The sequence below is a fragment of the Staurois parvus genome, unplaced genomic scaffold, assembly GCF_062004578.1.
Source record: "Staurois parvus isolate SC_StPar_1 unplaced genomic scaffold, SC_StPar_1.0 ptg000552l, whole genome shotgun sequence".
NCBI classification, from domain to species: Eukaryota; Metazoa; Chordata; class Amphibia; order Anura; family Ranidae; genus Staurois; species Staurois parvus.
In genome coordinates, this window is record NW_028318348.1 from 566,551 (window position 1) to 710,729 (window position 144,179).

A 144,179-nucleotide genomic window follows, 5' to 3' on the forward strand; every position below is an offset into this window, starting at 1 on the left:
GCTGATTGCTATATATACATGGGGGGGGGGGGGAATTTACTAAAACCGGAGAGTGCAAAGTCAGGTGCAGCTCTGCATACAAACCAATCAGCTTCCAGGTTTTATTTTCAAAGCCTAACTGAACAAGCTGAAGTTAGAAGCTGATTGGCTCCCATGTTCAGCTGCACCAGATTTTGCACTCTCCAGTTTTAGTAAATGAACCCCTGTGTGGCCATTCACTTACAGGCATTTAAAGGCAGGGAAATGTAGAGGCAGCAAGTAAACATGGAAACAAAAAAATACTGCTAGAGCGTTCAGAAACAGCAGCGAAACCAGGAAAAAAATGTTTGATGAGCGCATATAAACGCACGTTAACTCTAGACACGTATAGTACTTGAGCGTAAATTCATTTCAACGGCCAGAAGAGATTATTATTCTGACCAATGAAATGAATGATTGCCTAAAGTACCAGTTTTTTTTTTGTCAAAGTTTAACTGAACAAGTTGAAGTTAGAAGCTGATTGGCCGCCATGTACAGCTGCACCAGATTTTGCGTTCTTTAGTAAATCCCCGCCCCCCATGTATATAAAACACTCAGCTGTTCTCAATGACAAGTTAAAGTGATACCAAAGGGTAAAAAATTTATTTTTAAAAAACATCAACTTACCTGCTCTGTGCAATGGTTTTGCACAGAGCAGCCCAGATCCTTCTCTTCCCCCGCTGGCACTCTGGGCTCCACCCTTCTGCCAAGTGCCCCCATAGCAAGCTGCTTGCTATGGGGTCACTGGTGTATGCTCACTCACCTTCGACTCCTTGCACTGTCCCTTGGTTCCACCCCCTACCCACCTTCCAGTACCACACCTTTTAGAGAATACAGAGCCAAGTATCATTTTGTGGTGCTAAGTCATTTGTATAGAATTTGTTCCTGGCAACAAGAAAGCAATAAAATAGATCCCCTGCAGCTAGAATCAATTAACCCCCCCAGCAACAATAGATTCCTCCAGCAACAATAGATCCCCTGCCAATAATGGACCCCTGCAACAAAATACAACCCAGCAACAATAGATTCCTCCATCAACAATAGATTCCTCCAGCAACAATAGACCCCCTGCCAATAATGGTCCCCCACAGCAAAATACAGCCCAGCAACAATAGATCCCCTGCCAATAATGGACCCCCGCAACAAAATACAACCCAGCAACAATAGACCCCCTGCCAATAATGGACCCCCCAACAAAATACAACTCATCAGCAATAGACCCCCTGCCAATAATGGACCCCCACAAAAAAATACAACCCAGAAACAATGGATCCCTGTAACAAAATACAACCCAACAACAATAGATCAACAAATTACAGCCCAGCAACAATAGATCCCCTGCCAATAATGGACCTCCGCAACAAATTACAGCCCAGCAACAATAGATCCCCTGCCAATAATGGACCCCCGCAACAAAATACAACCCAGCAACAATAGACCCCCTGCCAATAATGGACCCCCCAACAAAATACAACTCATCAGCAATAGACCCCCTGCCAATAATGGACCCCCGCAACAAAATACAACCCAGCAACAATAGACCCCCTGCCAATAATGGACCCCCACAAAAAAATACAACCCAGAAACAATGGATCCCTGTAACAAAATACAACCCAACAACAATAGATCCCCTGCCAATAATGGACCCCCACAACAAAATAGCACCCAGCAACAATAGATCCCATGCCAATAATGGACCCCCACAACGAAATAGAACCCAGCAACAATAGACCCCCTGCCAATAATGGACCACCACAACGAAATACAACCCAGCAACTATAGATCCCCTGACAATAATGGACCCCCACAACTAAATACAACTCAGCAACAATAGATCCCCTGCCAGTAATGGACCCCTAGAACGAAATAGAACCCAACAACAATAGATCCCATGCCAATAATGGACCCCCACAACGAAATATAACCCAGCAACAATAGACCCCCTGCCAATAATGGACCACCACAACGAAATACAACTCAGCAACTATAGATCCCCTGACAATAATGGACCCCCGCAACTAAATACAACCTAGCAACAATAGATCCCCTGCCAATAATGGACCCCCACAACTAAATACAACTCAGCAACAATAGATCCCCTGCCAATAATGGACCCCACAACGAAATACAACCCAGCAACAATAGATCCCCTGTCAATAATGGACCCCCGCAACGAAATACAACCCAGCAACAATAGATTTCCTGCCAATAATGGACCCCCGCAACAAAATACAGCCCAGCAACAATAGATCCCATGCCAATAATGGACCCCCACAACAAAATACAACTCAGCAACCATAGACCCCCTGCCAATAATGGACCCCCACAACGAAATACAACCCAGCAACAATAGACCCCCTGCCAATAATGGGCCCCCACAACGAAATACAACCCAGCAACAATAGGCCCCCTGCCAATAATGGGCCCCCACAACGAAATACAACCCAGCAACAATAGACCCCCTGCCAATAATGGGCCCGCAACAATATACAGCCCAGCAACAATAGATTCCCCCAGCAACAATAGACCCCCTGCCAATAATGGACCCCCGCAAAAAATACAACCCAGCAACAATAGACCCCCTGCCAATAATGGACCCCCGCAACAAAATACAGCCCAGCAACAATAGATCCCATGCCAATAATGGACCCCCACAACAAAATACAACTCAGCAACCATAGACCCCCTGCCAATAATGGACCCCCACAACGAAATACAACCCAGCAACAATAGACCCCCTGCCAATAATGGGCCCCCACAACGAAATACAACCCAGCAACAATAGGCCCCCTGCCAATAATGGGCCCCCACAACGAAATACAACCCAGCAACAATAGACCCCCTGCCAATAATGGGCCCGCAACAATATACAGCCCAGCAACAATAGATTCCCCCAGCAACAATAGACCCCCTGCCAATAATGGACCCCCGCAAAAAATACAACCCAGCAACAATAGACCCCCTGCCAATAATGGACCCCCGCAACAAAATACAGCCCAGCAACAATAGATCCCATGCCAATAATGGACCCCCACAACAAAATACAACCCAGCAACAATAGACCCCCTGCCAATAATGGACCCCCACAACTAAATACAAACCAGCAACAATAGAATTCCTGCCGATAATGGACCCCCAAAACTAAATACAACTCAGCAACAATAGATCCCCTTCCAATAATGGACCCCCGCAACAAAATACAACCCAGCAACAATAGACCCCCGCCAATAATGGACCCCCGCAACGTAATACAACTCAGCAACAATAGACCCCCTGTCAATAATGGACCTCCGCAACAAAATACAACCCAGCAACAATAGACCCCCTGCTAATAATGGACCCCCGCAACAAAATAAAACCCAGCAACAATAAAACCCAGCAGCAACAACAGATTTCCCAGCAGCCAGAATCAACAGACTCTCCAACAGCTGGAAACATTAAACCCCTCCATCAACAGTAGATCCCTTCCAGTAACAATTCACCATCCATGCAACAATAGATCCCCGAGCATCCAGAATTAATAGACCCCCAGCTCCCACATACATTCAGTGCTGGAGGTGCAGGAACTGCGTTCCGCCATGTTCCCGCTGAAAAAAAGCCCTGTGTATATATATAATTTTTTTTTTGCAATTGTGTATAGTGAGGGGGGAGGAGGCAAGAGAAGAGAACATTAAAAAAGAGTTACCCACCTCTGAGCACCGTCCCTCGGTTCCTCCCCCTACCCTCCTCTGAGCACCGTCCCTCGATTCCTCCCCCTACCCACCTCTGAGCGCCGTCCCTCGGTTCCTCCCCCTACCCACCTCTGAGCGCCGTCCCTTGGTTCCTCCCCCTACCCACCTCTGAGCACCGTCCCTCGGTTCCTCCCCCACCCACCTCTGAGCACCATCCCTAGGTTCCTCCCCCTACCCACCTCTGAGCACCGTCCCTAGGTTCCTCCCCCTACCCACCTCTGAGCACCGTCCCTTGGTTCCACCCCCTACCCACCTCTGAGCACCGTCCCTCGGTTCCTCCCCCACCCACCTCTGAGCGCCGTCCCTTGGTCCCACCCCCTACCCACCTCTGAGCACCGTCCCTCGGTTCCACCCCCTACCCACCTCCGAGCACTGTCCCTTGGTTCCACCCCCTACCCACCTCTGAGCACCGTCCCTCGGTTCCACCTCCTACCCACCTCTGAGCACCGTCCCTCGGTTCCACCCCCTACCCACCTCTGAGCACCGTCCCTTGGTTCCTCCCCCTACCCGCCTCTGAGCACCGTCCCTTGGTTCCTCCCCCTACCCACCACCCAGTACTGCCCATTTCAGAGAATACAGAAGCAAATATCATCTTTTTGGTGCTAGTAATTTGTATAGAATTTGTTAATGATAACAAAAAAAGCAGTAAAATAGATCCCCTGCAGCCACCCCCCAGCAACAATAGATCCCCACAACAATAGATCCACAGGAACAATATACCCCCCAGAACAATATACCCCCAGCTACAATGGATCTCCTCACAACAATAGACTCCAGCAAAAATAGATCCACAGGAACAATACACCCCCCAGAACAATATCAATGGATCTCCTCACATTAATATACTCCAGCAACAAAAGACCTCCCACAACAATAGATCCACAGGAACAATAGATCCCCCAGGAAAAATATACCCCCAGCTACAATGGATCTCCCACAACAATAGACTCCAGCAACAATAGACCTCCCAGAACAATAGATCCACAGTAACAATAGATCCCCCCAGGAACAATATACCCCCGCAACAAAGAATCTACTCACAACAATAGACTCCAGCAACAATAGATATCCTACCAAAATAGATCCACAGGAACAATAGATCCCTCCAGGAACAATAGACCCCCCCCGCTACAATGGATCTCCTCACAACAATAGACTCCAGCAACAATAGATTACCCACAACAATAAATCCCCCGAGGAACAATTACCCCCCGTCACAACTATAGACTCCAGCAAGAATAAATCTCCCACAACAATAGATCCACAGGAACAATAGATCCCTCAGGAACAATATACCCCTAGCTACAATGGATCTTCTTACAACAATAGCCTCTAGCAACAATAGATCTCCCACAACAATAGACCCACAGGAACAATAGATCCCCCAGGAACAATATACCCCCCTACAATGGATCTCCTCACAACAATAGATTACAGCAACAATAGATCTCCCACAACAATAGATCCAAAGGAACGATAGATCCCCAGGAACAATATACCCCCCGCTACAATGGATCTCCTCACAATAGACTCCAGCAACAATAGATCTCCTACAACAATAGATCCATAGAAACAATCGATCCCCCCAGGAACAATATACCCCAAGCTATATTGGATCTCCTCACAACAATAGACTCCAGCAACAATAGATCTCCCACAACAATAGATCCAAAGGAACAATAGCCCCCCCTCCCAGGAACAAAATACCCCGCGCTACAATAGATCTCCTCACAACAATAGACTCCAGCATCAATAGAGCTCCCATAACAATAGATCCACAGGAACAATAGTTCCCTCAGGAACGATATACCCCCGCTACAATGGATCTCCTCCTAACAATAGACTCCAGCAACAATAGATCTCCCAAAACAATAGATCCATAGGAACAATAGATCCCCTAGGAACAATATACCCCAAGCTTCATTGGATCTCCTCACAACATTAGACTCCAGCAACAATAGATCTCCCACAACAATAGATCCACAGGAACAATAGTCACCCCCAGGAACAATATACCCCCCGCTACAATGGATCTCCTCACAACAATAGACCCCCCAGCAAGAAATAGATCAATCCGGAACAATAGACCCCCCAGCAACAAATAGATCCCCCCACACCAATAGACCCTTGCAGCACCAGTGATACTCTTGCAACAAAATACCAGCTCAGTAACAATAGATCCACCCCAGAAATAAAAGACCCCAGCAGCAACAACAGACCTCCCAGCAGCCGGCATCAATAGACTTCTCCTTCAACACTGGATCTCTCCCAGCAACATAAGACCTTCCCAGCAACAATAGATTCACCACCAGAAACAAAGATCCCCCAGCAGCCAGCATCAATAGACCTCCCAGCACCCCCCAGGACTCCTTGCCATTACATACATTTAGTGCTGGTGGTGCCAAAACTCCTTTCCCCCACGTTTCTGCTGAAAACAATTCCTGTGCTCAACCATATTGGTGCTAAAAAGTTACAGGAGAAGCTGTGACCTCCCGATATTCACCCTCAGTCTCTTATTGTATTCCATGGAGTATGTTACAGTTGCAAGAAAAAGTATGTGAACCCCTTGGGATTACGTGTTTTGCATGAATTGGGCATAAGATGTGCTCTGAACGTCATCTAAGTCACAACAATAGAACACAGTCTGCTGAACATAATACTACACAAACATTAGATGTTGCCATGGTTTAATTGCACATAACATGTAAACATTCACAGTGCAGGGAGGAAAAAGTATGTGAGGCCCTAGCTTAACCACTTGCCTACCAGGCACTTATACCCCCTTATTTACCAGGCCAATTTTCAGCATTCAACGCTGCCGCACTTTGATTGACAATTGCGCGGTCATGCAACATTGTACCCATATGAAATTTTGATCATTTTATTCTGACAAATAGAGCTTTCTTTTGGTGGTATTTAATCGCCACTGGGCGCTTTACTTTTTGCGCTATAAATAAAAAAAGTGCAAAAAATTTGAAAAAAAAAGTTTCTTTGTTTCTATTATAAAATTTTTCAAACAGGTATTTTTTCTCCTTCACTGATGTACGTTGATGAGGCAGCACTGATGGGCACTGATAGGCGGCACTGATAGGCAGCACTAAAGGGCACTGATAGGCAGTACTAATGAGGTGGCATGGATAGGCAGCACTGATAGACAGCACTAATGAGGTGTCACGGATAGGCGGAACTAATATGCAGCACTGATAGGCGGCACTGATAGGTGACACTGTTGATGGGTACTGATAGACGGCACTGACTGGCATCACTGCTGGGCACTGACTGGCGGCACTGACTGGCACAACCCCTGGGCACTGACTGGTGGCCCTGATTGGCAGCACTGCTGGGCTGCACTGGTGGGTGGCACTGGTGGGCAGCACTGGTGGGTGGGCACAGGTGGGTGGCACTGGTGGGCACAGGTGGGTGGCACTTCTGGGCACAGGTGTGTGATCTGCTGGGCACAGGTGGGCAGAGCTAGTGGGCGCACTGCTGGGTGGAACTTGCGGGTGGCACTGCTGGGCACCGATCATCAGGGCACTGATCATCAGTGCCCTGATGATCGGTGCCGATCCCCGCTCTGACAACTGCCGGTTCTCGGCAGTACTTTCCTCACGATCTGACAGCGTGAGGAAAGTGCAGCCGAGAACCGGCACTTGCATTTCCCTGTGATCAGCGTGTCATTGGACACCGCTGATCACGTGGTAAAAGGCCGCTGTGATTGGCCTTTTACCACATCACTTGATCAGCTGTGTCCGTAGGACACAGCGATCACGGAGATCGCCGGGTGCGCGCCCCCTGGGGCGCGTAGGAGAGCGCGTTCTGGGTGGCCGTCATATGACGTCCACTCAGAACTGGCCGGCCGCAGTGCAGCCGTCATTCGGCTATCTGCGGTCGGCAACTAGTTAATGACTTCTCCCAGAGCTAATTGGAGCCAGGAGTGAGCCAACCTTGACTCCAATCAGTGTGATGATATTGGATGTGTTGCTGACAGCTGTCCTGCCCTTAAAAAGCACACACCTGTTTTGGGTTTACTGGTTTCAAGAAGCACTGTCTGATGTGAACCATGCCTCGCAGAAAAGAGCTCTCAGAAGACCTACAATCAAGAATTGTTGACTTGCATGAAGCTGGAAAGGGTTACAAAAGTATCTCCAGAAGACTGTGTTCTTCTATTGTTGTGACTTAGATGACGTTCAGAGCACATTTTATGCCCAATTCATGCAAAACTCCACGTAATCCCAAGGGGTTCACATACTTTTTCTTGCAACTGTATGCCAGATAATGCTGATTCTTCAGTTTAGGTATTAGGATTCTTCGGATAACTACGGCCAAAATAAAAAAAATGACATATACTGTATGAGACATTCTGTACACGATGGTCTTACTGTTACTGTAACATAGTTTCATTACCTGGTGATCCTGCCAGTAAGTCTGTTATTTTTCAACTTCCTTTAGTCACCAGTCAACAGCTCAAAGTACATAGTATATACTATAGTCAAAGTATATATAAGTATATACTGCGTACATGTACGTGACCGGCCTTCCCCCGGGTTTGGGGTGCGCATGTGCGTGCCCCCGGGTGACCCATGCTGACCCCGACTGACCCATTGGACACAGCTCAAGTTTGGCAGCAGATTTCAGCCAATGATTTCGGCTGAAACCTGCTGATCAGCTGTGTCCAATCACACACAGACTTCTGTGTTTACAAAAAGATAGAACTCTGTATACAGGGAACAACGATCTGGCTGTTTCTTCTCCCTGAAGAGCAGGAAGAAAAAACTGCCAGATCAGAAAGTAAAAGCAGAACATATCACACACATTACACTTGTTAGGCACACAGTTAACCCCTTGATTATTATTATTATACAGGATTTATATAGTGCCAACAGTTTGCTCAGCACTTTACAAAATGAAGGTAGACATTACAGTTACAATGCAAGAGGAAACAGAGGGCCCTACTCCTTAGAGCTTACAATCTAAGAGGATTGCCCCTAGATGTTAACCCCTTCCCAGCCAGTGACATTAGTACACTGTCAATGAATAGTATTATCACTGATGGCTGTATTAGTGTCACTAGCGACGTTAGTGACAGTTAGTGGTCCTCCCAGTCAGTGTCTGTTAGCACCAGATTGTCCACCGCCCTATCACAGTCCCACTATAAGTCGCTGATCACCCCCATTACCAATATAGTGTCATAGCTGCGTAAATTCCAGTATATATACCATTGTTTGTAGACATAGAAACATAGAAAAGTGATGACAGACAAAAAACAAGTGGTCCATTGAGTCTGCCCGTACAGGTGTACCTCGGTTTACAAATTAATGCGTTCTCTGGGATGTTTCAGTTTGTTTCTTAAGATAAAAGAAACAAAGTTTCCTTTTAGTTTATTTCCCCGAGTTAAAAGAAACAATGTTTCCTTTTAGTTTATTTCCCAGAGTTAAAAGAAACAATGTATCCTTTTAGTTTGTTTCTTGAGATAAAAGAAACAAAGTTTCCTTTTAGTTTATTTCCTGGAGGTAAAAGAAACAATGTTTCCTTTTAGATTGTTTCCCGAGATAAAAGAAAGTTTCCTTTTAGTTTATTTCCTGAGTTAAAAGAAACAATGTTTCCTTTTAGTTTGTTTGCCAAGATAAAAGAAGCAAAGTTTCCTTTTAGTTTATTTCCCAAGATAAAAGAAGCAAAGTTTCCTTTTAGTTTGTTTCCCCGAGTTAAAAGAAACAATGCTTCCTTTTAGTTTGTTTCCTGTGATAAAAGAAAAAAAGTTTCCTTTTAGTTTATTTCCCCGAGTTAAAAGAAACAATGTTTCCTTTTAGTTTGTATCTCAAGATAAAGGAAGCAATGTTTCCTTTTAGTTTGTTTCCCTGAGTTAAAAGAAACAATGCTTCCTTTTAGTTTGTTTCTTGAGATAAAAGAAACAAAGTTTCCTTTTAGTTTATTTCCCCGAGTTAAAAGAAACAATGTTTCCTTTTAGTTTATTTCCCAGAGTTAAAAGAAACAATGTTTCCTTTTAGTTTATTTCCCAAGACAAAAGAAGCAAAGTTTCCTTTTAGTTTGTTTCCCTGAGTTAAAAGAAACAATGTTTCCTTTTAGTTTGTTTCTTGAGATAAAAGAAACAAAGTTTCCTTTTAGTTTATTTCCCCGAGTTAAAAGAAACAATGTTTGCTTTTAGATTGTTTCCCGAGATAAAAGAAAGTTTCCTTTTAGTTTATTTCCTGAGTTAAAAGAAACAATGTTTCCTTTTAGTTTGTTTGCCAAGATAAAGGAAGCAAAGTTTCCTTTTAGTTTATTTCCCAAGATAAAAGAAGCAAAGTTTCCTTTTAGTTTGTTTCCCCGAGTTAAAAGAAACAATGCTTCCTTTTAGTTTGTTTCCTGAGATAAAAGAAAAAAGTTTCCTTTTAGTTTATTTCCCCAAGTTAAAAGAAACAATGCTTCCTTTTAGTTTGTTTCCTGAGATAAAAGAAAAAAATTTTCCTTTTAGTTTATTTCCCAAGATAAAGGAATGCAAAGACATGTAACAGAATACATTTTGGCCAAAATGTATTTACAGTACATCTGTCTCAATCAGGGGCGGACTGACCATTTGGAACCTCGGGCACTGCCCAAGGGCCCGGGGTCAGTAGGGGGCCCCATGAGATGCCCCTGGTACCTTTATCATAGGCTTTTTTGAGTTTGGGCAAGGACACAGGGGCCCCATGATCCCCTATTGCCCAGGGGCCCCATGAGTTGTCAGTCTGCCCCTGGTCTCAACTTCAATTGAGATAGGTAGCAGATTTCCTATTCTGTGAAACGCGTAGAGTATCATCCCCAGGGGCAGACTGACAACTCATGGGGCCCCCGGGCAATAGGGGATCATGGGGCCCCTGTGTCCTTGCCCACACTCAAACCACACCCAAAAAAGCCTATGAAAGGTACCAGGGGCATCGCATGGGGCCCCCTTCTGACCTTGGGCCCTCAGGCAGTGCCTGAGTTCCCAAATGGTCAGTCCGCCCCTGATCATCCCTATCCTATCCAATTTTCATCATTTTACATGACACAACCATGCAGTATATGATGCATATGTAAGTGTCAGGAATGGACTCGCCAATGGTGGCGGGACTCACCTGCCTTGTGGGCTGCAGTACCAGGGCTGGCCAGCGGGTGCTCTCAGCATCCAGAATCTCACTCCTGCAATCAGACCATCACCTGAGGCTGATTGCAGGAGGTGTATTTAAGCAGGACCAGGCCTGTGATCAGTGCCTTGGTGTATGTTTCCCATGAGCCCCTGTACCTGCATCCTGTCTGCTTCCTGCCTGATCCTGACTCTGAATGAACTCCACCTGTCCTGACCTCGGTTATTCCTGACCACTCTTCCGCTTGTTCCTGGTACCCTGTTTGCCCGTTTGCTACCGACCCGGCCTGTCTGACTACGTTTGATTTGTATATATGGTATCTGTTGGAGTTTGGGTTGTTTGCACTGTGTTATGTTTACCTTGCACTGCGTTTGTGTTGTTTAGTCTTAATAAATTGTCTTGTTTACTTTATACCTAAAGCCTGCGTTTCCCTGTGTCAGTCCACACACCTCTGGTCATACCCGGAGCCCTGACAGTAAGGGGGTGACTGTTGGGGTCCTGACACCAATAAGAATGAGCATTAATTGCATTTGAATTGTTTATGATTTTATAATATTGTGCAATAAAATAATATTTCAAATTTCAGGGTCTGTGACTCCTAAAGTAAGAAAAACAGAAACAACCAGACAATGTTCATTTTCACAAGGAGGTCATGATTGCCAGCCCTCGCCTCTCCCTTACATTAGATTTATTTTAGAAATGATAATGGTTTCAGATCATTTTTATTTTTAGTTGTTATTATTTGATTTTTAATCAAACATTAACCACTTCTGCTGTAGAACATTTTTTTCATTCTTTTGCACACATGTAAAAATCTGCATTTTTGTCCATAAACGTCCGTAAAACTCCCAGAGCATTATATAGATTTTTCTGATAGCAGAAGCTCCGCAAAAAGATGCCAGTTGCCACTTTTTATGCTGCATGATATCTGTGCACTTGATTAATAAATGCGTCTATTCAGAAAAAAAATATAATAGAATACATTTTAGTGCGCACAAAGACAATACAACACCCAAACTACATCACCGATCTGGTATCCAAATACCACCCAAAAACTTACTCTCCGCTCCTCACAAGACCTCCTACTCTCTAGTTCCCTGGTCTCCTCCTCCCATGCCCGTCTTCAGGACTTCTGCAGGGCTTCCCCCATCCTCTGGAACTCCCTACCCTAATCCATCAGACTATCACCTACTCTCCTCACCTTTAGGCGCACTCTGAAAACCTATCTCTTCAGGGAAGCCTACCCCGCCCTCAGCTAATTACTGATCTCTTCCACTCTTCCTACCACTCCACCCCCCACAGCTATTTCCTCCTGTACCACTCCCCCCCCCTCCTAGATTGTAAGCTCCAAGGAGCAGGACCCTCGAACCCCTTGTGTATTGAATCGTATTGTTACTGTACTGTCTCGTGTACTGTCTCCCATTATAATGTACAGCGCTCAGCAAACTGTTGGCGCTATATAAATCCTGTATAATAATACCCTTTTTTTGGTAAAACATAAAAGATGGGGTTGTGTCGAGTAATTAGATACCAAACATGTCAAGTCTTAAAATTGCATGTGCCCCCGAAAATTATGGGGTTGATTTACAAAGGCAAATAGACTGTTAACTTTGAAAAGTACATTTGAACCCTTCCAAGTGCAGTTGCTCCAGAGCTTAGTAAATGAGCAGAAGCTCTGTCGACTTCCATCATCCAATCATGGTCAAGCAAAAACACTGTCTTTTTTATTTTCCTTGCACATGATTGGATATTCTTTGCAAAGTGAATCTTTATCTCATTTACTAATTTCTGGAGCAACTGCTCTTGGAAGAGTGCAACTACACTTTGCAAAGTGCACAGCCTATTTGCCTTTAGTAAATCAACCCCTATGTACCCACAGATCCCCATAGGTGATGCTTTAAAAGCCTTTAGTACTCATCAGCAGGGGCGAACTGACCATTCGAGCACTCGGGCACTGCCTGTGGGCCCGGGGTCAGTAGGGGTCCCCATGAAATGCCCCTGGTACCTTTTATAGGCTTTTTTGTGTGTGCTTTGAGTGTGGGCAAGGACACAGGGACCCCATGATTCCCTATTGCCCGGGGGCACCATGAGTTGTCAGTCCGCCCCTGCTCATCAGTTTAGAGTTAAAGCGGAGTTCCACCCAAAAGGGGAAGTTCTGCTTTAAAGATTAGTCCCCCGCTCCCCATTAAGGATTGGCACCTTTGGGGAGCGGGGAGGAGGAACAGGTACCCAAATTTGACAGGTACCCGCTCCCACTTCCGCTGTGATCGCCTAGGCGATCGGAACCGGAAGATGTCCTCCTACCCTCCCTCCCTGAAGTCTTGTGGGACACGTGACAGGTCCCAGAAGACGAAGGGGCCATTCATGAAGCGCAGCGTTACTTGCGCATGCGCAGTGGGCACCCGGCTGTGAAGCCGCAAGCGGTCACAGCCGGGTGCTCACACTGAAGATGCTGGCCTCCTGGAACACAGGACGGCCGATGTAACGGGCTGCGGTGGAGGCAACGCGGGATTGTGGGACAGGTAAGTTGCTGTTTTTTAAAAGTCAGCAGCTACAGTTGTTTTTCTACAGAGTGAGTGGAACTCCGCTTTACTGTGAACTACGGTCCTAGAATGTTTGCACTCATTCTGACGTTCGCAGCGATACCTTACATGCGCGGGGACGTTGCAGTTTACATACACCCTAAACACACATTTGGGGGGTTACGGTTATTTTATTTATTTTTTTCATAAATTTTATACTAATTTAATTTTTTACAATGTATTTATTTATTTTAACAACCCCCCCCAATGTGATAGTATTGGGCAGGGGCCAGGTATTTCTTATGGAGTCACTTGGGGATTATTAGACTGAAAGACTCTGGTCATTTATACGGGATGGTGCCCTTGGGAGTATGCAGTATACCTACTTTGTTGATTTATTTGATGCTCCATCCTGGCTTGTAATGCCCCAATGTCTCCCCTGCCCTCCAAAGCAGCTAACCGAGCACCGATCTGCTCAGATCTGCTTCCCTACAGCCAGGGAATGACAGCAAGAAAAACTGGAAGTAGCAAAATTATCGCTCCTTCCAGCTTCATTCACTGCTAGATGTAGGGGGGTGCTGGGGAGGGCTGTGCCCCCCCCCCCCCCACAGATTTTAGCTGTGCCCCCCAGATCTCTGAGAGTGCAGCCAGCCTGATGGAGACACCTGATGTAAAGGGAACTTTAATTGGGACCCTGATGTAAGGGGGGAATATGATGGGGAAAATTGATGTAAGGGGACACACTGATGGAGACAGCTGATATAAGGGGGCACTCTGATGGAAACATCTGATGTAAGGGGGGCACTCTGACTGGGACCCTGATGTAAGGGGCGCACTGATGGGGACCCTGATGTAAGGGGGCACTCTGATGGGAACATCTGATGTAAGGGGGGCACTCTGACTGGGACCCTGATGTAAGGGGCGCACTGATGGGGACCCTGATGTAAGGGGGCACTCTGATGGGAACATCTGATGTAAGGGGGGCACTCTGACTGCGACCCTGATGTAAGGGGCACTCTGATGGAGATAACTGATCATATGTAAGGTGGACTCTGATGGGGACCCTGATGTAAGGGGCTACTCTGATGGGGACATGTGATGTAAGGCGCTCTCTTAAGGGGACAGTCTGATGGGGAAAATTGATGTAAGAGGAAAAACTGATGGGGACCCTAATGTAAGAGGGCACTCTGATGGGAACATCTGATGTAAGGGGGGCACTCTGACTGGGACCCTGATGTAAGGGGCGCACTGATGGGGACCCTGATGTAAGGGGGCACTCTGATGGGAACATCTGATGTAAGGGGGGCACTCTGACTGCGACCCTGATGTAAGGGGCACTCTGATGGAGATAACTGATCATATGTAAGGTGGACTCTGATGGGGACCCTGATGTAAGGGGCTACTCTGATGGGGACATGTGATGTAAGGCGCTCTCTTAAGGGGACAGTCTGATGGGGAAAATTGATGTAAGAGGAAAAACTGATGGGGACCCTAATGTAAGAGGGCACTCTGATGGGAACATCTGATGTAAGGGGGACACTGACTAGGACCCTGATGTAAGGGGCACTCTGATAGAGATAACTGAGCACATGTAAGGGGGACTCTGATGAGAACCCTGATGTAAGGGGGTACACTGATGGGGACCCTGATGTAAGGGGGCACTCTGATGGGGACATCTGATGTAAGGGGGCCACTCTGACTAGAACCCTGATGTAAGGGGCACTCTGATAGAGATAACTGAGCACATGTAAGGGGGACTCTGATGAGAACCCTGATGTAAGGGGGTACACTGATGGGGACACGTGATGTAAGGGGCTCTCTTAAGGGGACACTTTGATGGGGAAAATTGATGTAAGGGGACACACTGATGGGGACCCTGATGTAAGGGGGCACTCTGATGGAAACATCTGATGTAAGGGGGCCACTCTGACTAGGACCCTGATGTAAGGGGCACTCTGATGGAAATAACTGATCCTATGTAAGGGGGACTCTGATGGGGACACCTGATGTAAGGGGCTCTCTTAAGGGGACACGCTGATGTGGAAAATTGATGTAACAGGACACACTGATGGAGACATCTGATGCAAGGGTGGCTCTGATTGGGACCCTGATGTAAGGGGGCACTCTGATGGGGACACTTGTGTAAGGGGACACTCTGATTGGGACACTTGTATAAGGGGGCACTCTGATGGGGACACTTGTATAAGGGGACACTTTGATGGGAACCCTGATGTAAGGGAGAAGGCTGATGGGAACCCGACTCTAAGGGACTCTGATGAGGGCTCCTGATGTTAGGGGGGCTCTTATAGGGACATCTAATATAAGGGGTTACAGTTTCTGTTTAATCATCCTATTCTAATGATAGCCTAATACATTCAAGTGTTTCCCAGGTCATGACACTGCGACAGACTCACACTTCGTGTTGACATTCTGCCCCGACTTTTTTTTACTGCACCCCCAGATCAGATAGGCTAGATCTGCCCCAGAACAGATGTTCCTCGGTCTCCTCCCGCTTGCCATCCTGAAGCCTCCAATATGGTCCTGGCTCCTGGGAAGATTGGGAGAGCCCGGTAACCAAGCTGGACCAATGTAAAAAATGCCATAAATGGAATCCTTCTCTGTATTTTGTATTACACCTTTGGGATTGCATTGTTCGGATGTGATCAATTTATATTTTGGATGAAAATATTATTGTTTTTAAAAGCACCAAAAACACTGCACCTGCTATAATGTAACATAGTACAACATTTCTGGGCGTGTGGGAATCCCATTTATTGGCACAAAGCTTACAGTGGTTTGTCGAAGTGAAAAATAACTTTTAATTCAGGGAAGTCAGGAAAAAAAAAAAGTATGATGTCTTTTCATCAATAGTGATTGATATCATACGCTGTGATTTTTCTTACAGATCTTCAGATATCCAGCAGTTCAGGCTCCTGCGGCATTACCAGCGAGGTAAGGTATCAGCATCACAAAGCAACAAACATTACAAAGGGTTATAGAATCATCATTTCACTATAGCTGTGTCTCCAATTTAACAATTAAAACCTAATGTAAATTTTTTATTAACATATTTATTATACATATTTGTAGGTGCGGTCCTTATAAAAAGTATAATGTCCATTTTCTTTATTTTAATTTAATTACATTTTTTAAATTTTTTTACATTTTATTTTATTACCTATTATATTCTAATTATTTATAGGACTTTCACATTTTACAAGCTTTTTACTAAATATATATTTGTTATTACTTCCAGACCAGGCCTTTTCTGGCACTACTTGTTTCCATGTACCAATCAGTATTTTTTGCTAAAAAATTAGTTAGAACCCCCAAACAATTTTTTTTTTTTAAAGCGGAGGCCCTACAGAATTAATTGGTGAGTTTTGCCATTTTTTAATGTCACATGCAAGGCTGTGGATAAGGGGGTACCACCAGGGGTGTATTTACCTCAAGGCAAACAAGGCATTTGCCTAGGGCGGCATTTTGTAGTGGGGTAGCACTGCCCCCCAGAAGAAGGGGCATATGTGGCATGGGGACCAGGTGGGATCCGAGAAAGGCTGTGGGCTGCTTGATGGTGTATGCAGAGCCCAACTGTAGTTCCTGGGGTTGGCCAGATCTGTGAAAGTGAGTTCTCTTTGTCACCGGGGGGAAGGGGGTGGTGTTAGTGGAAGGCTCTCTTTGGTGGTCGGGATGGAGCAGTGGTGCTGTTGGTCACTGTCAGGCTCTCTCCGCGTGGAGGGGGGGGTGCGATGTTGGTCACTGTCATGCTTTCTCTGTCAAGGAGGGGGGGGGATCAAATTTTTGTGTTGCCTAGGGTAGCACAAAACCTAAATACACCACTGGGTACCACCAGTCCTCCTGTATGGGGCCCAGGCCAGCAGGAGGGCCCAGGCAGATGGGTGAATCAGATGTGGGCAGGGAGGATGATCAGCATGGTGGGGGGGGTGTTGTAGTTACTGGAACTGATCCCCTGTATGGCTCTCCCTGCAGCAGCTGAAAGCTGGCTTCTTTTCCTATCCCTCCCTTTGGTTTCAGCTGCTGCAGAGAGAGCCAGACAGGGAATTTATTCCAGTAATTGCCCCACACTACACCCATCACCCTCCCTGTGCACCATATGTTTCCCCCTGCTGCCCAGGCCCCCCTGGGTGCCCCCATCCTCACAGTGCTGCCAGCGTCCCTCCTCTCCTTCCCATTGGCAGCTGCAAACACACCTTCAGGAATCTTCAGGATGGAGAGTTGGGGGAAAGGTCTAGTAAATATGTCACATTTACCAGCCCCTTCCTTGAATGAACACAATGAGTGATCAATACCAATCACTCAGTGTTCATTCATAACTGAAGCCTAGTAAATTGTGGTTTTTTGGGGGGGCCCTGTTAGGTTGGCTGTATGGGGCCTCATGGTTTCTAACAGCAGACCTGGTCACACTGTCTTTGTGCTGCAGCTTTTCAAATGCACAATACATAACCCATTTTTTGTAGAATTTAAAAAGATGATGTTAGGCCAAGTAAATAGATACCAAACATGTTACACTTGAAAACTGTGCATGCTCGTGCAACTGCGACAAACAACGTGAATTTTACTATCCATAGGCCCAGGGCCACTGTTAGATATCACGGGGCCCCATACAGCCTACCTGACAGCCCCCCCCCCCCCCCCATCGCCAGAGAAAATACACTAAAAACATTATTAATGGACACAATCCCAACAAAATTCCTATTAAATCTAAATGATAAAACTGTACTGAGTTCATAAATAAAGCTGTGTGTGTAATTGAGGTCTTGGGGCTCATTCACATGGGTGCTGTGGCCTGTAGAGTGTGGATCAGTGGTTTGTTTATGTGGCTGGAGCCTCTTGGAGCTGTTGGCAGGCAACCTATGTTACACTATGGAAATGCTGCAGGTCCTAATTTGACAGGCATATGGGTGCAGGTGTACAGCCCTGAGCACAGACAGTGAGCATTCAGGGCCACTTCCCCACGCCTGCACACCTGTCAGATGAGAACCTGTGTTCATACAGCTGCTGTGTCCTAATAGCGTAACAGGTGGCTCCGGCCACATGAACAACCCCCTCATTCATGCTGTACAGGGCCAGAGGACTTGCGCGAATGGGGCACTTTTTAAATGTGCCATTCATTTCAATGGGCTGCCTAAAGTGTGGGAGCATGCAAAAATACTGCAGACATATCATTTTAAAAGTGTGTTGCACTTAACCATACACCAGTGTGGTGCCATGCGTTTTGGTGGCTGTGAATGCATCTGTGTTTACTAAATGTGTGGAGGTGAAATTAAGTATTCATGGTGCCTGCGCACATCTGCAAAGGGCATTGCGTTTCTTTGCTGTGCAGAAAGTGCATGCTCTTTCATGCAATTCTGCACCACAAATGGTGTGAACAAGTTCTAAAGGCCAGTTCACACTACAAAAACACACTCCAGATACAATTTTGCTTACAACTCACACCAAACGCATCATTTCATCCCGGTGCAAATCATTAGTAATATCTTATTTGGAATATGCAGTTCAGTTTTGGGCACCAATTCACAAAAAGAACATTGGGGAACTGGAGAAAGTACAGAGAACGGCAACCAAACTGATACGAGACATGCAGGAGATCAGCTATGAGGAAAGATTAGAGGAACTGAATTTATTCTCTCTTGTGAAGAGGAGATTAAGGGGGGATATGATCTCCATGTATAATACATAAGGGGGGATATGATCTCCATGTATAATACATAAGGGGGGATATGATCTCCATGTATAATACATAAGGGGGGGATATGATCACCATGTATCATACATAAGGGGGAATATGATCTCCATGTATAATACATAAGGGGGGGGGATATGATCTCCATGTATAATACAAAAGGGGGGATATGATCTCCATGTATAATACATAAGGGGGGATATGATCTCCATGTATAATACATAAGGGGGATATGATCTCCATGTATAATACATAAGGGGGGATATAATCTCCATGTATAATACATAAGGGGGACATGATCTCCATATATAATACACAAGGGGGATATGATCACCATGTATAATACATAAGGGGGGATATGATCTCCATGTATAATACATAAGGGGGGATATGATCTCCATGTATAATACATAAGGGGGGATATGATCGCCATGTATAATACATAAGGGGGGATATGATCACCATGTATAATACATAAGGGGGGATATGATCTCCATGTATAATACATAAGGGGGGATATGATCTCCATGTATAATACATAAGGGGGGATATGATCACCATGTATAATACATAAGGGGGGATATGATCTCCATATATAATACATAAGGGGGGATATGATCTCCATGTATAATACATAAGGGGGATATGATCACCATGTATAATACATAAGGGGGGATATGATCTCCATTTATAATACATAAGGGGGGATATGATCTCCATGTATAATACATAAGGGGGGATATGATCTCCATGTATAATACATAAGGGGGATATGATCACCATGTATAATACATAAGGGGGATATGATCTCCATGTATAATAAATAAGGGGGGATATGATCTCCATGTATAATACATAAGGGGGGATATGATCGCCATGTATAATACATAAGGGGGGATATGATCTTCATGTATAATACATAAGGGGGGATATGATCACCATGTATAATAAATAAGGGGGGATATGATCTCCATGTATAATACATAAGGGGGGATATGATCTCCATGTATAATACATAAGGGGGGGATATGATCTCCATGTATAATACATAAGGGGGGGTATGATCTCCATGTATAATACATAATGGGGGGGGGTATGATCTCCATGTATAATACATAGTGGTCATGGTTTGAAATAATATTTAAGGTAAACTACATGTGTTGGATCACTGTTTATACTGATCTCCTAAGACCGGTCTTATTCCGATTTTCCTTCCCCAGGAAGAAGGCGCTGGCGGTGATGGCCATCAAAGACAGAACTTTGCTGCACGTAAGCCTGAGCCTGTATTCATGCTGGATGTCCTTATGTTTGTGTTGAAGGGCCTTATAATACACACCTCCTTTCATGGACAGAAGTCATATTCTACTAGGAACAGGCATACCTACATGGAAGAAAAATATATTTGAAATATGTTTTTAAAATATTCTTCCCAAATATATTGACATATATTTGAAATACTATATATATATATATATATATATATATATATATATATATATATCATGCTGAAATGCGTTTTTAATTACAAAATATATGAAGAATATTTTAAAAAATACATTTCAAATATACTGTATGTCTTTAAAAATACAAATCTACATTTTGGAATGTATTTACAAATATATGTAAAGATATATGTTAAAATTACTTTTTTATATGTTTAAAAAATCTTTTTTAAAAATATCTTTTTTAAAATATATTCTGCAGATTTTTTTTAACATATAAAAAAGTAATTTTAACATATATTTTTACATATATTTGTAAATGCATTCCAAAATGTAGATTTGTATTTCTAAAGACATACAGTATATTTGAAATGTATTTTTAAAAATATTTGGGGAGATAGCTGCATTGGAATCTCTGAGAAAGGAAACCAGCACGTGATTCTGCTTTCCAGCAAACAGCCAAAACTGAAATACTGGACTTAAGTAAAATTGTTCAAAAACATTAAACCGTAAATTGCCAAAGTCTGATATGCTGGATTATGGCAACAGAGATGTGGGCTGGACCCATACAGACATCTCTAGCCTTGGCTGTTGGCCTGGAAGCCGCACAGAAGAGCTTTCCACCTTGCCACATATTTGTATTTATTTAGTACCAACAATTCATGCGGTGCTTTACATATATATTGTACATTCATATCAGTCCCTGCCCTCAAGGAGCTTATAGTCTAAGGCAGGAGTCTCCAAGCTTTCTAAGCAAAGGGCCAGTTTACGGGTCATCAGACTTTAGGGGGGGCAGACTGTGGGAGTAGATAATGTCCCACCCTCAGTAAGAGTAAACAATGCCCATCGTTGGTATCACTGTAAGCAATTGTGCCCTATCGTTAGTGTCATTAGAAGGAATCATGCCCCATTGTTGGTGTAATTCGGAGGAATTGTGCCCCATCGTTGGTGCCATTAGGCCCCATTGTTGGTGTCATTTGGATGAACTGTGCCTCATCGTTGTTATCATTGGGAGGAATTTTGCCCCATTTTTGGTATCATTGGGAAGAATTGTGCACCACTGTTGGTGTCATTGGGAGGAATTATGTCCCTTTGTTCAAGTTAGTGGATGAAATATTGCCACAAGGTCCAGATAGAAGCAAGTGGACCAAATCCAGCCCTCGGGCCAGTTTGAAGACCACTGGTCTAAGGTCTCTAACTCACATTGTTGCTCTCCCTGACAGTAGTGCACAGTGCAGGGAGAGTGAGAAGATCTGAAAGGACTTTAGCTGCCACCACAGCCTAAAAAGGAAGCCTGTTCCTAGCAATTGGGCTGATAGGGATATGGACCACCACTGTGTGTTAAATGATTGCCCTTGTTACCCCGTACCACTGAGAGCAGAGTTCAACCAAGGAGGACTGGATCACTTATCTTCTCTGTGGATTGCAAATCTCCCAAATTTGAGAATGAGAGAGTTAAGGAGCCCAGTGCTGGCAGGACTGTAGCTGATTTCTTTATTGGCCAGTAGCTAAGCTGGGCATAGAGGGATCGAAATTTGTCCAGTTCAGCAGAGACCATTATATTTCGATTTGTGTTTGGCCCTCTCTGTTCATGATTGAAGTTCTTTAGATTACTTTCTGTTGAATGGATAGGGGAGAAAAAGGGGGGATATGGTTCAGGGTGAGAGGAAAATGAGACAGGGTTTAGGATGAGAAGCAAGGAATATAGGGTTCATAGTTCCATAGTTAGTCTGGCTGAAGAAAGACAAAAGTCCATTGAGTTCAATAAAAAAAAAAAGTTATATTCCTATATCCACAGTTGATCCAGAAGAAGGCAAAAAAACAGCAAAGCATGATCCTATTTGCTCCTGCTGGGAAACAAATTCCTTCCTGATCCCCAGAGAGGCATTCGGATATTCCCTGGATCAACTTTACCTATAAATGTTATATCCAGTTATATTCTGTGTATCCAAGAAACAATCCAGGACTTTTTTAAAGGAATCCACTGAGCAGGCCAGAACCAACTCTTGACGGAGTCTATTCCACATTTTCACAGCTCTTACTGTGAAGAAACCTTTCCGTGTTTGGAGACTAAATTTCTTTTCCTCCAGATGTAAAGAGTGCCCCCTTGTCCTCTGTGATGACCTCAGGGGGAATAACTCTACACCGAGTTCACTATATGAACCACTGATGTATTTATACATGGAGATCATATCCCCCTTATGTATTATACATGGAGATCATATCCCCCCTTATGTATTATACATGGAGATCATATCCCCCTTATGTATTATACATGGAGATCATATCCCCCCTTATGTATTATACATGGTGATCATATCTCCTTATGTATTATACATGGTGATCATATCCCCCCTTATGTATTATACATGGAGATCATATCCCCCCTTATGTATTATACATGGAGATCATATCCCCCCTTATGTATTATACATGGAGATCATATCCCCCCTTATGTATTATACATGGAGATCATATCCCCCTTATGTATTATACACGGAGATCATATCCCCCCTTATGTATTATACATGGTGATCATATCCCCCCTTATGTATTATACATGGAGATCATATCCCCCCTTATCTATTATACATGATGATCATATCCCCCCTTATGTATTATACATGGTGATCATATCCCCCCTTATGTATTATACATGGAGATCATATCCCCCCTTATGTATTATACATGGAGATCATATCCCCCTTATGTATTTTTCATGGGGATCATATCCCCCCTTATGTATTATAGATGGAGATCATATCCCCCCTTATGTATTATACATGGAGATCATATCCCCCCTTATGTATTATACATGGAGATCATATCCCCCCTTATGTATTATACATGGAGATCATATCCCCCCTTATGTATTATACATGGAGATCATATCCCCCTTATGTATTATACATGGAGATCATATCCCCCTTATGTATTATACATGGAGATCATATCCCCCCTTATGTATTATACATGGAGATCATATCCCCCCTTATGTATTATACATGGAGATCATATCCCCCCTTATGTATTATACATGGAGATCATATCCCCCCTTATGTATTATACATGGAGATCATATCCCCCCTTATGTATTATACATGGAGATCATATCCCCCCCTTATGTATTATACATGGAGCTCATATCCCCCCCTTATGTATTATACATGGAGATCATATCCCCCCTTATGTATTATACATGGAGATCATATCCCCCCCTTATGTATTATACATGGAGCTCATATCCCCCCCTTATGTATTATACATGGAGATCATATCCCCCTTATGTATTATACATGGAGATCATATCCCCCCCTTATGTATTATACATGGAGATCATATCCCCCTTATGTATTATACATGGAGATCATATCCCCCCTTATGTATTATACATGGTGATCATATCTCCTTATGTATTATACATGGTGATCATATCCCCCCTTATGTATTATACATGGAGATCATATCCCCCCTTATGTATTATACATGGAGATCATATCCCCCCTTATGTATTATACATGGAGATCATATCCCCCCTTATGTATTATACATGGAGATCATATCCCCCTTATGTATTATACACGGAGATCATATCCCCCCTTATGTATTATACATGGTGATCATATCCCCCCTTATGTATTATACATGGAGATCATATCCCCCCTTATCTATTATACATGATGATCATATCCCCCCTTATGTATTATACATGGTGATCATATCCCCCCTTATGTATTATACATGGAGATCATATCCCCCCTTATGTATTATACATGGAGATCATATCCCCCTTATGTATTTTTCATGGGGATCATATCCCCCCTTATGTATTATAGATGGAGATCATATCCCCCCTTATGTATTATACATGGAGATCATATCCCCCCTTATGTATTATACATGGAGATCATATCCCCCCTTATGTATTATACATGGAGATCATATCCCCCCTTATGTATTATACATGGAGATCATATCCCCCTTATGTATTATACATGGAGATCATATCCCCCTTATGTATTATACATGGAGATCATATCCCCCCTTATGTATTATACATGGAGATCATATCCCCCCTTATGTATTATACATGGAGATCATATCCCCCCTTATGTATTATACATGGAGATCATATCCCCCCTTATGTATTATACATGGAGATCATATCCCCCCCTTATGTATTATACATGGAGCTCATATCCCCCCCTTATGTATTATACATGGAGATCATATCCCCCCTTATGTATTATACATGGAGATCATATCCCCCCCTTATGTATTATACATGGAGCTCATATCCCCCCCTTATGTATTATACATGGAGATCATATCCCCCTTATGTATTATACATGGAGATCATATCCCCCCCTTATGTATTATACATGGAGATCATATCCCCCCTTATGTATTATACATGGAGATCATATCCCCCCTTATGTATTATACATGTTGATCATATCCCCCCTTATGTATTATACATGTTGATCATATCCCCCCTTATGTATTATAAATGGAGATCATATCCCCCCTTATGTATTATACATGGTGATCATATCCCCCCTTATGTATTATACATGGTGATCATATCCCCCTTATGTATTATACATGGTGATCATATCCCCCTTATGTATTATACATGGAGATCATATCCCCCCTTATGTATTATACATGGAGATCATATCCCCCTTAATCTCCTCTTCTCAAGAGAGAATAAATTCAGTTCCTCTAATCTTTCCTCATAGCTGATCTCCTCCATGCCTCTTATCAGTTTGGTTGCCCTTCTCTGTACTTCTTTTTGTGAGTGGGTGCCCAAAACTGAACTGCATATTTTGTTCTGGATTAGAAGATGGAGAGATAGGGTTTTCGGTGAGAAGAAGGGGAGATAGAGTTCAGGTGAGAAAAAGGGGAGAAAGGATTCAGGATTAGAAGAAGGGGAGAAACGTTTTGGGGTGAGAAGCTGAGATAGGGTTCAGTGTGAGAGTTAGGAAAAATAGGGTTCAGGGTGAGAAGAAGCGGAGATACGATTTGGGGTGAGTATAAGGGGAGATAAGGTTTGGGGTGAGTAGAAGGGGGAATGGGTTTCAGGGTGAGAAGAAGGGGAGATAGGGTTTGAGGCAAGTACAAGGGAAGATAAGGTTCATGATGAGAAGTAGGAGAAAAAGAGTTTTGAATGAAAAGAAGAGGAGATAGGGTTCTGGGGGAAAAGAAAGGGAAATAGGGTTTGGGGTGATAAAAAGGTGAGATAGGGTTTGGGGTGAGCAGAAGGGGAGATAATGATCAGTGTGAGAAGATGAGAAAAAAGGGTTCAAGGTGAGAAAAAGGAAGATAGGATTTGGGGCGAGAAGATCAGTTGCAGTGCTCAGGGCACAATATTTAGCACACTCTCAGCACAAAGCAGTTTTGCATCTATATGGCAGCACAGAATAAGGCCCGCTTCCATATTTTGCATGACCATCAAGAAGGAGTTAAAAATAGGCATAGTAATTAGGGATGGTTGCATAGCTGAGTTGACAATTTAAAGCAGACTTTCTCAATCTTTTTACCCCAGATTATTCAGGTCTTTGGAAACACTTGCAAAAACCAGTTCATTGGTGGTCAGTGGGAAAAATGCACCTTATAATGGTGGCTAGCAGGAAGAATGCCCCACCCTTTCTGACATCTATAAAGATCATTGGGTTCATAGTTACATGGGTTGAAAAAAGACACACGTCCATCTATAAATAAAAGTGGCATTGATCCCTGAACTATACAGGACCGTCAAATAAGAGATCACTCAGCCACAGCTCAAGGAACCCCTGGTAATCTCTGGAGGAACCCTGGGGTTCCCCAGCCTAAAACCCTGGTTGAAAGGAGCTGCTTAAAAGGATAACTAGACTTCTGTATAGTTATCCCTTAGGTTACAACTCCCCCCTTCCAAATCCTGATACCCCTCAGAATTCAGGAAAGTTTCAGTTTTACCTGGAAATTGACTTTAAGCCTCCTGAATAGCACCAGGTTGATTTCTCTAGTCTAAGTTTTTTGTTCAAGTTAGAAATCCAGGCAATCATGGTTCATGGATTATGTTAATTTGGGCAGGCAGGGCAGATCAGAAGGTATACAGTTTATAATAAACAATGACATATTTAGGTGACATAAAAATTCCCTATGTGAATAAAATTAGTCTGCTGACTCGCCCCTTGTTAATCCTGGCTATTTTACCAATATGGTCGTGTTAAAATGACATTTATTATAAGCAATAATGTAAAATTTGTGTGAAAGTTTCACTTCTGCTTCTCTGCAATAAATATAGTTAACGATGCTGACAAAGATTTTATACACAAGTTAGAATTATATTATGCATGCTTTATTCTTCTAAACTTCCTTCTGTGTTTCTTTCTACGTGTTATAGCAAAGGCATTCACACTATATGGCGCACAGTTTGTGGACACCTAACCATCATACCTGCATGAGCTTGTTGGATGTCCTATTCCAAAACCATGGCCAATAGTATGGGGTTGGCCCCCTTCTTGGCTTTAACAGTCTCCACTCTTCTGGGAAGGCTTTCCACAAGGTTTTGGTATTTCTCTGGGAATTTGTTCCCAATCAGCCAAAAGAACACCTGATGTTGGATGCAGGGCTGGGACAATTGGAGAAGAAGGGAGGAGGGACAGCTGCTCCGGATGCGGTGTCTTTATATGTTGAGGGGGGAAAGGGGTGCTATGAGACAGCAGCTCAGAGAGTACATTCAAACAAGCCCTTCCCCTTCTACCCATTACTGACTCACACTCATGCCTAGGGGTGCCCTACCTGACAGGAGGACTTGGACAGAGGGGCAGTGATGTCTCCAGTGGTAAAGTCCATTGTCTGCACCAATAATTTGCAGTCCGCACCAGGTACTGGGTCTCCAGGGGGTGCTGGCTTGCCACCCGACTTTATTTTTTTTCTTGCTGTTGCACCTTGCAACTGTCAGACAGGCAGAAGCGGCACTGATCATAGATCCCAGCTGTGAAAGATGGTCAAGGGTATCCACATCAGGATGGGGGGCTTAGTTTGGAATCCTCACCCTGAGCACTAAATTACCTTTTCCTGTTCACTAGCTGAGCTAGTGTAGTTGGCAGTGCGATTCCGCCCATGATTGCAGAACTTGCAATGGGTGTTTGGGTGCCATTCACCCTAAACCAGTGTGATTTTGTCGTGATTGCCATTCAACAAAACACAAGGGAATTGCGGCAAAACATGCGTGTAAAAATGCACCTGGCTCAGGGCCAAAATTTGGTTTTTAAGCTTCTATGCTGCAACAAATGTCCATAGGGCAGCCCATTCAAGTGATGGACTGCCCTATGCACGATGTGGAATTGTGAGAAAACTGCCCACACAAAATTGCGAGCAGGAATGCGACTGACGGTGCATCTTTGCAGCTGCTGTTATTCTCTTTTCTCCTTCTCCCACCAGCCCAGCACTGCCAATGGTCTGAGATAAAGATATCTTGAGGCCAGAGATGAAGCAGGTCAGCTCTCCCCAAAAAATCTGTGAATTGTTGGTTGTAACAGAACCGACCCAGTCTTCGCTTGGGTACTTCCGTTATAATACCGCTTCCCCGTCCGAACACTGACCATAGACACCACAGCTGAACAAACAAGACTAGACGACACCAGTCTGTCTGAACATGGAACTCTTTATTTGAAACTCGAACTGGCTTGTTATACACTCAGGGGACAGTCCCCCCTCCCTGCATAATGACACAGGGCAGGGCAATCTATACTTAGCAACAAGAGACACACAGATATTCAAACTTCACAACAGCAGACAGTCCCATCAGGAGGGAAGGCTGCTGGAGACACCCCCCACTAAGCTAATACACATAAACACATACATCCCATAATAGTTCACTCCCAAGCAAGACACACAATAGAACAATGGGATGCAACCACATGGCATTAAACAATCAACAACCCCCCACCCCAATATTAGGACAGATCAGCCTGTACCCCTAACAGGCACAGGGTGACTTACACATAATAGGGGTATGGGGAGCTGAGACAGGGGTCTCCCCACCTCTCTAAAGTGAGCTGGGTTCCATGGGCCCCCCACCCAAAGTGACTCCCATCACACTGGTCCTCAAAAGATTGTTGAGGGGAAGAAAGGGGGAAGAGAGGGGAAGAATATCTCAGAGAAATAAAGGAGAGGTGGGAGAGCCTTTATGGTGAAGTCATTTAACAGTTCAATAAAGGGTTATTCTGCGAAATAGAAAGGATATCACTCACATTTGGCGGAGTTGCAAAGGACCAAGTCCAGGGGCTCATGTCGGTGATTGCTGAGCAACCAGGATGCGTGGAATTTTTCTGTAACACCGCAGAACTGAGCAAGTGGTGGATTAGCTACATTTTTGGTGTAATTAATACATTTAATTGGTCATTACTGTAACGACAATGATTCTGACTCCTCCAAAAATAAATATCACTACATGAGTGCCTTGGCCACATCAGTGTTTGGAATTTTTTTTGTTCCACCACCACTTATAAGCCCACCAAGAAGTATTTCAGGACACAAATGGCAGCAACTTAGCTGTGACCATTAGGAGGAGCATATTGTACTTCAACTGCTAGTAGGAGGAAGCTGAAAGTCTGCTGGAGGCCAGGGCCACATCTAGCCTAACTGATCTAAGGATGCAGTAAAAAAGTTATGGAGGCATGGGGGGAGATTTACTAAAACTGGTGCACTGAGAATCTGGTGCAGCTGTGCATGGTGACCAATCAGCTTCTAACTTCAGCTTGTTCAGTTAAGCTTTGATAATAAAGCCTGGAAGCTGATTGGTTACTACGCACAGCTGTACCAGTTTTAGTAAAGTGTAAAGTAAACTGATAGTCCCTACCAGAGTCACCTCTTACATCATAAGTCCTCATCAGACTCCCTATTTAAATCAATTTTCCCTTTTAGAGTGCCCCTTTACATCAGTTGTCCTTATCAGAGTGCCCCTTACATCAATTTCCACCCTCGGAGTGCCCCCTTACATCAGCTGTCCTCATCAGAGTTTCCCTATTACATTAAATGTCCCCATCAGAGTTCCCCCTGATACCAATTTTCTCCATCAGAGCATCCCCTTTATATCAAATCTCCCCATCAGAGTCCCTCCTTACAATAAAGTCCACAACATAGTGCCCCCTTATATCAACTGCCTCCATTTGATGTAAAAGTTCCTCTTACATCAAATGTCTTCAGTAGAGTGGCCCTTTACATCAAGTGTCTGCATATGAGTGTCTCCTTACATCAATTGCCCTCTTTCAGTATGCAGCCGCTCTCAGAGTGCCACCTTACATCAATTGTCCCAATCAGCATTTCCCTTTTTCATCAATTGTCCTCATCAGAGTGCCCTCTTACATCAATTGCCCCTCTCAGACTGGTTCATGGACCAGTGAATACATTCTCAGAGACCTGGCGGGCACAATTAAAATGTAGGAGGGGCAAATCCAGACCCCAGATCCAGGCCTGATGGAGTCCCTCTGTGGAAAACCATGTAGTCAGTAACAAGTAGTTTTGTGTGTCTCCTTGCTATGAAGAACTGTGATGTGACCATCCCTTCCTTTTTGTCTTCCCTCTATTTGGATGGATATAGCTGGTCAACTTTACTGCAGGTATTCAAATTCATTATACAGGGAAATGAAAAGGGTTGGGGGGGTCAGGGCATGCTGTAAATCCATAAATTGGGCTTCAGCCTGGGGTGGAGCTACAAGCAGCATAAACATAAAAAGAGGTGATTTTACAGCTTAATGCTTCTTGCAATTTGTCCCCTGGAGGATACAAGAAGATTTTTCCTCTTTAATAAATATACACTATATTGCCAAAAGTACTGGGCCAGCCCTCCAAAGCATTGGATTCAGGTGTTCCAATCACCTCCATGGCCACAGGAGTAAAAAATTAAGCACCTAGGCATGCAGACTGCTTCTACAAACATTTTTGAAAGAATGGGTTGCTCTCGGGAGCAAAATCAGCCACCAAGTAGTAGGCCACGTAAAATGACAGAGCGGGGTCAGCGCATCCTGAAGCGCACAGTGCACAGAAGTCGCCAACCGTCTGCAGAGTCAATAGCTAAAGACCTCCAAACTTCATGTGGCCTTCAGATTAGCACAACAGTGTGTAGAGAGCTTCATGGAATGGGTTGCCATGGCGTCCAAGCCTTACATCACCAAGTGCAATGCAAAGTGTCGGATGCAGTGGTGTAAAGCATGCCGCCACTGGACTCTAGAGCAGGAGAGACGTGTTCTTTGGAGTGAAGAATCACACTTCTCTGTCTGGCAATCAGATTAATGTGTCTGGGTTTGGCAGTTGCCAGGAGAACTGTGTTTGCCTGACTGCATTATGCCAAGTGTAAAGTTTGGTGGAGGGGGGATTATGGTGTGGGGTGGTTTTTCAGAGGTTGAGCTTGGCCTCCTAGTTCCAGTGAAGGGAACTCTTAAGGTGTCAGCATACCAAGACATTTTGGACAATTTCATGCTCCCAACTTTGTGGGAAGAGTTTGGGGATGGCCCCTTCCTGTTCCAACATGACTGCGCACCAGTGCACAAAGCAAAGTCCATAAAGACATGGAGGAGCCAGTTTGGGGTGGAGGAACTTGACTGGCCTGCACAGAGTCCTGACCTCAACCCCATAGAACACCTTTGGGATGAGTTAGAGCGGAGACTGCGAGCCAGGCCTCCTCCCCCGACATCAGTGCCTGACCTCACAAATGTACTTCTGGAAGAATGGTCCAACCTTCCCATAGACACCCTCCTAAACCTTGTGGACGGCCTTCCCAGAAGAGTTGAAGCTGTTACAGCTGCAAAGGGCGGGGCCAACTCAATATTGAACCCTATGGACTAAGGATGCCATTAAAGTTCATGTGCGTGTAAAGGCAGGCAGCCTAATACTTTTGGCAATGTGGTGTATGTTGTATTTAAATAGAAGTTTTTGTGCCTGAAGTTTGGCTTTAAAATGTCATCAGTGAGATTTCCCTTCATTTCTCAACCCCTAAGGACCTGTTCCTTCTACGTGATTTTCAATGGGCAATTCGCACACAATTTTGCATGACACATAGGGCCAGCCCATTCACATGAATGATCAGCCCTATGTGCATTTGTCACCCATAAAGAAGCTCCTGCTCCTTTTCGGGTGACAACCTTCCTTTTCCTGGATGATTCCTTTAGATCCACCATCACTTTTGTTGTGCAAGGGCCTACCTGATTGGTTACAGATTGATTGGATAGTTTAGAGTGGTCCTCATATTTTGGTAAATCTAAATTTTATTGCACAAAGATTGTACAGTCAAATTGTAACATGCATGGTGACCTAAAGGATCACTAAGACAAACACAGAGGGGGAATCTCCCCAGACAGCAGTAAAAACCAGACAGGGGCTCTAACTGTTCCTCCTTATACCCTGTGTGACTGTTGGAGAAATTTGCTCACTTCCTATCTTGGTGACCACAGAGAAAAATTTGATGAATTGCTACAGAAACAGTAATCAAAACCTGAGAGGGGGATGAACCCTTCCCTACTCTGTCTAAAAAAAAAATAATAAAGCTCTAGATACATTTTAAAGTAAACCTGCCATGAGAGAATTCCACCTGCTGCTGAAAATTTGTGTTGCAATTTACTGTATTCCATGTTTTTTTTGGCTCTCTGACCAAAGCAAAGGATACAGATCAGGAGTTATAACTTCAGTCCCATGTTGGGTCTCTGGTTTGGAAATATAGAAGCCAGAGGACCAGCATGACACACAACTAGTGTTTTCAGAAGCAGGATAGTGATGCAGCCCACTTAGTCCTCCCATTTGGGTTGCAGGTGGATAGCTGTCTCTAAGAAAGGAGCGCTTAGACATTCAATGGATCACTAATTTTCTACCTAAAAATCAATTAAAAGGATTAAGGCAAAACGTCAGTAAAAAAAAAAAATAACAGCCCATTAAAAGACAAAGTAAAAAAGCAGCCATTGCTGCAATACACATACACACACGCATTTCTTTTGTGCAACTAGATGTCTTCAGTCTTTGGCGGTTGTCATGTTTCACATGACTGTCATATGCCTTTAAGAGTTTCTATATTTTGTTTCTGCTCCTCCCCTTCCTTTGGTTTAGTTCATGCTGTATAGATAGCCCCACCTCTTTCCCAGGTGCAGCAAGCCTCATGTCAAGAAGCAGGACACATTATGATCTTTTGACCTATCGAATGTTCATTGTTGTAAGATTCTCTCGGTTTATGGAATAAACTTCACAAGATCTACAAGATATCATTTCGATTGAGTCACTGACTGTGGTATCCAACTAAGATTGGAGTTATCGCTATCTCATCACAACTGTAAGTTACAGAGATCACACTATCAATGCTTAGATTGGAGAGGCAGAACAGTGGTCAATGACTGCACGCATCATATAATCCACTTACTCTGAGCCCAGGTTCTCATGGACCTGCCTGTGACTGGTCAGTGAAAGGAGAAGCAGCACAATGATGAGCTCATCTCTCTGTCACTCTGCTATCTCCCCCTATCAGCATGCTTCTTGTCTTGTCACCCTGGACCCGTCCCTAGCCTGTGACTGGACAGTGAAAGGAGAAGCAGCACAATGATGAGCTCATCTCTCTGTCACTCTGCTCTCACCTCCTATCAGCATGCTTCTTGTCTTGTCACCCTGGACCCATCCCTAGCCTGTGACTGGACAGTGAAAGGAGAAGCAGCACAATGATGAGCTCATCTCTATGTCACACTGCTCTTTCCTCCTATCAGCATGCTTCTTGTCTTGTCATCCTGGACCCGCCCCTAGCCTGTGACTGGACAGTGAATGGAGAAGCAGCACAGTGATGAGCTCACCTCTCTATCACTCTACTCTTTCCTCCTATCAGCATGCTTCCTGTCATCCTGGACCCGCCCCCAGCCTGTGACTGGACAGTGAAAGGAGAAGCAGCACAGCGATGAGCTCATCTCTCTATCACTCTGCTCTTTCCTCCTATCAGCATGCTTCCTGTCGTCCAGGACCCGCCCCCAGCCTGTGACTGGACAGTGAAAGGAGAAGCAGCACAGCGATTAGCTCATCTCTCTATCACTCTGCTCTTTCCTCCTATCAGCATGCTTCCTGTCATCCTGGACCCGCCCCCAGCCTGTGACTGGACAGTGAAAGGAGAAGCAGCACAGTGATGAGTTAATCTCTCTGTCACTCCACTCTCCCCTCCTATCAGCATGCTTTTTGTCAGCAAATTAACTAATAGGTTCTTTGTACAGCTTTTTCCTCTCCCAGTCTTAGCCCCGTTGTACAGGGAATAATGCAAGAGGCTGATACCAGGTCAAATTCAGATACCTGCTCTAAATATAAAAATGCATGTAATGATGTATTATCAAATGCGCAGCTGCATTATTTGTATCTTTTAGATTTGCCTGGAGTTTAGCTTTAAAGGAACAGCAAATAAAAGTAAATGAAATATGTTCCTGATCTGGGGTTCTGCGTCTCGGCATGCATGCATATACCATGTAAACTGATGCGATTAAACTGGTTTAGCATACAAATTATACAGGCCCTGAAGTAGAACAATGCATGAAAATAATAAAGCAAGCCCCCAAATTAGCATTTTTGTTAATTCCTTTGTGGTTCTAAGAAAAGCTACTTACATGTGAATTAAATGATAGGTTCACCATTCAAACATGACACATCCATATTTAGGGTTCACGCAGATCCCCCTCTTCTCTTATCCCCCCCCCCCCCCCCGCCCATCTCTGTGACAGTTGGCAGGGGTTCCTCTCCCCTGTAACCGCTGTCACATTTTAATATCAGTGAGTTTGTGTGGCTCTTCGCCCGCAAAGACTCCTCATTCACTCACAGAGATCTGTGAATGAATAAACTACAAGTCCTATCTGCCACTGCAGCAGACTGCTTGTAGTTCCAAATAGACTGTGAGGATGCTGATGAACACGCTCATAGTGCATTCACATACCTCCAGCTTTCTGGTGTATTTACCCTTGTGCTGCTCTAAGCAACACTAAAATTGCCCCCCCTCCCAACCGCATAGCAGCCCTCATAGTCACCCCCAACCCACCCCACCTGGCCACAAGCACCACCACCCACGCTCGCCAACAACCCCCCACCACAATCACAAGGGAATTCCAGCCTGTGTTCCGCGGTGGTGAAGGAAGCGGCTCTGGGCTCTGGGTGGAGAGCAGCTCCGGAGGGAGAGGACGTACTGCGGAATGAAGTATGTGATGGCCAGGGCAGCCAGTTCCTCCTCAACTCCAACCGAGGGGATGCCTTGCTCCTGCTGGGGACAAGAGATTTGGCCCGGTGTGCAGGGACAGGAGCAGGGAACCCGCAGGAGAGCCAGCAGGGAAGCTCGGAGCTCGAATGAGCTTGTTGGGTCATATGACAGCAAGGGGGTGGTGCCGACCCCTGAAAATTGCCACCCCAGGCAAACACCTTGTTTAACTCATGGTAAATACGATGCTGGGTATGGGTATCAAGTTAAAGGACATGCCTGCAGGAGCCCAACATTGCACCCATCCACTGATAGTGGGTGGAGTGCTCTGCAGGCTTCTGTGAAGTACATAACAAATGCACATTTTTTTTTTCTAAGAGCCAATCAGGCTCAGCCTACATGCACATGGGCAGGCAAGAGGAGAGAGCTGAGGACTTATCAGTGTTAATACTCCATTGTCCATCGGTGGGGTAAGGGCGGGAAGGTGACACTAATGTACTCCCTAACTGTGGTGTCACCCTCCTGGCTGTGCTTTCTGGCAGAGATGTGTAAATCAAAAAAGTGACTGGATGTAATTACAAATCTTTTGGCATATAAGAAAATTCATATATGTGTATTTAGCTGATGGCTGGAGTTCAGTACACTAGTAATGCTTTTATTTTTCACTTGTTGGAGAATGCAGCAAAAATTTGAAAATTAAAGCAAGATTTTAACCTCCCCCCCAAAAAAAATTATAGAAAGGATCCAGCAGTAGCTTTTAGCCATACTGTACTGATAGGCACAGCCTATCGACAGCACAGTGGCTACGTGGTTAGCACTAGGGACGGACTGACAACTCATGGGGCCCCTGGGCAATAGGGGATCATGGGGCCCCTGTGTCCTTGCCCAAACTCAAAAAAGCCTATGCAAAAAGGTGTCACGATCGCGGGATCGCCGCCACCAACATGCGACAATCTCACGACCGCGACCACCAATACGTCATGATCGCAGCGTCAGACCCCAGACCTTCTCACCAAACTCGTGACCGAAGGATTGGCCGATCTCAAACCGCTATGTGACGTGCGTAACAATACCACAAACAGCTGCACCCTGCACAACGATTTTCCAGCTAATGGACTACAATCTGTGCCTGCAGTCTGAATGGGCTTGTTACTGGGTCGGGTTAATTACGCAACTAACCCTCTACTGCCACCACCCCTTTTTGTACAGAGAAAGGGGAAACTCTCCTTATCAAATATACACTGTAATGGTTGAAAAGTCGTCCGTCCAATACGGTCACCGCAGGCCGATTGGGCAGAGGATTAAACAAACACAGTAGCATCTCTTTAGAGGCAGGAATTCGTAAATTACAATTAAGCGCTTTAGAAACAGTTTAACACTTTCAGAAGGAAAATTTATTACTAAAAGAGTCAAACAGGTGCAATAAAATATTTACAGAAAAAGCTGTAACTAAGATATATATATATATATATATATATATATATATATATATATATATATACATAGAAAACAGCACAGCAAAGAGATAACAGGGAGAAGTTAAAAGGTTAAGTTACTTGCCATTTTAAGCCTTTGAGGTAAGCAGATCCAAGTTGCAGAGTGAAAGGGTCTTTGATCTGGTACGATGGAAAGATAGGAGATGTCTTCAACTTAACTTTTTAGGCCTGCTAGCCTGTGTTTTAAAGTCCCCCAGCAGGGGGGATGGCTCTGAGTAACTGGCCAATACCCTGTTTAGGGAGGAATCGTCGGGTGGACTCTGCATTAAAACCAACAGCTTCATAATCCATGATATGAAACATAGGGGACAAACTGACTTGAGGAATGTTCATTTAATTCTGTCACCTAGCTGGTAGGTTTTATGAGGTTACAATCTCTTTCAAGTCCAGGGAAAAACTACCTTATCTTGGTTACGAGGTGAGAGTTTACACACGTTTGTGGACAACCAGGCTCTGTCTCTATGTGGGGGGCTTTGTAGCACCGTCCTTGCACCCCCCAAGGCCGTAATCTTTCAGTGTGGCAGGGGTTAATACAACAAAAGTGCTGTCACAGGCTCTACTAACAGCAGATAAATCAGCACAAGGAACACATCTGACTACTTAAGTTATGTCCCTTGTGCTAATTCTATTGTTTTTAATTTTGGCTTTGAAAACAAGTGATACAATCCATTTATACTGTCTGTTTCCTCTGGATCAACTGTGGGTAAAGGATTATAACTTTTTTTTTTCTATGGTTGAACTAGATGGACTTTTGTCTTTTTTCAGCCAGACTATGTAACTATGTATCGGTTTTCTCTTGCTTTTTCTGCAGTGTCTCAGAAGCTGCTGGATGAGCTGGAAATGCTAGAAGCAGAGTTCCAAAATAAAGCTGCTCTCCTGGAAAAAGAGGATGCTGAGGACATGCAGGTAAATGGTGACAAACATAGTAAAACCAGAGCAAAACTGGCAGTAGAAACAAAAGCGTAATGCCTAATTTCAGGGATGTAAAAATAACTGAAATTGTCATTCCTCCCCACACTTCCCAAAGTGTGGGGAGGAAGTGCATAATACACACAGAGTTCCGGGGTCAAGGTGTGCATTATTCAGAGTACAGAGGTTAGGAGTGTGTAACATACAGAGTACAGAGTGCAGGGGACAGGAGAGCTTAATGTACAGAGTACAGGGGACAGGAGAGCTTAATGTACAGAGTACAGGGGACAGGAATATGTAACATACAGAGTGCAGGGGGCAGTAATGTGTAATGTATAGAGTACAGCAGTCAGCGATGTGTAATATACAGATTACAGGGGTCAGGAGTGAGTAATCTACAGAGCACAGGGGTCCTGAGAGTGTACCGTACAGAGTACAGGGGTCCAGAGTGTGTAACTAACACAGTACAGGGGTCAAGAATGTGGAATGTTAAAAGTACAGGGGTCAGGAGTGCACAATGTACAGAGTGCAGGGGTCCGGAGGGTATAGCGTACAGCGTGAAGGGGTCAGGACTGTGTAACTAACAGAGTACAGAGGTCAGGAGTGCATAATGTACAGCATACAGGGGTGAGGCGTGCAGAACATACAGATTACAGATATAAGGAGCATGTAACGTATGGTGTACAGGGGTCAGGAGTGTGTAATGTACAGAGTACAAGGGTCAGGAGTGTGTAATGTACAGAGTACAGGGGTCAGGAGTGTGTAATGTACAGAGTACAGGGGTCAGGAGTGTGTAATGTACAGAGTACAGGGGTCAGGAGTGTGTAATGAACAGAGTACAGGGGTCAGGAGTGTGTAATGTACAGAGTGCAGGGGTCAGGAGTGTGTAATGTACAGAGTGCAGGGGTCAGGAGTGTGTAATGTACAGAGTACAGGGGTCAGAAGTGTGTAATGTACAGAGTGCAGGGGTCAGGAGTGTGTAATGTACAGAGTACAGGGGTAAGGAGGTGTGTAATGTACAGAGTGCAGGGGTCAGGAGTGTGTAACATACAGAGTACAGGGGTCAGGAGTGTGTAATGTACAGAGTACAGGGGTCAGGAGTGTGTAATGTACAGAGTACAGGGGTCAGGAGGTGTGTAATGTACAGAGTGCAGGGGTCAGGAGTGTGTAACATACAGAGTACAGGGGTCAGGAGTGTGTAATGTACAGAGTACAGGGGTCAGGAGTGTGTAATGTACAGAGTACAGGGGTCAGGAGGTGTGTAATGTACAGAGTGCAGGGGTCAGGAGTGTGTAACATACAGAGTACAAGGGTCAGGAGTGTGTAATGTACAGAGTACAGGGGTCAGGAGTGTGTAATGTACAGAGTACAGGGGTCAGGAGGTGTGTAATGTACAGAGTGCAGGGGTCAGGAGTGTGTAACATACAGAGTACAGGGGTCAGGAGTGTGTAATGTACAGGGTACAGGGGTCAGGAGTGTGTTCTGTACAGAGTGCAGGGGTCAGGAGTGTGTAACGTACAGAGTGCAGGGGTCAGGAGTGTGTAATGTACAGAGTACAGGGTTCAGGAGTGTGTAATGTACAGAGTACAGGGGTCAGGAGTGTGTAATGTACAGAGTACAAGGCTCTGGAGGTGTGTAATGTACAGAGTACAGGGCTCAGGAGGTGTGTAACACAGACAGCAGGGGTCAAGAGTGTGTAATGCACAAAACAGATTACAACATAAAGATTACCTCCCTTCCCAGGCCAGAATCCACCCCCAGTATAGATCTCCTCCCCTCTAAGTAGTAAATGTTCCCTCCCACAGCCCATCTCTCCCCCGGAGTACAGCTCTGCCTCTTCCAATACAGCTCCCCCCCATACAGTTCCCCTCAAATACAGCCCCCCCAGAACAGCTCTTACTCCCCCAGTAGAGCTCCCCCCACCCCCAGTGCAGCTCCCCACCCTTTCAAGCACAGCTCTCTTTCCCCATGCACTACAGCTCTCCCCATCCATAAAAAAACACTTAGCAGACCAGCCCTAGGATGCTCAGAGCAAGGGAAGCCCTACCTTGGCTGGGTCATGTGACTGGAGCAGGGAAGGAGCAGCTTCTGCTTTGGGTGCCCGATGTAGTTGTCAGCACAAACTGCTGCATGGTGGACACTCTGGGACAGTTTGGACACCTCTATCCCCCCTTGTCTATGACTCTGCATTTAAGCATTTATTAGTCACACAGTTGGCTAGCTTATACTTGCAATATAGATGACTCAAGAATCCATGTTTACATGCAAAAATTGCTAGACGTGTATAAAGATGTCTAGCAGTGTGCAGAGGATTAACTGAGGATATCAGGTGTTAACATGCAGTTGTACTTCTCAAGTATCTCCTAGACTTCTAGCCTCCATATTTCTCTGATGACAAGGCTTTTATGGTGCCTACAGTCATAAGAGAATATTAACATGATGACTTTGACATGTTTGTATGTGTTTAAGCCTTTCCAGATGTTCCCCCCTCCGGCTGAGCCTGGTTTAGAAGAATAAAACGGGTTGCATTTATCTGGCTAGTTGCTCTTCATTCCCAAGACAAGTACTTGCGTCTTTCCACTGTACCCACTTTAAACACCCAATGTGAACCTACATGGCTTCAAATCAGTCCTTTAAAGGCTGGAATGTTTGATGGTTTTGGCCAACCAAACATCACCTAAAGTGTGTTGGTGCCTCTCCAAAGAATCCAAAGGAACTGTCCCTCTCAGATCAGAGATGAAGGAAAGCAGACTCAGAGGATCATCCCCCAAATGTCAGGGATGTCTTTGAATTCCTTGAATAGCGCTGAATCTGTGGCAGGCCAGAGAAGCCTGGGGTGTTTCCACAGCCTTCAGAATTTATGAACAGTAAGTCAAAGCACTGGAACCAAATACAACCTAATAGACCTAAAGACAAAGTCAGTGGCAAGCAGGCAGCTAGATTTTTCAGTAGAAGAGGTCAGCATTACATATTGTTACATAAAGTCTATATATTCATTTTGGCAGGTTTACTTTAAGTGTAACAAAAGTGATAATACAGGACATTGTTGTTATGTGTTAGCAGTAAGTACAATTCAAGGTGAATGTCCCTTTTTGCAGGACAGCAAGGACGACAATACACTGGAGCAGCTCAGTCAGCAATCTGTCCCAACATCACATTGCCTACCAGAAGACGAGCCACTAAACCACCTGCTGGAAGACCCACCACTACACCATCTTCCAGAAGACCAGCCACCAAACAAACTCTTGAAAAACCAACTAAGCGATATTCTGGAAGAAAGGCCACTAAGCAATATTCTGGACAGTGGGCCACCAAATGATTTACTCAAAGACAGCCTGCCCCAGCAGGAACATGGGCAGGTGACCTCTGGACCCAGCACTACAAGGAAAGAAGACCATCAACCTAAAGGTAAGATTAGTGGTTGGCAAGCAAACATTGTTTCAATGAAGTACTGGTTTGGATACATAAAAGGAAGCTCTTTTAGTACTTCTGTGTTCTTCCCACATTTGTCAAAAACATACTGGCAAATTGGCATCAGAGGTTTCTGTCCAAGTTTGCATGTGTTCTCCCATGACATCCCACAAGGCACCTATACCAGGTAACAAGGGTTCGATGCTCAATCCAGACTCTGGGATCAATGACTTTACATTCTAACATCTGCTCACAGGCAACCAAACATTCCCCAACCAATCTCTCCCCACCTGGCCCTTCACTAATACTCAAGACCTCTTCTCACTCATAGAGAATCTTGTGGTCTTCCCCCATGACTGGAGGTCACTCTATGGTATCCATACCAGGTGACAGGACCCTTGCTCTCCATTCAGACTCCAGGACTAATGACTTCACATTCTGACATCTGTTCTCATCCAACAGAGCTTAACCCCCTGACCCTTTACCAACACCCAACATCTCTACTCAACCTTCGTAGAGCATCTTCTGGTCTTCCTGCAAAACTGCTCTTGAACTCCATTCAGACTTAAGGACAAATGACTTCACATTCTGACATCTGCTCACAACAGAGCTTCTCCACCCCCCCCCCCCTCTGAAACTTCACTAATACCCGAGACCTCTTCTCACTCTTCGTAGAGTTTTCTATGGTCTTCTCCCATGACTGGAGGTCACTCTACAGTATCTATACCAGGTAACAGGGCTTTTACACTCCATTCAGAACCTATAACTTCACATTCTGCACACAGACAGCAGAGCTTCAATCTTCGACCCTACACTAATACCCAAGTCCTCTTCTTTGTAGAGCATCTATCTGTTCTCATACCATGACCTGAGATAATCCCACAAGTGAGAGATTCTCTCTCATGGGATGGGGGGCAGCAAATGTAACTCATTTTAGATTCTTAGCTGACTCTCTACTGTCTAGGCAGCTGTGGGTTGACCAGGCTCACATCTCTCTCACATCCCTTTCTATCTCTTTATCTGCTCACCTTTGCTACTCATACTGATACGTGTATGGTGACAGAACATTTACACAACTGGGAACCCCCCTCTTCCATCAAGAGTCAACTTTACACAGCAACCTGAAGTGCCTGGCCCAGTTATTTCTTTTAGTAGCATCGGATGTGACAAAACCACCTAGCTAGGCAAGTAGGACTTATTTTTTGTTTTATCTACAACTTCCTAAAAGTCAGTCATACACCAGATTGTTTTTTCCAGGTAATAGTTGATTGCTGTGGGTTCTAGGTCCGGGTTTCCCTGGTGTCAGATGATAACACCATCCAAAGTGCCGATTCATAAATGGAAATGTCTAAGTATTGTAATAGATATTCTTTTACTTTTTAAATTGCAGAAGATTTAGAGGAGATAGTCAAAAGACTGCCGGAGGAAAAGAAGCAAAACACAGAGGAAATTGAACAACTGAAATGTCAGATACAGAAATTAACAGAGGAGGTAATTATGTAAGAAGATATGGTACATATAGAGATACTGAAGAGAAATCCATATCACTGGGATGTGGTGCCTTTGGCAACCTTTTTTATATAGTGTGTTCTGTCTCTCCAATCTAAGCATTGAAAGTGTGATCTCTATAACTTACAGTTGTGATGAGATAGTCATAACTCCAATCTTAGTTGAATAACACAGGCAGTGACTCGATCAGATGACACCTTGTAGATTTTGTGAAGTTTATTCCATAAACTGAGAGAATCTTACAACAATGAACATTCGATAGGTCAAAAGATCATAAAGTGATCTGCTTCGTGACATGAGGTTTGAAGCTGTAATGCATTACTGGGAAAAGGAGCGGGCTATCTATAAAACATGAACTAAACCAGAGGAAAGGGAGGAGCTTAGACAACATACAAGAACACTTAAAGGCAGATGACAGTCATGTGAAACATGACAAAATGTTTTGTGAATATGTAGTATAAATGTAGGGATCTTTTTCAAAAGGGGTAGAAGTGATTATTCGCCACCCTTTCAAACACTTGTCCATCACTTTACAATTTTTTTTTCACTGCTGTCTCCATTTATAAAGTTTTACTTAGCTTTCTTACACTGGGATTACATTCACCGGTTTATAAATGCTGGTAGTGTCAATGGCAAGTATCAGCGAATGTGCTGCAGATCTGGATAAATCTAGTTTTATTTTGGCCCTTGCTAAATAGAAACAATTCTGGAGTTACGCTACTTTCATACTGTTCTGTATCACAAATGCGTTTTTGCTGTGTTGCATTAAATTTCACGCAATGCATGCTGGTTTTTGATGCATTTTTTATGCATTTGCATTGTGTTTCCCCCATATGGGGCAGCACAGTGGCTAAGTGGTTAGCACTTCCTCCTGACAGTACTAGGGTTATTGGTTCAAATCCGAACCATGGCACGACCTGCCTGGAGTTTGCATGTTCTCCCTGTGCCTGCGTGGCTTTTCTCCGGGTACTTTGGTTTCCTCCCACACTCCAAAGACATGCTGGTAGGTTAATTGGCTCCTGTCTAAATTGTCCCTAGTATGTGTATGTATGAATGTGAGTTAGGGACCTTAGATTGTACGCCCCTTGAGGGTTAGGGACTGATGTGAATGTAGAATATATATGTAAAGTGCAGCGTAAATTGACAGTGCTATATAAGTACCTGAAATAAATAAATATCACTTCCCTCTTTTCTAATGCGATCTCCAGTAGTACTATGCAGTGCAAATTGCTTACGTATTTTATGTTCTGATCTTTCTTTCGATCCTTCTTTCGATCGATTGATTCTTTGACCGATCCCTCAATCCTTTGATCGCTCCTTCCTTCGATTGATCGATCCTTCCTTCCTTCCTTCCGTCCCCTCCTTTCGATCGATTCTTCTGTCTTTTGATTGATCCTTCCTTTGTTCGATCGACCCTTCGATGGATCAACCCTTCCTTCGCTTGATCAATCTTTCGATCGATCGATCCTTTCCACTGTGCAGTCCCATTGATTAGAAGGGCAATTGAATATAATGGGATTTCCCTTGTCATGCGATTCTGTGAACTTGGGCTGGTGCAGTTCCCACAGGTCTGTTGCGTTTTTATGCAGTTTCCATAGATTCTGCTCTCTCCTGACTCTCATCCTACCTGTCACAACGCTCTTTCAGCGTTACCTATAATGCTACCACCTCCCCCTCTCTGTTGGGGTCCCTCAAGGCTCTGTCCTCGGGCCCCTTCTCTTCTCCATCTACACCTCCTCCCTTGGCCAACTCATACACTCTCACGGCTTCAACTACCATCTCTATGCCGACAACACACAAATCTATCTCTCAACCCCCCACCTCACCCCTTCAGTCTCCGCCCGAATCACACACCTACTGAGGGTGAGGGTCGCCTTCCCTCTTCACATTCAGGCGCTCCCTCAAAACCCATCTCTTCAGGGAAGCCTACCCCACCCTCACCTAACGGCCATTCTCCCTCTTTCCTCCCACCCCTCATTCCCCTCAGCCACTTCCTACTGTACCTTTACCCCCTCCCACCTAGATTGTAAGCTCGAAAGAGTAGGGCCCTCTTACCCCTCGTACGTTGTTTGTTGTTGTTGTACTGTGCCATGTATTGTCCCCCCCTCTATTGTACAGCACTGAGCAAACCCTTTGGCGCTATATAAACTCGTAGTAGTAATAATAATAATAATAATACTGAGCGACATATCAGACTGGATGTCGCTCCACTTCCTTAAACTGAACCTCTCCAAAACCGAGTTTCTTGTCTTCCCCCCAGCCCGCACACCACCCCCCATTGACTTCTCCATCACATCCAACAACGCCACCATCAAACTCGCCCCGCAGGCCAGAGTACTTGGTGTCATTCTGGACTCCAACCTATCCTTCCAGCCCCAAGTCCAATCTTTAACAAACTCGTGCAGACTCCACCTCCGCAACATCGCCAAAATCCGCACGTTCCTAACCCCAGAAACCACTAAACAGCTCATCCACTCCCTCATCATATCACGACTCGACTACTGCAACTCCCTCCTCACTGGCCTGCCTCGCCGCTGGCTATCCCCGCTTCAGTCCATCCTGAATACAGCTGCCAGACTCGTTCACCTTTCCAACCGCTCCGTCTCCGCCACCCCCCTCTGCCAATCCCTCCACTGGCTTCCGATTGCCCAACGGATCAAATTCAAAATCCCAACACTGACGTACAAAGCTGTCCACCATACTGCCCCGAGCTACATCACTGACCTAATATCCAGGTACCACCCAGCACACACACTCCGCTCCTCACAAGACCTCCTTCTCTCTAGTTCCCTGGTCTCCTCCTCCCATGCCCTCCTCCAGGACTTCTCCAGGGTGTCACCCATCCTCTGGAACTCCCTGCCCCAACCCATCAGATTATCACCTACTCTCCTCTCCTTTAGGCGCACCCTGAAAACCCACCTCTTCAGGGAAGCCTACCCCACCCCCTGCTAACCTGCCGACCTCCTCTACCCCTCCTACCACTCCATCCCCCACAGCTATCTCCTCCTGTACCACTATTCCCTCCCTCCTAGATTGTAAGCTCGAAAGAGCAGGGCCCTCAATCCCCTCATGTTTTGCATTGTATTGTATTGTTATTGTTCTGTCCCCCTTTGTAATGTACAGCGCTGAGCGAACTATTGGCGCTTTATAAATACTGTGTAATAATAATAATAATGAAGGGATATGTTTTTGGTGCTTTTTTAACCAGACAAAACATGCACTAAAAATGCATCAATCAAGACTTTAAAAAATGCAACGCACCCACAACTGACCAATATGAAGAGTTCCAAACAGGGGCGGACACATGGGGCCCCCGTCAACAGGGGATCATGGGGCCCTGTGTTCTTGCCCAAATTCAAAAAAGCCTATGAAAAAGGTACCAGGGGCATCTCATGGGGCCCCCTACTGACCCCGGGCCCTCGGGCAGTGCCTGAGTTTCCAAATGGTCAGTCCACCCCTGGTTCCAAAGGATTTAATGGTCATGCATTTTTCTTCCGATTTTTATTAACGCAAAAACGTTAAAAAAATTGCTTAGTGTGAAAGCAGCCTTATAAATTGGTGAATTCCTGACAGTGATTGGGGGTGGGGGATCCTGTACTATGCACTGATGTCTGGTAAATAAATATCTTTTTAAAATCAACGACTTTATAGCCAGCTATTTACAGGAAATAATTAGACCTTTGAACCAGATTCATCAAAACATTGGCAGAGAGAATCCTAGGTGTGTTTTTATAAAACGTTTGCAGAGCTATTTATTCTGTGACACTTCATGTACATTTGTTGTGTGCGAATAGGGGCGAAAAGGAAAAGGATTAGGCTATTCTGTCTTCGGGTTAAATGTTCTTCATTCATACAGAAAAGAATGAATCAGAAAAATACAGAATAATGGCCAATAGATGGAGCTGATGACCATAGGAAATAAATACAAAAACATCCATCTATGAAAAACATTCGGCTTCAAGAGAAAATAGCTCAATACCATTTGACTTTGTCCCGATTCCCACAGAATTAATGTACATGCAGTTCCACAGGATACATAGCTCTTCAAAATTGTTATATATACACTATATCTTCCAGTACTGAATAGATGCACCCGCTGCCACTATACAAACTGCATCCATTCGAATTAATGCAACCTATGTGACATCCCCAGGACACTTTACTTGTTCTCCTAAATATACAGTAGTAATATCTTACTGGTCATTAAACACCTTATTGCCTGATGACTTGTCAAGTGATAGTTACTATTGGCACTACCCCTGAAAGGGCCACTGATAACAAGAGTGCAGGGTTCAGGGGTGCACTACATACAGTGTACAGGGTTTAGGGGAGCGCTATATACAGGATACAGGGTTTAGGGGTTTGCTCTGTACAGGGTGGAGAATTCAAGGGTGTGCTATGCACATAATGCAAGGTTTAGGGGTGCTGTATGTACAGTGTGAAGGGTTTAGGGGTTCCCTATGTACAGGGTGCAGGGTTCAAGGGTGCACTATGCACAAAATGCAGGGTTCAGGGATGCGCTGTGCACAGAATGCAGGGTTCAAGGGTGCACTACATACAGAGTGCAGGGTTTAGGGGTACGCTATGTACAGTGTGGAGGGCTGAGGAATGCTCTACATACAGAGTGTAGGTTTTTAGGGGTGCACTACATACATAGTGCAGGGTTTAGGGGTGTGCTATGTACAGTGTGCATAGTTTAGGGGTTCCCTATGTACAGGGTGCAGGGTTAAAGGGTATGCTATGCACAAAATGCAGGGTTCAGGGTTGCGCTGTGCACAGAGTGCAGGGTTTAGGGGTGCGCTATGTACAGTGTGAAGGGTTTAGAAGTTTGCTATGTACAGGGTGCAGGGTTCAAGAGTGCACTATACACAAAATGTAGGGCTCACGGGTGCGCTGTGCACAGAGTGCAGGGTTCAGGGGTGCACTACATACAGAGTGCAGGGTTTAGGGGTGCTCTATGTACAGTGTGCAGGGCTCAGGAATGCTCTACATACAGAGTGTAGGTTTTCAGGGGTGCTCTACATACATAGTGCAGGGTTTAGGGGTGCGCTATGTACAGGGTGAAGGTTTCAAGGGTGCACTGTGCACAGAATGCAGGGTTCAGGGGTGTGCTGTGCACAGAATGCAGGGTTCAGGGGTGCACTGCATACAGAGTGCAGGGTTCAGGGGTGCACTACATACAGAATTCAGGGTTTAGGGGTGTGCTATGTACAGTGTGCAGGGCTTAAGAATGCTCTGCATACAGAGTGCAGATTTTTAGGGGTGTGCTACATACATGGTGCAGGGTTTTGGGGTGCGCTATTTACAGTGTGCAGGGTTCAAGGGTGTGCTATGCACAGAATGTAGGGTTCAGGGGTGTGCTATGCAAAGAATGCAGGGTTCAGGGGTGCGCTGTGCACAGAGTGCAGGGTTCAGGGGTGCACTACATACAAAGTGTAGGGTTAAGGGGTGCGCTACGTACAGAAGGCAGGGTTCCCTCCCAGTGTATTGGGCTGCAGTATCTGTGTAGGTGGATCTGTGTATTTGGTTCCAGTACCAATGAATTCAGTTCTGCCACCTTGCAGGGAGATCCTTCTGTCGGATCTGTGCCCGCTGTACGCCTCTAAGCCCTGCCGTGAGTCCTGCTGGTAGTGCCTGCAGAGATCCAGAAGCTGCTGAGAGCATAGCTGTCACTGTAAACACAAAAAGCTTCTGTGTTTACAAGTGACAGCAGGAAGCAGATGGTGAGAATAGGAGGTGGTAGCCAACGGCCGCTACGAGGGCCACATGACAAGGCCTGGCAAGCCGGATTCTGCCCGCAGGCCTTGTGTTTACCACATGTGGTTTAGGGTCTTGCCTCCTTTGTCCCCAGGACCGCTGCAACCTTCCAGCTTCCTCTGGACATGGTCCAGTGAGTGGGACAGTCCTTCTCCAGACCAGATCACTTGTCATGAGGTCCTACAATCAGCATCTAGCACAGTCGATCCAGGTCCTCAGCCTTGACTCCGCTGAGGCCTCTAGAACAGCTACACAGTTCATGGGCTGCCTAAGGGCAACAGCTCCCCAGGGTCTGGAACCCTCCTGGGGCGAAGCAACCCAGCTCTCCAATTCTGCAGTCTATTTATCACCATTCAAGACTATTTATCACCATTTTTCCACCATCACCTTTTAGGCAACAGCACCTTATTTAGCAGAACAGCACTGGAATGTCTTTTAAGGAATGCTCTTTCAAAAGAATTTGCTACTATTTGCCTAACTCAAATTACTATGAATTATATGAATGCAAATAAAAAATGGTTTTAACTTCTCAAATGGTCAACCAATTTATTGGGTTTCATATGTTTATGACTTCACTCAGGTTAAAGATGAAAGACTGGAAAGAAAATCCTTGGCACTAAAACTACAAAAGAGCCAGAGGAAATTCCTAAAGCTGAACAGAGGTGAGGAGACCAGTCTTCCATGATTGAAGAGGACCATAAAGTAAACCTGTGGCCTGGCTGTGGCCATTCAAGTATTTAATGTATATAGTTCTAACAGTAAATATGTTTTTAACACAATCTGACTCACTAACCTCTGTAGCTACAGGCACCGTGGAGTGATTTATCCTCAAAGTACACAGGATCAGCAGTAAAGTTGTTCAGGTTCACCACAGTTCCCCCTGCTCTCTTTCAGCAATGATTCAGCAGTTCAGTTCTTCCTGCTACCCCATCCCTGTGTGACTCAGCAAATCTGCTTCCCCCTTCCCAGTAGTGGCTCCAGCAATGACCAAGTATCTCAGTTTCCTACTCTCAGCAGTGATTCAGTAGCTCAGTCCATCCTGTTTTCTCCTCCTAGAAGTGATGTAGCAGCCTTCCTGCTTCTAAACTTTAATGTCGACATAGAACATGTACTTGGGGAGGGAGGGGAGCAAGCCAAGGCCAAAACGCACAGACACATGATACTGGAGGAAACTCTTGGCTTATAGGTCTTTAAATAGTTAACCTCATAGAGGTGGGTCTCCTAACTATGGCCTGCTACAAGATTTTATCCGGCCTGCACAAAGTGTCCGTGAAAGTACCCTGGCTGCTTGGCAATGTTCTGGTACATCCACTGCTGGCCAGCTATCCATGACCCTCCTCCAGTCCTCCTGATGAGCACTCCTGTATGTAAGGGGTGACTGATGAGCACTCCTGTATGTAAGGGGTGACGGATGAGCACTCCTGTATTTAAGGGGTGACTCTGATGGGCACTCCTGGATGTTAAAGTGATTCCAAAGCCTTAAGGTTTCTTCCCTAATGCAAACTTCTGTTACTCAGATCCCCCTCAACCCCCCCTTACACTTACCTGAGCCCCATTGCAATCCAACGCTGTGCATGAGAGCAGCAGCTCTCCCTGCTCTATCCCTCCTCACTGGGCAGATCGATAGTAGAGGGAGCCATTTGCTCCAGCTACTGTCAATCAATCTTGGTGACGAGGGAGCAGGGGCAGGTTCATGCCTCTCTGTCAGTACCTATGGAAGCAGACAGCGGGGCTCAAGAGCGAGCCCGTACCAGTGCTCCCATAGGAAACGTCTTCCTATTGGGGGCACTGAATGGAGAGAAGGAACCGGGAGTGTTGGTGGAGTAGAGGAGGATTGGGGCTGCTCTGTGCAAAACCATTGCACAGAACAGGCAAGTATGACATGTTTATTAATTTATAGTGTCTGTTAGATTGTAAGCTCCCAGGATCAGGCCCTCCTATCCCTCTTGTATTGAACTGTATTGTTGCTGTATTGTCTCCTGTTATATTGTAATGCACTGAGCAAACTGTTGGCGCCATATAAATCCTGTATTATAATAATAATAGTGTCGGCGGGGGATAATTATGAATATTAATAACAACGCCTTACATATTCTTCCTTCAGTCTCGCTGGCAGTGACCCAAGAATATACTGAAATGATGGGACAACTTGAGCTTGAACAAGACCTAAGACTTGAGGCCGAAATCATAGCACACCAGGTATGACTGCTTGAGACATAAATATGGTATGTTCTGATGGAGGCTAGCCATAGATATCAGATGGCAGTCAACTACAGAAAGAATAATTCTTATGAAAGACTTGTTTGTAAAGTCAAATTAATGTTTTGACTGAGCTGGGATGCTTTTACCCCAAGAAGACACTCCTGCTTCCTCAGATCACCTTATAGCTCCTTCCTTGGCCAACTGATACACTCCCACGGCTTCAACTACCATCTCTATGCTGATGATACGCAAATTTACCTCTCCACCCCTCACCTCACCCCTTCAGTCTCTGCCCATATCACCCACCTTCTGAACGACATATCAGACTGGATGTCACTCCACTTCCTCAGATTAAACCTTACCAAAACCGAGCTCCTAGTTTTCCCCCCAGCCCGCGCCCCCTTCCCCTGACCTCTCCATCACGACCAATAACGTCACCATCAGCCTCACCCCGCAAGCCAGAGTACTAGGTGTCATTCTAGACTCCAATCTGTCTTTCCAGCCCCAGATCCAATCGCTGACAAATTCATGCAGACTCCACCTCTGCAACATCTCCAAAATACGTCCGTTCCTAACCCCAGAAACTACAAAGCAACTCATTCACTCCCTTATCATTTCCCGACTTGACTACTGTAACTCCCTCCTCGCCGGCCTACCCCAACACAGGCTATCCTCGCTTCAGTCTATCCTGAATTTTGCGGCCAGACTCATCCATCTTACCAACCACTCCGTATCCGCCACCCCCCTCTGCCAATCCCTCCACTGGCTTCCGATTGCCCAACGCATAAAATTCAAAATATTAACATTAACATACAAAGCTGTTCATAACGCTGCCCCAAACTACATCACCGACCTGATATTCATGTACCACCCAAAACGCACTCTCCTCACAAGACCTCCTACTTTCTAGCTCCCTGGTCTCCTCCTCCCATGCCCGTCTCCAGGACTTCTCCAGGGCTTCCCCCATCCTCTGGAACTCACTACCCCAATCCATCAGACTGTCACCTTACCTCCTCACCTTCAGGCGCACCCTGAAAACCCATCTCTTCAGAGAAGCCTACCCCGCTCTTACCTAATTTGCTGATCTCCTCCGCTCTTCCCACCACTTGATCCCCCACAGCTATTTCCTCCTGTACCACTATCCCTTCCCTCCTAGATTGTAAGCTCCAAGGAGCAGGGCCCCCAAACCCCTCGTGTATTTTTTTGTATTGTTATTGTACTGTCTCATGTATTGTCTCCCATTATAATGTACAGAGCTGAGCAAACCGTTGGCGCTATATAAATATTGTATAATAATAATAATAGATCACGCTGGAGAACCCTTGTTAAATGAAGCCTTTCTAGTCAGTCTTCTAGGGGATATCTGCAGAGGTTGTAGAATGTTCATAGACATAAAATCTATTTCTTATATGGTCATTACTGGCTACTTTGGGTGATAATCCACTTTGTAGGTAGTTCGTTCTATCATGCCACTTTCCCAATTTGGCAAGGATTTCTCCACTATGTAGATTATTTTAATAAATTGGTAAAATGTTGTTGGTTTGGCCTATCAGAAAGAAATGTTATCCTATTCTCCTCTGGGCCTTGAAAGAATACATTTTCATTATGTAACTATAATTCAGTAATGTAACCAGAATAAATTCAAACTGGATTCCTGTTAAATCTCACACAAGAAGGTTTGACTGTTCTGTTTTTCCATTGCAATACTTACTTTAATAAATCCTGGATGCAAATCTGTGGAAAATGTGTGTTGCCTGGCCGTACAGGACTATAGGGGGACCCAAATCTATTGCAACTCCTAAGGGGGTAGTACTACATGTGTATGGGTTTTTGATTGTGGCAAGTCAAGATTCCATATACAGGTCAATGGAAATGCAAAAGCAGACTGATACAGCTTATCAATGCAGGTAAAAAGGAGGTCAAACTGCAGGTCAAATGCATCCATGATGAAATTCAGATGGAACTCAGAAGCTTCTCAAACTGATTTCAGTTGCAAGATGGATGCACCTGAAAGCAGTAGGGATGAGTGAATCTGCCTGGGTTTGGTTTGCGATAGGTTTCTAAACTTTGCAGCAAAGCAACCCCATAGAAGTCTATGGGGGTTGATTCTTCAATTCTGGTCATTTGTAGGGATAATAAGCAATGTATTGTCATACAAAAGCCTTTAAAATACAGACACTGCCATTATTTATTTATTTCAGGTACTTATATAGCACCGTCAATTTTACACAGCACTTTACATATATATTATACATTCACATCAGTCCTTAACCCTCAAGGGGTGTACAATCTAAGGTCCCTAACTCACATTCATACATACACATACTAGGGCCAATTTAGACAGGAACCAATTCACCTACCAGCATGTCTTTGGAGTGTGGGAGGAAACTGGAGTACCCAGAGGAAACCCACGCAGGCACAGGGAGGACATGCAAACTCCAGGCAGGTGGTGCCGTGGTGGGGATTCGAACCAACGACCCTAGTACTGCCAGGTGGAAGTGCTAACCATTTAGCCGCTGTGCTGCCCACCATTGGGAACATATACCCATACCAAAGTAGATAATTGCAAATCCCTCCCAAAACACACAGTATACCTTTCCACACAAAATCAATGGCTCTAACAGCTCCAACACATACCTTCCATGCTTCTGCTGTGAGCCCACCCTTTTATAGGAAGGTGGCTGGGCTATTCATTCCTTAATGTATTGGCTGTTGTGACTCAGCTGATCAGAGGCTGTAGTATAGGTTGTTCCTTTCTCCATTGCTCTTGGTGAATCTGCAAGGTTTTCAGCCAGAAGTTTGCGACTCCTTGTGAATCCCAGGGATTCAACACAATTCCACAGTAGCAGCAAACCCAAGCCTCATCCCTACAAAGCTGTTTTGCCTATATTCACAATCCCTTAGCATAATACCAGCGTTAGCCAATTGAAGGGGACAAGAAGGGGTGGGCACAGACAATTGGCTTTGGGGGGCAACAAGAATAAATCTAGACCTGTAAGCTTTTGTGCACATGGGCCTTGGTATGTGTCAGAACCAGGGGCGGACTGACCATTTGGAAACTTGGGCACTGCCCGAGGGCCCGGGGTCAGTAGGTGGCCCCATGATATGCCTCTGGTACCTTTTTCATAGGCCTTTTTGAATTTGGGCAAGGACACAGGGGCCCCATGATCCCCTATTGCCCGGGGGCCCCATGAGTTGTCAGTCTGCCCCTGGTCAGAACTGTTTTCCACCTAAACATGTCAATAGGAAAGCCTAAAACCAGCTTGAAGGGCCTTAGGGCAGCTTAGATTGAGACCTGGAGCAGGACAGAAGGAGGTCAACTGTGGATCAAATGCATCTATGAAAGAATTCAGATGGAACTCAGAAGTATCTCAGACTGCTCTCAAACACAAGCAGAATGCAAATAAAAAGCATGTTGCATTAGCCCATCTACAGAAAACCTTAGGCCCCCTTAACACTTATGCATTGCGGTAACGTGTTAAACCGTGTGATGTGACATGCATTATTGCAATGTGCGGCTAACCACATACTGCCATGCAGTGCCATTCATTTTCTTTTTGCATGGCACCCCAATACACTAGACCTGTGCTCTATGTGTTGAAGCACATCACAAAGCATATTGATGCACTACAGTTCATGGTGGTGGTGCAGGCCTAATTTTAGGTCCATTGTGGTGAGTTGGCAGTCAATTCAAATGAAATGGTTGCCTTAATGCAAAGCACATTAATGCGTGTAACAGGGGTGGACTGACCATTTGGAAACTCGGGCACTGCCCGAGGGCCTGGGGTCAGTAGGGGGCCCCATGAGATGCCCCTGGTACCTTTTTCATAGGCTTTTTTGAGTTTGGGCAAGGACACAGGGGCCCTATGATCCCCTATTGCCCGGGGGCCCCATGAGTTGTCAGTCCGCCCCTGGCGTGTAATAACACACATTGATGTGCAAGCTTTGAACAGCCAGGTGTGAAGGGGCTTCAGTAAGATACAAGGTGGTATCAAAATGTTTGGAGATTTGCTTTGTAACACGCCAACAGATGGCAGCACAAGGCTGCACGCACAGTCACAGGGAGCACCGACCTTCATAAGTGTGCCAAAAGACATCATCCTGTGTACATCGGGAGCTGTGCAACTGGTGCAATTCTGACCATGTGCTTTAGCACACCTGCTATTTCATCATGAACATCAAGTTAGAACAGAGACCAAATGTACAATTCTGCATAAAACTGGGCAAATCTACCACAGAGACATTTAACAATGAGTCATTTGAGGTGTTTTAAGTGGCATGTGTGCTTCCAGAGTGCAAGAACATCGCTGGAAGACGATGAGAGATCAGGAAAACCTTCAATGAGCTCAACCCCCAAAAACCATTTGGGTACTTGTGCATGATAATCATCAGAGAACAATCCACAACATTGCTGCTTTTATCGGTGTTTCATATGGAACAGTCCAGGCATTACTCACGTATGATTTGAACATGTGCTGTATTGCTGCCACGTTTGTCCCCAGGCTGCTAACCGAGGTGCAGAAGGAACACTGCATCGAAGTCTACCAAGAACTCTGTCAGCGTGCCATGTCGAGGATCATTACTGGTGATAAAATTTGGGTGTACAGGTTTCACACAGAATTTCACGTTTGCTCTTTGTTCTAACTTGCTGTCCATGATGAAATAGCAGATGTGGTTAGAATAGCACCATTTGCACACAGGACGATGTCTTTTGGCATACTGACATATGAAGGTCAGTGCTCCCTGTGACTGTGTGTGCAGCCTTGTGCTGCCATCTGTTGGCGTGCTACTAAACTAGTCTCAAAACTTTTTGATACTTCGTACTAAGGCTAGTCAGGTGAGGTGAGTAGGGGGTCTGCATGAAACAGCTGGCCAAGGTGGGCAGGAAGTACAAAACTAGCCCTTCAGGACTACCAAAGCTTCAAAGAGCAAATAAAAAAATGGTAAAATGGTGTGAAGGAAAGAGGTGGTGATTTATTCTGTACAGAATTTCATGTGATTACACAGCTGGGAGAAGCATTTATAGCTGGGCCCTCTTTAGCTCACGGACAAAGGTACAGTTGTCCTCCCTCCGGTTCCTGCAGTTATATGCATCCCCTGTATTAAAAATATACCATTAAACAGTGTTCTTCAAGGCCTACTCAGCTCCACGTGGTAGTTGACAGAGGAGTTGAACCGTAACAGTAATGAGGACATCTGTCCAGAAGAAATCATATATGTGCATAATATGTCTTTGATATGCAACATTGTCAAAGACCTATGGAAAGGGTCATAATACTACAGAAAAATCAAGCTCATTAAGGGTGTGGGCAGACTTTACGATGCCCTAGCATGGACACTGTGTAGCAGCACTTGCTAATGGCTGAATCACATCCAGGAGCCATGGTCATGTGAAATCAACATTAAGGCGATACTCCAGACTTAGCGGGATAACTTGCACAGTTAACACTTTGTAATCCATGACTATAATTACACTGTTGACACTAATGCACTTCAAATACAACTTCTGTTAGAGAATACCTCTCCCTCCAGTTGTGCAGAATTTCTAAACTGGAACACACTTGTGTACCAGTCTCTACCAACTCAGCAGTCCTATCACCTCACTCCCGGTGACCGGTCTGTAAGTTACTAATGGATGCAGGAACACACAACTCCATGCTTGTTCTCCTCCCCCCTCTACATCTCTTGTGACTCCAGGCCAAATCCCTAGGTGCTCTGTACCACGCGTTCAGTCCCTAGTGAAGGGGACAAGCATAACACTCCTTCACTACCAGAGCATCCATCACCCCTACCATGTCACCAGTTTCCTGGCTGGTTGACTGCTTTAGCAAGTGACACAAATATGGTAGTTATTAGCAGGGGCAATATAGCCTCCTTAGAATAGCTCTCTCCTTGTTAGACTTCTGTACTGTATCTTATCTAACCTCTTCAATCCCTTTTTGTAGGTCCTGTTCTTTGATACGCTTTACATGCACCCAGGGGCGGACTGACAACTCATGGGGCCCCCGGGCAATAGGGGATCATGGGGCCCATGTGTCCTTGCCCAAACTCAAAAAAGCCTATGGAAAAGGTACCAGGGGCATCTCATGGGGCCCCCCGGGCAATAGGGGATCATGGGGCCCCTGTGTCCTTTCCAAAACTCAAAAAAGCCTATGAAAAAGGTACCAGGGGCATCTCATGGGGCCCCCTACTGACCCCGGGCCCTCGGGCAGTGCCCGAATTTCCAAATGGTCAGTCCACCCCTGCATGCACCCCTTTAGAGACTTCAGACTAGTCAGTTTAGATGAACAATAAAGATCTTTTACTGAGGCAGTTGAAAATAACACATGAAAAGTTCTCAAAAAACATCTTCCACAGACTTTCCTGTACAAAGTTCCCTAGTGGCCCTGAAATAGTGCCCCATGAGGCTAGTCATACATTAGACACGAGGTTCATGAAAAGTCCTTTTCAAGGCAAGAGTACATTATCGGCAATAAATCCACAAGAGGTAACAATAATCTATAAAGAAAAGGTCCATCTTAAGGTAGCGTAAGTCCATAAATATCCATAGGCTCCAGACCCTACAGGGAACCTTGAATGGGCTCCCTTCCCAGGAGTGGTTCAGACTGACAGTGCATTTTGGCAGTCTTTCCCCTAACTGATCTCAACTGACCTCTGTAGGGCACCAGTGAGCCTCTATTTATATGGTATAACTGTAGGAGGCAGTAGCCTTCCTGAAAGGAGCGGGAAAACCTGGCCAGTAGTGTTGTCCCTCCGTTCTCAGGAACCTCCAGCTCAACAGGTCAAACCAGGGGCAGACTGACATCTCATGGGGCCCCCGAGCAATAGGGGATTATGGGGCCCCTGTGTCCTTGCCCAAACTCAAAAAAGCCTATGAAAAAGGTACCAGGGGCATCTCATGGGGCCCCCTACTGACCCCGGGCCCTCGGGCAGTGCCCGAATTTCCAAATGGTCAGTCCGCCCCTGGGTCAAACCTACATTGTAGCAAGTGGCTTTTAAACCCAGAACATAAAAGATAGCAAGATAAAATCTTTTAACACAAAGAACATTTAGGAAGCACCTGCTTAAAAGTGGATCTCCTAGTCAGTGCTGTCCACAGGTGAAGCATCATTGAAATTCTCTATGTTTTTGTCCTCAGATGCTAAAGGAGAAGCGGGCAGTCTCCAGGCAGAGCATGATACTGATGCAGAACTTGGAACCTAGCGAGATGCTTATAAAAGCTCTGGAGGATGTCCGTACACTGACCACAACTCTGGAAGAAACCAAAGCAGAGCTACAGACACAGGTGAGACATGACAAGTGCTGAGATCATGGCTGTTCACTGTTTTCAAGTTTTCATTAAAAAAAGATCAACCTAAAAACATTACACTCAAAATTAATATTTTAGTTATAGGTGAAGCCTTGTGGGCTAAGTCAGATCCAGGGTTCTTATACATCTTAGATCAGAATTTTAGGTCTTGGAGAACCCCTGGTAAAACCAATATGTTTTGAGAAAGTCAAAAATTTGTCTTACATTGGTGACCAATGTGGAAGGAATGTGACTCCTTTTAAAATGGTGATCAGAATTCTACTGTTTCAGACAGATAAAAAGATAATTTGTGTCATGCTACTGATTTGGCCCTGGAACAATTAATGCACCATCAAAATGTGAAGTCAATCAGACACAGCTCAAGGTACCCCTAGCAACCCCTGGAGGAACCCAAGGTGACAATGTCTGTCTTAGATACTCCAACATCTCCTAGCCATAATTCCCAGTTCTTTTCCTGTACACCTGGGGGTTTTAGGAAGTACCATTGTTTGCATGCTCCACATCCTCATGTTACATTCTCATACATAATATAAAATAAATGAATCCAGAAGGTGTACCCACTTAGAAAATTACCCAGATACTGCCAGGGGTTCTCCAGTATCTACCAAACACAAAAAAAAATCAGGTTTTGTGAAGTGTCCCTTACATTAAACTAACCACTTAGGGTTAGTTAAGGACCAAGAAGGTAAAGTTTGCCTCAGGCTATGAAAAAATGGCCAGACTCCCGATCCTATCTAACACAGTGCTTGCACCTTTTTTTAATGGAAATTATGTACAAAGTCCAGAGCTATTGACCACAGCTTTGGCTATTTTGCCCTAAGCAGTGCAAACTTATCAGTGCAGTCTTCTTCATGACGGACTTACCTGATTCTATGTATCTCCTTATCAAACTGAGACTGGTGTGGTCAAGACTCACAATTTTGGGCTCATCCTTTACATGCATTGAACACATTAAGGATCCTGAAGGATTCTTTTTTGTTGAGAGCCGAGCCTGCCAAATGATTTAGGAAAAGAGTCTGTCCTTTTTTCTCTGGAATTGGTAATTACAAAGAGAATGTAGTCTCTTGCAGGCTCCCCCTCAGCCAATCTCATGAGAGCCCCTAGAAGTTAAGAAAACTTGAGCTGATTGCAACACAGTCTCCTCCAAACTGTTTCTTTGAAGGATATTTAAAACTCTAAGATGTGAAACCCAGGCAGCCTACTTTGACTTGAAGGTGCCTAAGGGGAGTGCCACTTGATTTGGTTTGTTCTTCTCAGGGGTTTAAGATGGAATTTTGGATGCCTTGGTCTAAAGAGATGGGTGGCTATGACATACAGCTAAATGCTATGCCATACTTACCCATGCTGAGTCCTAACTACCCAGGAAAGGGAATTGCCTTGTTTGTCTAGTACACTCCAGTACAAAGATGGTTTTCACAAAGAACCCATGCATATGTCTTCCTAATGTTAAAACCACTCTGCAATAAATGAACTGTTTGTGGTACTGAACATCTGCCTGATATACAGTTGCAAGAAAAAGTATGTGAACCCCCTGGGATTAAGTGGAGTTTTGCATGAATTGGGCATAAAATGTGCTCTGAACATCATCTAAGTCACAACAATAGAAGAACACAGTCTGCTGAAATTAATACTACACAAACATTAGATGTTGCCATGGTTTAATTGCACATAACATGTAAACATTCACAGTGCAGGGAGGAAAAAGTATGTGAACCTTTGGACTTAATAATTGGTTGACCCTTCTTTGGCAGCAATAACCTCAACCAAACGTTTCCTGTAGTTGCAGATCAGACCTGGAGTAATTTTGGACCACTCCTCTTCACAAAACTGTTTCAGTGTAGCAATATTCTTGGGATGTCTGGTGTGAATCGCTCTCTTAAGGTCATGCCACAGCATTTCAATCGGGTTGAGGTCAGGACTCTGACTGGGCCACTCCAGAAGGCGTATTCTGTGCTGTTGCAGCCATTGTTTTGTTGAATTACTTGTATGCTTTGGGTCATTGTCCTTTTGCATCACCCATCCTCTGCGGAGCTTCAGATGGTCGTACATTTTCCTGCAAAATGTCTTGATAAACTCTGGAATTCATTTTCCCATCAATGACAACAATCCGTCCAGGCCCTGAGGCAGCAAAGCAGCCCCAAACCATGATGCTCCCTCCGCCATGTTTTACAGTGGGGATGAGGTTTTGATGTTGGTGTGCTGTGCCTTTTTTTCTCCACACATAGTGTTGTGTGTTCTTCCCAAACAACTCAATCTTGGTTTCATCTGTCCACAGTATATTTTGCCAGTAGTGCTGTGGAACATCCAGGTGCTCTTTTGCAAACTTCAAAACGTGCTGCAATATTCTTTTTGGACAGCAATGGCTTCCTCTGTGGTGTCCTCCCATGTACTCCATTCTTGTTTAATGTTTTCCTTATTGTAGATGTGTCAACAAAAATGTTAGCATGTGCCAGAGATTTCTGTAAGTCTTTAGCTGACACTCTGGGATGCTTCTCATGCAGCATTCTGCGCTGTGCTCTTGCAGTCATTTTTACAGGATGACCACGCCTAGGGAGAGTAGCAACAGTGCTAAACTTTCTCCATTTGTAGACAGTCTGTCTTACCGTGGACACATGAACATCAAGGCTTTTGGAGATACTTTTGTAACCCTTTCCAGCTTCATGCAAGTCAACAATTCTTGATCGTAGGTCTTCTGAGAGCTCTTTTCTGCGAGGCATGGTTCACATCAGTGCTTCTTGAAACCAGTAAACCAAAAACAGGTGTGTGTTTTTTAAGGGCAGGACAGCTGTCAGCAACACATCCAATATCATCACACTGATTGGAGTCAAGGTTGGCTCACTCCTGGCTCCAATTAGCTCTGGGAGAAGTCATTAAGCTAGGGCCTCACATACTTTTTCCTCCCTGCACTGTGAATGTTTATATGTTATGTGCAATTAAACCATGGCAACATCTAATGTTTGTGTAGTATTATGTTCAGCAGACTGTGTTCTTCTATTGCTGTGACTTAGATGACGTTCAGAGTACATTTTATGCCCAATTCATGCAAAACTCCACGTAATCCCAAGGGGTTCACATACTTTTTCTTGCAACTGTAAGATGGTTGGAGCTAGGTAAAGTCCCCTGGAATAGTGAGATTGCCTGATATTGTGGTCCTTAATCCTTACCCCATCATTACTGAATCTGGGACCAGTAAGTGTGGCTGTGGGTGAATTGGACCCTGAATGGATAGAAGACACTTAGCAGAGCACTAGTAGCCAAGGATGGCTTGTAGACTGATGAATGCCCTTCTGGAATGTTTACCTCTACAGTGTATCTAGCTCTATTTCTTTTCCACCTTTTCCCATCATTTTCATTGCTGGAACAGATTAGGGAGACTGTCTATATTGAATTATTGCTCTTTGTCTGCAGGTGAAGAGTCTAGAACTGCAGCTGGCAGAAAGACCTTCACAGGGAGAAATTCTTGTGATCAAAGAAGAACTGAACACAGCAAATCTGCAGAAAAATCAATTAGAAGAACAGCTGAAGGTAGAGCAAGAGAAGTGTTTGGACTTACAAGAAAAGGGTACGTTATCCTTGGCAGTGGAAGGTTGGGAGAAAACAGATGTCTTGGCCTACAAAGCACACTGGCTGACATGTCCACAAGGCTAGACCATGCCATGAAATATACACTATATTGCCAAAGGTATTAGGACACCCCTCCAAATCATTGGATGCAAGTGTTCCAATCACCTCCATTGCCACAGTTTTATGAAATCAAGCACCTGGGCATGCAGACTGCTTCTACAAACATTTGTGAAAGAATGGGTCGTTCTCAGGAGCTCAGTGACTCCAAGCGTGGTCCTGTGATAGGTGGTCACCTGTGCAATAAGTCCATCCGTGACATTTAATTGCTAATAAATATCCCACAGTCAACTGTTAGTGGTATTATAACAAAGTGGAAGCAACTGGGAACATCAGCAACTCAGCCACAAAGTGGTAGGCCACATAAAATGACAGAGCGGGGTCAGCGCATACTCTGGAGTCTATAACTCTCCTAATACAAGAGAGGATTTTGCTCGCTTTAGAAACTGCAGCTTGGCATTGCATCAGATGGACGTGTCTGGGTTTGGCGGTTTCCAGGAGAATGGTACTTGCTTGACTGCATTGTGCCAAGTGTAAAATTTGCTGGAGGGGGATTATGGTGCGGGGTTGTTTTTCAGGGGTTGGGCTTGGCCCCTTAGTTCCAGTTAAGGGAACTCTTAAGGCGTCAACATACCAAGACATTTTGGACAATTTCATGCTCCCAACTTTGTGGGAAGAGTTTGGGGATGGCCCCTTCCTGTTCCAACATGACTGCACACCAGTGCACAAAGCAAGGTCCATAAAGACATGGATGAGTGAGTTTGGGGTGGAGGAACTGGACTGGCCTGCACAGGGATAAATTAGAGCAGAAACTGCGAGCCAGGCCTCCTCCCCCGACATCAGTGCCTGATCTCACAAATGCACCCTGGAAAAATGGTCAAACCTTCCCATAGACACCCTCCTAAACCTTGTGGACAGCCTTCCCAGAAGAGTTGAAGCTGTTATAGCTGCAAAGGGTGGGCCAACTCAATATTGAACCCTACGGACTAAGACTGGGATGACATTAAAGTTCATGTGCGTGTAAAGGCAGGCCGACCAATAGTTTTGGCAATATAGTGCATGTAAAGGCTTCTGCCAGTTGGTGCTTCCGAATACAGAAAACAAAGTGGCCAGAGAGAAATTTGTGGTATTACAGCAACAGGTTTAATGAATGGTGAATGGCCCATCAGACCACATATATTATGAGATTCAGAGTGTTCTTACCAGAATTTCCACTTTATCAGAATGTTCATAGAAGCACCTACTCTTGGATCAAAAGGTAGGATGTGGCCTAGACACTGTAGACAACAGCACTACAAGCACTATCATTGAAGTACTGGGGCATTAATGGACTATTCCTGTGTGTGAAAGTCTAGTAATGACCACCGCTGTGAGTGAATTCCAATGGAAGTCTCTCAATGAACAAAAGTTAAAATAGATGTAAACCCTGCTTGACAATCATGTAGGGTATTGTGGAGGCAGATCCTAATAATATGGTATGTTTCACATTTATTATTACATTTTTTGGCCTTCTTTCTGTGGTCATGTGACTGCTGTAAGAGAGCTTCCATATCTGCAAGGCCGGGGCTGTAATTGGGAAGAATGTGCAGTGCATTATCACTGTCTGTGACGTTGCTACACACTAAACGACTAAAGTCCCATGTTCCTATGCAGTATTTCTATCTGGAGGCAGATGGGGAACTAATTGACATTCGCTAACTACATGGTGTCCAGTAGTCCAATTAATGGAGCTTGCACAAAAGGGTCACAATGCTGCTGCACTGCAAGGCAGTGATCTATGCCTGGTACACACAATGAGAAAATAGGGTGAAAAAAATGCATTTGGAGCGATCGTTCGATAATCTGTTCTTTAGTACACAGCTTTCGAGAGCCTGAAAAAAAAATGGACGATCATTTGTCCAATTTTCTCATCGTATGTATTAGGCATTAGCATTGTTGCCTTGAAAAAGAAGCCCAATACAGTATTGTGGCTGGCAGGATCTTTAACATTTGCTGCACAAATGTATGCTGCCACATATCCAGTTTCAAATAGATGTGCAAATATCAGTGTCATCACATTGGGTCCTCAATTTTGTAATTTACCTGAGTGTAGCGCCCTCTAGTGTACATACTTTATTAAGTGTAGTTAGAGGCTTGCTAGAAGCTTGGGTGCGAGTGAGAGGGTTACTTCAGCTTAAGCTGTAGGGCTCTACAGGTCAGTCCTCCCCCTGTTCCAGAAGCTTTGAGAAGCTTCTAAAAGTCAGTAGGCAGAGGTGAAGAGGGGCTGATCTGCATATTTATGGGAGTCCTTCCAATTCCAGGCAGGAGTCCTGGCAGTGTGTCAGACTGGCCCATAAATATGACAAAGCTTGGCCAGCAGGGGAGTCAGGTGGAAGATGGAGGATTGAAGTGCTGCTGTGAAGCCTGGGGGGGGGGCAAGAGAAGGGGGGAGGTTCTGCCTTTGGAGTCTGCTGGAGGTTGGAGGAAGGAGGAAAGCTGAAGGAGAGAGCTCCAATGCCCTGCAGTCCACCGCGGAAGGACAGCCTGTTATCCGGGAAAAGGACCAGCCCAGAGGAAGGTCTGAAAGCAGTTCTATCCACAGCTGTAGGACAAGGACCGTGTGAGTACCTCTACACCCCCAGGGCCTATAAAGAAGAGGTCTACTGGATGCAAGGTCTTGGCAAGTCTCCAGGGGATAGTTTAGTGCTTACCCAATTTCTTGCCCTGGGATCAGATAGCATAGCCTGGTGAGCTTGTATTTTGTTCAGACAGGGGACCCAGAGCTCCTACTAGTTGTTACTTTGCTGAAAACCCATTCAGGGGGCACCGAATTCCTAAGAGGGAATTACTTTGCTAAAGACTGTCGTGGTTCCACCTGGAACGCAGTCAAAAGTCTGTCATTATACAGTTTAGTGCTTACCCAATCTCTTGCCCTGGAATCAGATACCATAGCCACATGGGCTGATATTTTGTTGACAAAGGATACCCAGAGCTCCTACAAGTTGTCACCATATTCCTAAGAGGGGATTACTTTGTTAAAGACTGTTGTGCTTTTGGCTGGAATACAGTGAAGAGTCTGTCATTTTGCAGTATTCTAGAGAAGGAAATTGTCCTCATTCTTGTTATTCTTCGATCAATTTGGGCATCCCATAATCCCTTAACCCTATCCAAGGTAAATTCCCTAATAAGTTCTAAAAACCAAGCCCATGGACTGTTTCTTGTGTGGGGAAAATACGTGTAGCCTGGCTGTGCAGGAAATAAGGGGGACCGAAAACCAGCGGCACTGTAGAGGGTAGTGCTACATGAGGACTCAAACAGCCAACAGTGACACCAGGAATGTCCCTGGAACACTAGAATTTCTGTCAGCAGCTAATCGTTTTGTCTTTCAAGACATTTCCAGCATTAAGATTGCATGAATATTAACCACCTCCCGTCCGGCCATTGTATATAAACGGCCGGATGGTGGCAGTGCAGGGTCGGGGGCTGTTTATAAATGGCCTCCCCGCCCCCTGCTTGTGTGCGCTCCCTGGGAGCGCACAGCACCGCGATCCAATGCCCGCTGTGTCCTCCGGACACAATGGAACACCGATCGTCAGACGGGACCTCTGTGCGAGGTCCCGATCATGTGATCACTGATTGGCCAATCAGTGATCACATGCAGAGTAGTAAGCAAGATGTCACTTCTGACATCATTGCTTACTATGTGTAAAATCTGTGAATGATCACAGAGGTCACATGGTACAAGGCTATTCACAATAGCCTTGTACCATGTGACAAGCTGTGACCAATCACAGCTCACACAGTAGTTCTCAATGGCTGCAAGAATGCAGCCAGATAGAAGGAGAAATGATTGCGTTTACATCCTTTATGGGTGTAAAAGCAATCAGTGTAAAAAAAAAAAAAAATCTTCATCACCCCCCACAAGTAGTACAGTGTACTGCTAGGGTGACAGTATGTAAAAAAAACCCATAAATAATAATATAAAAAATAAAATAAAAATGTAAAAAAAAGTTTAAAAATTATAATTTTTGGTTATAAACTAATTTGGGTTATTTTTTTTTTACTAAAAATGATAACGGAATAAATTTTGGCCAAGATTTATGATGAAATATTATTTATTTGCAAAATTTTATAAGAAAAACACTTTTTTGGACATTTTCATTTACATAGCAAAAAAAATAAAAATCCCAGTGGTGAATAAATACCACCAAAATAAATCTTTATCTGTCTCAAAAAAATGCTAAAAAATTCATATGGGTACAGTGTTGCATGACCGCGCAATTGTTATTCAAAATGTGATAGCGCTGAAAGCTAAAAATTGGCCTGCACAGGAAGGGGGTAAAAGTGTCCGGACTGGAAGTGGTTAATATTGCAAATTAATTTTATCACCTAGGTAGGATGGTCCTGGAAATTATGTGCTCATTCTAGTCTACAGTTAGTAAACGAATGGGTTAAACTGGCCATACACCAGTCGAATTTTGATAGAACGTTTGTACAGAAATAATGAAAAAATAATTAGTCAGAACATTCAATTTTGCCGTCATCAAGTCAAAAAATGTTGTATAAAACCCCTTAAATTTCCATCCAGACCTGCTACTTGAATGGAATCCCAAATGAATTAAACAAGTTCCCTTTGTGTCTATAACATGTAGATTACATACAATTATGTACTATTTTTTCCAAACAAAAAGCTCAATAACAGAATTTTGTTTGTTCAAGAAAAACTTTCAATCCGGCTCTTTCAAATTTTTGCTACATTCAAAAATGATTACTAGTCTGACCCCACTGAATAATGGAAGATCAAACAAATGTTCTGAAAATGAGAAATTCTACTGATATATGGCCAGCTCTACTCTCAGGCAAAAACTGGTTCTAGAGGACAGACTAGAGTAGCCTTTCTCAACATTTTTACCCCAGTGAAATTCTTAAAATAGTTTTCAGGTCTTGGGGAACCCTTACTAAAACCAATTCATTGAGGGTCAAAGGGAAAAACACTGCTTATGGTGGTCAGTTGGAAGAATGCCACCCTTACAGGGAGCTAAAAAGATGATTGGCATCATGGCGCTGGCTTTGGCGCAGTCATCAAATAGGAGCAGGGATGGACTGACCATTTGGAAACTCGGGTACTGCCCGAGGGCCCGGGGTCAGTAGGGGGCCCCATGAGATGCCTCTGGTACCTTTTTCATAGGCTTTTTTGAGTTTGGGCAAGGACACAGGGGCCCCATGATCCCCTATTGCCCAAGGGGCCCATGAGTTGTCAGTCCGCCCCTGAATAAGAGGTCAGTCAGCCACAAGTTAAGGAACCCCTAGCAGTTTCTGCAGGAACCCTGGGGTTGCATGGAACCCTTCTGAGAATGGCTGGACTAGACACTTTTCTCAAACAATAAAAAAGAAAGTTATTTATGTATTAAAAAAAATTGTAGCACAGACATAACTAGAACCTTCTGCGGCAATAAACCGCGAAGGGCCTCCCTGACCTGAGCCTAGGGTCCTTCCCACTCCCTTTACTCCAGTAGTAGGGCCCTTTATTATGGTCACACAGTGGGAACCTTTCCAGCCCTTACATTAGAGTTCCCCTTATATTAACAAAAATAGGGTTCCCCCTTACAGTGTACTCTGCAGACTCTGATGTAAAGGGGAACTCTGCAGACGCTGATGTAAAGGGGAACTCTGCAGACCCTGATGTAAAGGGGAACACTTACCTTACACCGGCAGCATGAAGGGCGGGAGGCACCGTGGATCTGGACAGAGGACGAGAGCTGCAAGCTGGTGATTGGTTGCTAGGACCCCCCTGCATCCTAACAACCAATCACCTGCTTGTTAACTCGGGCAGCCCCTGTCCTCCATCTAGAGCTGTCCTACCTCCTGCTGATGGCTCTGAGAAAATAATGGCGGCGGCGGTGATGGCTGCTGGGCAGAATGGCTCCTACATGGCGAGACCACGACCCGCTGTGACGGGAGTCACTTTGGGTGGGGGGCCCATGGAACCCAGCTCACCCAGCACCCTGTCTCAGCTCCCCATATCCCTATCATGTGTAAGTTACTTTGTGCCTGTTAGGGGTACAGGGTGATCTGTCCTAATATTGTGTGGGCTTTGTTATGGCTGCATCCCATTGTTCTATTGTCTGTCTGGTTTGGGAGCAAACTATTATGGGATGTAGGTGTTTATGTGTATTAGCTTAGTGGGGGGCTGGGTGTCTCCAGCAGCCCTCCCTCTTGATGTGACTGTCTGCTGGTGTGAAGTTTGAATAAGTGTGTCTCTTGTTACTAAATGTATGCAGGGAGGGAGGCTTATCCCCTGAGTGTATATATTTTGTATCTGTGTTCAAATAAACTAGTCTACCTCCTGGTTTACTTCAAGACTGGTGTTGTCTAGTCTTGTATGGTCGGCTGTGGTGTCTGTTGTCGGTGTTCAGACGGGGAAGCGGTGTTCTAACGGAAGTAACCAAGCGCAGTCTGGGTCAGTTCCGTTACACCCGCCAATCAGTGATGCCTGGTGTAAAGCTTAATGTGACAAGGAGGCTGTCTGGATTCCTTGGAACATGGGTAGGGTCACAATTGCAACCCTTGTGACCCCTGACGCTATGCCAGTGCATTGTAGTATGTTAATCCAAAGGTTCATCCAAATGCCACTATAGGTGGGGATGGCTTTTTTTGTCCTTGTTAATGGGAAAGTTTTAACTGTGCAGAGTCAAGGCTTCTTGAAGAGGCGCTAGTCCCAGAACAGACACATCATGGAGTGTGATTGTGCAGAGCTATGATCTGCCCTCGAACAAGCACTATGCCCTGGAAACAGGCAATGGAACTGTCCACTGAAAGGTGAACCTGTCCAAATGACAGCAGCTTCCGATGCTTTTTGTATAGATATCCCAGGGACAGGAATTGAGGGGAAATCTTCCTAATCGGGCCACAGACACAAATAATAATCTGAAAGGAATAGTAACTCTTTCCTACTCTACCCAAAGCTAAAAAGAAAGCAGTTGGGTATAAAGCAGTTTTATCTTTATTTTTTCAAATTTTCACCATCATATACGGGTGTTAGGACTTGTAGTCCTTGGTAAGATATATCTCTATCAGTTCTTTGGCAAATGTAATAACTTAATACAGTGGGCTCCAAACATTCTAAGCCAAGGGCCAATTTACTGTCCTTCAGGCTTTAGGGCCAATGCAGATCATGGCCAAGCCAGCATCATTGATTTTAATGGGAGCAAGAAGGCCCAGTGTTGGTAACAATGGGAAGAATAGTGCCATTGATAGTGTCAGTGGAAGAAATGGTATCGCATCATTGGTATCAGCTGGTGAAGTAGTGCTCCACGGGCCAGATGAAGGCAAGCATAGGGCCAGAGTTTGGAGACCACTGATTTAGCTGACGTTCTTCTCCTTCCTAGTAAAGACATTGGAAGAGAAACTAAAAGAAACAGAAGCATTGGCCAATGCACTGGACAAGGTAAAAATGGTAACAGAGTCCGTTCCACCACCTCCGCCACCACCACCACCACCACCGCCACCACCTGTGTGTCCACTTTCCAAAGCACCCAATGAGTAAGTAAAAATCATATGTACAATGTATTTCTTAACATCTTGGCAGAGCTGCGTTTTGGCCCTTGTAGACCTTTTTGGGCATAGCTCCAAAGTGGGCCCTGGGAAGCACCCCCTACTAAATGCAGAGGGACAGCTGTCATGGCTGAGGGTGCCATGTGCTGTGGACATTATAGGATGGCACAGTGATTATATTGTTCTACATGTCCTCAGATTTGCTGCTATTCTTGTGTTTCATCACTAGTGAAAGGATGGAGCTGTATGTTCCAGAAATTGTCCACACTCAGTAGCCATCTTGGGAAAGCCTGCATCTCCGTGTTACCCAATGTTCTCATGAGGAAAGCCCCTTCTGGGATATCACTAGAGGGAAAGAGTCACAAAGCATACAGAGATTGTCAATGATCAGTGGCCTGAGACAGCCGTCTATTTAGGGCCTGCTTAGAAATTGAACAGGGAAAGGGCTGCATGTGGCCCTCAAAAAAGTCACTTTAACATGCCTGCCTTATAATGTAAATCATAAGATGTGTAGTGCAGAAATATAAAACATGAAAAACATATAGATGCAAAACGCCTGAGGCTAAAGTGCATATAAATACAAAAGGTCAAAATGTCAAATAACCAATACCACATAGAATATAATGCCAAAATGGTGACAAATGGTGTCCGTATCCAATGTGAGATAATAGTTCCCAACCAACAAACACTATATCTATAATATGCGACACTATTAACCACTTCCTGTCTGGACACTTTCACCCCGTTCCTGTCCAGGGGAATTTTCAGCTTTCAGCGCTATCACACTTTGAATGACAATTGCGCGGTCATACAACACTGTACCCATATGAATTTTTTAGCATTTTTTGAGACAGATAAAGCTTTATTTTGGTGGTATTTATTCACCACTGGGATATCTATTTTTTTTGCTATGTAAATTAAAAAATCCAAAAATTTTGAAAAAAAGTGTTTTTTTAATAAAAATTTTCAACTAAGTATTATTTCATTATAAATCTTGTCCAACATTTATTCCATTATATTTTTAGTAAAACAAAAATAACCCAAATTAGTTTATAACCAAAAAATTTTTTTTTTTTTTTTTATATTATTATTATTTATTTATTTATTTTACATACTGTCACCCTACCAGTACAGTGTCACCATGGTGACACTGTACTACTTGTGGGGGGGTGATGAAGATTTTTTTTTTACAATGATTGCCCTGGTCAGGAAGGGGGGTGAAAGTGTCCGGACTGGAAGGGGTTAAATTAAAAATGTCAAATGAACACACTTAGGTACTAGTGTGGAAAATTCCCATGGGCAAAATTGTACAATGTATATATGATATATGCAGCATAAATCTGCTCTGTGCACTGACCAGCTGGATTTTAAAGATGGCCGCCGGACCTCCGTGATCCGGCAGCGTGACGTCACGGCGTGCAGGGGCTCCACCTTAATGTAAATCAGTTGGCTGTGATTATTATAGACTGCAGTGATGGCAGACCTTGGGTGGCTTTGTGTGTCTGCTTCCAACAGGACTTTATAGCTCCATCAGTGGGCACAATATTATTATTATTATACAGTATTTATATAGCGCCAATGGGTATGCTCAGCGCTGTACAGTAGCAAGGGGGGCAGAACATGAGACAAGACAGTAACAATACAATACACGAGGGGTTCGAGAGCCCTGCTCTTTCGAGCTTACAATCTAGGATCTAGGGTATGGAGTGGTGGGAGGAGTGGAGGAGGTTAGTTGTTAGGTGAGGTTGGGTGTTAGGTGAGGTTGGGGTAGGCTTCCCTGAAGAGGAGGGTTTTCAGGGTGCGCCTGAAGGTGAGGAGGGTAGGTGACAGTCTGATGGATTGGGGTAGGGAGTTCCAGAGGATGGGGGGAAGTCCTGGAGAAGTCCTGCAATTGGGCGTGGGAGGAGGAGACCAAGGAGCTAGAGAGTAGGAGGTCCTGTGAGGAGCGGAGGGCACGGGTAGGGTAGTACTTGGGTATCAGGTCATTTATGTAGTTCGGGGCGGCATTGTGAGTGGCTTTGTAGGTCAGGGTTAGCAGTTTGAATTTGATGCGTTGGGCAATCGGGAGCCAATGAAGGGATTGGCAGAGGGGGGAGGCAGATGTGGAGCGGTTGGTGAGGTGGATGAGTCTAGCCGCTGAGTTCAGGATCGACTGGAGTGGGGATAGCGTTCGTTTGGGTAGGCCAGTGAGAAGGGAGTTGCAGTAGTCCAGGCGTGAGATGATGAGGGAGGGTACGAGTTGTTTGGTGGTGTCTGGGGTGAGGAATGTACGTATCTTGGAGATGTTGTGGAGGTGGAGCCTGCAAGATCTAGATAGCAGTTGGATGTGGGGTAGGAAGGAGAGGTGGAAGTCCAGGGTGACACCCAGGACTTTGACGTGTGGGGTGGGAGAGATGGTGGCATTGTTAGTAGTGATAGGGAGGATGGGGGGGGGGGGAGACCAGGAGCTCGGTTTTGGATAGGTTAAGTTTGAGGAAATGGAGCGACATCCAGTCTGATATGTTGTTTAGGAGGTGGGCGATGCGGGCAGAGAGTGTGGGGGTGAGGTGGGGGGTGGAGAGGTAAATTTGGGTGTCGTCGGCATAGAGGTGGTAATTGAGGTGGTATTAGATGAAGGTCTGTGTAACGTGGAAATGCGAAACATTAGAAACAAAAATATGCTGATGATTCGGTTGATAAGATGAAACTGAGATTTGTCAATTTTGCAGCCCTCTGGCACTGGTGAGAGAACGGAGAGGACTTCGGGCACCCACAGCAGAGATTATGACAGGTAATCTGATGGGTGATGTCTAAACGTGGTAAACCAGCCACATGCATGATGACAGAATATTGAGTTCCTATTAGACAAGTCGGTTTCTTTTCGTTCTGAATCAAAATTCTGACAAAATGTTCGTTATTCAGAGATTTGGACATATCCGAATTACAATAGCAACAATTTAAACGAATCCAAAATAACAAAACAACATTTTGTCCGAATTTTATTTGAAAATGAAATGAAATTTAGAAAACAAATTAAAAATATAAACATATTGCTGACTACTGCTGATTCCCTCCAAAGACTAATTCCAATTTCGAAAAAAAAATAGAATACAATAAAAAAGAACAGAATAGAATAAAATAGAGTAAATCAGAATACAATGGAATAGAAAATAAAACAATAGCATAAAATAGAATAGAAAATAAAGGAATAGTATAGAAAAATAGACTAGAATAGAAAAGCATAGAACACAAAATAAAAGAATAGAATAGGATAGAAAATAATAAAATAGAATAGGAAAGAACAGAATAGGATAAAAAGAATATAGCAGTCTTCCAAAATTTGAAAAGAATAGAATAGAGTAAATCAGAATAGAATAGAATATAAAAGAATAGCATAAAATAGAATAGAAAATAAAAGAATAGCATACAATAGAATAGAAAATAAAAGAATAGCATACAATAGAATAGAAAATACAGGAATAGAATAGAAAATAATAGACTAGAATAGAAAATAATTGAAAATAAAATAATAGAATAGGATAAAAAAAGAATAGAATAGAAAAGAATAAAATAGAATAGAAAAGAATAGAATAGAAAAAAACAGAACAGCATGAAAAGAATATTGCCATCTTCTGAAATTCGATAAGAATAGAATAGAGTAAATCAGAATAGAATAGAAAATACAAGAATAGAATAGAAAAGAATAGATTAGAATAGAAAATAAAAGAATAGACTAGGATAAAAAAGTAGAGAATAGAAAAGAATAAAGGAGAATAGAAAATAAAAAATAGTACTGAAAAGAATAGAATAGAATAGAAAAGAAAACAGAATAGAATAGAAAACAATTGAATAGAATAAAGCGGAAAGAATATAACTGTCTTCTGAAATTTGTAAGAATTAGAATAAAACAGAATATAATAGAAAAAAAGGAATAGAATAAAAAAGAACAGAATAAAATAATAGAATACCATAGAAAAGTATAGAAAATACAATAGAAGAGAATAGAAAAAAAACAGAATAGAATAAAACAGAATATAACTGTCTTCCAAAATTCAAATTTTGAATAGAATAGATCCATTTCTTCACAATGAATTTGGATCGGTGCAATATTTTTTATTTGAATCTGATTTGAATGTGGTTCAAATACTTCGAATCCGGAGGAAAAATTTGAATCCGGTCGAAAATGTATAAACGAAACAAATATTGTTATGAACGCAACAAAACAAAAATAGCAACTTTACAAAATGATCCATTGGGTGGAGCAGGACGTGTGCGTACTTCTTACAATACCCAGCAGAGTGTCCATGAGTATAGACGGTTGCTTGAACCTGGATACAGAACATGCTCCTCCCCCTCCTGGTCTATAGTCCTGTTCCTTTCATCTTAATTTAATTTTATTGTTGCATGACTGCTCAATTGTCAAAATAGTGCAGTGCTAAATAAAAAAACATGGCCTGGTCGTAAAGGGGGCAAAACTTTCTGGAGCTGGATAATATAAACTCCATGCAGTTGTTTCAGGCTGTTTGGCCATCACCAGTGCAGTGTATAGAAACCATGGGGGGGGGGGGGGATTTACTAAAACAGAAGCGTGCAAAATCTGGTGCAGCTGAGCATGGCAGCCAATCAGCTTCTAACTTCAGCTTGTTCAGTGAAGCTTTGACAATAAAACCTGGAAGCCGATTGGTTTCTATGCAGAGCTGACACCAGATTTTGCACGCTCCGGTTTTAGTAAATCAACCCCAATGCAGAGGCGGACTGACAACTCATGGGGCCCCCGGGCAATAGGGGATCATGGGGCCCCTGTGTCCTTGCCCAAACTCCAAAAAGCCTATAAAAAAGGTACCATGGGCATCTCATGGGGCCCCCTACTGACCCCCCCGAGCAATAGGGGACCATGGGGCCCCTGTGTCCTTGTCCAAACTCAAAAAAGCCTATGAAAAAGGTACCAGGGGCATCTCATGGGGCCCCCTACTGACCCCGGGCCCTCGGGCAGTGCCTGAGTTTCCAAATGGTCAGTCCGCCCCTGCCCCAATGTGTTCTATGGAGGGTTGAGACCCAGTGCAACAGTACATCCTTAAGGTGGGAATACACGATTAGAAAATCAACCGATTGGTCATCCGACAACCGAGAGGCGTTCGTTCGTTGGTCGAAATCGTGGCCCACATTAACCAATCTAAAAAAATCGTTCATCGGGGAATACGTAGTGTTGGCGTCTTTCGCACAAGTGGAAGTGATGCGGTGTGCATGTGACCTTGTAGCCACGCCCTTCCGGCCAGAACGAGCGTTCAACACCCTGCCGCCCAGAACGATCGATATACACAACGATGACCAGCAATGAGTATAATATCGTTTATTACATGACCTATATACATCAATAGTGATACATAAAATATAATACACAGAATTCTGGTTTCATGATCTCATTAGGCCGATCTACTTTTAACATTTGGATTTTTCGTTCGTGTTTACGAAGATTCCTTGGACATAAACATCCGAGTCATCTTCTGTTTCCGCTCATGCGTGATAGCGCTTGATAGATTTTTTTCGTATGACCATCACACTATCGCATAGAAAATCGGCCGTTCGTATTGGAAACGTCAACATTTTTCACTGTTGTTCAACCGGATTTTTTGGTACACAATATTGATATCGGTTAAAACATCCTGCTCATCAACGAATAAAATCAATCAATCAATCAATCAATCAGTGGTTCCGCTACATTTTTTGTACGATTATACGGGGCAATACAGGTTATGGAGTACAAATGTCCTCTCTTTTTCAGTGTCCCCCGATGTCAAACAAAAGGCCATAGAGGAAATGAAGCAAAGAATTGAGCAAGGCGCTATCCTAAGGCCTACACCGAAAATTGGACAGGTCGGTGCTACGTTTTCTGGTTTATCATTTAAATTTTTTTAACCACCTCCCATCCGGCCGTTGTATATAAACGGCCAGACGGTGGCAGTGCAGGGTCGGGTGGCCGTTTATAAATGGCCTCCCCGCACCCTGCTTGTGCGCGCTCCCTGGGAGCGCGCAGCACCGCGATCCGGTGCCCGCTGTGTCTTCCGGACACAGTGAAACACCGATCGTCGGACGTGTTGGGAATGCAACAGCATGTACTTTAATGTACTGTATATAGTATTGTGCGTTAATATCACTTGACCAGTAGATGGCACTATACACTAAAGGTTACTAGTTGTGTATATATGTAAAACTTGTTGGTTCTTTCCTCTTCTCTCTCATCTTCAGGAAGTAATCTGTTTGCTGAAAAATGTGCTCTGTATGTTTGTAACTTAAGCCACACAAGTAAAGTCTGAATTCTGCTATCACTACCAGTGTCTTCTATAACACATAACCAACAGGACGGGACCTTTGTGCGAGGTCCCAATCATGTGATCACTGATTGGCCTATCAGTGATCACATGCAAAGTTATGCTGTTACACAGTTAATATTTATGTTAATGTACATGAGAATTCATATAGTTTATTTTTTGTACCATTTTCTATGGACATTTCTATAGTTAGTTATGCTGCCATCCAGTGGTCTTATTTGGTAATGTATTTGTTTTTTATATTACCTCCCTGAGATCTATGACACAATTCCTTTGTATATGAAGCTCCTCCCTTCTTCTTGAGTTCAGCACTTCCTGTGTCATGGAGGCAGCTAACAGTCCACATGTAACAGGGACACATGTATTCTGCATAGTACGCTACAGAAAGTATCATCTTTTGACCGCATAATACTGGAAACCATTCATTCTGCTGTATCCTGTTGTCACATGTACAGAATAAAGCAACTTCTGGATGAACACAGTATTGGTGAGTTCAGCTATCTGATAAGGATTGCCCACAGTGATTATATCTGCTTATACAGGCTAGGCAGAGAGGTCTCACAAGGGATAAATCGCTATCACAATAATCTGAGTCAGAATAAAAGTAGTAAGCAAGATGTCACTTGTGACATCATTGCTTACTACGAGTGAAATCTGTGAATGATCACAAAGGTCACAAGGTACAAGGCCATTCACAACAGCCTTGTACCATGTGACAAGCTGTGACCAATCACAGCTCACACAGTAGTTCTCAATGGCTGCAAGAATGCAGACAGAGAGAAGGAGAAATCATTGCTTTTACATCCTATACGGGTGTAAAAGCAATCAGCGTAAAAAAAAAAAAAAATCCTCATCACCCCCCACAAGTAGTACAGTGTCACCATGGTGACACTGTACTGCTAGGGTGACAGTATGTAAAAAAAAAAAAAAAATCTATAAAATAAAATAAAAATGTAAAAAAAAGTTTAAAAATTATAATTTTTGGTTATAAACTAATTTGGATTTTTTTAACTAAAAAGATAACTGATTAAATTTTGGCCAAGATTTATGATGAAATATTTATTTGCAAAATTTTATAAAAAAAAAAACACTTTTTTTCTAAATTTTTGGACATTTTCATTTACATAGCAAAAAAAATAAAAATCCCAGCGGTGAACAAATACCACCAAAATAAAGCTTTATCTGTGTCAAAAAAATGGTAAAAAATTCATTTGGGTACAGTGTTGTATGACCGCGCAATTGTCATTCAAAGTTTTATAGCACTGAAAGCTGAAAATTGCCCTGGTGTGTCCGGACTGGAAGTGGTTAAAGGGTGTTCACATTTCAATAACTGCTATATGTTCAGATCTGTTGATATTCTGCTAAATAAAGAGTCGTACAATTGGCAAATGATGCCTGGGATTTATAATACTCCATTTATAAGGCTTTAGTAAATTGATGTAATTTATTTACAGTGAAGGAAATGCGTATTTGATCCCCTGTTGATTTTAAATGTTTTCCCACTCACAAAGAAATGATCAGTCTACAAATCGAATGTTCGATGTATTATAACACAGAGACAGAATAGCAACAAAAAATTCAAAAGAAATGCATGTCTAACAAATGATGCAAAAAAATCAGCAGAGGATCAAATACTTATCTCCTTCACTGTAAATATGGGGTTCTCCTAACAGGGCAGTTTAATCTACACACCGGCTGTATTTAAAAAGGTATTCAAAAGAAAAAAAAAAGTCATTTAAAAAAGGAAAGTGGACTGGTCCTTGAGCTTGCATGTCAGCCTGGTGTTTATTGGGCGGCATGCGGCCCTCTCGCTCCTTCTCTGTGGCTTTTAATGGTCTAAAGGTAACAAAAACTAATATGATCCCTGTGACGGATTGCCGTCAGAGATTTGCTTCCTCGCCGCTGGGACACAGGACCAAAGTATTATAGCTGGGCATTGCACCCAAGAACTAGGCGACACTAGCTTAGAACTCTTTATTGAAGAGAGATACAGGTTTTTATACACTTCAGAAATAGGGGCAGTCCCCACAAGAGCAATAAAAACAAATATTACGCATTGGGATAAACATCCCACGCTGATTAGATAATGAGTTAAAGTTGACACCAGACCAGGTGTTACCTAGGGTGACCTGCAAATACAGTCAGTATAGGAACAGCCACTCCTCCAGAATGAGCTCCACCCAGGGGCGGACTGACCATTTGGAAACTCGGGCACTGCCCGAGGGCCCTGGGTCAGTAGGGGGCCCCATGAGATGCCCCTGGTACCTTTTTCATAGGATTTTTTGAGTTTGGGCAAGGACACAGGGGCACCATGATCCCCTATTGCTCAGGGGCCCCATGGAGGATTAGCCAACTGACAGAAACACCGGGTGACTCAATTAACTTAATAAGACTTAATAAGAGACCTCAGCATCAGGTTGTTTTGAGCTGATTATATTAACATCTGCTTTGAGTCTCTAAGTCTAGGAGGGGGGGGGGGTGAAACAGTCAATGCTGGTTTGGGCACAGAGGCCCCAAATTTGTATTTGGGTCCTCCAGTTCTTAGAGTCTTTCGGGGAGACATGGACTTGAATCCGGAGTAAAACTACTCCAAAGGTCCTCCCAGGCACACACCTCCCATAGAATAAAGCCCCCTCAGATGCCAGGGCCCACAGTCGGTAGGCATCAGGGGCGGACTGACCATTTGGAAACTCCTGCACTGCCCGAGGGCCTTGGGTCAGTAGGGGGCCGCATGAGATGCCCCTGGTACCTTTTTCATAGGTTTTTTTGAGTTTGGGCAAGGACACAGGCGCCCCATGATCCCCAATTGCCTCTGGGCCCCATGAGTTGTCAGTCCGCCCCTGGTAGGCATGAGACTAACCTGCAGTCCCCTCCAAAAGCCTCTGTCCCGGTTGGGTCTGTCACATTCCCAGCTGCTCTCCAGTTGATAAGTTACACATCCTTAAATAATTTTGCACCAAAATCCCTCCGGAAATGTTGTATGTCCCCTTTCTCTGGGATAAAATATTGTTGATGCAATTGTAATTTGCAATTTCATTATAATATAAAAGCTAAAGTTTAACCTGCTGATATGTTACCTTCTCTGGTCCCTCCCACCCCCCTCAACAATATAGTAATGGAATTGTTAACTAAAATCTTTCTGTTTTCATTACATACTTTATTTCAGACAAAGTGACATCATCAATAGGTCTCTGTGCTTCTTTATGTAGTGCAGGCAGATCATGGCTGGTGGGAGGGGCTGGCAGGATGCTGTACATAGCTTCCTGAAAACTACACAGCACCCGGCCTCAGCACTCCTCTGCAAGCAGTGGGCTGGCTCTTGAAATGAGTTATGCCAATATCAAAATGCCTTGATGGGTGGAGCTCATTCTGGAGGAGTGGCTGTTCCTATACTGACTGTATTTGCAGGTCACCCTAGGTAACGCCCACATGTGATGCTGAACCTTCATTATTTAAAGGACTGAATTAAAAGGGTGGGACAAGGACAGTAAGACTGGGGATGTTGCTGGGTGTCCTCCATCCAGGAAATGAGGCGGAGCTTTGTCTGATTTGCTGTAGATTCTAATGCACCTGGTGAGAAGCTCACAGTGTGCAGTGAAATCAGAGGAAGCCATTTCAGTCCAGGAGAGGAGCCGGTACAACTGTGCAATACTGAAGGGGAGGCCGGTCAGAATTAAGCATCAAAATGCTATAATATGGAATTAAGCAGGTGTGGCCCTTAGTAGAGTTGATGTGGCCCCCTTGAAGATGTGCTCCTCTCAGTTCAGCTCACTGTGAAATCCCCAGCCCTTCTCACCAAACTCGTGACTGAAGGACTAGCCAATCTAAAACCGCACTGTCACGTGTGTAACAATGCCACGCGCAGCTGCACCCTGCACAAAGATTTTCCAGCTAATGGACCACAATCTGTGTACCTGCAGCCTGGGAGCGATTGTTACTGGGTCAGGTTAATTATGCAATTAAAACTTCACACTGCCAGCACCGCCTTTTTGTACAGAGAAAGAGGAAATTCGGCAATATCAGCAATAACACTACGATGGTTGAATAATTGTCTGTATACCACTGTCACCGCAGGCAGGTTATCCAGAGGTTTAAACACACAGTAGCGCTCTTCAGAGACAGGGGTTCTTAGTTTGCATTAAAGAGCTTTAGAAACAGTTCCACATTTTCAGAAAGTAAGATTTATTACTAAAAGGTAAAAAGGGTGCAATAAAAATATTTACAGAAAAAGATGTAGCCAATATATATATATAAATATACAGAGAGCAATAACACAGCAAAGAGATAACTGAAAGGAATTTAGATAGATAAAGTACTTGCCAAAAGTCCTGGTTTAAGCAGATCAAGTTTCCTGAGCCAAAAGGGTGCTTTATCTCCCAAAGTTAGTTCTGATGTTAAAAGGGAGAATCTTCAACTTAGCTCAACTCAGCTTAGCTTAGATTTTCTAGGAACTCAGCAGGGTGTCTCCCTGAAGCAGAGAACCAATCGCCTTATTTGGGGAGGGAGGTGTAGATGGAGACCCCAGCTAGGACCTAAATCCCTCACAAGTTGATATCAGGGCAATAACTTTCCCTGGATACATATAACATTCTATCCACGAGTAGATTAATACGCAGAATCATCTGCTGAACGTCTAGATATGAAATATGACATACCTGCTGGGATGGTTGAGGAGATATAATTTTCTGCTCTCCTGTAGCTGTCAGCTAGGGGGTGTAACCTATCAGGCGGCTTGTATTAAAGTGAGCGGTCTGAATATATGTCTGGTTTTTATGTAAGTCTCTCATATTCCAAGATATGTAATCATAGGGGAAAGTGGGTCTTGAATGTGATATCTGCTTTATGGCTTTTCTGCAATGTCTTTGAACTTAGTGAAGGACTTGGTTTATGGCTTTACGATACTTTTCCAGCAAGAGTCTCGCAGACATATGGGTTCCAGGCTAATTGGGGTTTATAGCCATGAGCTCTCCCGCTGGGCCTTGATGTCTTTTTGAACTCTGCATCAAACAGACCACATGTCACTCAACAGAGAGGGAGGGGGGATAAGGAAAGAGGGAGAGAGAGATACAAGATGGAGGGTTTGGAGCAAAATGGATGACCGCGTCCATCTCTGTGTGCACGATTGCTACAACGTTCTTGAGCATCTATGGCGTAAGTCCCAGCATGACTTCGACCAATATAAATCTCCTCTACAAAAATACAATTCCTGTCTCCACACTGCCAAACAGACCTACAGTACCTTGAAAAAGTATTCATACCCCTTAAAATTTTCCACATTCTGTCATGTTACAACCAAAAACGTAAATGTATTTTATTGGGATTGCTGTACATTTGTATTGGGAGGAGTCGATACTTTGTAGGACTCCCTTTCGCTACAGTTCCAGCTGCAAGTCTTTTTGGCGATGTCTCTACCAGCTTTGCACATCTAGAGAGGGACATTTCTGCCCATTCTTCTTTGCAAAATCACTCAAGCTCTGTCAGATTGGATGGAGAGCGTCTGTGAACAGCAATTTTCAAGTATTGCCACAGATTCCCCATTGGATTTAGGTCTGGACTGTGACTGGGCCATTCTAACACATGATTATACTTGATCTAAACCAGGGGTCTCCAAACTGCGGCCCAAGGGCCAGATGCGGCCCTTGGCTTGCCTTTATCTGACCCTTGGGGCACTATTCCTCCCACTGACAGAGGCACTGATCCTTCCACTCACACCAACAATGGTGCATTATTTCTTCCACTGATACCAATGATGGTGTACTATTCCACCCACTAATACCAACAATGGGGCACTTCTCCTCCTCCTACCAACCACCAACCTTGAGGCCATGTTTGAGGCCACTGATGCTGGGCCCGGGACATTTTCTACACCAGATGGCCACCATCCGGCCCTCCTAAAATCTGAAGGACAGTAAACTGGCCCTTTGTTTGAAAGGTTTGGAGACCCCTATTCTAAACCATTCCATTGTAGCTCTGGCTGGATGTTTCGGGTCGTTGTCCTGCTGGAAGGTGAACCTCCACCTCGATCTCAAGTCTTTTGCAGACTATAACAGGTTTTCTTCTAAGATTGCCCTGTATTTGGCTCCATCCATCTTCCCATCAACTCTGACCAGCCTCCCTGTCCTTGCGGTCTGGTGTGTTCCTTGGCCTTCATGATGCCGTTTGTTCACTAATGTTCTCCATCAAACCTCTGAGGGCTTCACAGAACAACTGTATTTATACTGAGATTACATTACACACAGGTGTACCCTATTTACTAGTTAGGTGACTTCTGAAGGCGATTGGTTCCACTAGATTTTAGTTAGGGGTATCAGAGTAAAGGGGCTGAATACAAATATCTGAAAAGTACAAATACTTTTCAGATATTTATTTGTAAAAAATTTTGAAAACCATTTATCATTTTCCTTCCACTTCACAATTATGTGCCCCTTTGTGTTGGTCTTCACATAAAATCCCAATAAAATACATTTATGTGTTTGGTTGTAACAGGACAAAATGTGGAAAATTTCAAGGAGAATGAATACCTTTTCAGGGCACTGTAACATGCATAAATTACATTAAATGCTCAAATAAACTTATGGGAAGATTTTTGTTATCATGACTGTTCTGGTGACAGGGTCTGTTCAGCTTTCCTAGAGGTATGGTGCTGGTGCAATGCTCCCCATAAAAATTGCTCATAAACATTTAATTTCCAGGTGAAACTTAATATCAAATGAATATTGCAGACATGATACAAGAGATGGTCAGAGACCGCAAACAAGATACAGAAGATGGCCAGAGACTGCAGACATGATACAGGAGATGGTCAGAGACTGCAGACATGATACAGGAGCGGGTCAGAGACTGCAGACATGATACAGGAGAGGGTCGGAGACTGCAGACATGATACAGGAGAGGGTCAGAGACTGCAGACATGATACAGGAGATGGTCAGAGACTGCAGACAGGATACAGGAGCGGGTCAGAGACTGCAGACATGATACAGGAGAGGGTCGGAGACTGCAGACATGATACAGGAGAGGGTCAGAGACTGCAGACAGGATACAGGAGATGGTCAGAGACTGCAGACATGATACAGGAGATGGTCAGAGACTGCAGACAGGATACAGGAGATGGTCAGAGACTGCGGACATGATACAAGAGACGGTCAGAGACTGCGGACAGGATACAGGAGATGGTCAGAGACTGCAGACAGGATACAGGAGACGGTCAGAGACTGCGGACATGATACAGGAGATGGTCAGAGACTGCGGACAGGATACAGGAGATGGTCAGAGACTGCAGACAGGATACAGGAGATGGTCAGAGACTGCGGACATGATACAGGAGATGGTCAAAGACTGCAGACATGATACAGGAGATGGTCAGAGACTGCAGACATGATACAGCAGATGGTCAGAGACTGCAGACATGATACATTTATGTGTTTGGTTGTAACAGGACAAAATGTGGAAAATTTCAAGGAGAATGAATACCTTTTCAGGGCACTGTAACATGCATAATTTACATTAAATGCTCAAATAAACTTATGGGAAGATTTTTGTTATCATGACTGTTCTGGTGACAGGGTCTGTTCAGCTTTCCTAGAGGTATGGTGCTGGTGCGATGCTCCCCATAAAAATTGCTCATAAACATTTAATTTCCAGGTGAAACTTAATATCAAATGAATATTGCAGACATGATACAAGAGATGGTCAGAGACCGCAAACAAGATACAGAAGATGGCCAGAGACTGCAGACATGATACAGGAGATGGTCAGAGACTGCAGACATGATACAGGAGCGGGTCAGAGACTGCAGACATGATACAGGAGAGGGTCGGAGACTGCAGACATGATACAGGAGAGGGTCAGAGACTGCAGACATGATACAGGAGATGGTCAGAGACTGCAGACAGGATACAGGAGCGGGTCAGAGACTGCAGACATGATACAGGAGAGGGTCAGAGACTGCAGACATGATACAGGAGAGGGTCAGAGACTGCAGACAGGATACAGGAGATGGTCAGAGACTGCAGACATGATACAGGAGATGGTCAGAGACTGCAGACAGGATACAGGAGATGGTCAGAGACTGCGGACATGATACAAGAGACGGTCAGAGACTGCGGACAGGATACAGGAGATGGTCAGAGACTGCAGACAGGATACAGGAGACGGTCAGAGACTGCGGACATGATACAGGAGATGGTCAGAGACTGCGGACAGGATACAGGAGATGGTCAGAGACTGCAGACAGGATACAGGAGATGGTCAGAGACTGCGGACATGATACAGGAGATGGTCAAAGACTGCAGACATGATACAGGAGATGGTCAGAGACTGCAGACATGATACAGCAGATGGTCAGAGACTGCAGACATGATACAGGAGATGGTCAGAGACTGCAGACAGGATACAAGAGAGGGTCAGACACTGCATACAGGATACAGGAGGTGGTCAGAGACTGCATACAGGATACAAGAGATGGTCAGAGACTGCAGACAGGATATAGGTGATGGTCAGAGACTGCGGACATGATACAAGAGAGGGTCAGAGACTGCATACAGGAGGTGGTCAGAGACTGCATACAGGATACAGGAGATGGTCATAGACTGCATACAGGATACAGGAGATGGTCAGAGACTGCAGACATGATACAGGAGATGGTCAGAGACTGCAGACAGGATACAGGAGATGGTCAGAGACTGCAGACATGATACAGGAGATGGTCATAGACTGCAGACATGATACAGGAGATGGTCAGAGACTGCAGACAGGATGCAAGAGATGGTCAGAGACTGCAGACAGGATACAGGAGATGGTCAGAGACTGCGGACAGGATACAAGAGATGGTCAGAGACTGCAGACAGGATACAGGAGATGGTCAGAGACTGCAGACAGGATACAAGAGATGGTCAGAGACTGCAGACAGGATACAGGAGATGGTCAGAGACTGCGGACATGATACAAGAGAGGGTCAGAGACTGCCATATCATGCTTAAACTATATTAAATGGCCAAATAATCATATGGGAAGATTTTTGTTAACATGAATGTGCTGGTGACAGGGTCTCTTCAGCTTTCTTAGTGGTATGGTGCTGCTGTGATGCTCTTCATAAAAATTGCTAACTGCTAATAAACATTTAATTTCTGGGTGAAACTCGGTATCAAATTAATATTACAACATATAGGAATAATAATGATACATTTAATATAGGTCAATAAAAAATAATACATGTAATTAATAAAGAAAAAATAATAATAAAAATTATATCTATTAATAGTGTAACAATATCTCTTTTTATTGAACTGAAATTTTTGTGTTTGCAATCAATGAGTACTATGACTTTCCTTCCATTTACTGTAATTAAAATTTTTATGAGTGTCCACACCATTTGATTTTTTTTTTCGGGGTAATTCCCTCCCCCCAACTCCGAAGGTAAATTACATTAATCCACAGCTTTCAAATGGAATTTGCATTTTTGTGTCTGAATTATGAACCATTTTGCCCTTTCTACTCTTAGAGAGAATCTGCTGTGAACAAACGGAAGAGCATAATTAGTGAATTACAGGGAGTATTGCTGGTGAGTATCGAGAATTGAGTTTAATGTGAATGCGAGGTCAGCTTAATGTTGATCGGCTTAAAAGCAAACCCAACATTTTCTATACATTTAATTCTGACATAATCCCACAAGCAGCTATGTATGTTCTGCATGCTTCTAAATCCCCTGGAAGTCCCAAAAGCCAGGCGCAAAATATGTATATGGCAGCTTCCAGGTTTCATTTTGAAACTTGCACAGCCTTAGCAATTCTTGGGGCAATGGACCACCTTTTCCTGACTGCGAGGGTTGTAGGAAGCACATTTGAAACCCCTGAATAGTTAGGACCCTGAGTGCTCTGAAAGATAAGTACAAGCTCATAACCTGCTTAAAAAGGCTTTAGTATATTAAGAATGTGAATTTAAAGGGAACCTTGCTTTGTACATGTAGGTCAAAACAACAGGTTTACGGGGTAATGGCCCCACCAACTGCCATACTCACCTACTTTTTGATCCCCTGGTGCTCCACTTGGCCACTGAGTGCAAAGAGAGTCAGCCTTTTGCATTGCTGGGACAAGGGGTAAGCAGGAAGGGTGGCTGCCCTGGGCAACGTGGCATCATGTGAGTTGGGGGGGAGCACCACAAGGAGATTGGGGGGGGGGAATTGTGTTGGAAGGGGGAATTTGGAGGCAGCAGGGGGTAAGAATTGGTCTAGGAGGGGAAACTTGGGGAGTGGTGATTTGGGGGGATTTGGGATGAGGGAAGAGGATTTGTGCTGGGAGGGGAAATTGGGGGGGGGTTGTTCTAAAAAAGGTAATTTGGTAGGGGGGAGGGGGTTTGTGCTAGGGTGGGAATTTTTTTTTTTGGGGGGGGGATTTGTGATAGGATAGTGGATTGGGGGAGGGGAATTTGTGCTGGGGAGGGGGATGGAGTGGGGGAAGAGAATTTGTGCTCAGAGGGGAAATCTGAGGGGCAGAGTGACATTTTTTGAGGGGGATGTGTGATGGAGGCATATGGGGAGAGAGGAGATTTGAGCTGTGGGGGATGGGGGGGATTTGTGCTGGGAGGGGATTTCAGCATGGGGGCAGATTTGTACTAGGAAGAGAGGGAATTATTATTTAGAGGGTAAACATGCAGATTATTGCTTGAGTTTTTATGGGGAAAGGGATTTTTGCTGACACATAATGCCCATACATCTTGGGGGATGCAATTTGGCATGTTCGCTCTCGGCACTGGCCTTGTGTAAGGTCAAGGCCTGACCTGGAAACTACACAAGACAGAGGACTCACTATAGATTGATACCACTGGGCGTCTAAATGGCCAATCTTCAAGTACTAGCACTGTCACAGAGGAGGAAGGGGAATGAGTCCCCTGTTCCCCATATCTAAAAGTACTGAGTATTTCTCTTCACCCCTACCCACATGGAAGAAAAATATATTTTAAATATATTTTAAAAATATTCTTCCCAAATATATTGACATATATTTGAGATACTACAATTTTGGCCATATTCAATATGTTTAAAAAAAAAAAAAAAAAAATATATATATATATATATATATATATATATATATATACACACTGGGGAACAGAGGAACAGGTAAGTAAAAGTGACCTTACTCTCCCCTGTAATAAATGAGCAGACAACCCTTGCCGCATGGGCACAGTCAGGGAGAATTTTCAAATTAATTAAAGAAGCTTCAGCACAGTGCTGGGGTGTCCTCTCGCCTGATTTAGACTAATCAGCATTCCTAAGGATCTCATCAGACGGATGGTGATGTCACCAAACTGCAGCATGAAAGAGAGGGGCAAGGTCACAGGTGTATTTACCACAAGGCAAACAAGGCACTTGCCTAGGGCGGTATTTTTCAGGGGGGCAGCACCTCCCCCAGAAGAAGGATGAAAGAAGGGACATGCACATCATGGGAACCAGGTGGGACCCAAGAGAGGCTGTAGGCTGCTTGATGGTCTATGTAGTGCCTGACTCTCATTCCAGGGGAAGTCTGAGGCTGTGAAGATGAGTGTCTTTCTCTCTATCACCGGGAGGGGGGGGGTAATGGAAGTCTCTCCCGGGTGGGGGAGGGGTGGTGTTGGTTGGTGTCCGTGGGGGCAGATGATTTTTGTATTGCCTAGGGCAGCACAGAACCTAAATACATCACTGGGCAAGGTAAGTATACTGAAATGGAACGAAAGCGTTAAAACAACTCACTGTAAGCAGGCAGGCCATTTATTGCAGAAGAGACGTTATCTCTTCTGCAATAAAATAAACGTACCTGCCTGCTCGCTATCCGCCGTACAACGTGCACTGAGCTCCTAATGCGTACCTCAAGGTACATTCTTGGCATGATACCTGTGCACTGGAAAGATGGCCATAGACCTGGCACCTGGAAGAAGCCTGGGAGAAGAGGTCGGAGCTAGCGAGGGATCTCATTGATGTCGAGTTGGAGCGGAGGTAAATATCTGCAGCTTTAGATCCACTTTAGTTGATTTTGTGTTACCTAAAGTTTTTAATTGTTTTCAAATTTTAGTGCAGCATTTTGGGAAAGTGAGGGAAGTCCTTGGGTAATACGAGGGATGACTGAAAAGTTCTCAGCCTGCCCATGAAGCATTTGTCTAATTTTATTTTTGCTACTCATAGTACATATCTTTGCAAGGTTCCATACCAAATTTCTCACATTTTTCTTTGTTTCAGTTATTGAAGACTGAAGCGCAGAAGGTCATTATTGTCTGAAAGATGGAGAAAGTGAGCAAACGTGCTGTTATCCAATGCCTGCTGAAAAAGGGAAGGAGTGACTAGTGTAGAAGAGATGTGTTGGCAAATGCTAAAGCACTAAACCATACTAACCTAACTTTCGAAAACCCCCCTTTTTCCCAAACACTCCCTCCACCAATAAAGGAGACCACACATTGTTGGAGTAAAAAATGGCCTTCAAGGCCTTTTATTAACAATTCCACTTAAATCACAGAAAACATTGCTTAAAACAGAAACATACATAAACCTACAAGATGAGTTGTTGGTCTAGGAAGGCACCAAAAACAATATTGATCTCCCCCTGCGGAACCTTAACCTTAATGTTCCTACTAGGCCTCCAGCCGCAACGCACCGACTCGGAGACAAAGACACACCTTCCGCAGTGTAGACCTCCACCTTCCAGTTAACTGGAATGCACCCGGGCACACCATACCATAGATGGATCCCAACCATACACTTTTTCTTCAAAACAATTTGCTGCCTCCCAAGACCAACAACTGCCCTCAAAACTAAACCAATCAAGCACAAAAAGACCCCCAAAAAAACCATCCCAGGGGAGGGCGGGTGGGAAGTTTCCTCTTTAGCTGCTATACCAGCATTGGATCGTCCAACCCCCAACACTCCCCCACAATCATCAATGATCCCACCCTGTGCTACTATCACCAATCAGGTAACCTTCCTGTTTTAACCCTTCCCCTTTAACTTAACCCTTTCCTGTTTTTTTTCCCCTCTTCACCGTGTCATGTCTGCCCTGCGCTATTCTTCTCTTTCATTTCTTTTCGCTACGGGCACCACTGGACATCCACAAGGACATGATGGAAACATTAGGGGAGGATGCCCCTTCCTATTCCACCATTAAACAGTGGTTGGCAGAATTCAAGAGGGGGAACCCCTCTGTCCAAGATGCCCATCGCAGTGGAAGGCCAGCAACTGCTTGTACAGAGGAAAACATCACAGCAATCCAGGATCTCGTAATGGCAGACAGGCGTGTGACAGAGAAAGTGGGCATATCCCAGGAACGTGTTGGACACATTTTAACAGTAGTGCTGGACATGTACAAAGTGTCAAATCAGTGGGTCCCGAGAATGTTGACTGTTGAAAACAAACGCGACAGACAGCAGGTATTGGATAACAGCACGTTTGCTCGCTTTCGCCATCTTTTAGACCATGATGACCTTCTGCGCTTCAGTCTTCAATAACTGAAACAAAGAAAAATTTGAGAAATTTGGTATGGAACCTTGCAAAGATATGTACTATAAGTAGTAAAAATAAAATTGGGCTAAGTCAAATGCTTCATGGGTAGGCCGATAACTTTTTAGTTGCCCCTCGTAAGTAGACCTTCCTTGCAGTGCAAGGTCTGCTGTAGGATGTATAGTATATAAAAAATTTATTATACAGTACACACAGTATATATAGATAAAAACATAAAAAGTAGGTATAGATGTTATTTGTCACTTTGCCCTGACAGTCCCCTACCCTCCTGATGCTCATCTTTGTTGCAGTTTGCCATTCTGTTCAATTGTCGAAGCACTCAAAGATACCTTATACTTCTAGGTATGGGAAAACCTTCTCCTCTTCTCCCAGGATGCTTTGCTGAGTAGCCAAACACCAGGCTTGAACACTGTCACATGGGGTGGGTAGAAGGTAATAACCGTAACTCTGTGTAAGCTCTGACTGCATCCTGCAAAGAGCTTACACAGGGACTAGCTTCAGTATTCTGACCAGGGGCGGGCTGACCATTTGGAAACTCAGGCACTGCCCGAGGGCTCCGGGTCAGTAGGGGGTCCCATGAGATGCCCCTGGTACCTTTTTCATAGGTTTTTTTGAGTTTGAGTAAGGACACGGGCCCCATGATCCCCTAGTACCCAGGGGCCCCATGAGTTGTCAGTCCGCCCCTGGTTCTGACATAATATTGGAGCATTGAGGGAGCATACCCACATGGAAGAAAAATGTATTTTAAATATATTCTTCCCAAATATATTGACATATATTTGAAATACTACAATTTTGGCCATATTCAATATATTTCAAAATATATTTCAATAAATAAATATATATATATATATATATATATATATATACACACACACACACACACACATACTGTATGTTGAACTGCATTTTTATTACAAAATATATGAAAAAGTATTTTTAAAAATAAATTTTCAAATATACTGTATGTCTTTAAAAATACATTTAATCTACATTTTTGGAATGCATTTACAAATATATGTAAAAATATATGTTAAAATGACTTTTTTATATGTTAAAAAAAATCTGAAGAATATATTTAAAATATGTATATATTTTTTAAAATATTTTTCATATATTTTGTAATATATAAAAAACGCATTTCAACATGCAGTATATATATTGAAATATATTGAATACGGCCAAAATCGTAGTATTTCAAATATATGTCAATATATTTGGGAAGAATATTTTTAAAATATATTTCAAATATATTTTTCTTCCATGTGGGTAAGGAAGGCAAGTATCAGTGGATGGAAAGTGGCCTGTCAAGAGATCCAGCCACTCCATCTTGGATTTTAGTTTTGGATACAGTGGGTAAAGGTTTAAAAGCATTTCAGGCTATTTTTTTGCCATTTGTGCCCCATAGGAAAGATTTCCCTTAAATTTCCTGATCAAGAGACAGAATACGAAATAAGAAGTAATGTTTCTATAATTAAAGGAATTCCTATCATACACTGTTATTACCAAGACAGGTATCGTCATTGGAAGACTTACCCTCACTTTACCCTCCCTAACTTTCAGTTTTGGTGAAAGCATTCACCATGACGAATAGAGGACTCAATCTCCCCAGATGGGACACAGAAAAAGGGTTCCACCATGCCTCACTCTATCCAAATGAACAATCATATATTTGTTTGCCTTGACGTACAATTTAAAGGCCCAAAAGGGGAAGCTTCGCTTCTCTGCCTCCTCCCCCCTCCACTGCCGCATCTGGCACTTTTTTGGGGGGGAGCGAATAGCTGGTTTTGACAGGTACCCGATCCCATTTCCGGCACAGTTCACTGCTGTGAACCAAGTTGGAAGCTCCTCCCGCTGTAGTAGCAATTTTGGCAAACCAGAGAACTCTAGACACGGACTTGATGAAAACAAATGATTTATTAAAAACAGCGCTGTTTTGACTCAACAGGTGGCTTATGCTCTCATCTGCTAAGTGAGTTATAGAAAACTTCTTACAAGCGTATATACCAATGATTACGTCACAAAGCATACATTTCTTCTTTCATTGTCTATTACTTTCAACAGGCTTTCTAAACTCTGCAGAATAACCTTGGACAGCAGCTGCAGATAAGAATCTCAGCTAAGAGCTGGTACAACATAATACTCACAGGAAATAAGGGAGGGGGGAAGATGAGCCAAAAACCTTGCAAGCAGATACTGTTAGAAATGTTACAGTTTAAAGGGGAAATCAACAATATCTGGGTGCTACCACACCGCCCCTTCCCCCTGCAGTCTTCTGGGACACCTCACAGGTCCTAGAAGCTGCTGGACCAATCAGGAGGTGCAGAAAGACTTGTGCTTTCGCAGTGGGCACCCGGCTGTGAAGCCGCAAGTTGTCACAACCCGGTGCCCACATTTGAGATGCCAGCGCCAGGGAGAGAGGAGGCAGAGAAGGGATGGTGCGGGTGAGCACATCGCTGTATCCTGGGACAGATGTGTGTGTTTTTATTAAAAGTCGGCAGCTACAGTTTTTGCTGACTTTTAATAAACACAAAAACGACTGGAACTCCGCTTTAAAGTGGAACTTGAGGCATGGTACCCTTTCCCCCCCCTCTGTCCTCACCCCACAGGAAACGAGCATGGTTATAAATGCAGTAAAAAAAGTGTCTCATTTATAAGATCAATACTTTATTTTTCTGGGTGCAGCGACTCCTTAAACCTTTCTTACAGAATTCAGCAAGGAAGCCGCTACGGAGAGTGAGCCGCCGCAGAATCAGTCGTAAAGCCAAAGACAACGAGCTTAGCTGTTTGCTGCAGAAACGGAGGCAGATTGTGGATCACAATCCATCGACCGACGAGGCCGCAGAGACTTCAAAACAAACACAGGAACAGACCACGGAGGCAAAGAGACGAACCCAGGAGGAAGGTTAGAAAAATAATAACTGAAGTCTGACTTATGTTCAAAGAATAACACAAGATTATTACGCAGAAAGTGTTTAAAAATTAATGTTTTAAATCTTTATTAAATCCTCCAATGGATCAGGTGCTTTGGGTCTGTTCTGACCCTTAGCACCCTTATCCATTAAAGACACATCCTGCTTTTGTCACTGTAGTCACTGCACCCTCTCTAAAGCTGACCATGCACGGGTTGAATTCTGAAAAAATTTTCTTTAGAGAATCTATTCTAAGAATTTTCATTCAAATTTCGCACCATTAGTGGGCCACAGAAACAGCCGATGTTTCTGTGACCATCAAATTTGATTGATTGGGCATGTTGGAAATTTTTTGAAAAACAAATGAATTTCTCATCAATGATGGGAGAATCATGGAAGAAATATAATTGAATAAGAAATGAGCATAAGCTGTGATCTCAGAGTGAGTGTGAAAGAGGACCTAGTTGATGGAGAGTGTGATGAGGCTGAAGTATTATGGGTGGAACTGCACATGGGGGTGCGTACTACAAAGGTAATCATTGGAGTTTGTTACAGGTCTTCCAGTGTTATTAAGGAGGTGGAGACTCAGCTACTCGCACAGATCAAAAGGGCTGCAAGGACTTGGGCAGTGATAATAATGGGGGATTTTAGCTACCCGGAAATTGACTGAAGTAATGGTACTGCAGGAACACTTAAAAGGCAAATATGTATAAACCTTCTACAGGACAATTTTATGGTACACTTCATAGAGGCCCCAACTAGGAATGTTGCTCTGCTGGACCTGGTAATCTCAAACCATGCAGAGCTTATTACGAATGTCTATATAAAAGAACATCTGGGTAACAGTGACCATAACATGATTCTTTTGTTAGCTGAAAACAGCAAGCACATATAGGAAAAATAAAAATGCTCAACTTTAAGAGAGCTAATTTTCTAAGGCTGAGACTGGCATGGAATATTAGCATAGATGAACACAACACAGAAATGGGAGTTCTTCAAAAAGTCTGTATGTGAACACTCTGCAAAATATATTCCCATGGGCAACAAGTTTAAAAGGCTAAAAATCAGACCCACTGTATGTGGCTTACGGGCAAAGTTAAAAAAGCTATAGATAATAAGAAAAGAGCTTTTCTTAAATATAAAAATGAAGGAACGCTATTATCATTTAAACATTACAAAGAATATAACAGAATATGCAAAAAGACAATCAAGGTCACAAAAATTGAAAACGAATAATAGATTGCAAAAGATAGCAGGACAAACCCCCAAAAATTCTTCAAATCTATTAATAGTAAAAAGGTCCAGTCCAAGCATGTAGGCCCTTTACAAAATAATCTAGAGTGGGTGACTGGGGACAAAGAGAAGGCAAATTTATTATTACCTTCTTCAGCTCGCTCTGTGTATACAAAGGAGCATGGGGGAGCTCTTGTCCATAATGGGCATGGTACTGACACAGCTCCAGATGATCCACATTGGCTCACAATTGATATGATCTAGAAATATTTAGACAGAATAAAGCACCTGGACCGGATAGCATACACCCACGGGTCCTTACAGAATTGAGCTCCGTCATTTCAAAGCCATTTTTTAGGGACTCTTTAATGACTCGCATAGTACTGCTGGATGTGGTGCCTATATTTAAAAAGAGGTCAAAATCTTTACCAAGTAATTATAGACCTGTTAGTTTAACTTCTATAGTTGGGAAGATACTGGACAGTTTAATAAAAGACCACATAGATGAGTTCTTGATGGAAAAAAATATTTTAAGCAACAGACAGCATGGATTCATGAAAGACAGAAGTTGTCAAACAAATCTGATTTCTTTTTATGAGGAGGTGAGCAAACCTTGGACTGAGGGGTGGCGGTGGACGTGGTATACTTGGACAGAGGGGTGGCTGTGGACGTGGTATACTTGGACAGAGGGGTGGACGTGGATGTGGTATACTTGGACAGAGGGGTGGCTGTGGACGTGGTATACTTGGACAGAGGGGTGGTAGTGCACATGGTATACTTGGACAGAGGGGTGGCTGTGGATGTAGTATACTTGGACAGACGGGTGGCGGTGGACATGGTATACTTTTACAGAGGAGTGGCGGTGGACGTGGTATACTTGGACAGAGGGGTGGCGGTGGACATGGTATACTTGGACAGAGGAGTGGCGGTGGACGTGGTATACTTGGACAGAGGGGTGGCGGTGGACGTGGTATACTTGGATAGAGGGTTGGCGGTGGACGTGGTATACTTGGATAGAGGGGTGGCGGTGGATATAATATACTTGGATTTTGCAAAAGCGTCTGACACAGTTCCCCACACACAGCTAATGTGTAAGGTAAAGTCTACAGGCTTGGAACAATCTGTATGTAAATGGGTAGAAAACTGGCTAAAAGATCATATTCAGAGAGTAGTGGTTAATGATTCATACTCTGAATGGTCTGGGGTCATCAGTGGTGTACCCCAAGGTTCAGTGTTGTCAGTGGTGTACTCCAAGGTTCAGTGTTGGGACCCTTACTTTTTAATATATTTATAAGCAATATAGGGTCTGGGATTATAAATCCCATTTCAGTCTTTGCAGATGACACCAAGCTGTGCCGTGGAATAACGTCCTTACAGGATGTCTCCAACTAACAAGCCTACCTCAATGCTATGTGTAATTGGGCAACTATGTGGCAAATGAGGTTTAATGTTGATAAATGTAAGGTTCTGCACTTGGGGGCTAAGAATATGCATGTATCATACATACTAGGGGGGGGTACAACTGGGGGAGTCAATAGTGGAGAAGGATCTGGGGGTTCTGGTAGATCACAAGATTAATAATGGCATGCAATGCCAAGCTGCGGCTTCTAAAGCGAGCAAAATTCTCTCTTGTATTAAAAGAGTTATAGACTCCAGAGAGAGATATCATTTCCCCCGATACAAATCATTAGTAACACCTCATCTGGAATATGCAGTTCAGTTTTGGGCACCAATTCACATAAAGAACATTGGGGAACTGGAGAAAGTACAGAAAAGGGCAACCAAACTGATAAGAGGCATGGAGGAGATCAGCTATGAGGAAAGATTAGAGGAACTGAATTTATTCTCTCTTGAGAAGAGAAGATTAAGGGGGGATATGATCTTCATGTATAATACATAAGGGGGGATATGATCTCCATGTATAATACATAAGGGGGGATATGATCACCATGTATAATACATAAGGGGGGATATGATCTCCATGTATAATACATAAGGGGGATATGATCACCATGTATAATACATAAGGGGGGATATGATCTCCATGTATAATACATAAGGGGGGATATGATCTCCATGTATAATACATAAGGGGGGATACGATCTCCATGTATAATACATAAGGGGGATATGATCACCATGTATAATACATAAGGGGGATATGATCACCATGTATAATACATAAGGGGGGATATGATCACCATGTATAATACATAAGGGGGGATATGATCTCCATGTATAATACATAAGGGGGATATGATCACCATGTATAATACATAAGGGGGGATATGATCTCCATGTATAATACATAAGGGGGGAAATGATCTCCATGTATAATACATAAGGGGGGATATGATCTCCATGTATAATACATAAGGGGGATATGATCTCCATGTATAATACATAAGGGGGGATATGATCACCATGTATAATACATAAGGGGGATATGATCTCCATGTATAATACATAAGGGGGATATGATCTCCATGTATAATACATAAGGGGGGATATGATCTCCATGTATAATACATAAGGGGGGATATGATCTCCATGTATAATACATAAGGGGGGATATGATCTCCATGTATAAATACATCAGTGGTTCATATAGTGAACTCGGTGTAGAGTTGTTCACCCTGAGGTCATCACAGAGGACAAGGGGGCACTCTTTACTTCTGGAGGACAAGAAATTTAATCTCCAAACACAGAAAGGGTTCTTCACAGTAAGAGCTGTGAAAACGTGGAATAGACTCCCTCAAGAGTTGGTTGTGGCCAGCTCAGTGGATTGCTTTATAAAAGTCCTGGATTCTTTCTTGGATACACAGAATATAACTGGATATAACATTTATAGGTAAAGTTGATCCAGGGAATATCCGATTGCCTCTCGGGGGATCAGGAAGGAATGTTTTCCCCATGCAGGAGCAAATTGGATCGTGCTTTGCTGGATTTTTTTGCCTTCCTCTGGAACAACTGTGGGTATAGGATTATAACTTTTTTTTTTTTACCACGTGTTAAGCGTGCAGCAACAGGTTTATAATGTAGACAACCCCAATGACCAAGGGTTCATTGCAGAAGACAAACATTATTATAAATCTGTGCATCTTCAAGCTGATTGTATGTCACATTGGTAGTGCTGTGAGGTTATGTTGTAGAGGATTTAGCACATCGTTCACAGTTACATTGATGATGTTGTGGAATACAGTCAAGTCTTATAGTGGGAAAACAGGGAAGTTTATTGACACGCATGGGAAACTCTAGTTTATTAGAGCGCACACTACATGTTTTGTAGCAGTGGTATTTACAATGTAGCAAAAAGTATGTCAACAGCTCACCAAGGATCTCCCAAGCGAGTCCAAATGTATTATATTATACACGTGCGCTAGGATGGAGGCACATATGCACAAGAGAGCGGCTGTAATCAAAGTGCTCTTGCACTCTACAAATCCAAACTAAATCTTTACAGCGCTGTGTGCTACAAATGAAGTGTAATGAATCACTATGTGGCCCTATACAACATAAATAAACAATAAAAAAAAAAAAGTTCTTTGAATACCCAATTCAAACAAGTGGTGGACAGTGCCACACATAAATAACAAGACCTTTAGCCCTCACGCACACGGGACGTTTTTACAGCTGCTGTTTTTGGCTTTTGACTTTTTTTCTATAGCCAGTAAACCCCCCAGCATGTTATCCTGTGTGTCCATCCCCGGCATGTTATCCTGTGTGTCCACCCCCAGCATGTTCTCCTATGTGTCCATCCCCGGCATGTTATCCTATGTGTCCATCCCCGGCATGTTATCCTATGTGTCCATCCCCGGCATGTTATCCTGTGTGTCCATCCCCAGCATGTTCTCCTATGTGTCCATCTCCGGCATGTTATCCTATGTGTCCATCCCCGGCATGTTATCCTAGGTGTCCATCCCCAGCATGTTCTCCTATGTGTCCATCCCCGGCATGTTATCCTGTGTGTCCATCCCCAGCATGTTCTCCTATGTGTCCATCCCCGGCATGTTATCCTATGTGTCCATCCCCAGCATGTTCTCCTATGTGTCCATCCCCGGCATGTTATCCTGTGTGTCCATCCCCAGCATGTTCTCCTATGTGTCCATCCCCGGCATGTTATCCTATGTGTCCATCCCCGGCATGTTATCCTATGTGTCCATCCCCGGCATGTTCTCCTATGTGTCCATCCCCGGCATGTTATCCTATGTGTCCATCCCCGGCATGTTCTCCTATGTGTCCATCCCCGGCATGTTATCCTATGTGTCCATCCCCGGCATGTTCTCCTATGTGTCCATCCCCGGCATGTTATCCTATGTGTCCATCCCCGGCATGTTCTCCTATGTGTCCATCCCCGGCATGTTATCCTATGTGTCCATCCCCGGCATGTTATCCTATGTGTCCATCCCCGGCATGTTCTCCTATGTGTCCATCCCCGGCATGTTATCCTATGTGTCCATCCCCGGCATGTTATCCTATGTGTCCATCCCCGGCATGTTATCCTATGTGTCCATCCCCGGCATGTTCTCCTATGTGTCCATCCCCAGCATGTTTTCCTATGTGTCCATCCCCGTAATGTTCTCCTATGTGTCCATCCCCAGCATGTTCTCCTATGTGTCCATCCCCAGCATGTTCTCCTATGTGTCCATCCCCGGCATGTTCTCCTATGTGTCCATCCCCAGCATGTTATCCTACGTGTCCATCCCCAGCATGTTCTCCTACGTGTCCATCCCCAGCATGTTATCCTACGTGTCCATCCCCAGCATGTTATCCAACGTGTCCATCCCCAGCATGTTCTCCTACGTGTCCATCCCCAGCATGTTATCCTATGTGTCCAACACAACCAGCATGTTATCCTATGTCTCCATTCCCGGCATGTTCTCCTATGTGTCCATCCCCGGCATGTTCTCCTATGTGTCCATCCCCAGCATGTTCTACTATGTGTCCATCCCCAGCATGTTATCCTATGTGTCCATCCCCAGCATGTTATCCTATGTGTCCATCCCCAGCATGTTATCCTATGTGTCCATCCCCAGCATGTTCTCCTATGTGTCCATCCCCAGCATGTTCTCCTATGTGTCCATCCTCAGCATGTTATCCTATGTGTCCATCCCCAGCATGTTATCCTAGGTGTCCATCCCCGGCATGTTCTCCTATGTGTCCATCCCCGGCATGTTCTCTTATGTGTCCATCCCCGGCATGTTCTCCTATGTGTCCATCCCCGGCATGTTCTCCTATGTGTCCATCCCCAGCATGTTCTCCTATGTGTCCATCCCCAGCATGTTATCCTGTGTGTCCATCCCCAGCATGTTCTCCTATGTGTCCATCCCCAGCATGTTCTCCTATGTGTCTATCCCCAGCATGTTATCCTATGTGTCTATCCCCAGCATGTTATCCTATGTGTCCATCCGCAGCATGTTATCCTAGGTGTCCATCCCCAGCATGTTATCCTAGGTGTCCATCCCCAGCATGTTATCCTAGGTGTCCATCCCCGGCATGTTCTCCTATGTGTCCATCCCCAGCATGTTATCCTAGGTGTCCATCCCCAGCATGTTATCCTAGGTGTCCATCCCCAGCATGTTCTCCTTTGTGTCCATCCCTGGCATGTTCTCCTTTGTGTCCATCCCCGGCATGTTCTCCTATGTGTCCATCCCCGGCATGTTCTCCTATGTGTCCATCCCCGGCATGTTCTCCTATGTGTCCACCCCCAGCATGTTATCCTAGGTGTCCATCCCCAGCATGTTCTCCTATGTGTCCATCCCCGGCATGTTCTTCTATGTGTCCATCCCCAGCATGTTATCCTAGGTGTCCATGCACACATAGACTGGAATCAACGTTTTTTGGCTTGGATGTTTTTAGGCTGGAAAAAAAACCCAGAACTAGTGGGTTTCTAGAGGAGTTTTTTAGCTGTAAAAATGCTCTAACACTGAGAAACGAGGCAAAACGTGGTAAAATGCCGCAAACCAGCGTTTTTGGACTTTGTTTTACTTTTTTTGGTAAAAAAAAACTCAAAAAAATGCTAAACGCTAATGCAAAAACGCTAAAAAAAACCTTGAACAACTCACGTTTTTAACGTGACTTTACACAATGATATCAAACGTCCAGTGTGCATGAGAGCATAGTGGGTGGTCATATTTATCTGATGAGTTCTTTGTGTTGGTGGTGGAGGAGCACTGGAAAGTTTCACAAGAACACAAAGTGATGTTTGTTGAAGATTGCACAGAAGCACGTTGAATTTTTGTGAATAGCTTTCACGCACTTTCTTATAAGAGCCACGCAGAGGCACAGAATATATAATTTGGTGGACTTTTCTTCTTTTTATTTTATTTAGATATTGTTTATGTATTTTGTATAGGGCCACATAATGATTCATTACACTTCATTTGTAGCACACAGCGCTGTAAAGATTTAGTTTGGAAAGCGGGTCCAAAGCTTTATTTGGTGATCAGATCATAGCTACAGAAGCAACGATTCAAATCCATGCAGGACCCCTTAATCACTTCCAGACCAGACACTTTTACCCCCTTCCTGACCAGGGCAATTTTCAGCTTTCAGCGCTATCACAATTTGAATGACAATTGCGCGGTCATGCAACACTGTACCCAAATGAATTTTTACCATTTTTTTGACACAAATAAAGCTTTATTTTGGTGGTATTTATTCACCGCTGGGATTTTTATTTTTTTTGCTATGTAAATGAAAAAGTCCAAACATTTTGAAAAAAAGTGTTTTTTTTATAACATTTTGCAAATAAATAATATTTCATCATAAATCTTTGCCAAAATTTATTCCGTTATCTTTTTAGTAAAAAAAAAATCCAAATTAGTTTATAACCAAAAATTATAATTTTTAAACATTTTTTTTTACATTTTTATTTTATTTTTTTATATTATTATTATTATTTTTTTTTTTTACATACTGTCACCCTAGCAGTACAGTGTCACCATGGTGACACTGTACTACTTGTGGGGGGTGATGAGGATTTTTTTTTTTTTACACTGATTGCTTTTACACCCATATAGGATGTAAAAGCAATCATTTCTCTTTCTCTCTGTCTGCATTCTTGCACTCATTGAGAAGTACTGAGTGAGCTGTGATTGGTCACAGCTTGTCACATGGTACAATGCTGTTGTGAATAGCCTTGTACCATGTGACCTCTGTGATCATTCACAGATTTCACACGTAGTAAGCAATGATGTCACAAGTGACATCTTGCTTACTGCTTTGCATGTGATCACTGATTGGCCAATCAGTGATCACATGATCAAGACCTCGTACAGAGGTCCCGTCCGATGATTGGTGTTTCACTGTGTCCGGAGGACACAGCGGGCACCGGATCGCGGTGCTGCGCGCTCCCAGGGAGCGCGCACAAGCAGGGTGTGGGGAGGCCATTTATAAACGGCCACCCGACCCTGCACTGCCACCGTCCGGCCGTTTATATGCAACGGCCGGTCGGGAAGTGGTTAATCCAGCATGTCACATGCCCGATGAAGGGGTCCTGCGTGGCTCTAAAATTGCTTCTGTAACTATGATGTTGATCACTGAATAAAGCTTTGGACCCGCTTTGGAGATCCTTGGTGTGCTGGTGATATACGTTTTGCTTTGAATGTCTTTGATTCCCAGCCGGTGGTCGCTGCAACACCCACTTACACTCACAGCCATTTTTTAGGAACGCTTGCTTTGGTAATATTGTGTTGGAATTTACAATGTAGCAAATACATAATTGGTCAACAGTATTGGCAGACGTTAGGAAAGCTTAATCACATAACTGTGGTGAACAGATTGCCAATGATGAAAGGTCACCCTATATATAAAGAACGAGTCAGGTAGTGGAAAACCTTGGACATATGCTACCAGGTGGTCATGGCCAAAGTATTCACATATTCCCCAAGAGGTCTTCGAGACTTCTTGACACAGGAGCAGACCATACTTCACTTACTGGGAATAGTCAGTTGCTAGTTAGAGTTTATCTATACATCTTTATTTGATGGGTTCAATTCTTGGTCAGTAACTGAATGCCTCTTGTTTTGAGGCTCCTGGAGTTTTCCAAAAGCTATTTAAAGCTACATACACACATCACTAAATGCCTGATTATCTGTCTCTGGCACTACTTTAATTTTAAAGATCAAAAATTGAAAATCTGTCAATTTCCCATACATGCAAAGAGTGTGGATATGGGAATCTTCACTGTCAGATTTTATATTGAGTACCTGCTGCAACCGTTCCTGCCTGGATACAGCGGTGCTGCTGATTGTAGCTATTGAGGAAAGTATTTAGGATAAATTTTTTGTCCCTGGAGCAGGGGTGGACTGACAACTCATGGGGCCCCCGGGCAACAGGGGATCATGGGGCCACTGTGTCCTCGCCCACACTCAAACCACACCCAAAAAAGCCTATGAAAAGGTACCAGGGGCATCTCATGGGGCCCCCTACTGCCCTGGGCCCTCGGGCAGTGCCCGAGTTCCTAAATGGTCAGTCCGCCCCTGCCCTGGAATTCAGCTTTAAATATGCCATTGAATGTGTTTTATCATATCTGTTCAAAATAAAAGCAAAAAATACCCGTTGATCCTGACAGAAAATCAGAGTTGTCCCCTGTCCTGTTCACTCTGCGTGTGTTATCTCAAGGAATCTAATCAGTCCTCCCAGTTCTTCACTTAGACAACAGAACATCTCCCCTTATGTACTTCTTCTCCAAAGTGCAGCCTGGGGCCTGATTTGGCCATTTTCTTGCCTCTATCTGGCCATTGGGGCACTGTTCCTTCCGATGATACAAGGCACTGTTTGGTAACACCAATGTTGAGGCACCCTTCCTTCCACTGTGTCAGGAATGGATTCACCACTGGTGGTGGGACTCACCTGCCGTGTGGGCTGCAGTACCAGGGCTGGCCAGCGGGTGCTCTCAGCAACCAGAAGCTCACTCCTGCAATCAGCCATCACCTGAGGCTGATTGCAGGAGGCGTATTTTAGGAATGGCCAGACCTGCAGTCAGGGCCTTGGTGTATTGTTTCCCATGAGCCCCTGTACTTGGTATCCTGTGTTCCTGCCTATCTGCCTAGTTGCTGACCCTGCTTTGATCCTGACCTCTGCTGATCATCTCCTGTTTAACCCCTGGCTTGCCTGACCATCCTTCTGCCTGATCCTTTGTACCGCGCTGCCCATGAGTTACTGAACCCGGCTTGTGACCCGGACTATTCTCTGCCTGCTCCTCCGGTACCTCGCTGCAAGCACGTTGCTGACCTGGCCTGCCTGACTACGCCTGACGCTACCCAGACGATCCATCCATCCATCCCGCATGGATCTGTCCCTGTTACCAGGTCTGCCAGCCTCTTCACATCAGGCTCCTTTCCCCGCACACCTCTGACGACGCTCTTTACCATTGCCGGACATACTCAGGGGTCGCAACCTGGTCTCAGTCTGCTCCAAGTCCATCCCCACCATCAGGGGCCCTGGTGAATAAGCAGATTGGGACTTAGACCCCGCGCCCTGTACAGTACCTAACGGCCTGCCTGACCATTCCACCTCTCTAGCTCTGACTACGCCTGTGTTCCCACACATTTCTGGTCATACCCAGATCCCTAACACACTGACATCAATGATGGGGCACTATTCCTTCCACTGACAGAAACGATGGGGCGCTATCCTTCCCACACCAACTATAGGGCATCCACTAATACCAATGATGGTACGCTGTTTCTCCTCTTACTGGTCCTATGTAATCTTTTTACACCCACTGACCACCAAACCTGAGACATTTTCTACTCTCACTGGCCACAGACAGGCCTCCCTCCAGTTTGAAGGAATTCAAACAGGACCTTTTGCTTAGAAAGTTTGGAGACCTATGTTATAGAGATGAGAAGTTTCCAGCCATTTCCAGACATGTAACCATTGCCAAGGAGTTGGCCCTGTAGATTTTGCTAAAGGCTGTTTGGGGACTGATCTGTGGGACCAATCAGAGGCTCTGTCTGAAGCTCCTCCAGGTTTTTCCATTTCCATTTATGTGCTTCTCTAGCTCTTGCTGCTTAGGTTACCATTCAGGAAGTGGTTTCCATGATGTAAAGCAGATAATAAATTAATTAAATGTAACAGTTGTATATGTGATGTTCCTCCAGCAGATTGCTGCCTAGGCTTTGTCTTAGAGGACTGTACGCTCTCACAGAAATCTGGGGCTCGTAAATCTAAAATGCTTAGTTGTCATATTGTTATCTGGACTGTTTCCTCTTTCTTTCAGATGGATCACAGGCCCCCGATGTGGCTTCCCCATTGCAGAACAATCCAGTTTTAATGAAGGTGAGGCAGAAAACATCACCAGTAGAGAGCCGGCGAAGCAGCCAAGTACAATGGCAATAGGAAAATAACTTCACCAAAGCCCAATGTCGCCAACCAAATTGTACAAACCGTGCTTGCTGTAGAGTCAAATGAAATTGATAGTGTTTTGTGTGTCCTTGTTCACTTCCTCCTGTTACTAATCCATAATTTAATAGAAGAGAGAAACAAAAATAAGCTAAGTGTTATTGTCAACATTTGTGAATACCTGACCGTCATACCTATAGGAGCTTGCTAGACATCCCATTACAATACCATGGGCATTAATATGGTGTCCATCCCTCTTTGTGCTTACGACAGTCTCCACTCTCCTGGGAAGGCTTTCTGCAAGATTTTAGAGGGAGTGTGTATGTAGGAATTTGTTCTTATTTAGCTAAAGTAGCATTTGTGAGGTCAGGTTCTGATGTTCGATGAGAAGATCTGGCTCACACTTGGTGTTCCATTTTAAACCAAATGGTGTTAGTAGGGTTAAGGTGAGGGCTCTGTGCAAGCCACTTGTGTTCCTTTACACCAAACTCATTAAACCAAGTCCTTATGGAGCTGGCTTTGTGCAAAGGAGCAGTCATGCTTGAGCTTTTTTGGCCATATCATATGTGTATGATACGATAAATGTAAGGTTATCATTTAGGCCTGTCCCTGGAAAACAAATGTTCCTGACAGTGTCCCAGGAGGCAGTGAATGCAGGTCAATAAAATAGGGAAAGCCACTGCTCCAATGCTTTCTCTCTGCACCTCCACTGGGAACCTGAGGATAGAACATGCCACACACCAACCTCAACTCCTCAGTTTGGAGCTCTCGTAATATGGTGGATGGGGCTTTATGCTCAGCGCCATTGCTGGGGTGACATGTCACATGATGTAGAAGCAGTTTCTGAGCCCAGAGGCGTAATGTTGGATGGATGAAAATGGCGGCTCGGTGCTGGATTCTTTGCTTACTGTGGGGTCCTGGCTTGCCAATCACCAGCCACCACAATCAACTGGGCCCAAGAAAGCTTGGAGGAGGAGCAACACTAATACCATGTGACACACTGACATGTACTGACACACTGGATCCGAATAAACTATTGTTTTTAATGAATTAATTAATAATATAGTGCAGCACTAAATAAACCAACCTCATATCATACCTTATTTTTGAGTGGAATATATATATATTTTTGATATATATATATATATATATATATATATATATATATATTTGAAATCTTGCATCTGAATTAGTTTGGTCACATTTTTGCACTGGTCACTTGAAGTGTGGTTTATTTATATATTTGTTTGAGGGGTTGATTTATATATTATATCACACATATTGACTGATTTATAAGGCACAGGTTCTGAAAATCCATCAGGACCTCAGGTCACACAGGATTTGAACACTTATATTGGAGCACATTGTAGCACTGTATTTATATAGTATTTTGCATCACTTTTTCAGTTTTATATGTTGATTATTTATATGATATGAGGTTGGTTTATTTAGCGCTGCACTATATTATTAATTAATACGTTTATTTCACTGATTGATGTTCAGTTTTGAGTGTGAGCTGCTTTATATTATATATTTTAGGTATACTCCATATAAGCGCAGGATTTTATATATTTTTATTGTTTTTAATGGCTGTTTTTTGGTCTATATGCGATGCTCACATTACAAAACAGAGCAAACAATCTAGTGTGCCTTAGTTGAAGAGGATTTTCTACATGTGCATCAAAAGATAGAAAATCGCAACTCACAGTTTCTGATCCCTATAAATTATATACACTATATTACCAAAAGTATTGGGACACCCTTCCAAATCATTGGATTTAGGTGTTCCAATCACCGCCATGGCCACAGGTGTATATAATCAAGCACCTAGGCATGCAGATGAATAACAAAGTGTAGCACAACAAACTAATATCTCATATAAAAATCAATAAAAAACAATAATTAAAGTCCCATGAAAAAGTCTGTTATAACAGCACTGTGCAATGTGTATAAAATACATCTTCTCTCTTCTTCAGTGCCAACCGTCCCACCACCATTACGTGAAAAACCTGCTCACCTCACTTTATGACCTCATCAATAACAGTATGCTATTACTGATAAAACAGAACTTGGTGTAAACTGTTTTATCAGTGATAGTTGGCATACTACGTTATTAAGTCATATTTTGAATGAATTGTCCTTTTATTATTAACATGCTTTTTACAATGTAATATATTGTCTGGTCATATGATAATACGGCATTCTGAAGAGTGAGTGTCGGTCATCAGAATAATATATATTTTTTATATAATATTTATATATCTCCTAGATTGTAAGCTGGAAAGAGCAGGGCCCTTGAACCCCTCGTGTTTTGTTTTGTTACTGTATTGTCTCATGTACTGTCCCCCACTATAATGTACAGCGCTGAGCAAACCTTTTAGCGCTATATAAATACTGTATAATAATAATAATATTTTTTTTTTTTTCATTTTTAATTTTTTAGTGTGTTCCCAGCTTTTAGGGATCAGGTTTTCCCCACTTCTGGGTTCGGAGGTGATCTTAGATGGCCGATGACATCACTTCTGGGTTCGGAGGTTATACAAGATGGCTGATGACATCACTTCCGGGTTTGGGGGTGATCCAAGTTGGCTGATGACATCACTTTCAGTAGCCAGGAGGTGATGTCACTTCTGGGGGTAGGAAGAAAGGATTCATGGTTTATTTAAGGGCTCCACATATGCTGGCTCCCTGCCTACTGAGGCAGCCCAAATCTGGAGCTTAATGCGTATAGGTGGAAGGAGCTGAGCCCTAGACATTTTTAATTGATGTCATCCTGGAGAGCGAGGTGGTGAGCCATGTAACGAAATATACATTATATAGTTACATAGTTAGTCTGGCTGAAAAAAAGACAAAAGGCCATCTAGTTCAACCAAAAAAAAGTTACAATCCTATACCCACAGTTGATCCAGCGGAAGGAAAAAAACCCAGCAAAGCATGATTCAACTTGCTCCTGCAGGGAAAAAAATTCCTTCCTGATCCCCCCGAGAGGCAATTGGATATTCCCTGGATCAACTTTACCTATAAATGTTAATAACCAGTTATATTCTGTGTATCTAGGAAAGAATCCAGGACTTGTTTCTTACATCTTGTAAGTGTTTTTTAATCTGGGCGCTAATAAATTGTTTTATAAACAGAGAGCACTATGGTTCCACTTTTCTGTTTTCCATAATACATATTATATGAGAACGTCAGCTGGAGAAGTGTATACTGTGGCGGTGCCGGGAGAGGAGCTGGAGGAAGACCACAGAAAGTGTACACAAAGTGTGTCCATAGGTTTAGCGCATAATGACCTATTGATGAGGTCATAAAGTGAGGTGAGCAGGTTTTTCACCTAATGGTGGTAGCACGGTTGGCACTGAAGAAGAGAGAAGATTAATTTTATACACATTGCACAGTGCTGTTATAAGAGACTTTTTCATGGGACTTTAATTATTGATTTTTATATGAGATATTAGTTTGATGCGCTACACTTTATTGTTCATTTTGGTACAGGTGTTGTGAAGTCACTAACAGTGTTATAGCAGCAACTATTTAGAGCACTATCATATCATTTTAGGGTGTGTTGCGCTGATTGAATAGGGTTTTAGGCATGCAGACTGCTTCTACAAACATCTGTGAGAGAATGGGTTGTTCTCAGGAGCTCAGTGACTCCAAGCGTGGTCTCGTGATAGGTTGTCACCTGTGCAATAAGTCCATCCTTGACATTTCCTGGCTACTAAATATTCCACGCTCAGCTGTTAGTGGGATTATAACAAAGTGGAAGCAACTGGGAACAACAGCAACTCAGCCACCAAGTGGTAGGCCACGTAGTTTTGACAGGCACAAGCACTAACCACCAAGTCACTGTGCTGACACGTTGTAGCCTTTGCTTTTTGCTAAATAAAGAGTAAAATTCTAAGAGTGCTCCTGGGATCTGTCTTCACTTGAATATCTGGATAATATTTATTGCAAAAGAGCATCCAGACCCATAGCTGTGAATCTGTTCAAAAGGATAAGTAATGGGATCTCTTGGGGCAACCTCATTGGATGCATAGATGCCTGTCTGCAGTCTCCTTCATTTCACCTGTGAGTGCCACACACGTTTTTTGTGTTTTGTTAATGAAGGTTTCATTAAAATCATTAAAATTTTAGTGCCTGAAACTTTCTTGATTTTATCCTCCTGTAATGTTCTGTATAGCTGAAAGACTGCAACGAGGAGGGCCACCAAAAAACAACCAAATGAAATAGACAGCAGAATGAGCACAATGATGACCTTCAATATGTACTGTTGGTCTTTCACTGTCTAATCAGCATGTTGGGGTGGGGTGGGGGGTACATTAAGGAGAGTGTCCAGACCACACAGTTGGCTATGCAAAATTTCAATCCTCTTAGCAGGTAAACCAGTTCATATACTGTATGTATTTTACTTCTTACTTGGCGTTCCACTTTAAAATGAACCTGTACCTAATGCAACATATTTAAATTGGTCACAACCCTCAGTAGCAGAGGAGCAGCACGTCCCTCTGTTTAAAATGAAAAACATACTAGGAACAGCATACCCCATGGAGCTCATCTGAGCAAATATAGATTTCAATTCTAAATCTATAAGTCCTTGAAACCCCCCACAGTCTTGGTGACCATTAAGGAGTGGTGAGTGGTGGTAGAGGCCAACCTGAGCTTAACGGCCAAGTCACACTTAAGATTAAGTTGGTGGTGATAACTCACCAGTGGATACGTCGCTAAGAGACTGCTTACCTTTTCCAATGGAGTGGCTCTCTTACTGGTCAACTAGAATGAAATCGATTAACCACTGCTCCTTCACTAACAAGCTAGATTCTGCGTCATGGCGACCAGTACAGGTCCATTGGTCATTAGGGAGGATATTGGTTGCAAATGAGTTTAGTGAGAATGGCCAATGTGACATGGCTCTCAACAAATGTATGGCTCAACATAGGAGGGGAAATTCTAAAGGCAAATCTCAGCAGTCTTCCTACACCTTAAGGAGGAGTGACATTGGTTTAAGGACATTAAGGTATACATTTTGGACAGGGAGGAGAAGTGATTTCCATGAGGCATGAAAAAGGCCACTACATTTTGTTGGGAGCTATGTCACAATGGCGATTTCAACCAGAATTACTGAATTCAACTACTGAACAGGGGAGGGGTCTCTCAAAACTATCTTCCACAAATAAATCCATTTTAACATCTCTAGCCTGGCAATTTGGTAAATCGAGGAATCAACGCCTATGCAAGAGGTTTCTGACACCAACAATTGAATTATGTAACTAGAACATGGGGGTTCCACAAGTTTCATATCTCCCATCCTGCTCTTGGCCAATCAACATCTATACATTCCATGGTTATTGGATTAAGGAATATATGTTGGGGTATCCTACTGACACTCAATGGAAGTGGCTTGGTAAGCTACAAAATGTCTTCAACATCACAGAACCAAGTCCAGCTGACTGTATCTAACTACTCTTTGTTACTGTTATCATAAAGGAGTATACTCGCTTAATTTTTTTTACATAAAATCATGTAGATATATAGGGTGGGCATTGTGTCTACCCTGGCGATTTGACAATTCACATATTAGGCCATGTAAATCAAGGAACCAACACCTCTGCAGGATTCCTGACAACAGCAATCGAGTTAATGTACAGTTGTGTTCAAAATAATAGCAGTCAGACATCACTAACCGGATCAATCACTGTTTTTGGTAGAAATGATATTACTACATGGTAAATAATTTACTAGCAGGTGTAGCAGAGTAATATAAATCCAACAGACCCAACAGTCATGACATGCATGCTGCTGATTCTGTGTCATTGAATCACTCATTGAAAGGGGCATGTTCAAAATAATAGCAGTGTGGAGTTCTATTAGTGAGGTCATTCATTCTTTGAAAAACAGGCGGCAATTATTGCCCTTATTTAAGGAAGGAAGGCAGCAAATGTTGTACATGCTGGTTACAGTGCATTTCTCTCTGAAATTCTGAGGAAAATGGGTCGTTCCAGACATTGTTCAGAAGAACAGCGTACCTTGATTAAAAACTTGATTGGAGAGGGGAAAACATATAAATAAGTGCAGAAAATGATCGGCTGCTCAGCTAAAATGATTGCAAATGCTTTAAAATGGCAACCAAAACCTAAAAGACGTGGAAGAAAGCGAAAAACTACCATTCGAATGGATAGAAGAATAGCCAAAATGGCGCGGACTCAGCCAACAATCAGCTCCAGGAAGATGAAAGAAGGTGTAAAGTTCCCTGTGAGGACTGTTACAATTAGAAGACGCCTATGTGAAGCCAAGCTATCTGCAAGAAGCCCCCGCAAAGTCCCACTGTTGAAAAAAAGACGTGCTGCAGAGGTTACAATTTGCCAAAGAGCACATTGACTGGCCTAAAGAGAAATGGCGCAACATTTTGTGGATTGATGAAAGTAAGATTGTTCTTTTTGGGTCTAGTGGCCGGAGACAGTTTGTCGGACGACCCCCAAACACTGAATTCAAGCCACAGTACACTGTGAAGACCGTGAAGCATGGTGGTGCAAGCATCATGATATGGGGATGATTCTCATACTACGGTGTTGGGCCTATTTATCACATACCAGGGATCATGGATCAGTTTGAATACATCAGAATACTTGAAGAGGTCATGCTGCCTTATGCTGAAGAGGAAATGCCCTTGAAATGGGTGTTCCAACAAGACAACGACCCCAAACACACCAATAAACGTGCAACATCTTGGTTCCAGACCAACAAGATTGACGTTATGGAGTGGCCAGCCCATTCCCCGGATCTTAATCCAATAGAAAACTTGTGGGGTGACATCAAAAATGCTGTTTCTGAGGCAAAACCAAGAAATAGAGAAGAACTGTGGAATGTCGTCCAATCATCCTGGGCTGGAATACCTGATCACAGGGGCCAGAAGTTGGGTGACTCCATGCAACACAGATGTACAGCAGTTCTCAGAAACAGTGCGACTACAACCAAATATTCATCAAGTGATTCAAAGGAAAGCAAAATCTTCAAAATTTTTCAGTTTATATAGTGAATGTTTGAGTTTGTAAAGAAGAATACAAACACTGCGATTTTTTTGAACCGTCTAATATTCACTTTTCTTAAATTTCTTTAGAGGAACAACACAAATTTGATCTATTTTTCTTCATGTTTTGATTTGGAATAGAATGTGTCGTGTTCCCAATGCATTTGTGTGGATGGAAATAAAAGCTATTAGAAGGAATTTGAGCTTTATTCACTTTTTTCAACACACTGCTATTATTTTGAACACAACTGTATGTAACTAGAATAGGGGAGTTCTACTACTTTCACACCTCTCATCCTGTTCTTTACAATCAACATTCCATGGTAATTGGATTGAGGTGTTTCAAGATGGGAACATATGCAGGGGTATCCTCCTGGCACTTAGTGGAAGAGGCTGGGAGGGCTATGAAATGTCTTCAAATTTACAGAACCAAGTCAAGTTGAATGTGCCTAATTACTCTTAGTGACTGTTTTCATAAAGGAGTATACCAGATCAATTTTGCCAATTCACATATTTAGTCACGTAAATTGAGGAACCAGCACCTATGTAGGATTCTCTAGACCAGTGGTTCTCAACCTTTCTAATGCCGCGACCCCTTAATACAGTTCCTCATGTTGTGGTGACCCCCAACCATAAAATTATTTTCGTTGCTACTTCATAACTGTAATTTTGCAGTGGGAGGACTAGCGCCCCATCACTGATGTCAGTGGGATGAATAGTGTCCCATCGTTGGTATCAGTGGGAGGAATAGTGCCCCATCATTGGTGTCAGTGGGAGGAATAGTGTCCCATCATTGGTGTCAGTGGGAGGAATAGTGCCCCATCATTGGTATGAGTGGGAGGAATAGTGCCCCATCATTGGTGTCAGTGGGAGGAATAATGCCCCATCATTGGTGTCAGTGGGAGGAATAGTGCCCCATCATTGGTGTCAGTGGGAGGAATAGTGCCCCATCATTAGTATCAGTGGGAGGAATAGTGCCCCATCATTGGTGTCAGTGGAAGGAATAGTGCCCCATCATTGGTATGAGTGGGAGGAATAGTGCCCCATCATTGGTGTCAGTGGAAGGAATAGTGCCCCATCATTGGTATGAGTGGGAGGAATAGTGCCCCATCATTGGTATGAGTGGGAGGAATAGTGCCCCATCATTGGTATGAGTGGGAGGAATAGTGCCCCATCATTGGTGTCAGTGGGAGGAATAGTGCCCCATCATTGGTGTCAGTGGGAGGAATAGTGTCCCATCATTGGTGTCAGTGGGGGGAATAGTGCCCCATCATTGGTGTCAGTGGGAGGAATAGTGCCCCATCATTGGTGTCAGTGGGAGGAATAGTGCCCCATCATTGGCGTTAGTGGGAGGAATAGTGCCCCATCGTTGGTGTCAGTGGGGGGAGGAATAGTGCCCCATCGTTGGTGTCAGTGGGGGGAGGAATAGTGCCCCATCGTTGGTGTCAGTGGGGGGAGGAATAGTGCCCCATCGTTGGTGTCAGTGGGGGGAGGAATAGTGCCCCATCGTTGGTGTCAGTGGGGGGAGGAATAGTGCCCCATCGTTGGTATTAGTGACACAAATGATGGGGCACTATCCCTCCCACTGACACCAATGATACTTACCTTGCTGACTCCTGCTCCAGCCTGGGCTCGCTCTTTCCCTCTCCCATCTACAACCTGCATACCTGGCTGCAGCAGCAAAATTTGCACTTACCTGTCAGCTGTCTTCCTTCTCTGGCCTCTCTCTTCACTCGCTCCTGCAGCTCCCTCGATCTTCTTCGATCTCCGCGCGCTGCCGCTCGGCTCCTCCTCTCCAAGCTCCACCTTCTCGCCGGTGATTGGCCGCCTGTGTGCCTCTCCTGAGCTACAGTTCCGGTGGCCAATCAGCGGCGAGGAGGCGGTGACAGGGGCAGCATATCATCCCGCCCACACATCGCCGGAGACAGCAGCGGTGTCTCGGTTCCTAAGACCATCGGAAATATGTGTTTTCCGATGGTCTTAGGCGACCCCTGGGAAATGGTCGTTCGACCCCCAAAGGGGTCGCGACCCCCAGGTTGAGAACCGCTGCTCTAGACCAACAATGGGATTATGTAACTAGAACTGGGAGCTTCAATGCCTTTCACACCTCCCATCCTAGTTTTGGGCAATAAACATGTACACATCCATGGTGGTTGGTTTATGGTGGGAATATAAATGCTGGGGTATCTTTCTGACACTCACCGGAAGTGACCTGGTAAGCTACCAAATGTCTTCAACATTACAGGACTAAGTCAAGTTGAATGTGACTAACTACTCTTAGTTACTATTTTTAAAAAGAAGTATACTGGCCTATTTTTTTCACATAAAAACACGCAGATGTACAGGATGGGCATTCTGTCTACCATGGTGATTTAATATGAGGAAGGGTTAGCCGCACACTGGAGGATTGATGAGTATAGTAAATATTTATTGGTCCATAGGACACGTGATTAAGCACGAGATCGTGTGAAACACGTTAACAGGTCCTGTGTACATGTCCTGGTGTTTTATGTGTCCTATGGATCATCATGTGTGGTGGCGAACCAGAGCCTGCACCTGTCTTGGATTGATCTAGAATATTTGCCTGAGCGGTAATACCTCTGTTTTTTGGATTCACCATTTGACACATATTTAGCCATGTAAATCAAGGAACCAATACCTATGCAGGATTCCTGACAGCAAAAGTTGGGTTTTACCTATATACCACTTGAGCCCCGCAACCTACCCATTATGTAGTGATATAGCAACCCGGAAGTGATGACCTTACATCATTTCCAGTTTACTTGGAAACAAACGACAACGTTTTCACGAAACAAAGAAAAGCATTTAATCACTTCAATCTTGGTGTGATGAAATACTTTTAAGGGCAGAGGAGAAATTTGGTGTCTTATGCAGACCATAGACGGGTCGAAAACTGGCCGTTTTTTTATTAAAAAAAAAAAAAAAATCAGTCGTTCGATTGGCCGACATTACCACCAACGGTAAAAAAATCGTCCGATTTTCATCCTGTCTACGTCTGGCATTTAATTACTTCTGTCCCTTGCAGAGAGCTCCGCTATTATATTTGACATGAAAAAGTATTGCAATTGCAACAATGTATCCATTGGTATCCATTTCGGATACAGGTGTTTTTATTCAGATACAAATAGATACATTGTTGCAACCGCTATACTTTTTCATATAAAATATAATAGCGGACTGAAGTTACTCTTATTCTTCTTATTATTTTTCTTCTTCTATTTCTTCTTCCTCTTCTTTTTCTTCTTCTTTTTCTCCTTATTTGTCTTCTTCTTCTTTTTCTTGCAGGTCATGGCTCATGCGCCAAAACCCCAAAAAACGGCTGACCAATTAACCCACTAACGGTGTGAAAATCAGCCGATTTTTTTTTCGGCCGAAAAATCGGCCGATTTTTGACCCGTCTATGGCCTGCATTATTGACCCCAAATCTCTCCATAAAGAGTACCTGTCACATGCCTATTGCTGTCACAAGGGATCTATTTACTCAGCGTAACATCATTTTTTATAATTCACAAAAAAATTGGGTTATGTATTATGTTTTTTGCATTAAACTTCACCCAAAAAAATTTCCCCCAAAAAAGTGTTTGAAAGACCGCTGCACAAATACCATGTGACATAAAAAAATGCAAAACCCATCAATTTATTCTCTAGGGCCTCTGCTTAAAAAATATATCATGTTTGGGGGTTCTAAGGGCTCGTTCACACTTGACTTGTTTCTAATTTCTAAACCCCTACAGCGTTTGACAGGCATTAGACAGGCATTTGGGAAGTGTTTTTAATGCTCCTCAAATGCTCCCCATGCGCTCTATGCATGATTTTGAGGCATTTGATCGGCGTTTGCCAAGCGTTAAAACCGCACCACAAACACCTATAATGAAGTTCAGTGGTATTAACGCTCCGCAAACACCTCGCAACCACCTTGCAAATGCCCCGCAAACGCCTGCCAGGCGTTTGAGGAGCGGCACCATAGACTTGAATCGGAGGCTTCAACTCCTCCTGACTCGACATGAGGCGTCAGTGTTGCCGAGACGCTAATGCAGGCCATAGACGGGTCGAAAACCAGCTGTTTTTTTAATAAAAAAAAGAAAAATCAGTCGTTCAATAGGCCGACGTTACCACCAACGGTAAAAAAGATTGGCCGGCATTTAATTAATTCTGTCCCTGCAGAGAGCTCAGCTATTATATTTGACATGAAAAAGTCTTGCTGTTGCAACATTGTATCTATTTGTATCCATTTCGGATACAGATGGTTTTATTCGGATACAAATAGATACATTGTTGCAACCGCAATACTTTTTCATGTCAAATATAATAGCGGACTGGAATTCTTCTTCTTCTTCTTTATTTCTTCTTCTTTTTCATCGGTAAAAAGATTGGCCCGATTTGCCCATCATTGCTGCGAAAATCGGCCAATTGGCAAAACTGGCCGATTTTTTTCCAGCTTTACCGATCAAAAAAATGTGCCAAAATCAAGAAAAACGGCTGACCAATTAACCCATTAACTGTGCGAAAATCGGCCGATTTTTTTTTCGCCCGAAAAATCAGCTGGTTTTCGACCCATCTATGGCCTGCATAACGCTTCAGTGTGAACAGCACTGTGTGCTGCCATGTGCAGAATTTTCATAGGCATTTGAGAAGTGTTAAAAACGCTTCCCAAATGCCTGTCTGACGCCTGCTGACATAGCTAGTGTGAACGTAGCCTAAGAAAATTTAAAGCAAATCAGCAATCAACATCTACACATTGCATGGTGATTGGATTAAGGTGGGAATATAAATTCTGGGGAATCTTTCTGACACTCAATGGAAGTGACCTGGTAAGCTATTTTTACTATTTTTAAATTGAAGTATACTGACCTATTTTTTTCACATAAAACCATGCAGATGTATAGGATGGGCATTCTGTCTACCATGGTGATTTAATATGAGGAAGGGTTAGCCGGAGGATTGATGAGTATAAAAAATATTTATTGGTCCATAGGACACGTGATCAAGCACGAGATTGTGTGAAATGCGTTAACAAGTACTGTATTCATGTCCTGGTGTTTTGTGTGTCCTATGGATTAATAAATACACAGTATATTCATCTACAGTATCCTCCGGTGTGCAGCTGACCCTTCTTCCTATGACCTGGTAAGCTACCAAACATCTTCAATATTACATATATTAGTTACAGTTTTCATAAAGAAGTATACTGGTCTCATTTTTAAAAAATATAAATGTACAGAAGGGGCATTCTGTATCAAACTATATAAAAAGTTTAAGCTATCGATACATTGTAACAGATAGCAAAAGTAAAAAAAAAAAATGAAGCCTTTAAAGTTCACCTACAGTATATTAGACTGCTATGCTAAAAATACTACTAGAAAGGTTAAAGAACATATAGGACAGATTCAGTGAACCCATCAATACAACGGTTGCTTTGAAATTCGATTATGCCATTCCAATGATAAGTGTCCCTGGGAATCATTTTGAGAAATCTACAACATAAGGATATAGATGTTCTAGAAAACCACGGCTGACATTATTGATAGCATGGCAACTAATCAATAGCGAGTACAGAGTCACAGAGTAACTATCTACCGTCCCAGAGGAATAAATCACTGGAGATGGGGATGAGCACCTGTCAGGATGTGTTAATTCTGAATAATGAAGATGCTGATTATTCATTGAAGACGATCTGGGACAGCGTGGCCTAACCCCTGACATTTCTTCCTGGCTGTCCACCTCCAGCAGATAATTTTCTGATCATGAAGTATTGACAGCTTAAATGCCACGAGCGTGTCAGCAGTTAGACAGAGCCGTGAAAAAGGGAGAGGAAGGTGATTGGAGAATGAGGAGGCGAGAAGGGCAAACGAGGGGACATGAGTTCTCGGAGAGTTTTCTCTTCAAAACTAAAGGTGGGAATACACGATTAGAAAATCGACCGATCGGTCATCCGAAGACTGAGAGGCGTTCATTCGTTGGTCGAAATCGTGGCCCACATTAACCAATCTAAAAAAATTGTTCGGCAGGCAATACGTAGTGTTGACGTCTTCCGTACAAGTGGAAGTGATGCGGTGTGCGTGTGACCTTGTAGCCACGCCCTTCCGGCCAGAACGATCGATATACACAATTACCAGCAATGAGTATAATATCGTTTATTACATGACCTATATACATAAATAGTGATACATAAAATATAATACACAGAATTCTGGTTTCATGATCTCATTAGGCCGATCTAATTTTAACATTTGGATTTTCCGTTCGTGTTTACAAAGATTTCTTGGACATAAACATCCGAGTCATCTGTTTCCGCTCATGCGTGATAGCGCTTGATAGATTTTTTTCGTACAATCGTCATACCAACAATGCATAGAAGATTGGTCGTTCGTATGCAAAACGACATTTTTCACTGTTGTTCAACCAGATTTTTTCGTTCACAATATCGTTATCGATTAAAACATTCTGCTCATCAACAAAGAGAAAATCGTTCGATCAGTGGTTCCGCAAAAATTTTCGGACTATTTTCTTATCATGTGTACGGAGCATAACTGTAAGGCCATGGAGGGTTGTGTTTGGAATTCAGTGTCGGGCTGAGCAGAGATGAATCAGAATTTGCCTTGTCAGTCCTCACGCACACGGGACGTTTTGATAACGCTGGTAACATTAGCTGTGTAAAGTCAAGTTAAAAACGTGAGTTTTTCAGCTTTTTTTAACGTTTTTGCATTAGCGTTTAGCGGAGTTTTGCCACAATTAGCGTCATTTCCCCACATTTCTCTGCGTTAACTTTTTTTTAACCATACAAAATTTGGTCAACAAAAGTCCAAAAACACCGGTTTGCAGCGTTTTACAACATTAGAGCGTTTTTACAGCTAAAAAACTCTAGAAACCCACTATTTTTGTTTTTTTTTCCATCCAAAAAACGTCCCAGCCAAAAAACGTTGATTACAGCCTATGCAGGAGTGGACTGACAACTCATGGGGCCCCCGGGCAATAAGGGATCATGGGGCCCCTGTATCCTTGCCCAAACCCAAAAAAGCCTATGAAAAAGGTACCAGGGGCCCCTACTGACCCCAGGCCCTCGGGCAGTGCCCGAGTTTCCAAATGGTCAGTCCAACCCTGAGCCTATGTGTATGAACACATAGGATAACATGCTGGGGAGTTAAATGACTGTAGAAAGAAACATCAAACGCCAAAAACAGCAGCTGTAAAAATGTCAAGTGCGCATGACGGCTCACAGTTCCCGCATAGCCCTCATTTACCCACATATCCGCGTTTCTTGTGGTCTGCATTGCGCGGGCATTTGAATGGACTCCTATGCCCCGGGACACGCATGGAAGAAGTCCCTGCACTTCTTCGGAAAACGCAGCCTGCACGAGAACCTCAGTTCCCAGTGCGGTTGTGATTTCCAGTGTGGGCGGCGTGCCATTAGAATTAATGGCACCCACCCATGGGTCTGCATTCTTCTGTGCGGGTGGTACGGCTTCACGGATTTTTGTGCGGATCCGCAGCAGCACCACCCGCACATATGTGAACCTAGCCTTAAAGGGACTGTCCCTCTTTCAAAAGGAAATCCTTCCATCCCTTTTCCCCCCTCAAATGTCCCTGTTTTAGCTCTGGTGTAGGGTAGGGTATCCAGATGTCCCTGCTTTCAGGAGGCTGTCCCCACTTTTAAAGTGTCCTCAGATGTCTCCTAGATTGTAAGCTCTAACGAGGCGGGCCCTCTGTTTCCTCTTGTACCAAATTGTATTTTAACTGTCATTTCTACCTGCAAACTGTTGGCGCTATATAAATCCCGTATTATAATAATAATGTAGCCTGTGCCCCTGATCCCCTAGCTGGTGGCCCCCTTAGGGTTAAGGATCCGTTCAGCCCGGGTACAATTGCTAAGACCTTCCTCCCCTCTCCACTGCTTGATCGTACAGTGCGTTTTTTTGTGTTTGTTTTTTTTGGTGCATCAGTCCTGGAGGTACTGCAATACCAGATTGATGCATGGAGTGGACAGGGCAAGCTCTTCTTCCATCTCCCTGTTCTAAAAATCCATTTGCCATATGGTTCCCAGATAGGGGACGTAGCAGATCAGGGGTGTCAAACTGGCAGCCCTCCAGCTGTTGCGAAACTACAAGTCCCATCATGCCTCTGCCTTTGGAAGTCATGCTTGTGGCCATGGAGGTGATTGGAACACCTGAATCCAATGATTTGGAGGGCGGGCCCAATATTTTTTGGCAACTTATGCAGGCTATAGACGGGTCAAAAACCAGCCGTTTAAAAAAAAAAAAAAAAAATCGGTCGTTCAATAGGCCGACGTTACCACCAATGGTTAAAAAAAAAACGGCCGATTTTCATCATCCTGTCTCTTAATTACTCCTGTCCCTGCAGAGAGCTCTGCTATTATATTTGACATTAAAAAGTCTTGTGGTTGCAACAATGTATCTATTTGTATCCATTTGTATCTATTTGTATCCATTTGTATCTATTTGTATCCATTTCAGATACAGATGGTTTTATTCAGATACAAATAGATACATTGTTGCAACCGCAATACTTTTTAATGTCAAATATGATAGGGGAATGGAATTCTTCTTCTTCGTCTTCTCCTCCTTTTTCTTTTTCCAGGTCACGGCTCATGCGCAGATTTTTTATTGGTAAAAAGATTGGCCGATTTGCCCATCATTGCCACGAAAATTGGGCCAATCGGCAAAATTGGCCGATTTCTTTCCAACTTTACCGATAAACAAAATGTGCCAAAATCCAGAAAAACGGCCGACCAATTAATCCATTAACGGTGAGAAAATCGGACGATTTTTTTTTTTACTCATCTATGGCCTGCATAAGACCAGCCATACATGGGTTGATTTTTGAACGATTTTTCATTCAAAAATCAGACCTAAGAATAATCAGTCGATTTTCGCTCTCTTAATGGGGCAATGATACCGGCAGATTTTCGTGGTTCCTCCCCATTTTGTTTACCGGGCATGTTGGAAAATTCGTGACCATTTTCGAGATCATTGGTGGCACCATCGGATTACAGAACGAACGATGTTTTCGACCCATGTATGAACTGTTTAAGTAATGTCAACAATTTGGGGAAATATTTTGATACAACGATGGTGTTATCGCATGCACGGTTGACACATCTTTATAAATCTGACTATTTGTTGAACGATTTTCTAACCGTGTATGGCCAGCATAGCTGACACTGACACTAAGTGTCACTAAGTCTAGGTTCACACCTATGCGTTTTCCGAACAGCAGTCCATTTAACATGATTTCCTATGGGACAGGTTCACATCTCAGCGGTTTTTTGTGTTTTTTGGAAAGGGTCGGGGACTTTTTTAAATGCAAAATGTTACTTTTTGATTCAATAGACTTCAATGGAGACCGGATATAGTGAATGCAGGGTCCGGGGAGAGCGGATATAGTGAATGCAGGGTCCGGGGAGAGCGGCTATAGTGAATGCAGGGTCCGGGGAGAGCGGATATAGTGAATGCAGGGTCCGGGGAGACCGGATATAGTGAATGCAGGGTCCGAGGAGACCTGATATAGTGAATGCAAGGTCCGGGGAGACCGGATATAGTGAATGCAGAGTCCGGGGAGAGCGGCTATAGTGAATGCAGGGTCCGGGGAGAGCGGATATAGTGAATGCAGGGTCCGGGGAGAGCGGATATAGTGAATGCAGGGTTCGGGGAGACCGGATATAGTGAATGCAGGGTCCGGGGAGAGCGGATATAGTGAATGAAGGGTCCAGAGAGACCAGATATAGTGAATGGAGGGTCCGGGGAGAGCGGATATAGTGAATGCAGGGTCCGGGTAGACTGGATATAGTGAATGCAGGGTCTGGGTAGACTGGATATAGTGAATACAGGGTCCTGGGAGACCGGATATAGTGAATGCAGGGACCGGGAGACCTAATATAGTGAATGCAGGGTCGGGGGAGACCAGATAAAGTGAATGCAGGATCCTGGGAGAACAGATATAGTGAATGCAGGGTCCGGGGAGACTGGATATAGTGAATACAGGGTCCTGGGAGACCGGATACAGTGAATGCAGGGTCTGGGGAGACCAGATATAGTGAATGCAGGGTCCGGGGAGACCAGATATAGTGAATGCAGGGTCTGGGGAGACCAGATATAGTGAATGCAGAGTTCAGGGAGACCGGATATAGTGAATGCAGGGTCCCCGGAGACCAGATATAGTGAATGCAAGGTCTGGGGAGACTGGATATAGTGAATACAGGGTCCGGGGAGAGCAGATATAGTGAATGCAGTATCTGGTTTGACCAGATATAGTGAATGCAGGGTCCGGGGAGACCGGATATAGTGAATGCAGGGTTCGGGGAGACCAGATATAGTGAATGCAGGGTCCGGGGAGAGCGGATATAGTGAATGCAGGGTCCGGGGAGATCGGATATAGTGAATGCAGGGTCCGGGGAGACCGGATATAGTGAATGCAGGGTCCGGGGAGACCGGATATAGTGAATGCAGGTTCCGGGGAGACCTGATATAGTGAATGCAGGGTCCGGGAGACCAGATATAGTGAATGCAGGGTCCTGAGAGAGCAGATATAGTGAATGCAGAGTCTGGGGAGACCAGATATAGTGAATGCAGGGTCTGGGGAGACCAGATATAGTGAATGCAGGGTCCGGGGAGACCAGATATAGTGGATGCAGGGTCCGGGGAGACCAGATATAGTGCATGCAGGGTCCGGGGAGACCAGATATAGTGAATGCAGGGTCCGGGGAGACCGGATATAGTGCATGCAGGGTCCGGGGAGACCAGATATAGTGCATGCAGGGTCCGGGGAGAGCAGATATAGTGAACACAGGGTCCGGGGAGGAGGTGAGCAGCAATGACTAGGCCTCACTTAGCAACACAGGGAGTTCTGTCAATGGCCTACACCTATAGCAATGGCATTATTCCGCTTCAGTCAGAGCTGCACAGCTTGTTTTGTTATCTACAGACCCCCCTTATCCGCAGTGTTTTTGTAACTCTTTAGTTAGGGGAACTAACTCTTTAACAACACCCCAAATGCAGTGCGTTTTGGTGTGCTGCATTTTTAAAAGTAGCAAATACACTACCTTTCCTGTGTTCTGGGGTGACTTTGTATCCCCTTTAAATGAATGGGCTAAAAAATCGCACCGCACTGGAAACGGCGGCACGCATTCCTGTGCAATCTGACATCAGAAGAGGTGCCTATGACTGGATATGCAGTGCAGTGGGTGACAACAAGGGGTTAAGTGTCTGTGTAGAGACAGAGAAGGAGGTGGCCCCGGGCCCCAAGTGCAGGCCCTGTACACACCTTGTTGTGTGTTGTGTGTTGCTTAGTGACCGGCCTGTGATACGGGACGCTCTGTGTGGGATTATGTCTGACCTGCTGCTGACAGAGACCCAGAGAACAGCGGGGCCCTCATAAACCAGTGTAGGCCCTAGAAGGGCCCCCGGCCATCATCTGCCATGTCTCTGAGGTAAGTGAATGAGGTGAGGAGGGCCACAATGGGGTGACTGATAGTTGCCAAGTTTTATACAATGATTTTTAGGAACATTATAGGCCCCATACACTGCGCTATAACCGTTACATGTTATTCATGTCAATCAGGGAGCAGCAGCAACACAGACAGACCCGCTGTCTCCAATCTGACGGCTGTATGGGTGCAGGTGCGGGTCCCCAAACTCACACTGTAAGTTCATATACAGTACATGTACCCACACATGTCAGATTAGGAGAGTGGTTGTGTCCATGCAGCAGCTGCATCACGAATGACACCAATGGGACTGCCTGCATGAGGATGACGGAACACCTGTGTACCCCGTGTGTGCAAATATGGCCTGACACCGGGGTGCACACTGATATTCCCCTGTGTGAACAAGGCCTTGCACAACAATTTGGGAAAGATTTTCAGGCCCAGTCACACTTGTATGTTGTGGCAACACTCCTTCCCCAAACACATGGCAACATATCCGCTCCATGTGCAGTGCTGTGTGGTCTCTTCATTGTACATGACACCTCAACATAGAGTACAGTACAACCCAACATATCTCACCGCAACACAACCCACATCATCGCAACCCGCATTACTGCAACCTGCAACCCGTATCACCGCAACCCGCATCACCGCAACCCGTATCACCGCAATCCACATCACTGCAACCCGTATCGCCGCAACCCGCATCACGGCATTCTGTATCATCACAACCCACATCACTGCATCACAACCCATATCACGGCAAACCGCATCACCGCAACATGCATCACCTACATCGCCACAACCCGTATCACCGCAATCTGTATCATTGCAACCCACATCACCGCAACACGCATCACCCACATCGCCACAACCCGTATCACCACAACCTGCATCACCGCAACCCGCATCACCACAACCCACATCACCACAATTTGTATCACCGCAACCAGCATCAACACAACCCGTATCATCGCAACCCGCATCACCGTAACCCGCATCACCACAACCCGCATCACCGCAATCTGTATCACCACAACCCATATCACTGTAACCCGTATCACCGCAACCCGTATCACTGCAACCCTCATCACTGCAACCCTCATCACCGCAACCCTCATCACCGCAACCCGTATCACCCACATCACCACAACCCACATCACCGCAATCTGTATCACCGCAACCCGCATAACGCACATCACCGCAATCTGTATCACCGCAATCTGTATCACCGCAACCCGCATCACCACAACTCGCATCACAGCAATCTGTATCACCGCAACCAGCATCACCACAACTCGCATCACAGCAATCTGTATCACCGCAACCAGCATCACCACAACTCGCATCACAGCAATCTGTATCACCGCAACCAGCATCACCACAACTCGCATCACAGCAATCTGTATCACCGCAACCAGCATCATCACAACTCGTATCACCGCAACCCTCATCACCGCAACCCACATCAACGCAACCCGCATCACCCACATCACCACAACCCACATCACCGCAATCTGTATCACCGCAACCAGCATCACCACAACTCGCATCACCGCAGTCTGTATCACCACAACCTGCATTACCACAACTCGCATCGCCACAACCTGCATCACCACAATCTACATCACTGCAACCCGCATCACCACAACCCGTAGCACTGCAATCTGTATCACCACAACACGCATCACCACAATCTACATCACCACAACACACATCACAATAACCCGTAACATTGCAATCTGTATCACCACAACCCGCATCACAACAGCCCATATCACCACAACCTGCATCACCGCAAACCGGAACCCGCATCACCACAACCCGCATCATTGCAACCTGTATCACCGCAACTGTAGTCCAATCATCACTTCTTTCAGACCCAAAACAGCAACGCTATACCAAGCCTGGGGGAATGTATACTGCACCCCCACATACTGATCGATCTATCTATCTATCCATCCATCCCGTTTTCATCTCCACCCACATAACACCCCAATCAGTAGAAGCTGCTAATATAGGGGGCTCATTCTGTATATAGAGGTGAATAGTACAGACGATGGGAGGGAGGGAAGCGGTATTACACTGACACAGAAATGGTGCAGCGTTGCAGTGGTGTCGGTGTCAGTGGGTCAGGTCACACATGTAGAGCAGGCTGACCCTCGGACAACCCCTGTAATCCTCTGTCCTGCATTAGGCTCTTGTAGCGGATTACCGGGGAATTATTTTTGTCTAGAAATAAGTTAATGAGAGGAGCAGAGGAATGAAAGGCCGCACAGAACAGGATTACTCATTGTTCTGAAAACATGACGGGAACCCAAGCCCACCCAACAATCCGGAACTACCTTTCCCTCCACCAGAGTTGAACTTTTAATCAATAGGGATTGCAAGCTTTGCAGGAGAGGAGAGCTGACAATAGTCAGCATTTTTTATGTAAACCCCAAAGTGGGATTCATGCCCCCCGGCTGCACTAACACATATCACCACCATGTGTGAGAGTATACAAAATACACATTGTACTGTCATTCATCTGATATTCTCTCCAGAAGGACGATGCCATCTTTAGGCATCATCCATGGTCACTATGTACATCTTTAGGCATCATCCATGGTCACTATGTACATCTTTAGGCATCTTCCATGGTCACTATGTACATCTGCAGGCATCATCCATGGTCACTATGTACATCTGCAGGCATCATCCATGGTCACTATGTACATCTTTAGGCATCTTCCATGGTCACTATGTACATCTGCAGGCATCATCCATGGTCACTATGTACATCTGCAGGCATCATCCATGGTCACTATCTACATCTTTAGGCATCATCCATGGTCACTATGTACATCTGCAGGCATCATCCATGGTCACTATGTACATCTGCAGGCATCATCCATGGTCACTATCTACATCTGCAGGCATCATCCATGGTCACTATCTACATCTGCAGGCATCATCCATGGTCACTATCTACATCTGCAGGCATCATCCATTGTCATTATGTAAATCTGCAGGCATCATCCATGGTCACCATGTACATCTGCAGGCATCATCCATGGTTACTATCTACATCTGCAGGCATCATCCATGGTCACCATGTACATCTGCAGGCATCATCCATGGTCACCATGTACATCTGCAGGCATCATTCATGGTCACTATGTACATCTGCAGGCATCATCCATGGTCACTATCTACATCTGCAGGCATCATCCATGGTCACTATCTACATCTGCAGGCATCATCCATTGTCATTATGTAAATTTGCAGGCATCATCCATGGTCACTATGTACATCTGCAGGCATCATCCATGGTCACCATCTACATCTGCAGGCATCATCCATGGTCACCATCTACATCTGCAGGCATCATCCATGGTCACCATCTACATCTGCAGGCATCATCCATGGTCACCATCTACATCTGCAGGCATCATCCATGGTCACTATATACATCTGCAGGCATCATCCATGGTCACTATATACATCTGCAGGCATCATCCATGGTCATTATGTAAATTTGCAGGCATCATCCATGGTCACTATATACAGTACATCTGCAGGCATCATCCATGGTCATTATGGTCATCATTCCACTGACACCAAAAATGGGGTACCATTCCTCCACTGATACCAATTGGGCAATATTCCTTTCACAGATACAAATGATGAGTCATCATTCCTCCCACTGGCACCTATAACGGGACACTATTCCATCCACTGACACCAATGATAGGGCACTATTCCATCCACTGACACCAATGATATGGCACTATTTCTCTCACTGACACCAATAATGGGGTACTATTCCTCCTACTGACACCAATGATGGGGCACCATTCCTCCCACTGACACCAATGATGGGGCACTATTCCACCCACTGATACCAATGATGGGGCACTATTCCTCCCACTGATACCAATGATGGGGCACTATTCCTCCCACTGACACCAATGATGGGGCACTATTCCTCCCACTGATACCAATGATGGAGCACTATTCCTCCCACTGATACCAATGATGGGGCACTATTCCTCCCACTGACACCAATGATGGGGCACTATTCCTCCCACTGACACCAATGATGGAGCACTATTCCATCCACTGACACCAATGATGGGGCTTTTTTACCAACACCAGGACATTTTCTGCTTCTACTGGCCACAGTCCGGCCCCTCTAATGTTTGAAATATAATAAACTGGCCCCTTATTTGGAAAGTTTGGAGCCCCCTGCAGCCAAGGAAGGAAGACATCTGTCCAAGGATCTGTAGATATTATAGCCCAAGAAGGGGCAAAAGCGCACTTCGACCTTGATTTATATTGGGGGTGAATATTATAAGGTGAGCATTCACATGAGGTGGACACATGCAGAGCACAAGCGGCCTTTGATGTATTGGAAGATATGTGAATTTATCACGGCACACTGGTGGTCGGACGCACACTTCTGAATAGACTTTTTATTTGGGACTTTTTTGTATAAATGATTGTATATTGTTGCTCTACATCACTGTTTACGATTATAGTTCTTGGCAGTGTTCACAAATGTCTGACACAGACCAGCCCCTACTGCAGCCTGAAATGCACCCATCTCCTAAGTCCTGACAACACACAGCATTTCTGTGGATGAATGGTGTCAGCCCTGTCCAGTTTTTGTTCACTATACACAGCATAGACCAATTTTTTTTTAGTCCTAAGACATGAGATTGGGCGGGGTAATTGCCCTCATTAAGATAACACAAGAAGTGTACAAAGTGCAGCTCTGAATTTCTGGCAGGATCAACAGGGTTTTTTTTTTATATACTTAGGCTCCATTCACACTTGTGCGACTTGTCATGTTACTTTGTACACATAAAGTCACACATCAAGTCTCAGCCCATGTATTTCAATGGAAGCCATTCAAATCTATGCACAGCAACTTAAAAAAGTTCCTTGCGTTACTTTCATGCGACTTGAGTGCCACAGACTGCAATGTAAGCTCTCAAAAGTCGCACAAAAGTTATTTATTATTTATTTCAGGTACTTACAGTGAAGGAAATAAGTATTTGATCCCCGGCTGATTTTGAATGTTTGCCCCTCACAAAGAAATGATCAGTCTAACAATCGAATGTTCGGTGTATTGTAACACTGAGAGACAGAATAGCAACAAAAAATTCAGCAGAAATGCATGTCTAACAAATGATGACTGATTTGCATGTTCATGAGGGAAATAAGTATTTGATCCCCTATCATTCAGCAGGATTTCTGGCTACCAGGTGTCTTTCATACAGGTAACAAGCTGAGATTAGAAGCAGTCTCTTAAAGGGAGTGCTGCTAATCTCATGTTGTTACCTGTAAAAAAGACACCTGTCTACAGGAGCAATCAATCCGTTTCCAAACTCTCCACCATGGCAAAGACCAAAGAGCTGTCCAAGGATGTCAGACAAGATTGTAGACCTACACAAGGCTGGACTGGGCTACAAAACTATCGCCAGCAGCTTGGTGAGAAGGTGACAACAGTTGGTGCAATCATTCACAAATGGAAGAAACACAAAACAACTGTCAGTCTCCCTAGGTCTGGTGCACCATTCAAGATCTCACCTCGTGGAGTGTCAATGATCATGAGAACAGTGAGGAATCATCCCAGAACTACACGTGAGGATCTTGTCAATGATCTCCAGGCAGATGGGACCACAGTCACCAAGAAAACAATTGGTAACACACTACGCCGACAAGGACTGAAATCCTGCAGTGCCCGCAAGGTCCCTCTGCTCAAGAAATCACTTGTCCAGGCCCATCTGAAGTTTGCCACTGAACATCTGAATGATGCAGAGGAGGACTGGTTGAAAGTGTTGTGGTCAGATGAGACCAAAGTCGAGCTCTTTGGCATCAACTCAACTGTTTAGAGAAAGAGAAATGCTGCCTATGACCCCAAGAACACCATCCCAACTGTCAAACATGGTGGTGGAAACATTCTACTTTGGGGGTGTTTTTCTGCTAAGGGGACAGAACAACTGCACCGCATCAAAGGGACGATGGACAGGGCAATGTACCATCAAATCTTGGGTGAGAACCTTCTTCCGTCAGCCAGGGCATTGAAAATGGGTCGTGGATGGGTGTTCCAGCATGACAATGACCCAAAATTCACAGCCAAGGCAACAAAGGAGTGGCTCAAGAAGAAGCACATTAAGGTCCTGGAGTGGCCTAGCCAGTCTCCAGACCTTAATCCGATTGAAAATCTGTGGAGGGAGCTGAAAGTTCAAGTTGCCAAACGTCAGCCATCAAACCTTAATGACTTGGAGAGGATCTGCCAAGAGGAGTGGGCCAAAATCCCTCCTGAGATGTGTGCAAACCTGGTGGCCAACTACAGGAAACATCTGACCTCTGATTGCCAACAAGGGATTTGCCACCAAGTACTAAGTCATGTTTTGTGAAGGGGATCAAATACTTATTTCCCTCATGAACATGCAAATCAGTCATCATTTGTTAGACATGAATTTTTTGTTGCTATTCTGTCTCTCAGTGTTACAATACACCGAACATTCGATTGTTAGACTGATCATGTTTTTGTGAGGGGCAAACATTCAACATCAGCAGGGGATCAAATACTTATTTCCTTCACTTTTCCATCTTAACCAATTTTTTGACTTCTTGCTTTTAAACATGTCCAATAAAAATTTTAAAAAAATCAGATTTCGGCGTAAATTTAGGCCAAAATGTATTCTGCTCCACGTCTTTGCTAAGAAAAATCCCAACACGTGTAAATGAATTGGTTTACGTGAAAGTTGTAGCGTCTACAAATGGCGGTATATATACTGGAATTTTTTTTTTCATTAGTAATGGCGTCCATCAGCGACTTATAGCTGGACTGCGGCGGGTATTCTGACACTGGGGGAACAGACTTGGTGTCACTGACATCCCCAGTGACACCAATACAGTGATCAGTGCTAATAAAAAGCACTGACACTGTACTAATGGCACAATCCTACACAACTGTGCCGAACCAATGGGAAGGCAAAGTTTAGATTAAAAAAAATAGATTATCGTTAGCCATACTAACAGCTATTTTTGTCTTTTCTGTAGGAACAGAAGAATGACCCCCCAGACAATCGACCCCCAGAAGGGCGCTCTGGACAAGGCGGATATTACCAGTGATCAGCTCATGGCGGCCTCGGTTGGGAACGTGGATTGGCTGCGGCTGTGTATGCAGACAGCGGACTCGCACGTCGAGCAGGATGGGAATGTAAGTGTCAGCTCAGCAGGCCGCAGTAAAATTACATAACGCAGACCCTGTCTCCAGAAGACACTAAACACTGCGGGATGAGGACGGTAAGACCAAGTTAATCCTCTGTGACCCGATAATCTGCAGCCATCTGGTTCTAGCTACATTATATGATGATGTGAAGATAATACAACTCATCTATGGGGCAGAGCTGCCATCAGGAGAAATTCTGGCAATTTGGTGTATTAAAAATCATTTAGTTAATTAATCTAATATCAGGAAGTCACTGATCAGGACAATCGGAATGTATTTAGACGCAGAACTAGAAAGCCCAGCAAGTCTTTCCTTCTGGTGCTGCATTCAATTTTTAATTATATATTAATTATCCAGACTAAAAAATTACTTTTTAAAGAAATTTGTTTCTTTTTAACCGCATGCCGCCCAGCCACTGTACATATATGGTGGCATGGCGGCACTCACAGGCAAAACCACGTTTTAAAACGTGTGTTGTGTAAACAAATAGGGGGCGCGCGCGAGGCGTGCCGCTGCCCTATTTGTCCCGTGGATCACCGCCGCAGATGTCAGTCGCCGGGTCACAGCCGCTCCTTAGCGGCTATGTCCCGGCGATCGGCGGCAAACAGTGACAGAGAGCACAGCTGCAGTAGCTGTGCTGTCTGTCACTTCCCTGTCAGCTCGAGGATGAGCTGATCGAGAAAGAACAGTTTCTCTTTCTCGATCAGCCTTGTCCCGCCCAGTGCACACCCCCGCCCCCCAGTAAAACACTCCCCTCACTCCTATAACCCTTCTCTGCAAAATAAAGTTAACCCCTTCCTCCCCATTGCCATTAGTACAGTGTCAGTTTTTTGTTTTTTTGCACTGATCACTGTAGTAGTGTTTTTGGGGATGTCAGTGACCCCAAGTCAGTACCTCCCAATGTCAGAATGTCCGCCGCAGTCCCGCAGTCCCGCCATAAGTCGCTGGTCGCTGCCATAAGTCCCTGATCGCCGCCATAATTCGCTGATCGCCGCCATTATTAGTATAAAAAAAACCATAAACATCCCAGTATCTTTCCCGCCATTTGTAAACACTATAACTTTCACATAAACCAATTAATTTACACATATTGGGGTTTTTTTTAGCAAAGACATGTCGCAGAATGCATTTTGGCAGAAATTTATGACTAAATTTGATTTTTAAATTTTTTTTTTACTGGACATGTTTTATAGCAAAAAGTCCAAAATATTGTTTTTTTTCCTCAAAATTGTCAGCCTTTTTTTTTATAGCGCAAAAAAATAAAAACCGCACAGGCAATCAAATACCACCGAAAGAAAGCTCAATTTGTGGGGAAAAAAAGGATGTAAATTTAATTTATGTACCATATTGCATGACCGCGCAATTGTCCATTAAACTAGTGCAGCGCTGTATAGCAGAAAAATGGCGTAAATTACAGTATCTATACCATAGTTTGTAGATGCTATAACTTTCAAACAAAGCAATCAATATACACTCATTGGGATACCAAAAACATGGAGCAGAATACATTTTGGCCTAAATGTATAACCAACTTTGAGTTTACTATATATTTTTTATAGCTGAAAATGAAAAATATTGTTTTTCTTCAAAATTTTTGGCCTTTTTTTGTTTATAGCGTGAAAAATAAAAAGCGCACAGCTGATCAAATTACACCGAAAGAAAGCTCTATTTGTGTGAAAAAAAGGACGTAAATTTCATCATTGCATGACCGTGCAATTATCAGTTGAATTAGTGCAGCGCCGAGTAGCAAAAAGAGGCCTGGTCATTAAGGGGGGTAAATCCTCAGGAGCTCAAGTGGTTAAAGGTAAATATGGAATATTGGATATGAATATATTGTATTCTCATGTCCACCCAGCAGGGTGAGCTCTTGGTCTCTTTTACATTTTTTCCACACTATCCATAGATCAGGAGTAGGCAACCTCAACACTACAGCTGCAGTGGCATTTCAAGTATGTTCTATTCTAATGTCCATGCCAGCTCTTTGTCTCTTTCACATTTTTTCCGGGCCTTCCTTAGATCAGGAGTAGGCAACCTCGGCACTACAGCTGCAGTGAAATTTCAAGCATGTTGTATTCTCATGTCCAGCCAGCAGGTTGAGCTCTTGGTCTCTTGTACATTGTTTCCGGGCTATCCTTAGATCAGGAGTAGGCAACCTCAACACTCCAGCTGCAGTGAAACTTCAAATCTCATCATGCCCATGCTTCTGGGAGTCATGCCTCTGGCTGCCGGAGTCTTGCAATGCCTCATAAGACGTGTAGCTCCACAACAGCTGGAGTGTCAAGGTTGCCTATCTTTGCTTTAGGTCCTTTGTTGAAAACAAAAAATGTTGTTGCTTACAGAGCTCCATAGCTCAAACTTAAATTTAAATACATAGATGAGTCAGAGCAGTGACGCCCTCTCCGTAGGAAACCTCATAGGTTTCAATCAGAGACAGCATGTCTGAAAGCAGCCAGTTTCTGGTGTACTCTTTAACAAAACCCACAGTGCTTTGAAAAATATTTAGCATTCACCACCTAAAGAGTTGCTGGATTTTATGGGCCCTCCTAGCCTTTTTACTTGTAATTTGCCATGTTTCTGCACCTAGAAGCTCACCAACCCACTTGGAGATGGACTTCCACTCTGCCAATCTTCTTTTTGTTATTTTATTTGCTTATCTGTCCAGAGGAGAGAGGGTTGGGGCACAGGATACCCCAAAAGCAGCAACAAAAATTCTCTCTGCTCCATAGTATCTCTAACCTCCACTAATACAGATGTAGTAGACCGGATGGCCAGCATCCTTTAAGTATCTCTGCCCCATACAGGTCAGTTATGGATCTTTAAACATAGGAGCAATGGTGGGCAATTGGGCAATTTGTCATCGCAGACCTTAAAGCTGGGACCGACAACTGACTAAGCAGATCTCTTTTTCAGCTTAACTTTCTTTCACCAGGCAGCAGGGCCTGAGGAGCACGAAGTGGACCTCTTTAAAGCTATATCCTCCACAGGCACATACTTGAGGAGAAAGAAATGGACCTATAGAGCTATATCCTCCCCAGGCAGCAGATCTGAGGAGTATGAATTGGACCTCTAGAGCTTTACTTCCGTAGGCAGCAGGCCAGGGGAGCATAAAGTTGACCTTTCTAGAGCTACATCCTCCCCAGGCAGCAGGCCTGAGGAGCATGAAGTAGACCTCTCTAGAGCTATACCCCCCCTCCCCAGGCAGCAGACCTGAGGAGCATGAAATTGACTTCTAGAGCTATATCCTCCCCAGGCAGCAGATCTGATGGAGCATGAAATAGACCTCTAGAGTTAGTCCCCCCCCAAGGCAGCAGGCCTGAGGAGCATGAGGTAGACCTCCCAAGAGCTATATCATCCTCAGACAGTGGGCCTGAGGAGCATGAAGTGGACCTCTAGAGCTATACCTCCCCAGGCAGCAGGGCTGAGGAACATGAAATTGACTTTATTAGAGCTATAGCCTCCCCAGGCAGCAGAGATCAGGAGCATGAACTGGACCTCTAGAGTTAGATCCCCCCAGGCAGCAGGCATGAGGAGAATGAAGCGGACATTTATTATTATTATTATTATCATACAGGATTTATAAAGCGCCAACAGTTTGCGCAGCGCTTTACAAAATTAAGATAGACATTACAGTTACAATACAATTTGGTACAAGAGGAAACAGATGGTCCTGCTCGTTAGAGCTTACAATCCCAGGCAGCAGGCCTGAGGAGCATGAAGCGGAGCTCTCTAGAGCTAGATCCTCCCCAGTTAACATACCTGAAGAGCATGAAATTGACCTCTAGAACTATAACCTCTCCAGGCAGCAGGCCTGAGGAGCATGAAGCGGAGCTCTCTAGAACTATATCCTCCCCAGGTAATATACAGTGGGGCAAAAAAGTATTTAGTCAGCCACCAATTGTGCAAGTTCTCCCACTTAAAAAGATGAGAGAGGCCTGTCATTGGCATCATAGGTAGACCTCAACTGTGAGAGACAAAATGAGAAAAAAAAATCCAGACAATCACATTGGCTGATTTGGAAAGAATTTATTTGCAAATTATGGTGGAAAATAAGTATTTGGTGACCTACAAACAAGCAAGATTTCTGGCTCTCACAGACCTGTACCTTCTTCTTTAAGAGGCTCCTCTGTCCTGCACTCATTACCTGTATCAATGGCACCTGTTTGAACTTGTTATCAGTATAAAAGACACCTGTCCACAACCTCAAACAGTCACACTCCAAACTCCACTATGGTGAAGACCAAAGAGCTGTTGAAGGACACCAGAAACAAAGTTGTAGACCTGCACCAGGCTGGGAAGACTGAATCTGCAATAGTCAAGCAGCTTGGTGTGAACAAATCAACTGTGGGAGCAATAATTAGAAAATGGAAGACATACAAGACCACTGATAATCTCCCTCGATCTGGGGCTCCACATAAGATCTCACCCCGTGGGGTCAAAATGATCACAAGAACGGTGAGCAAAAATCCCAGCACCACACGGGGGGGACCTAGTGAATGACCTGCAGAGAGCCGGGACCAACGTAACAAAGGCTACCAACAGTAACACACTACGCCACCAGGGACTCAGATCCTGCAGTGCCAGACGTGTTCCCCTGCTTAAGCCAGTACATGTCCGGGCCCATCTGAAGTTTGCTAGAGAGCAATTGGATGATCCAGAAGAGGAATCGGAGAATGTCATATGGTCAGATGAAACCAAAATAGAACTGTTTGGTAGAAACAGAACTTGTCGTGTTTGGAGGAGAGAGAATGCTGAGTTGCATCCAAAGAACACCATACCTACTGTGAAGCATGGGGGTGGCAACATCATGCTTTGGGGCTGTTTCTCCGCAAAGGGACCAGGACGACTGATCCATGTACAGGACAGAATGAATGGGGCCATGTATCGTGAGATTTTGAGTGCAAACCTCCTTCCATCAGCAAGGGCATTGAAGATGAAACGTGGCTGGGTCTTCCAACATGACAATGATCCCAAACATACCACCCGGGCAACGGAGGAGTGGCTTCGTAAGAAGCATTTCAAGGTCCTGGAGTGGCCAAGCCAGTCTCCAGATCTCAACCCCATAGAAAACCTTTGGAGGGAGTTGAAAGTCTGTGTTGCCCAGCGACAGCCCCAAAACATCACTGCTCTAGAGGAGATCTGCATGGAGGATGGGCCAACATACCAGCAACAATGTGTGCCAACCTTGTGAAGACTTACAGGAAACGTTTGACCTCTGTCATTGCCAACAAAGGATATATAACAAAATATTGAGATGAACTTTTCATATTGACCAAATACTTATTTTCCACCATAATTTGCAAATAAATTCTTTCCAAATCAGCCAATGTGATTTTTTTCTCATTTTGTCTCTCATAGTTGAGGTCTACCTATGATGCCAATGACAGGCCTCTCTCATCTTTTTAAGTGGGAGAACTTGCACAATTGGTGGCTGACTAAATACTTTTTTGCCCCACTGTACCTGAAGAGCATGAATTTGACCTCTAGAACTATATCCTCTCCAGGCAGCAGGCCTGAGGAGCATGAAGCAGACCTCTCTAGAGCTATATTCTCCCTCAGGGAGCAGACCTGGGAAGCAAGGCCGTCTGGACTCACAACTTCCCCGGGCAACAGATCTGGGAGGCCAGGGACTTTCTTTCAGTACTACCTTAGATTGTACACCCCTTGAGGGTTAGGGACAGATGTGAATGTACAATATATATGTAAAGAGCTGTATTAATTGACAGTGCTATATAAGTACCTGAAATAAATAAACAGTACAACTCTACAAGGCAAAGCCTGGGAGGGAAAAGACGCCTCTAGAAGGTCACTCAAAATATTTCCTTCCCTAACCCACATCACTGGCATAGACCCTTCTTTGATTGGGCAGGGTGAAATTAATATTCATATCTTGACACATTGGAGCTGATTTACCAAAACTGCAAAATCTTGTGCAGCTCTGCATAGGAACCAATCAGCTTGCAGCTTTTTTGTCAAAGCTTAATTGAACATCTGAAGTTAGAAGCTAATTGGTTTCTACGCAGAGCTTGCAAACCAGATTTTGTGCTCTCCAGCTTTAGAAAATCAACACCACTGCATCTTCTCTCTCTACCTATTGGATTACACTCAACAGTAGCAGGCAGAAAAAAAGCTTAGGGGAACCCCAAGGAATTCAGATAACATACGTAGAGCTCAGGCTGGGTACAGCCTAGCTGCCATCACTAAATTTACACTAGGGACCCTCCAGCTCATAGCAGCGTCCCTTCAAATAAAACTGATCAAAACTCATATAGTTTCTCTTTAATCGCTTCCTGAATGCCCTATAGCAGAACTACTGCCACAGGGCGGCAGGTCTGCACAAAATCACGTGTGTATAGATATATATATATGTATATATACGTGATTTTGCATTTCCGGGTAGGGAGTACACACGTGCACCACCCTACCCACGCCAACATTGGCGGCTACAGCTGTCGATCACCGGGTCCCGGACGGAGATTCCCCACCAGCACTCGGCAATCACGGAGGAACACTGACAGGGAAGAGGGCTGTATGTAAACAATACAGATCTCTCCCCTGTCAGCACCCACATGCTGCTTTGTATTGCTCTGCATAGCAGAGCAATACAAAGCAGAATTCTTACATAGTAAAACACACACAGTTAACCCTTTGATCGCCCCAGATGTTAACCCCTTCCTGCCCAGTGCCATTAGCACAGTGTCAGTGCTTTTTATTAGCACTGATAACTGTATTAGTGTCACTGGGGATATCAGTAGCAGTTAGTCAGTCCCCCCCCCCCCCCAGTGTCAGAATGCCCACCGCAGTCCCCCAGTACAATAAGTCGCTGATTGCTGCTATTACTAGTATAAAAAAAAAAATTCCAGCATATATACCGCCATTTGTAGACACTATAACTTTCATGTAAACCAATTAATTTACATGTATTGGGATTTTTAAAAAAATTTTTTAACAAAGACATGTAGCTGAATACATTTTGGCCTAAATTTGTGATGAAATTTGATTTTTAAATTTTTTTTACTGGATATGTTTATAGCGCAAAAAAACAAAAAACACAGAGGTGATCAAATATCACCGAAAGAAAGCTCTATTTGTGGGAAAAAAGGACATAAATTTCATTTGGGTGCAGCGTTGCATGACTACGCAATTGTCAGTTAAAGTAACGCAGTGCCGTATCGCAAAAAAATGGCCTGGTCAGGAAGGGGGGGGGGGGGTAAATCCTCTGGAGGGCAAGTGGTTAAGTTACTTCAAGCATTGTCTGATGGATATTTCTTTTAAAAGGGATAGGGGTGTTATAAAAATGATGTTATGATACAGTTCATTTCCTCTCTCAGGGATTCACAGCTTTACACATGGCCGCTCAGCACGGTCGGCTTCGGTGTCTGAAGCTTCTAATTGAGGATTACAAGATGGACGTGAACCTGCCCAGCCGGTCCAAATGGAGAGCTCTGCACCTGGTCTTAAATCAGAAGAACGGAAAGAGGGCAAAAGAATGTTTACAGTTTTTACTGCGGTGCGGAGCTGATGTAAAAGTGTGAGTAACCATTGTCCGTGTAATTAATTTTTTGGGGTTTTAAAATTTTATTACAAAGCTAGAGTGTACCAATGGTCAAAGTGTAAAATCATATTTTCATTCACACATTGTATTTCAATTATTTCTAGCCTACTTCTATTACTCAGAACAGGGGCGGACTGACAAATCATGGGGCCCCCGGGCAATAGGGGATCATGGGGCCCCTGTGTCCTTGCCCACACTCAAAAAAGCCTATAAAAAAGGTACCAGGGGCATTTCATGGGGCCCCCTACTGACCCCGGGCCCTCGGGGCAGTGCCCGAGTGCTCGAATGGTCAGTCCGCCCCTGACTCAGAACCATCTTGAAGTTGTGTAAACTTGCTTTGTAAAGTTGTCCCATACATGTTGTGGTTCGCTGTACCATGGGTACATTGCCAGCGACTGTGTTTGTGCATTGGGTACCACTCTAAATGAACGGCACCACTATATGCCACACATCACATCATGTTTTAACAAAGAAGAAGATTTTGAAGAAGTGGCTGTGCAGTGCTGGGCAAGACACACAATGAAAAGTTTAGCAAAGTAAGGCGAGGGGAGATTGCATTGTCAGACCTGCTGGGTATGCATCAAGGCATCATGCGTTAGAGGTGAGAAATTGCTAGACAGGATAGAATTTTTAGAATAGTTATTTGCCCCCTAATTTATCTTTACTTACTTAGAGTTTGACTTTTCGGCTTGTCATTTAGAGGTGCAAGCCTCTGTCTTGCAGGATTGTGGACAGGATATACTGTATGTGTCACCTAGCTTTCTCGCCTCCAAATGGTGAGGGGCTACAAAGTTGATGATTGATATGGCGAAAACAAACCTGTTTTCACACATCTTTGTTGGGTCCTGGAGCACGGAGGCTTTGTAGAGCTTTTGGTGGAATAAAGCCTCTATGTCTGTGTCCACATTTTACTTGGTAGCTAGACTTTATTCTTAGTCTCAGCTGCCCTCAGACCTTCATATATGTACATGCAAAAGATAATATGCGAGCGCTATCCGGAAATCTCAAAGCGGCTAGAACACCAAAAGGTAACCAAGAGAGAACCTTCCAATAAAGTACATAAATATATGTATATAAAACCATATATAAGGTGCAGCGCTATAATAGTAAATGGCATATATAACATATAAAATATATATAAACACTAAAGTGCAAATATCAAATCACTGCGGTGAGGTTAAGTGAGATGAAAAAAGTCCCAAAATAAGTCAAACGTAGGGATCCAATAGATCCTAGTAGGTGCTTGGGATAAGATTCTGTGTAGCACACGGTGAATCTGAGGTAAAAAATTGCGCACTCACCAGAAGTGCGTCAAAAAAATGCATGTAAGGTTTATCCTGTGATATCAGATAGCGATCATCAGTTGCCAAGATAGGGATAGAATCCTACACCTTCCAATCGCACCTTGGGTATATACCGTATTTTTCGCTCCATAAGACGCACCTGACCATAAGACGCACCTAGGTTTTAGAGGCGAAAAACAAGAAAAAAAAATATTCTGAACCAATGGACTGCAGACATAGTACAGGGGATAACCAGAGACTGCGGACACAGTACAGGAGATGACCAGAAACTGCGGACACAGTACAGGAGATGACCAGAGACTGCGGACATAGTACAGGAGATGATCAGAGACTGCGGACACAGTACAGGAGATGACCAGAGACTGCAAACACAGGACAGGAGATGACCAGAAACTGCGGACACAGTACAGGAGATGACCAGAGACTGCGGACATAGTACAGGAGATGACCAGAGACTGCGGACACAGTACAGGAGATGAACAGAGACTGCAGACATAGTACAGGGAATGACCAGAGACTGCGGACATAGTACAGGAGATGATCAGAGACTGCGGACACAGTACAGGAGATGACCAGAGACTGCGGACATACTACAGGAGATGACCAGAGACTGCGGACATAGTACAGATGACCAGAGACTGCGGCCACAGTACAGGAGATGACCAGAGACTGCGGACACAGTACAGGAGATGACCAGAGACTGCAGACAGTGCAGGAGATGACCAGAGACTGCGGACACAGTACAGGAGATGACCAGAGACTGCGGACACAGTACAGGAGATGACCAGAGACTGCGGACACAGTACAGGAGATGACCAGAGACTGCGGACACAGTACAGAAGATGACCAGAGACTGCGGACACAGTACAGGAGATGACCAGAGACTGCGGACATAGTACAGGAGATGACCAGAGACTGCGGACACAGTACAGGAGATGACCAGAGACTGCGGACACAGTACAGGAGATGACCAGAGACTGCGGACACAGTACAGGAGATGACCAGAGACTGCGGACACAGTACAGGAGATGACCAGAGACTGCGGACACAGTACAGGAGATGACCAGAGACTGCGGACATAGTACAGGAGATGACCAGAGACTGCGGACATAGTACAGGGAAAATACCACGGACACAGTACAGATGACCAGAGACTGCAGACAGTGCAGGGGACGACCAGAGACTGTGGACATTGCAGGGGACGACCAGAGACTGCGGACAGTGCAGGGGACGACCAGAGACTGCGGACATAGTACAGGGGATGACCAGAGACTGCGGATACAGTACAGGAGATGACCAGAGACTGCGGACACAGTACAGGAGATGACCAGAGACTGCGGACACAGTACAGGAGATGACCAGAGACTGCGGACATAGTACAGGAGATGACCTGTGTTGTGTCCCAGAAGACACCGCACCATTCACAAAGCGCAGCGCATGCGCAGTGGGCACCCGGCTGTCACAGAAGCCAGCGCGGGAAGACTGTGCAGCGCTGGAGCGAGGAACAGGTAAGGCCCTGCAGGAGAGAACAGCTGAGCGGCCGGCCCGGTATTCTGACATGGTGGCGGCAGGAATACCGGACTGGCTGCTTTATATTCGCTCCATAAGACGCACTGACATTTCCCCCCTTTTTTTGGGGGGAAAAAAGTGCGTCTTATGGAGCGAAAAATACGGTACTTCAAATTTCATATGCGTGTCTCAGGCGTGTCACCATCCGGGGTCCCCTGTTAAGGTAGATTCTGCAAGTGGGGACTCAGATAATAGTTAGGATGACCACCTGCGGTGGTCAGACGTCCAGATACTGCAGCCCCACTGACGCGTTTCATGCAGTGCACATTATCAAAGGGTCCTGAGCCCACTTCTGGTGAGTGCGCAATTTTTACCTCAGATTCACCGTGTGCTACACAGAATCTTATCCCACGCACCTACTAGGATCTATTGGATCCCCACGTTTGACTTATTTTGGGACTTTTTTCATCTCACTTAACCTCACCGCAGTGTGATTTGATATTTGCACTTTAGTGTATATATATATATTTTATATGTTATATATGCCATTTACTATTATAGCGCTGCACCTTATATATGGTTTTATATATATATATATTTATGTACTTCATATATGTAAGCTGACCGATGCTCAGGGATCCCTCTCTTTCTCTGCTGTAAGAAGCTTCCAAGGATACAAGACCTGCCTGTTTGTTTTGATGAACCCATTAAGGGCACCCTGTTAATCAGGAACGTATCTTGCTTTGATTAGTAGATCAGACGAGCAGATATTTTGTTTTATGCCAGGGGTGCTCAACCTGTGGCCCTCTGAGCCTTCTTGTGTGTCCATGGACCTCAAATCAGGGACGCTCATGCCTCGGGCCAGCAACTCATTGATCATGATTTGGGCTTGCCGACCCAACATCCCAGAGCATCAGAGTGCATAGAGCCGGAGCTGGCAGCAGAGGAAGCAGACAGCCGTGGAGGGAGTAGGAGCTGCATAAGCCAGCTCCTGTCCCAGGCAGAGTGATATCAAGTGCACTGCGCCTGGGACTTTTCTAGCAGCCTGGAGAGCGATGCCAGCAGAAGCTGGAAGAGGGAAAAAAACATCAGTGTATTATACAACATATACTGTATACTGTGCTTTTGCAATGAGCATATTAGCACCTATAAAAGGGTTAACAACTATTAGGCTGCTTTTACACTGACCACCGGAGCAGCACAGAGCACCTGCAGGTTAGCTGCACTGAGCCGTAGGCCTCTATTATATCCTGCAGGTTTGGTGAGCTTTTTGAAAATGTTCATTATGCTATTCAAATGACCCCACGACCGGTTATCAAATCACTAAAGTGGCCCTTGTGCTTCAAAAGGTTGAGCACCTCTGTTTATGCTATGGACCTGCTGTACAAATCCCTCCTGCACTGAAACGGTGTTTGTTTACTGCCTTTGAGAATTAAAGTGCAGAACAAACTTACCTGGTGTCAGGAATGGACTCACCATTTGTGGTGGGACTCATCTGCCGTGTGGGCTGCAGTACCAGGGCTGGCCAGCGGGTGCTCTCAGCAACAAGAAGCTCACTCCTGCAGTCAGCCATCACCTGAGGCTGATTGCAGGAGGTGTATTTAAGGAATGGCCAGACCTGCAGTCAGTGCCTTGGTGTATGTTTCCCATGAGCCCCTGTACCTGCATCCTGTCTGCTTCCTGCCTGATTCCTGATTCTGCTTTGATCCTGACTCTGCTTTGATCCTGACTCTGAATGAACTCCGCCTGTCCTGACCCCAGCTATTCCTGACCACTCTCCAGCCTGCTCCTTTGGTACCTTGTCTGCCTGATTGTTCCTGACCCGGCCCGTCTGACTACGCTCTGCCTGCTCCTTTGTGTCTTGTCTGCCCGATGGTTCCTGACCCGGCCTGCCTGACCACTCCACCTCACCAGCCCTGACTGCTCTTGTCTGTGTACATTCCGTTATCAGTTGAAGGTTTGATTTTGTTATATTGTGCGTTTATATTTGTGTATAACCTTTAATAAATTATATTGTTACACCATACTTGAGCCTGTGTTTCCCTGTCAGTTCACACATCTCTGGTCTTACCGGGAGCCCTGACACCTGGACTGTTGTCAAGTGTCCCTGTCTCGTTCATGGACGCCACTGCACCACCAGTTGAGTCTGCTCTCCTTACTAAGTATAAGAAGAAGTTACTTGAAGCTGGAGAACCGTTACCTGACCTAAAAAGGACCTTCGTCTTTTCCGTCATCTCCCCCCATCCTGTTTTTTTTTTGCGTTACCTTATTTTGGGGAACCCTCCCCACACTTCCTGGATTCTCACCTTGGTGAGAATGACGTTTCGCTTGCCATAGCCTCCTAGGATTCCAAGTCACACACCAGGAGACCTTGGTGTATTCTACTGCACATGTGCTGCTGTGCGCCAATGTGGGAATGTCTGACTTTTCGTAGTACTTGCAGCTGCCCCCCTCATGATGCACCGTAGCGCATGCACATCATCAGGGGGCCAGCTACAAGAAACGGGAAGAGACCACTAACTCCCAATGATGTCACAGTACCCACAGAGTAGAAGTGGAACATCCAGGTTCTACAGAACACCACTATGCATGTGAGTATGTTTTTTATGGATCACCTAGTGAAAAAGGAAGGGCACATTTAAAATCTGGGAGTGGGATGTTTGGAGTCAGTCAACTTTGAATGCAGCATCTATTGGACATCAGGTGACCTCTAGATCCCTGAATCAGCTAGTCAACTTCCGACAAAGGAATGCTAAAAAAAAGGGGGAAATATAAACGTCTTTAAGTTTGGGGGAACCATAACAATTAAAGGGTAAGGTCAAACCTTTTATGTTTAGTTTTGGATACAGTGAGAAAAGGTAAAAATATTTGCCAGTTTTTGTTCTGCTGTCTGGGTCCTGTTGGAGATATTTCTCTTCACACTACAAAGACACTACAGTCTTTTCACTAGAAGAAAATAAAACTTGTGTCTTCACTGGAAGACCTCCCCGTATATTCTGTTCCAGAGACAGACCTTGGAAACCCTGGATTTTCCATCACTTTCATGGCGGTGACAATGCTCACCAGGCCAAGTGGAGGTTGTGAATTTCCCCAACGGGCATGTCGATAAACATCTGACGGAGGTTCTAACTTTTCCCTTTATATAGAGCTAAAAGAAAAAAAAAATAAATAAAAACAAAGGCTAGTGATACCCCTTAAGAACGAGTATTCAACTTGTAAATGGAATATTTTGTATCAACCCAATTGTCTCTTTAAAGCTTTCACTGATATATACTGTATGTGTGTGTATATGTATGTATGTATGTATGTATGTATGTATATATATACACATACACATACACACACAGTTGTGTTCAAAATAATAGCAGTGTGTTGAAAAAAGTGAATAAAGCTCAAAATCCTTCTAATAGCTTTTATTTCCATCCACACAAATGCATTGGGAACACGACACATTCTATTCCAAATCAAAACATGAAGAAAAATAGATCAAATTTGTGTTGTTCCTCTAAAAAAATTGAAGAAAAGTGAATATTAGACGGTTCAAAAAAATCGCAGTGTTTGTATTCTTCTTTACAAACTCAAACATTCACTATATAAACTGAAAAATGTTTGAAGATTTTGCTTTCCTTTGAATGACTTCATGAATATTTGGTTGTAGTCGCACTGTTTCTGAGAACTGCTGTACATCTGTGTTGCATGGAGTCACCCAACTTCTGGCCCCTGTGATCAGGTATTCCAGCCCAGGATGATTGGATGACATTCCACAGTTCTCTATTTCTTGGTTTTGCCTCAGAAACTGCATTTTTGATGTCACCCCACAAGTTTTCTATTGGATTAAGATCCGGGGATTGGGCTGGCCACTCTATAACGTCGATCTTGTTGGTCTGGAACCAAGATGTTGCACGTTTACTGGTGTGTTTGGGGTCGTTGTCTTGTTGGAACACCCATTTCAAGGGCATTTCCTCTTCAGCATAAGGCAGCATGACCTCTTCAAGTATTCTGATGTATTCAAACTGATCCATGATCCCTGGTATGCGATAAATAGGCCCAACACCGTAGTATGAGAAACATCCCCATATCATGATGCTTGCACCACCATGCTTCACAGTCTTCACAGTGTACTGTGGCTTGAATTCAGTGTTTGGGGGTCGTCTGACAAACTGTCTCCGCCCACTAGACCCAAAAAGAACGATCTTACTTTCATCAGTCCACAAAATGTTGCGCCATTTCTCTTTAGGCCAGTCAATGTGCTCTTTGGCAAATTGTAACCTCTTCAGCACGTCTTTTTTCCAACAGTGGGACTTTGCGGGGGCTTCCTGCAGATAGCTTGGCTTCACATAGGCGTCTTCTAATTGTAACAGTCCTCACAGGGAACGTCACACCTTCTTTCATCTTCCTGGAGCTGATTGTTGGCTGAGTCCGTGCCATTTTGGCTATTCTTCTATCCATTCGAATGGTAGTTTTTCGCTTTCTTCCACGTCTTTCAGGTTTTGATTGCCATTTTAAAGCATTTGCGATCATTTTAGCTGAGCCGCCTGTCATTTTCTGCACTTCTTTATATGTTTTACCCTCTCCAATCAACTTTTTAATCAAGGTACGCTGTTCTTCTGAACAATGTCTGGAACGACCATTTGCTGCCTTCCTTCCTTAAATAAGGGCAATAATTGCCACCTGTTTTTCAAAGAATGAATGACCTCACTAATAGAACTCCACGCTGCTATTATTTTGAACATGCCCCTTTCAATGAGTGATTCAATGACACAGAATCAGCAGCATGCATGTCATGACTGTTAGGTCTGTTGGATTTCTATTACTCTACTACACCTGCTAGTAAATTATTTGCCATGTAGAAATATCATTTCTACCAAAAACAGTGATTGATCCGGTTAGTGATGTCTGACTGCTATTATATTGAACACAACTGTATATATACAGTATCTCCCAGAAGTGAGTCCACCCCTCACATATTTGTAAATATTTTATTCTATCTTTTCATGTGACAACACTGAAGAAATGACACTTTGCTACAATGTAAAGTAGTGAGTGTACAGCCTGTATAACATGTAAATTTTCTGCCCCCTGGTATGGAGGAGTAGAAGAGGACTCCAGTAGCAATCTGTGAAGCTCTGGTGACCTCCATGCCCAAGAGGGTTAAGGCAGTGCTGGAAAATAATGGCGGCCACACAAAATATTGACACTTTGGGCCCAATTTGGACCTTGTCACTTAGGGGTGGACTCACTTTTGTTTCCAGCAGTTTAGACATTAATGGCGGTGTGTTGAGTTATTTTGAGGGGACAGCAAATTTACATGTTATACAGGCTGTACACTGACTACGTCACATTGTAGCAAAGTGTCATTTCTTCAGTG

General features: G+C 44.1%; 2 protein-coding genes and 1 pseudogene across 2 annotated transcripts in view; 2 read left to right on the forward strand and 1 right to left on the reverse strand.

Annotated features, from left to right (window-relative positions):
- The first annotated feature begins 18,429 nt into the window (after nt 1–18,429).
- Nucleotides 18,430–103,831, forward strand: LOC149450999 (uncharacterized). Its single transcript, XM_089691148.1, has 15 exons — nt 18,430–18,453; nt 20,299–20,347; nt 37,013–37,107; nt 40,209–40,518; nt 41,912–42,012; nt 48,368–48,449; nt 49,892–49,986; nt 57,128–57,274; nt 60,707–60,860; nt 68,287–68,440; nt 71,161–71,222; nt 74,214–74,305; nt 84,261–84,320; nt 90,948–91,143; nt 102,612–103,831. The coding sequence occupies exons 1-15, from the start codon at nt 18,430–18,432 to the stop codon at nt 102,728–102,730; spliced, it is 1,740 nt and encodes a 579-aa protein (XP_089547274.1). The 3' UTR covers nt 102,731–103,831.
- A 13,870-nt stretch (nt 103,832–117,701) lies between these two features.
- Nucleotides 117,702–117,910, reverse strand: LOC149451000 (U2 spliceosomal RNA; annotated as a pseudogene).
- A 17,870-nt stretch (nt 117,911–135,780) lies between these two features.
- ANKRD53 (ankyrin repeat domain 53) overlaps nt 135,781–144,179 on the forward strand; it is a 14,070-nt gene continuing 5,671 nt past the window's right edge. Inside the window, exon 1 of the mRNA XM_089691158.1 lies at nt 135,781–135,974. Coding sequence (XP_089547284.1) covers nt 135,793–135,974 — 182 coding nt within the window. The 5' untranslated portion in view covers nt 135,781–135,792. The remainder of the gene's footprint in view (nt 135,975–144,179) is intronic.

Bases quoted from the DNA above. Each gene is read 5' to 3' on its own strand.
- LOC149450999 (XM_089691148.1), top strand. From the start codon at position 18,430: ATGAACAACCCCCTCATTCATGCT. The intron at 37,108-40,208 runs GTAAATGGTGAC...CCCTTTTTGCAG, and splicing joins AGGATGCTGAGGACATGCAG to GACAGCAAGGACGACAATAC. The intron at 57,275-60,706 runs GTGAGACATGAC...CTTTGTCTGCAG, and splicing joins AAGCAGAGCTACAGACACAG to GTGAAGAGTCTAGAACTGCA.